The 121,896-nt window shown below is 40.6% G+C and overlaps 2 protein-coding genes across 6 annotated transcripts; both read left to right on the forward strand.

The window, feature by feature from the left end:
• The first annotated feature begins 37,577 nt into the window (after nt 1–37,577).
• On the forward strand, nt 37,578–77,209 carry Caprin1 (cell cycle associated protein 1). Of its 2 annotated transcripts, XM_046455841.2 has the most exons (19): nt 37,578–37,731; nt 38,250–38,465; nt 52,924–52,986; nt 53,090–53,176; nt 55,589–55,827; nt 55,920–56,002; nt 59,354–59,491; nt 61,023–61,075; nt 61,156–61,245; nt 63,597–63,752; nt 63,835–63,943; nt 65,991–66,052; nt 67,072–67,182; nt 67,362–67,511; nt 68,578–68,728; nt 72,565–72,759; nt 73,252–73,352; nt 73,696–73,759; nt 75,306–77,209. In XM_046455841.2, exons 2-19 carry the CDS (start codon nt 38,250–38,252, stop codon nt 75,368–75,370), a joined length of 2,133 nt encoding a protein of 710 aa, XP_046311797.1. In that variant the 5' UTR covers nt 37,578–37,731; the 3' UTR covers nt 75,371–77,209. The 2 variants fall into 2 exon arrangements, with proteins under 2 accessions (XP_046311797.1, XP_046311807.1); XM_046455851.1 differs by lacking the exons at nt 37,578–37,731; nt 38,250–38,465 and adding an exon at nt 38,777–38,974.
• A 4,122-nt stretch (nt 77,210–81,331) lies between these two features.
• On the forward strand, nt 81,332–120,569 carry Nat10 (N-acetyltransferase 10). Of its 4 annotated transcripts, none has more exons than XM_046455866.2 (30): nt 81,332–81,490; nt 81,822–81,868; nt 83,382–83,504; nt 83,909–84,000; nt 87,905–88,076; nt 89,583–89,705; nt 91,831–91,892; nt 93,241–93,355; nt 93,437–93,544; nt 97,020–97,153; nt 98,555–98,648; nt 98,775–98,873; nt 101,523–101,659; nt 105,386–105,510; nt 105,949–106,099; nt 106,471–106,567; nt 108,146–108,262; nt 108,429–108,530; nt 108,622–108,696; nt 109,289–109,405; nt 110,373–110,503; nt 110,668–110,716; nt 112,862–112,958; nt 113,045–113,155; nt 114,050–114,222; nt 114,727–114,846; nt 115,221–115,319; nt 115,608–115,681; nt 116,732–116,815; nt 119,726–120,569. In XM_046455866.2, exons 3-30 carry the CDS (start codon nt 83,397–83,399, stop codon nt 119,835–119,837), a joined length of 3,078 nt encoding a protein of 1,025 aa, XP_046311822.1. In that variant the 5' UTR covers nt 81,332–81,490; nt 81,822–81,868; nt 83,382–83,396; the 3' UTR covers nt 119,838–120,569. The 4 variants fall into 4 exon arrangements, with proteins under 4 accessions (XP_046311822.1, XP_058439172.1, XP_046311827.1 ...); XM_046455871.2 differs by having other exon boundaries at nt 81,333–81,535; XM_058583189.1 differs by lacking the exon at nt 83,909–84,000.
• Nucleotides 120,570–121,896: the final 1,327 nt, after the last annotated feature.

Raw genomic sequence — 121,896 nt, forward strand, 5'->3', positions numbered from 1 at the left:
ACTAGATAGGTGACTTTGAGAAAGTCACCACTCCAAGATTCTTTCCTTGTCAGTAAAATGGGTGGAATAATAGTACTTATAAGATAGGTTTGTTGCAAGAATTAAATGAGATATTCTGCGTAGCACATATACTACATTGCCATAAACATTACCTTTTATCCCCATAGTAGTAGAGAGAGAGTGGATTACAGAAGGGTCTTTGGTTCTTGGAAGCTGTAACTTTAAGTCTGAGCAGGTGGGTATTAATTAGGACACTTTGGTAGCAAGTGGATTGGAAGTGTTACTGGTAGTTTGAAAATTATTAATGGGCTTCTATATTTAGCTTGCCAGAACACATGGTTTTCACTCTAGTCTTCATGAGAATCCTTCTGCCTAGGAAGATTTAAAATGTCCCAGAAGAATGCAAAGAGGAAATCTAGCTTCTGGCATTCTGCACTCCTCAAGCTTTGCAATTCTGACCACGAAGGGAGGATTTTATTTCTTCCTGCACCATTGCATTATTTTTATTGCAACATTTATTTGTCAGGGTCCAGACCAGTGTACTACAGAGTTCCATACAGGAGGATGAAAGTAGGAAAGTCTGCGTGCCCCTTCCTGGTATCAGGGGTATTGGGGGAGGAAGGCTAAAGAAAAGAAGGCAAACCAAGCATATAAATGTGGGTTCTAGTTTTCCCTTTCTGGGCTTCAGCAAGCGTCTAGTGCTGCATCATCAGTTTGGTCTCCATGGCAGAGACATCTTGAGGGCTGTTCTAAAGCAACAAGCAGAGCAGCCACAGCCCTTAAATATGGTAGCTGTGTCAGGCAGAGGGCTTCTTGAAGTTTAGGTTTCAGAGCTGCTTTCAACATCCAGAGCCTGCAAGAAACTTGCTGTGATGGAACAAAGCTATCCATTCTGTTGCACAAGATGGTGGACACTGGTGGGGATGGACCCTTGGCCCAGGGCCACAAGGAGAATGAGACAGAGGCTCAGAGGTCTGCAGCCAAGAATGAAGAGAGGAGGCCAAGTCAGCAAAAGGAAGAATTCACCACCTCCTCTATCTCTACCTCCACCTTCCAGCACCCTCTCCATAATGTGGTTCAAAGAAACTTATTCCATAAGATCTTAGTTAGACCCCTTTCTGGGAGTTCACTACTTCATCTCTATAATGAAGAAATGGCAAAATCTCCAAATATCCCTCTAGTCATAAATTTTGATGATTCTGCAATTCAAGCCAACATCAAATCTTATTCTTATGCACACTCTTGCAGTATTAATACAACCTGCTAGAGACTTAAGGTCAAAAGGCAAACCTGGTGTCCCAAGAATTGCAGTAGCATTATAAAGTCTCACATTTAATGAATCTCAGAGATTCAACCTCAGACAACTAACCTCTGTTATTGTGTTCAAGTAAGAGATTATACGTAATTAACACACTTCTACTTCATGAATTTCAAGGATCAGCTATTAAAACTACATTTCTTACTGTTCAGCATTAAAAAGAAACAAACTATTGATTCGTGTGACATAGATGAATCTTGAAATAATTATACTGAGTAAAAGTAGCTGGACATAAAAAAGTTCATGCCGTCTGATTCCATCTGTGTAACACTTTCTGCCTATAGTGACAGAAGGTAGATTAGAGGTTGCTTGGAAAGGAGGTTAAAGGACCCAGGGGCGATTACCAGGAATCATGAGGAAATTTGGAGGTGATGGATGTGTTTACTATCTTGATGGTGGTGGTTTCATGGGTGTATATCTATGACAAAAACATGAAACTGAACACTTTACATGTGTGAAGTTAATTGTTTACCATTTGCCTGACAATAAATCTGTTCTTAAAAACATTAAAATTTTTAAGGTTAAAAAAAAATTATGTATTCCTTCATTTGTCAATTGCAAGAGCTAATATGTACTGAAATTCAAATGTAACTATTATATATAAGGGGAAAATAGTAAAAGAGGGTGCATGTGTGTGGAGAGAGAAAGAAGAAAAGTCCAAAGCAAGACTGAAACCCTCCCCCCTCCTTTTTTTTTTTTTTTTTTTTGCAACACTGGAGATCAAACCTACAGCTTCATGCATGCTAGGCAAGTATTTCACCACTGAACTATATCCGCAGCCCCAGGACTGACCCTTTAGTCTAGATTGGCTAGACTTGACTAAAAAGTGGTCATCACTTTAGAAAGTAATAAAATGTTATGATAGTATGTATCTTATATTTCTCACATATTCATGGTTCAGGATATTTAAAGTTCAAGAACTTAAAAAAAAACAATATTGTCATTTGTTTAGGTTTCTCATGTCAGCAAATAAGATGCCTTTTTTTTTTTTAAAGCTTTGCCTGCAACTAAAGTATGCTGTCACCAGTGAACAGTTATGTCTCAGTTACAGGTACAAGATACAATTGGCAATCCTCCTACCTCAGGCATAGTTAACCAGGAAAAAGCAGGAGAAATGAGTATTCACCTTTAAAAGACTAAATGAAAACTCTTAAAGGTGATGCTTTGCCGCAGTCCAGCTGGCTGCAGCCCAGCTGGCTGCAGCAAAATAACCGGGGGGTGACGAATAACTTGTGTACGTTGATACAGCAGGAGTGGGAGCCGTTTATTGCAGGACAGGAGCAGTATTTATACATTCCACACAGCTTATCTAATTAGCATAAACTAGATACAGCAGTCAACCAATCAGGAATCTCCACACTTAATGGCTTGCTTTTGTTACTTCTCAAACCACTCCCTCTGGCATTTTGCCAGGCACCATCCAGACTTGTTTACAAACTCTAACATTCCCCTGGCAAAATGCCAGGTGTTATTTTTGACTTGTTTACAGACTCTAACAATGCTTATCAATATTGGTTATGATCATTTGATTTAATTTAAATGGAATAAGAATTTTAGAAATCAATACTGATTCAATCAGTAATTGTGTTCTTTTCTTGCAAATTCCTAATTGTTTTATCTTTCAGTCCTCTCCTTCAGAAAGGAAAGCTTTTAGGAAGCAAGCACTATAACTCAACACAAAAACATGAAAAAAAAAAAAAAACAATTGTGTCAGAATGGCCCAAACAAAACTCCCTTGTTCTGCAGAGATCTGTGCATTCAAAAAGATTATCAGAAGACCAGCTCAGTTTATGTAAGAGCACGTACACACTGTTAGTGAGATATGCAGAACACTTTCTGTCTCCAAGGCACTGAACTGGGATGCAGCATGATTAGGGTCATTATGACAGTGGGCTTTGCTTGTCCAAAGTCTAAAATTGACTTTAGATTTCTTCTTTTCCAGGTAGTGAGGTTTTCAAAGCCAAGTTTCAGGGCACATGGTGACAACTTTTGTGGGATAGGCTGACAATTCCAGCTATATCTCAAATTCAATGAAGGACCCCTTTATTCGGGAGTAGTAATTGAAAACGCAGACTCTTAGAGTCAGCGATTATGTCTCATCTTCCTGTCATAAGTACCAATGGAGCAGAGTGCAGTGGCACATGCCCTATAATTCTAGCAGCTTGGGAGGCTGAGGCCTGAGGGTGGCAAGTTCAAAGCCAGCCTCAACATAGTAAGGTCCTAAGCAACTTAGCAGGATCCTAAGCAACTTAAGGAGACCCTGTCTCAAGAAAAAAAAAGAAAAGAAAGTGCTGGGGATGTGGCTCAGTGGTTAAGTACTCCTGGATTCAATCCCTGGTAACAAAAAAAAAAAATGTAGACTGGGCCAGAGTACCACTGAGTAAGAAGATATAAATAAGGAAGATAAAATGTGAAGTCATTTCTTCTGGGATGGTGGGTGGTAAGGGGGCAGGACAAAGTATTTGCAGTGAACATTTCCTTTATGAGTATAACTCCAGGGTATGCTTATAAAGAAGCACTCCTCCCCCGTTTTAGTCACTTGCTTTAGGTTGGATGAATCCAGCTCCAATTCTATAATAAACCATGTGATTTCCTTAAGCCAGTCACTGTGCCCTAGCTCCCCTGGGTACCATGATCTTTCCAAAATAGGCCCACAATATAGTTTAAGACAACTAGACATGAGGAGACATGGGGACATCTGGACAGGGGAGAGTTTCCTTTCCCACCAGTGGGAGGACCATGAGACATCCTGTTCTCCAAAAGAGTGGTTATGAGGACTAGAGGTTTGACCTGGCTAGTGGTTTTTTGTTTGGGTTTGTCTCTTTTAACTGAAAGCAGAGAGCTTGGAGCTGCCAGGAATTCACTTTGTGGATAATAAAATCACTGCAAGAATGGGAGTGTAGCTTAGTGGTAGGTAGAGGGCTTGCATAGAATACACAATGTCCTAGGTTTGATATTAAACAAACAAATAAAATCAGTACATCACAGGGCAGAGAAAAAATATGGAAAGAAACAAGTTTTTAGTTGAAATTATTTGAGCTGTTGGATTAAAACATACCCTGAAGTCAATTCTACTGCACTTCCCTTAGGTAAACCATTAACCCCTCCTTCATTGTTTAAATGAATTTTTTAAAATGTGAACTTTAAGGAGTTCTTAGTAATCATTGATTATTTTATGAGTTGTGGACAGACCTAAAGATTCAAGACAAAAATGGTCATAATGGTAAGTTTTTATGTTATGGAAATTTTATCATAAATTGTTAAAATGCAACAACATCTGGAAGGAAATGATGCCCAAGTTCATGTATCTGGAACTCCTGAATACCCTGAGGTCCTAGAAAGGTCACACTGTTATTCCAAACCCACGTGTTCATAGTCCTCCAGGAAGACATTTTTCTACCTTAATGCAGTAGCTTTTGTTGTTTTATTATTTCTAGGCCATTTGGGAGAGTGCTAGCTTTCAATTAGGTACTTATTCCGTACCAAGTACTGTGCTGAGTAGTTTCTGTGTATTATCCAAGTTTCTTTTTGTAGCTACTATGATTACCACCCCCAATTCTATAGCTGGAAACACTGAGGGTTAGAGGAGGTAAGGAACTTGCCTATGCTCACGGTTGGCAAGTAACAGGACTAAGATTTGAATTCCTTTGGGACCACGCTCAAGGGTAAAGTCTCCCCTATTAATGTTAGTTATTGGTGGAGGAAGCCAAAAAGGCTGGTCCAAAGCCTCTGAGGCATACAGAAGCTCTAGCCAATGTTTCCTCCTCTCCAGGCAACAAAAACAGAAAAACAAACAGTGGGTTACTAGCACATTTACTTCTGCATCAATTATATGGAACCCTAGAATCGTTTATTTCTGATAAGAAATTTCCCAAACAATTCTGCTTTGGGCAGGAAAGCAGACAGCTTCTGCATTTGCTGCTTTCAGATTGTCATTGTATATGCCAGATTGTGTCAGCTGTGGGTAAAGAAGATGGGGGTGGGGCAGGACAAGAGTTGGAAAGGGGGACTGAAGAAGAGACTTTACGGATTCTGTCTGACTTAAAGGCTGTGGGTTTGGACATGTGCCCTGAGAACAAAGGTGAATGTGAGATGTGGCATGAGTTGCTCTCCAAAGAGATGGACTGGGGATGCCCCAAATTCTAGAATGGGCTGATTATATAGCAAAGAATAGGTAGAGACTGGTGTCCAGATCTCCAAGTCTGTCAGGAATGGTCTATCAGAATATCCAGGCTGGGACTATTAACCAAATGTCCTTTCCAGAAAAAAATTGCAGGGAGAAATTGTTGAAATTGCTGCTAAATGTGAGCACAAGGAAATGTCAACAGCACCTAGTATTTGAGATTCATTTGGTGTGAAGTACCATGCAAGCTTTTTTTGCATTATCTCATTTATTCATCTTCTGCAAGGTCTGTATAGGTGAGAAAAGTGAAGCTGGGAGAGTCAGTTAGCTCACCAAGATCTCTAGTCTCTCTAACTACCGATACCTGACTCTTAATATGATTTCCATGGGGGAGGAACTGAGCTGAGACCTTGAGACTGGGAATAGCATTTTGGCTTGTTGGTCCATGTATAGAAGCCTGAGACTGCTATGGTTTAACACTTATCAGAGTGGGACAGACTCTGGAGAATTGATTCTCTGAGTAGTCATAACTTTCATAATTTGTCAAAAAAAATAATTGCTAAGCTGAGTGCAGTGGCACATGCCTGTAAACCCAGCTGCGCGGGAGGCTGAGGCAGGGGGATGGCGAGTTCAAAGCCAGCTGCCCCAAAGCTAGGCGCTAAGTACTCAGTGAGACCCTGTCTCTAAATAAAATACAAAAAAATAGGGCTGAGGATGTGGCTCAGTGGTCGAGTGCCTCTAGCACTCTACCCAGGATGGCTGGAAGATTGGGTCTGGTTGGCATGCTTTTCTTTTGCAGTCCTAGAGATGGAACCCCTGAGTTCAATCCCCAGTACGCACCCTCCAAAAACATTGCTGAGCTGTAATGGTAGCTGATTATCATAAATGATAATGGCTTTGAAACTTTTTCCATCTTTTGCATCATATGTAGACAAACTGGTTCATTTGACAAATGTTCACTGATGTCCTACTATGTGTTAAGCATTGTTCTTGCATCTAGGAGTATAAAAGTAACCAGGATATTTCCTGTCTTCAGGGAGCTTATCATTTACTGGGAAAATAAAATACTATGTGCCAAGTGCTAACATAGAGGTATATGAATAACTCTGCCACAGAAGCGTTACAAAGATAATACTACAGCTGGGTTGTGAAGGATAAGAATGCTTCCAGAACAATACAGGAAGAAAAATTCTAGGCAAAAGAATTGGGGTCTGCAAGTATGTGAAAGAATGCAGTCTGTTTCCAGAATAGTATCATAATTTCTGAAGCTAGAGCATGGGCTGAAGAAGGATTTGGTAGGAGAGGAACAGGATGGAAGAGGCACAATTCCAGAACAATTCATATGTCAAAAGGACTTTAAAATATATTCTCAATATTTTTTTTTTGATTGGCTGAGAGGTAAGAACAGGGTACAAGTTAAGATTTGTATATCAGTTTGTGTGTAATCAAGAAGGAGAAACCATATAATAATTATAGCATGAAAGTTTAATATAAAAAATTATCAACTGTAACAGGGGACTGGAGTAACAGAGGATCAAGTATTAAGAAGAGAATGCTAAGGAATGTGGGAATAGCAAATATATCATATAATAGCAATTCTTAAATAACTAACAGCCATTAACCCTGGGCTGAGTTAGATGAGGGATACTGGGGATTGAAATTGATCGAATTGTGGGTTGTTGTTTTTTTTAAAAAAGTTGTAGATGGACACAATACATTTATTGTTTATTTAGTTTTATATGGTGCTGGGGATTGAACCCAGGGTCTCACACATGCTAGGCAAGCGCTCTGCTAAGAGTCAGCCAAGTATATGATGCATGGCATTTTTGGTTGAAAGGTGACGCCAGCAAGCCATTGAGATGATATGATTATGTTAAGATTTACATTCATATGGATATTGGACTCCTGCTGTTCACCTAGGCCTGCTAGGGACTCCTGGAGAGTTCCCATTGGTTGGGGAAGTACAGTAGGAGGGAGTTCCGGGGGAGGAACTTCCTCTGGAGGGGCCTGGAGAACTCCGCATGGGTGGATCGGCGATCTTCCCGGGGGCGTACAGAACATTGGCGGCAGTTTCAAAAAATAAAGTTTGTTCCTGCTTGAGTGGCTCATGATTTTGTGCCTAGCCAGACTGCGGCATTTGGTGGCCTGTACGGGGAACTCCTGAAGCTTGGAGGTGAGTAAAATTGCTCGCCCCTGAGGGAAGGCGACAAAATGGGTGACCATTTCAAAAAACAATGTGTTCTTGTTTTGATTTATTTTGTTTTTGTTTCAAGCTGCCTATCCCTAGAATTTTCTCAGGCAAACTGGGAAAAATGGTTGGCTCAAGGTTTGAAGTTGTTCGGCCCTGAGAAAGAGAAATTGATACAACTATTCTTTGTTCCGTTTTTGTTTCATTCTGTTTCGGTTTTGTTTTATGCTATCTTATTGGGTTGCATTACCTTTATAGTAGATTAGAAACTAGTAAAAAACAAACCAAAAAACTGTGAAATAATGTTTTGAACAACCAACAATAAAAAAAAAAAAAAAAAAAAACTGTGAAGTAAATTATTAGAGGTCCAGACTATGGTAGAAAACATGTTAGGTCAAGCAAAAGAGAAGATCTCTCGAGCTAGTCAGACAGAGGAAAATTTGAAGAAAGAAAGCTTAGAGGAAAAACAACCATCAGGCGGGGAAGTACAACAGGAGGCTGCTACTAACTCCGTTCTATCACCAGAGGGCGTAATTCAACCAACAGCTCCATCTACAGCTGAGCGGCCCTCAACTCCTGTAGTTGATGGATGGAATCCTGAGGCAGGACCCCAAAGATTAGCATGCCCTGTACTTGAGCAGGCAGGAGGGCAACGAATTCACCGTGCTTTAGATTTCAAAACAGTGAAGCAATTAAAGGAGGCTGTAACAACCTATGGGCCGCAAGCACCTTCACTGTGAGCATGGTCGAATCCATTACCAACTTAGACATGACGCCAGCAGATTGGGCTAACATGTGTCGATCTGTGCTAAATGGAGGACAATATTTGTTATGGAAGGTTGCCAATGAGGAATTTTGCATGGAGACAGCTAGGCGAAATGCAGCAGCCGGTTACCCTCAAAGAAATCTAGATATGTTATTAGGAAAAGGACCTTATGAGGGTCAATGGTAACAAATTGAATATGATCCTGGTGTATACCCACAAATTGCTGTAGATGCGGTTAGGGCATGGAAAACTTTACAGGGGCATGGAGATTTACAAGGACAATTATCTAAGGTAATACAAGGAACTAATGAACCTTACGCTGAATTTGTAGATAGGCTTATTCAAACAGCTTCTAGAATATTTGGAGATACAGAACAGGCAATGCCATTTATAAAACAACTGGCTTATGACCAAGCAAATCGTTGCTGCAGAGAGGTCATTAGACCATGGAGACATGAAGATTTAAACACATATATTAAATTATGTAGAGACATTAATGAACAAGGGCAAGTCTTAGCAGCAGTACAACAGGCTTTAGATGCCAGGCCAAAAACATGCTATAATTGTGATCAAACAGGACATTTTAAAAGGAGTTGCCCCATAGGAGGAGGGTTTAACAAAGCTAGGTATCAAAGGAATAGAATACCGGGTATTTGCCCACGATGCCGTAGAGGGAAATATTGGGCTAATGAATGCTGTTCTCAAACCACCATAGAGGGTATTCCATTATCAAAAAACAGACAAAAACCAAGTGTTTACCCATGATATCATGGAGAAAGGCATCAGGCTCCATTGCCAAAAAACGGACTGGAGGGCCCAATGCTCCGGGGCCCAAAACCACAAATATACGGGACAATAGAGGAACCCAGCAGCACCATCAAGGTAGTGCCCAGGACGCATTATCCATTAAATCCCTCATCAGACAAACTAGAGGGAGCGCAGGGTTGGACATCTGCGCCTCTGCCAGAGCAATACTAACTCCAGATATGGGAGTTCAAATCATTCCCACAGGAGTAAAAGGACCTCTTCCCCAAGGAACAGTAGGCTTATTATTGGGACGCAGTTCTTCAACACTAAAAGGACTTATGATAAGTCCTGGGGTAATTGATCCCGATTATGAGGGTGAAATAAAAATTATAGCTAGTTCTCCAAGACGTATATCAGTAATTTCACGAGGAGATAGAATAGCACAGTTATTAATAATACCCAGCCTGCATGATAAATTTTCCAGTCGTACTGTAGAAAGAGGTTCCAAGGGATTAGGCTCCACAGATGTAGATTGGGCTATGCTGTCTTTAAATTTAGATTCTTGCCCCATGCTAAAACTAAATATTCAAGGACATGACTTTAATGGCCTACTGGACACAGGTGCTGACCTTAGCATCAAATCTCATCAAGAATGGCCAAAACATTGGCCATTATAACAAGCCACTCAAACGCTTCGAGGCCTAGGAGTGTCAACTAATCCCCATAGAAGTGCAATGGTATTAGATTGGAAGGATCCTGAAGGATGTGAAGGAACTATACAGCCCTATGTATTGGATCATCTTCCTATAAATTTATGGGGACGGGATGTCCTAGATCAATTAGGTTTGACATTAACAAATAACATCAATCCTAACGTGCCCACTACTAGGGCTAGACAAGGCTTTAGGAAAGAAGAAAGATTAAGAGAACAAGAACAAGGTATGACAGCACCAATTCAAATAGATCAAGAAATAAATAGACATGGATTGGGTTTTCAGAAAGGGCCACTGAGACAATCAAAATTACTTGGAAATCAGAAAGACCAGTGTGGGTTCCTCAGTGGCCCCTGACTAAAGAAAAGATACAAGTAGCCCATGACCTGGTCAAACAACAATTAGCGGAGGGACATATACAACCTTCTGTATCTCCCCATAATACTCCCATTTTTGTCATTAAAAAGAAATCTGGTAAATGGAGATTACTGCAAGATTTAAGAGCCATTAATAATGAGATGGTTATTATGGGACCTGCTCAATCAGGGATTCCCCAATTGTCTGCTTTACCAAAAACCTGGTATGTTTTAGCTATAGATATTAAGGATTGTTTTTTTTTCAATTCCAATTCATCCCGAGGATAGTCCACATTTTGCATTTACTATCCCTGCACTAAATCATGAAGGTCCTGATCAGAGATATGAATGGAAAGTACTCCCTCAAGGGATGGCTAATAGTCCAACTATGTGTCAAATTTATGTTAACAAAGCAATCCAGCCACTTAGAAATCAAAATCCTGAACTACAAATATTTCACTATATGGATGATATGTTATTGGCACATAAAGATAAAAACACATTGCTAGAATGTTATGCCACACTTACAAATTTATTAAAAAATTATAATCTAGAGATAGCAATAGATAAAGTACAATTAAATCTTCCAATTAATTATTTAGGAGTTCTATTATCCTCAACCATGGTCGGTCCACCAAAAATTCAAATACAAGTAGATCAACTCAAATCACTTAACGACTTTCAAAAGTTATTGGCAGACATAAATTGGATAAGGCCTTATCTAGGCATACCAACAGGAGAGTTGGGACCTTTATTTGATATTCTAAAAGGTCCATCAGATCCAAATTCACCCCACATGTTGATGCCTGAAGCAAGAAAGGCATTAAAAATCATTGAAACATATATGGAAAATATGCATTTGGATAGAATTGATATAAGTTTGCCTTTATTATTTATTGTACTACCAACAAAAAATATTCCTACAGGAGTATTTTGGCAAGAAGGTCCATTATTGTGGATACATTTATCTTATTCTCCTAACACTATTCTTACTAGGTATCCTGAGGCTGTAGGACAATTAATACTCAAAGGAATAAAAGCAGCAAAGGGAATGTTTGGGATTTCTCCCAATAAAATTATTACTCCATATACTATGGATCAAATTGATGAGTTAGCTAATGAGTTAAATACTTGGGCAATAATCATGTGTAAATCTAATGTTTCATTTGATAATCACTTACCATCTAATCCTTTGTTGTCTTTTTGGTCTAAGCATCCTGTAGTTTTTCCAAAGATGACAAGAAAAACCCCTATCATGAATGCTCCAAATATATTCACTGATGGGTCAAATAATGGTACAGCAGCAGTAGTTACCCCTGATCAAACTTTTACATTTTTAGTACCCAAACAATCAGCTCAAAAGGTAGAGCTTAATGCAGTATTACAAGCTTTTATGATGTTTAAAGATTCTGTATTTAATTTATTTTCTGATAGTCAGTATGTAGTTAATGCTATAGTATCCCTTGAAGATGCTGGTAGGATTTCCCCTTCTTCTACTGTTTTCTCTTTGTTTTCCAATATACAAAGTCTAATCTGGGACAGAAATGATCCATTCTTTATAGGACATATCAGGGCACATACAGGATTGCCTGGAGCCCTTAGTTTGGGCAATGAATTAGCAGATAAATCTACACATGACATACATATTTTCTCCACAATAGAAGAAGCTATAAATTTTCATAAAAGGTTCCATGTCAATGCTAATACTTTACAAAAGCATTTTAAAATAACTAAAGAACAAGCCCGACATATAATAAAACAATGTCAAAATTGTGTGACATTTTTACCACAAGTTAATCTTGGAGTCAATCCTAGAGGACTGATACCTAACCATATTTGGCAGATGGACATCACACACTTGCCAGAATTTGGAAAATTAAAATATTTGCATGTTACAGTTGATACTTCTTCCGGATTTTTGATGGGCTCCCTTCATGCTGGAAAAAAACTAAAGATGTTATAGCTCATTGCTTACAAAATTTTGCCACTGTGGGCGTTCCAAAAGAGTTAAAAACAGATAATGGTCCTGGTTATGCTTCTACCTCTTTTAAACAATTTTGCTCATCATTTGGCATTACTCACATAACAGGAATTCCATACAATCCACAAGGACAAGGCATAATTGAAAGAGCTCATCAAACTATTAAAATGTACTTATTAAAACAGAAGGAGGGAATTGGAAAGGGGTATATATCCCCCAAAGATAAACTTAAAATAACCCTTTTTACTCTAAACTTTTTAAATTTGGATTCATCAGGGCTTAGTGCTGCGGAAAGACATTTGTATCCAAAAAATGTACATAAGCCTAAGGTACTTTGGAAGGATATTCTAACAGGACAATGGAAAGGTCCTGACCCAGTGATTGTCTGGAGTCAGGGCTCTGTTTGTGTTTTTCCATAGGGAGAACAGCAGCCGATTTGGATTCCAGAGAGATTAACCAAAACAATTTCTACAGACCAAAAGGAAGATGATTTGACTCAAATCCATAACAGCTGATATCCAGAACTCCAGCTTGGCTATTCTTACATCTGCGACAGTGATTAACCAGGATGCTTTTTTCAATATCTATTTTATTATTGCTTTTTCCCACATCATAACGTTCTATTTTATTTTTGAGCTCATACAGACCTAGGTTAATGTTTTTCTGATCAGTTTTATTTTTTGACTGTGGTGTTTTTAAACATTGCAATGGAGATTTCACCTAGGTAAAGCTACAAGGCCTTTACTATTGTCTTATGTGTTGTATGTTACGTGTGCACACTTCTGTTTTGTGTTGTATGTCTGTATGTGCGTATGTCCATATATCATATATGAGGAGTGCTCATGAATATGGATCCGAATTTTTTTTATTATTCACGTGATTTTAATAGTTTAATTTAATTTGGGTAAACAGCTGTTGAGGATTATTTTAATATATGAACAAATAGGAGGTTAACAGATCTGTTTGTTTACTTTCACCTTTCCTTTTCATTATATTTAATAATTCTGTTCAGGATAATGTAAATTGTTCTAAAAATTGTTTTCTTAGTACCTGTTGAAATGTTACATATTTTTTTTTAGCATCATTGTCAGAATTCCTATTTTCATCCCAGTGCCGGTGAAGACAAAGATGAAACCAAACTACAACTTCTTCGAGAGTTATCACAAGAAACTGTATAAACTGATACATCAATGATTAATAACTCAACAAGTAATGCTCAATCAATGAGTTGATTTATTTTGGGAGGATATGGACATATTGATAGATTCCTCCGCTTTGAACTGCTTACAGAACTTGCCTGGACTATGTATCACTTGTATGCATTGTGATCTATCTGTTGATGCAGCGAATTATGGTAGTGCTAGTGTATCTTTGCTGATGTGTCACCAGTGATGCAATTTTTCCTAGGAGCCGTCAATTGACTTGGTGTCGTGGCATTTCTGTATCCTCCTCCCTTCTACTAGTGATGGTCTAATTTTGGGGGCCAACAGAGGTGAGGCAAAGAACCTCACCCCCCCACCAGCACCAAGGCCAAATTTGGGGGCCAACAGAGGTGAGGCAAAAAACCTCACCCCCCCACAGGTGCATAGGCCTATCCACAAGTATGGCTATATGCTGGACCGGTAATCAGTGATGGGTATGATCCATTTGCAGTGGTATCAACCTAAGACAGGAGGCTGACGCCTAGAGGTCAGTTTTCTGATGACGGGTAAGAACCATATGTTGAGGGCTGGGGATATGGCTCAAGCGGTAGCGCGCTCGCCTGGCATGCGTGCGGCCCAGGTTCGAGCCTCGGCACCACATACAAACAAAGATGTTGTGTCCGCCGAAAACTGAAAAATAAATATTAAAAAAAAAAAGAACCATATGTTGAATTGGACAAACCTAACAGGCACGGTCCCTAGCCACATTGCTTGTTGCTTAATTAAACAGAAGGGGGGAGATGCTAAGAGTCAGCCAAGTATATGATGCATGGCATTTTTGGTTGAAAGGTGACGCCAGCAAGCCATTGAGATGATATGATTATGTTAAGATTTGCATTCATATGGATATTGGACTCCTGCTGTTCACCTGGGCCTGCTAGGGACTCCTGGAGAGTTCCCATTGGTTGGGGAAGTACAGTAGGAGGGAGTTCCGGGGGGGGGAGGAACTTCCTCTGGGGGGGCTGGGAGAACACCGCGTGGGTGGATCAGCGATCTTCCCGCGGGTGTACAGAACATTGGCGGCAGTTTCAAAAAATAAAGTTTGTTCCTGCTTGAGTGGCTCGTGATTTTGTGCCTAGCCAGACAGTGGCAGCGCTCTACCACTGAGCTACAACCCCGGATCCCCAATTGTGTTTTTATTTATGTGTGAATATGCCACAATGAAACCCACCATTCTGAAAACAGATTTTTTTTTTCTTTTTTCTTTTGCAGTCCTGGAGATAGAACCCGAGGCCTCACATGCTAGGAACATACTCTCCGGTAAGCTACATCACTAGTCCCGAAAGACACCATTCTGTGTAATGCAACTGAACCAAATTAAAGAAAAAAAGAAAGAGTTTTAGTAGTTTGTCTCCAAAGTTGGTTCCATGAACCATTCCTTCCAGTGGCCATGCTCTTGCATAGTCCCCACCCACAAAGAATCCCGGATGGCTTTACTACTTGCTTGAACCAATGGAATGCAATGGAAGCGATACTGGGCCTCTTCTGGGCCTAAGCCTTGAGACTCTGGTAATTTCTGCATCCTACATTGAGGAGCTATGAACTGCCATAAAAAGAATTCTGACTGCCCTATTGGAAAGACCACACAGGGAAAGAGATGCCCTGACACTCTATAGAGAAAGTGGCCAGGCCCTCTCAGCATGCCAGCCAGACCCAATCTTCCAGTCATCCTGGGCATGATGTGAGTGAGCCCTCTGAGACATGGTAGCTTCATGGAGACCCCAAATGATTACAGTCCCTGCTGGGATCCCAAGGAGCAGGAGAACCAACCAGATCAGCCCAATCAACCACAGAATTGTGAGAGCTTTTTTTAAAAAAAAAAAAAATTACTTTAAGCCATTAAATTCTGTGATAGTTTGTAATGAAACAAAAGATAACTAGAAAGAGGCATCACAAAAATTATCAGAGAAGCCAGGCATGATGGTGCCTCTCAAGTTAGGTGGGAGGATCCCCTGAGTTCAAGACCAGCCTGTGCAACACATCAAGATCCCATCTCAACAAAAGCAACACTATCAGAAAGATCATCCATCCAAACATTCTCATCTGGCATGAGTTTATTAAAGACCTAAGAGTTTTTTCAAGAACACAGATTATTTGGGGGCTCGAACAGAAATAGGATTCTGGTCTCAACTTTTAGTTGAATATTCTTTTTGCTATGTCCTGAAGTATGAAGAGAGGAGCCTTAACTGAGGGTTTTTTTTGTTTTGTTTTGTTTTGTTTTAATGATGAAGAGTAGTTTTGCTTGAACAGAACCATACAATTACTTGGGCTTTAACTTAATATTCATTTCATAAAAGTTGTCAATTGAGTTTTTTCTTACATTTCTAAGTTTAATTTATGGATCTCATTTTAATTATAATTTTAGCAATGGTTTTTAATATTCAGTTGGTTAAAATTTAACAGAGTAAATTCTCCCAAATAACTACACGTGCTCCTTGACTGAGGATGGGGTAATGTCCCATAAACCCATCAGAAGTTGAAAATACTATAACTTGAAAATTCACCTAACTCACCCAGCCTGCAAAACATCATGGCTTAGACAAGAACTTCAGTGTGATCAGAACACTTTCATTAGCCTGCAGTTGAACATCGGAAGAGTTTTTATGATATATTTAAAGCCTGGGAAAAGGTCAAAATTTAAAATTCAAAGTATGATTTCTATTGAACTCATATCACTTTCTCAACATCATTATAAAGTTGAAATTCATAAGTCAGGGACTGGAAATATAGCTCAGTTGGTAGAGTGCTTGCCTCACATGCACAAGGTCCTGGGTTCAATCCTCAGCATCACCAAAAAAAAAAACAAAAAACAAAAAAAAAACCATAAGTCAAGCTATTTTGGGGCTGGGGTTGTGGCCACTGGTAGAGCACTCACTCGGCCACTGGTAGAGCACTCACCTTGCAAAACCTGAGTTTGATCCTCAGCACCACATAAAAATAAATAAATAAAATAAGGGTATTGTGTCCAACTACAATTAAAAAATAAATATTAAAAAAATTAATCAAGCTATTTTAAGTCAGGGACCATTTGTAGTAACTAATAATATTATAAATTAAATTTGCATAGTACTGCCCCACTTCCCCAAGCACTTCAAATAATTTACAGGACAGACTTGCAACTCATATTTGCAAAATCTTCTTAAACACTTAAACAATTATTGTAATAAATCAAATAATTTTATGTAATAAATCAGCTTCTCAGAGAATCTAATTCTGTTAAAAATTATCTAATGTTCTTCAGTTTAAAATGACAAATCTAAATAAAGATAAAACAAGATAATTTATGAGATTCTTTAAGATAAGACTGGCTAATTTGTGAGATTCTCTAATGTGCTTTAGACTCTTAAATATTAGACATAACATTGGTCAGAATACTCTAGGTCATGCTGTAATAACAAACATTCCAAAAAATCTCAGTGACTTCACATAACAACTTGATTTCTCACTCACACTAAATATTCGCTTTAGATTAACTGAGGGATCTGTTCTAGGTCCTGCTCCCTGTGGGACCAAGGCTGATGCAGAAGCCACTAAATAAAGCATTTAAGGTAGAGGGAGAAAAAGAGTATGCCAACTTGTGTGTTAGGTCTTAAAGCTTTTACCCCAAAGCCATGCGCATTATTTCTGCTCACATTTCTTCAGCTAAAATAAACAAATACTTACCCACCACTAACTCCAAGCAACCAGGAAAGTAAAGTTTTTAATCATATTTCTTAACTTATAATAAAGCGGAGACCTAGAAATACTTCATAAAAATATCACTAACAGGGGCTGGAGTTGTAGCACTTGCTTAGCACATCTGAGGCACTGGGTTCGATCCTCAGCACCTTTTAAGTCAGGGACCATTTGTAGCAACTAATAAAACAACCATCACAGACATGCCAAGTAGGAGATGTGTATGCGATCATGAGAAGCATAACACTAAACTTAAATTATGTTATTGGTTTGACATGCCCAGTAGTGTGTTGAAGAAGCCAGTTTGTACCAGCTTGTTAGCTGGGATTGTTAAATTTTCAGGAAATTTGCAAGCCAGTTTTAAAGTCATTATTAAATATTAAATTATGTAGGGCTGGGGTTGTAGCTCAGAGGTAGAGTGCTTGCATTGCGCATGTGAGGCCCTGGGTTCGATCCTCAGCACCACATAAAAATAAACAAAAATAAAGTTATTGTGTCCATCTACAACTAAAAAAAAATTTTTAAAACATTTAAAAAATAAATTATCTTAACTTATCATTAAATAAGTAACATTTAAAACAAAAGGCTAACAAATACCCAAACACATTATTCTCTAAATATTCAACTACATTCTACTATTGTCTGGGCTCTGAAGGTTATTTACATCTGTTGTATCTGTAATGGTACAAATATTTTATAATAGTCTTCTGTTATACATCTCTTCCAAACTCTGTTCAGTGACATCTTATTGTTAGTCTACCTAAGTAGGGATGGTGGAAATATTGGTTTTCCATTGCTATGACAAAATGCTTGACAAAATACTGCATACATACAAAGAAAAGAGATTTGTTTAGCTCACAGTGTTGGAGGTTCAAAGGGATGGCACTGGCATCCACTTTGCTCTGGTTAGGGGACTCTTGGATTTGTCACTTGGTAAATAACATCAAGGTGGGAGTACCTGAGAGAAAGAGAGGGGGAGAAAGGGAGAGAGAGAGAGATCACATGGTAAGACAGGAAGCCAGGGAGTCTGAGGAGGGGCTGGTCTTGCTTTCTTTTAACAACCATCTTTCAAGAACTAACCAAGGTCCCACAAGGACTATATTAATTCCTTTCAAGGGCAGCACTCCCACTAGGCCCCACCTCTAGAAGTTTCCATCACCTCCTACTTTGTCACACTGGGGACCAATCTTCTAACACATGAACACTTCAGGGATAAACCACATCAAAACCATAGCAGTGGGAGTGGTTACACTATGGAAATCAGCAGATACCACAAGTCAGGGCTTGATTTATTTTTATGTTGATTGTCTAGACTCAAAAAAGTGATGGAGAAAATTTTAATAATACAGTTTAAAGTATGTGGTATCTATAATGGCTTTGTTGTGAATGGCACAAAAGATGGAGGGAACATTCTTCCAGTATTCCAAAACTACCGTCTTGGCTGGGCACAGTGGTGCACGTCTGTAATCCCAGCATCTTGGGAGGCTGCAGCAGGAGGATCATGAGTTCAAAGCCAGCCTCAGAAAAAACAAGGCGCTAAGCAACTCAGTGAGACCCGGTCTCTAATAAAATACAAAACAGGGCTGGGAATGTGGCTCAGTAGTCGAGTGCCTGAGTTCAATCCCTGATACCAAAATAAATCAATAAATACTATCATCTTACTAGGTAAAGAAGTGGCTCATGTCACTGAGAAACAAGTGGAGTTTGTTTCATTTTTTCTCACTGATTGATGTAAAGGAAAATGATTGACACTGTCCATATTGAAACTAGGCTTGCCACTTGTAACCACTGTAAGAGTTAGGCAAAAATCAACAGAAGTATTTTGTGACGATCAATTTGCCCTATAGAATTTTAAATAAAAAGCATTATATGTCTTATTTGTAAGTTGTTTTTATTACATTAAAATATAAACATATGCACATATATACATATAAATGTATTTACAATATATGAGAGACACACACATGTTCTAAGAAGATAGGGAAAAACAGTTTTTCCTATCCTGCTATCTCCTCTCATACAGTCACTCAACACTTCTGACACCAGATGGGAGGTAGATTCCCACACACCAAGCAATTCTGCAGATTTTCCAGAAGAATAGCTGGGTCTCCTCTAATTCAATTCATTTCTAACAGTTCCTAAGGATAATGTCAGATCCCACAGGTTGAGGCCTCAGTCCCATAAGACTTCCCCCACCCCAACTTCGGATACTAGTCCCAAGCACATATTGTGATCTGTGCTTCTAACCAATCAGCCATATAGTAGGGTTCTCACAATCCTTTCCTCGGGTTCAAAGGATACAGGTGAACAACTAGATAAAAAGATACATGGGGTAAGGTGTAGAAGTATCCCAAATGCAGAAACTTCCCTTCCAACGTTCAGGTGTTTGCCAACCTGGATGCTCTCCAAAACCAGTTCTTTGGGGGGGTTTATGGCACCTTCATTACCTAAGCATAACCATGGACCATTGGGGATTAACTCAACTATTAGTACCTTTCCTCTCCCTACAGGTAAAAGGGTGGGGCTGAAAGTTCCCACCCTCTAATTATACAGTTAACTCTCTGGTGATCAGTTCCCATCCTGCCACTATCCAGGAACCACTAACAGACAACTCCCTAGAACAAAAAATGCTCACTCAGAAAATGATACTGTTCTTAGGAGCTCTGTGAAAGGATCTGAGGACAAAGACCAAACATGGAAATGAAAAGATTCTCCTAGTGCTCCTACCTATGAAATGGGAACAAAGATAAAATATATATTTCACAATATTACACATGTGTATAAACTTTTCCCCCAGAGCACCGGTTGTTAAACATTCACCAGCATATTGCTCCTACAGTCTTAATATACCTTCCTGGACTTTTAATCTCCTGCAAAGGATTAAGTCCTCAACCTTTGTAGTGTAAACGTTGATGTTAATGAAACCTTCCAGAGTAAGCCTGAGAGACACAAAATGCCTGTGGCCAGAAAGACAATAATAATTATCATCATCATCTTCCTCCTCCTCATCATCACTGTGGCAAAACTTCCCACGAAGATAAAAAGAACTTGAACAATGGGCTCCCTTTTGCATCATGCAAAAGAAAACTGAAGGTTCTAAGTCCATGAGAAGATTCTGGGTTTCAAGAAATGAAAGGGTCAATGACGCTGAAGAGCTGTGGCAGAGGGAATCCAGGGTGATCTTGGTTGAGAGCACCCTGGGTATTGACTATCAGTCCAGATCTAGAGACTACCCTGCCAGAGTTTGTGTGTGCAGAGAGGCCCGGCTCCAGGGCAACAGTGTTAAGCTCAGGTTTCAGCTGAGCAAGCAGGCAGCCATCTAGGAGCAGAAAAAGCCAGGCTCAAACCTTCAGTCTAATATTCAGCTTCAAAGCTTTGGGAGGCAAGCCGTGCTAATGCCCCAATTTCAGAAGACTTTTGGCTCTAAGTTTCAGTGTTAGCTGAGATTTGTTTTCTAGCGAGGTAAGAGAAGCTTAATTTTTAAAAAGGAAGAGGGAAAGGGGGAAGCAGTGGAAGACCAATCTTAAGCTGGGTTCAAATCCAGCACCATGGCAAAGAATGTGACAATCAGTTTTAAGACAGAATGGAATGATAATGAGGGTTCTCACCTATACAAATCTTATCAGGTTGCCAAAGGCAGTGTCTCACCAGAGGTAGGGAGATAAAGGTAGAGAATGTTTCCTAAAGGAAGGAAGGTACTTAAAACATAGTCTTTCTTTTAATTAAAAAATTTTTGCCTTCTAAATTTAGGTCCAACATCAGACAACTCAGACACTCTAATCTAAATAGTATCTCTAGATCTTAGCTAAGTTATTTAAATCTCTATATCTCTGTTCTTTATTATTGGTAAAATGGGGAGAACAACACTTACCTTGCTGGGTTGTTGTGCAAATGGGACCATATTTGAAGAGCTCAGCATTTAGTAGGTGGTCAATAAGTGGTAATTTTAATTATTTTTACTTAGGCCTCTCAATCAGAATCAGACCAACAATGTTTAATACTAGATTTTTTTTTTAAGCATAAGAAAGTACCTGACTTTTCTTAGGACTTATTTCTTTAATATTTTCCTCTAAAATTAGTAACTGCTTTAGTAATGATTTTAGCAGAAAGGTTATTTGGGATGTTATTAGAGTAGGTTACCTAGGATTTGAGAAAAACTGTCTGGTTGAACAGGTACCATCTTCATTCACATTTTTATATTACCTAAATTTCAAACATCGTGTGTAGGAAGAAATAAATAGCCTCTGAAGGACTGTGCAAGGCAAATGTATAAAAATATCTGTATACTTTGGGAAAAAGTGCCCCTGGCTATTCTGATATGTGTCCATAAATATTTATTTGAATGAATGGATGTCCAATCCCTCAAGCCCCACAGTGAAGAACCTCTGGGAACATATTCAAATTCTGTTGCCAAGCTGTGTTTACTTGCCCTAATTTCCACTTAACTTTAACTTGCCCAGAGGGTATGTGGCACTACACTTTCACAGACCTTCTAAGGATTCCTGGTGGGTCCTTGGCTCTGCCCTAGCCCAGAGCCAGAATATACACAGGTATTTGTGGGTTGCCCCACTTGTTTTCCCACAGTCAATTAAAGGGAAGGACCCAATATAAATCCAGTCACATATTTTTTTTTTTTTTGGTGGTGGTGCTAGGGATTGAACCTAGGACCTCATGCATGAAAGGCAAGCACCCTACCAACTGAGCTATCTCCCCAGTCCCAATCTCATTTTGAGAAGCATAGAAGTGGGATTAATTTTGCTCTTTTCATGAGAGCAAACCGTGTGTTATCTTTGGGTTGTCAGCCTCTTTTGAAGACTCCACAGAGATTGTTGTATCCTTTTAGGACTCTGGTGCCAGAGGGGGAATTCCACCCACAGTCCCCAAAGATTGACTGGGCTCTGACTCAAAATGCCACTGATTTCTCTACTGTACTTCCTCATTTTGTTCAGACTGAATTTCTCACATTCTTCTTCTTACATTCTAGTGTGTCTGCCTGAAGCACTGGACCCATGATTTGCCTCTCCACTAACAGGATCTCAGCAAATGATAGTCAGAAGTGATTCATGGAATTTCACTAATGTTAGGGGAGAGTGAAAGCTGAGAGGTGCCTTCACACCCTTGCATCAACAATGATGAGCTTGCAGCTTTGAAATTCTGGAGTCAAGGTTCACAAGATCCCAGAATTCTAAGCCAAGTGTCATTGAGGCTACTCTTGTGAGAATATTCCAAATTTCAGTTCTACAACCTCTTTCCAAATATTTTTGAGGAAAACTCTGGAATCCTGCTAGTCAACTGGGTAAGGTCTTAGAGCATCAAGATTAAAGGTATTGACATAATTATGACTTCATTTATACTCTAGCTTGTGAAGTCTGAGACCTGAGAGTTATGGGTAGCTCTATGTCATTGCTGTTCTAGTCTAGTTGTCTATGCCTAGAAGTCCTTTTCTAGAAGTCCTTGGTTGCCACAAGTACCACTGCCACTTGTTAGCAGAGCCAGATTATATCACTGCTGAGATTTCACAGGCTAAACTCTGACAATCTCGCCAGGGTGCAACTTTAGTCTGATATCTAATTCCATTGGATTTAGTATAAATACTCTTCGATTCACAAGGCAGTAATGCTCTGTGATAGACTCCTGAAAGGGATGTTGCATAGTAAAGATTTCTGGATCCACTGGTATATGCTCTGGAACTAAATTGGCACCATTGGAATTAAGAGCAGACCTTCACACCATTCCCAAGTTTAACATACTGAGGCCATTGGTGTTAAGTCAATATCACCTACAGCAGACGGAGCCAAGTTCTGTCCATTGGCCCAGGGCCTAACATCCTTTGGGAGATGATTGGGACTGATCCACTCTGTCTTTTCATGCCTGTTTTCATTGCCACACTCGTCACTGGTCTTCCATCACATCAGTTGAAAGAAAGCGTGGTCCTTAGACCAGCAACATCCATAATATTACTTTGTAACTTACAATGAAATCTTCAGGCTCCACCCCAGATCTACTCAGTTGGAAACTCTGGAATTGGGGCCTAAGAATCTGTGTTTTAGCAAGCTCTCCTTGTAATTCTGATGCACAGTGAAGTGTGAGAATGACTGTGACTATACCATGAGCCCCATGGTACTAGCTGGGTCCTGACTCAGCTTCTCACTCTCCTCCTGTACCACCCCTGTATGCTCTGGAGCACCTACTCTGTGATCCGAGCAGATTTCCCTATACCTTCCATTTCTTCCCATGCCTGCTTGCATTAGTTGAACCTCATCTCTGTGGTTGTAAATCTGTATGTAGATCTATTTACTACAGGACAGACTCTTATCTCCTTTTTTTTCCACCAATATTTCTAGACTACTACCTTTTCCCCATGCTTGTAAAAATTCCTATTCCTTTGAGGGTCCTGTCTTGTGATGGTTAATTTTATGTGTCAATTTGACTGGGATGCCCAGATATCTGGTAAGACATTATTTCTGAATATGTCTGTGAGGTTGTTTCCAGAGGAAGAGATTAGCATTTGAATCAGTAGATAAGAAAAATGAAGACCTACCCTCACCCATGTGCAAGGACATCATCAAATCCATCCAGGGCCCAAACAGAACAAAAATGTGGGGACGAAGGGCAAATTCTCAAATTTCCGTCTTTCTTCATGAACTGGGACATTCATCTCCTCTGCTAATATGGTTCTTGGGACTTGGGACTCCAGGACTTATACTTAGAACTCTGTTTCTAGGGACATGGGAAGTCATTGAAGAATTTTAAGCAGCTGATGCAAATGGCCTTTCTTTTGAAAAGAAAGGATTGGCTAGTGTGGAGAAAATAGAGTGTGGGGGAGGCATGGACGAGGCTGAGACACAGTGAAGAGGATTCTGTGGTGTGACAGGGAGATGAAGGTGGTGGACTAGGGAGGGAACCGAATGCTTTCTCTGTGCTTTTCTCTGGTTCTAGAACCAGTAGCATCCAACCTCAGGGCAGAGTCTCAGGCCTCGCCCCTTACTCCCCCTCACCCACCGACTTTCATTTAACTTCTAATCCTTTATGTCCTCTCTCATTCACAGCAAATAACCTTCACCTCTTACTTAACAGGAAAAATAAAAACAAAAAGAATCCATCATGCAGGAATTCCTGCCATTTCTAGCCACAGTACCTATGAATAGCTACAAGTGATTTTTTTTGGTCCATTCATTCTAAAAGAAGTATCGCTCTGACCATCACTAAACACTCTTTCTGTGCTCACCATTCATGCATGCTCAAATCTCTGCCTACATATTTAAAAAATGTAAATAACCCTCCTCCACCTCCAGCTGTCCTTCTGTCCCAAAGCCAAACATCCTAGAAGAAATTTTATACAATTTACTTTCTTTACTCTCCAATCACTTCTCCAACCTTTTTGTCCTGGCTTTGGCTCCATCTCTTACCAGGGTTTTTAATCAACTCTTGCTGCTAAAACTATAGAAAACATTCAGTCATTCACACTAGTGTGCCCATACTTACTGTAAGTTGTTGAAATGCTTTTGTACCAGTTTTAAAAGGAACTGTTGTCCCAAATCCATGAATACAGCTGGGCATGGTGGTACATACCTGTAATTCCAGCAGCTTGGGAGGCTGAGGCAGGAGGATTTTGAGTTCAAAGGCAGTCCTAGCAACTTAGTGAGGCACTTAGCAACTCAGCAAGACACTGTCTCTTAAAAAAAAAAGTCAGGGAATGTGGCTCAGTGGTTAAGCACCCAGTACCAAAAAAAAAAAAAAAAAGAAAGAAAAGAAAAAATCCCTGAATCCCTGAATGCCTGTTTCCTGCTCACTGTTTCAACATGCCCCCATAATTCCTCATCATCTGGTAAGTAAAGAGTTAAGGCCAGGCACAGCAAGGTTCCTTCCACCCTGCTCCTACATCAGGCTAACATTCATTCCAATTGGTTGGTGTCCAAGCCACACCAATAGTTAAATATTTTCAGTAAAACTCACCCCAGCTAAAATCACCAGATTTCCCAGTCTCCATCTTGCTTTTTCAAAATTATTTAACACAGTTGATTCTTTGAAACAGTTTCTTCCTTTGACTTCTTTATGCCATCACTCCTGGTTTTCTTTTCTTTTCTCTTTGTTTTAAAATTTCCTTTTTCCTGCACTTCTGTTTCCTGGACTGCCTTATCCTATCCTCAGATCCTTTAAGTATTGGCATTGTCTTAAGTCCTCTTACCTTTTCTTTTTTGGTACCAGGGATTGAACTCAGGGGCACTCCACCACTGAGCCACATCCCCAGCCCTATTTTGATTTAGAGACAGGGTCTCCTGAGTTGCTTAGCGCCTTGCCATTGCTGAGGCTGGCTTTGAACTCTCCATCTTCCTCCCTCAGCCTCCCGAGCTGCTGGGATTACAGGTGTGCACTGGTGCCCAGCTGGTCCTCTTATTTTTAATATCTCAACAGCTCTCATTTATTCTTACCACGAGGCTTCAGTTACACTCTCAATTTGAATGAATCCCACACCGAAGGTTTAACCAAGATCTCTCCCCTCAACTCTACGACCTGATTCAATCATGTGCTTGGCAAATCCATTTGGATGTCTCATAACCCAACAAACTTAACGTGTATAAAAGTGAACTTCCATTTCCTAGCACCCCATCTGGTCCTTCTTCAGGGATGGTTCTACCATCCACCCAATGCACAAATCAGAAACCTAGGAGTCATCTGTGACTCCTCTCTCTTTCTCACCACCTTCCCACATTCATTCAATTACCATGTTCTATTTATTCCACCTCTGAAATACTGTATACATAATATATGTATATTAAATCCATTGAAATTGCTCCCTATGGTTCACGCTACTGTGGCCTCTATGATTATAGTGGCCTCTTGTTATTCTTGCATCCATATCTGCCTTCCTCTAATCTATTTTTTGCAAAGCAGCCAGAGTGATCTTTTAAAAATGCAAATCTGATTAGACCAATATATCCTGTTTCACTCTCCTGAGGTTCAAAATGAGGTCACATTCCTCTCAATGTTCAAATCAGATGACTTGGAGCCTTCAACTCGTCTCCCTTGTGTGATAACTTCGGATTCCAAAGGTTCAGGTTGTCTTAATAAATAGAACTGGAAATTTTGCTCAGATTCTTTTTGCTTGCTGTGAGAGTAAAACACAAGATTCTACTCGATCCTCTATCCTTGTGTAGTCCTTATTTATTGCTGTGTGATCTGCTGTGACCAGACAAAATGTCCACCAAATAGCTCAGGGCAATCCTCATTCAATGAAAGAAAGTATTTTGATGATCTGGGGGCCCAGCAGCATTTCAATACTACAAGTAGGAATTAAAATTAAAAAAAAAAAAAAGTGTTACATTCAGTTACGATGGCTCCGTGCCATGGTAAACCTAGGATCCAAATGTTCAATCTCTTCCCTTACATCTCTCTTTTAGTTCCAACACAGAGATAAATCATGCTTGTAGGTGTCAGAATTTGTTTTTATTTTCCAAGGCAAAGCCTTAATGGCTTTGTGAATTAGGGCACGCAGATTGATTTGTTTCTGTCCAAGTCTACTCTAGCAGCACACAAGGCCTAAATGCATATGGTGCCACTGGAGTCAAGGAGCCTGGGCCCCAATACCCACCATCAGGAGGCACTGGAAGTCTATGGAGTCAGGGTGTCTTCAACTTCCTTCCAAGTAATTATGCCTCAGTTCAGTTCATTTTTAAATAAAATGTCTTTGGTGCTTCCTAGTTTCTGTCTTAAATTGGTGTTCTAAAAGCAGGAATCCCACAAGCAACCTTCTTCCTAAGTCCTCACATGAAATCAGCAACCCCCTCCTGTTTTTTCTTTGCAGTGCTGGGGACTGAACTCAGGACCTAGCACATGGTAGGCAAGTGCTATACCACTGACTACATCCCCAGCCCCTTATCTTGAAAACCTTACCTATGAATATCTTTAGGTTTCTGTTCTGATACTGCTTACTTTAAGCCCTTTTCTGTTCTTTTACCATTTTAATCAGTTCCTATGGGTCATCCTAACTCAGTTTCCAATCTAACTTCCATATTGCATCCACTGGTCTTTCTAACTAATCCTGCCACTGTTCTTCTTGCAGCTCTTTAATTAATCCCTGTTATCTGTTGCAAAGAAAGAATTCTTATTGTGAGATCCATGAAACAGGAGTCCATACACAGTATCAGAAGAAATGTGAATTATTTCCATACTTTTGTATGTGCATTTTCCCAGTGAGATGGCCCATAATTTTCTTGAGAACATCAGGGGAATATATTTTCATAACAAGGCTAAGGGCTACAGTTCAAGTTCAAGCTGTTTAACTGGATGAAAGGGGCTTTCATGAACTTGTCATTAGTAGGTCTTATCATCTGTAGCTCCCTCCTGAAATCCCTCCCCAATTACTGCTCCAACAAAATAGAATTGTTTGTGATTCCTAAAACATACTCTATGATTTTACGCCTCTATGAGCCTTTGGGCTTATTATTAGGGCTTACCTCTTTACTCACTTTTGTATGTTTAAAAATAAATAAATTATATATGTATGTGTGTGTGTGTGTGTGTGTGTGTGTACACACACACACACACGTATCTTCCAAAGTCCAGCTCCAGCAACATTTCTAGAAAGTCTTTTTCTGATTTCCTTCCATAAAGAGTTAAGCACCCCCACTCATGTGCCACCGTTCCTGGTATGGGCTTTTGGTTTTACCCTTAAAAAAATGAAATACTTTAAGTTGACATTTCAATTGAAGTATGACATACTTATACAAGAGTGCAAATTATAAGCAAATAGCTTAATTGAGTTTTATAAAGTGAATATTCCCATATAAATACCACTCTGATCAAAAGACAGAATATTAATTACTAAGACCTCAAAAGCCTCTCTTCTCCCTCACTCCAGTTGTTACCTAATCCTGGAGGTAACCACTGTTCTGATTTATCTTGCTATAGATTAGTAGTTTACCCATGTTGTATTGTTCTCTGTTTTTATGTGTCTAGTTTCTTTGATTACATTATATGTGTTGTGTTCCTCCATGTCATTGCTAATAACCATGATCTGTTCATTTTCACTGCTGTATAATATTTCAACAAATATACCACTTAGATCCTACTATTGATATACATTTAAGTTGTTTCCATTTTTGGTTACTAAAAGGTCACAATGTTACTATAAAAATTCTTGTACATGTCTTTCAATAACTGTACATTTGCATTTCTACTAAATATATACATACATAGAATTTCTGTATTATAGGATACATTGAATATGCAATTTGAAGAGATAATGCTAAATAGGATTCTAAAATGGTGTGAGCAGTGTATGCTCCCACCAGCAGAGTATGAGACTTCTAGTTGTTCTATGTTCCTTGTACATTTCAATTTTTAAAACTTTAACCATTTTGGTGACTGTGTACTGATACCTCATGCGGTATACTACCCTAGATTTTATTTCTTTTTCTGTCTACCATCTTCAACACTGATTTCCTCAAGGCCATAGTATTATGTCTTATTCAATATGTGAATCAACATGTACAGCCTGGCACACATAAATTGCCGAGTGCTGTTAAGTAGATAGATTTGCAGGAATAATAAGGAGCTGGAGACTCCTTCCTTATGCTAAAATCAAACTTTTAGGCAAGCAACTGTCTATCTTGCCTAAGTTTAAGTCAAGTCCGAATTATTAGACATGCTTGCATATCCACCCATTGCTGGTATATTTTCCTGGAACTCTCTTCCTAAAGTCTCATCACCTAGGTACTTTGTAGCATTGGCTGGCAGTGTAGACATCAGAGCTGTGACAATCCTGATTTATAAAGTATAAGACCTTGAAATGTGATTCTCTTTCCCAGGTTTTCTGGCAAACTCATACCTAAACCACCCAAAGAAGGGAAGAATCTAACTCTTGTTTAAAAATAGCCAGCAAAGCAGATCTAAACCACAGTGAGATACTACTTTTCATTGTGATACACTCACTAAGGGCTGGGGATGTAGCTCAGTGGTAGAGTACTTGCCTAGCATACACAAGGGTTCAATTCCCAATACTAAAAGGAAAGAGAGACACACTCAGATATTCACTAGTACAGCTAGGTTAAAAAGACAATAACATTAAAGGCTGTATGCTCACATTCTAAAACCTTAAAAAAAAAAAAGACAATAACAAGAGTTGAGAAGGATGTGAAGAAATTGGAACCCTCTTGTATGGCTGGTGGGAATAGAATGGTACAGTCACTTTGAAAAAGACTTTGGCAGTTGCTTAAAAAGTTAGAGGGGCTGGGGTTGTGGCTCAGTGGTAGAGTGCTTGCCTAGCACTTGTGAGGCCCTGGGTTCGTTTCTCAGCACCACATAAAACAAATAAATAAATAAAAGAATCGAGTCCATCTACAACTAAAAAAAAAATATTAAAAAAAAAAGTTAAACAGAGTTACCATATAACCCAACAATTTTACTCTAGGTATATACCTAGCAACTTAAAAACATGTCCACACTACAGACTTGTACATGAATGCTCACAGCAGCCTCATTCATATAAATCAAAAAGTGGAAATAATCTACAAGTCTATTAGCTGATGAATGGATATGTGGAATTATTAGTACAATGGGATATTGGTCATTGAATGAAATACATGCTTCAACATGGATGGATCTTGAAAATACTAAATGAAATCATCCAGACACAAAGGCCACAAATTGTAAGGTACCATCTACATAAAGTGTCCAGAATGAGTAAATCCATAGATACAGAAAATAGACTAGTGAAAACCTGGGCCTGGAGAGAAGGATAAACAGAGTGATTGCTAATGGAGTACTAATTACTTGGGGGGGATGATAAAAATATAGCAAAGTTAAATAATGGTGATAGTTGCTTTACCTTCCAAATATATTAAAAAACTGCTGAATTGTACACTTTGGGTTGAATTTATGATGTGTTACATGAGAATAAAGTTGTTATACAACAGTTTTATTTTTTGCACAATTTATTTCTTAGCTGAATTATTTGCAATAAGCTTGTATGACTTGCAATTCCTTAAAAAGCAGAGGTTTAAAAAATGTTTTTTTTTTCTGTGAAAAAGTTACACAAATGTATTCCTTGCCACACTATCATCCCTCCCTTCTCCTCCTCCCCCTCCTCTTTTTCCCTCCTCCTCCTCCTTTTTTTTTTTTTTTTTAATTTTCTTATCAAACCAGCCTGGATCCTCTTAAAGAATTGTACTTTTTTTTTTTCTTTAGGTGAATAGGAGCACAGAATTCAGCTTTACCTCCAAAAAACATACAGTAATGTAATCTTGCAGTAGGACTGTCAGAGGCTTTGGGATTAGACAAGGAGGGCCTAGAGAAAAATTGGCTTGTTCCTTCTCTCATTGCCCTCTGAAAGCAAAATCTGGAGAGAGGATGACTAGCCTGTTTAATATAAAACAAAAACCAGCAGCAGAAAGTATTATTTTATAATATACTATATTATCTTGGATTACTTTGAAAAATATCTTCCCCTTAGATTTTTCCTTGCTTCTATAGTTAATCTTTTTAAAAGTTGCTCTAATTCAATAGTTCTTAAAATGTCGTCCCCAGACCTGGAGAATCAACATCACTATAAAACTTACAGGAGTCTTAAAGCGCATGGTATGCAAACATCGGCCCCGCCCCGCCTCTACTCATTCAGAAGCTCAGGGGGTGGGTCCAGCTAGCAGGGCTTTAACACGGCCGGCCAGAGATTGGAGGATCGCCGCAGTCTAACTGTTCCAACCCGCCCTCCTTTTTCTTGCCTATCAGCTTTTCCAATGTAATGTACCTTAGTGCACTGCAGACTTGCTGAGTCACCCTTCCCTTCCCTCACCCTCACCTGCTATTCACCATTCTGAGTGCATTCTTTTCTCAGCAGGTCTCTCTCCACATTCTCTCCTCCCCCATCTTGGAATCCATTTGTTTCTTCCAGAATCAGCACTTGAGTTCGCTGTCCTTTTCTACCTGCCAAGCCATTGTCAACCTGCCCTACTTAAGAGATTCTTAAAACACTCCCTGAGAGAAAGAAAGGCAACCATGAAAAAAATTGTTTGAATATTCTTGGCACTTATTTTTGTGTGTGAAAATGAGTGGCATGTACAGTCAGTCTTCTAATATGGAACAGAGATTCACAAACTTGAATGTGCAAAGGGGAGTTTTTTGTTTTTTTGAGAGAAATTTTTAATATTTATTTTTCAGTTTTCGATGGACACATCTCTATTTTTATGTGGTGCTAGGATCAAACCCAGTGCCCCGCGCATGCCAGGCGAGCGCGCTACCGCTTGAGCCACATCCCCAGCCCCCAAAGGGGAGTTTTGAGTTTTAAAATGTTTAGCTGTAGGTCTCAGATTCTTGAATGTAGATGCTCTATCCCTGATGGAGTCCAGGACTCTTCATTTCAACAAGAATCCCAGGTGATTTTGAAGTTGGTGGTCCTTGCCCACTCGAGAAGCATAGCATCAAGGATGAGAACTAGTGAGGTTTTATACCTCTCCCCTTTGCAAATTTGAATCCACTGGAAATCTATACAAGTGGAAAAAACCCAAAATACAGGACCTATATCTTTCCATAACATTTTTCATGTCTTCAACGATTTAGTGCTTAGGAGACCTTTAAAATTTTAGATTCTCAGGATTAAAAAAATAAATCAGCCAAAAGCTGTGGCACACTCCTGTAATCCCAGCAACTGGGGAGGCTGAGGCATGAGGATTGCAAGTTTGAGGCCATTCCAGCAATTTAGTAACATCCTGTCTCAAAAAATAAATAAAAAGGGCTGGAGATGTAGCTCAGTGCTCCTGGATTCAATTCCCAGTACTGGGAGAAAGAAATTATTAATGCCTGAAGGGTATTACCTTTGAGGGAGTTGTGCTGTTAAGTATTCTCATTCCTGAAATAATATATATCCTGACTAGTTGTACTTACAATTTTGAATAAGCTAATGACTTTTTATATTTTCCCACTGTGTAATTTTGAGATACATAATGTTTTAAACCTTATAAAATTTGTGGAGCAGTTATCACTTGAAGGGAATTATTTTTCTCCAATTATTGTTCACCGAGGGTTGTGTTAGTGGGAGTAATGATACATAGTATATGTGCTGCCTGAAAAAGACCAGGATTAGGCTGCCAAGATGGAAGATGATGATCTGTTCCTAGTTTAACTTTATTTTACACTTTATTTTCCAACAAACTACCCCCCACCCCCAATGTCATTTCAGTGTTTTTGTTAAGTGCTAGAATGAATAACTATTATTTTTGGTCTCTTAGAACAGACATTCCCAACCTTGGCTTTATTGACATTTTGGCCTGAATAATTCTGTGTAGTTTGTTCTATGCATTGTAGGATGTTTAAGGAGCATCCTTGGCCTCTACCTACTAGATGCAATAATACCATCCCCTCGAATTGCGACAATTAAAAAATATCTCTGGACATTTCCAAATGTCCCTGAGGAACAAAATCACCACAGTTTGAAGACCACTGATATAGAAACCCTGTTAAAACAATATGCAGTTCACATAAGTACATGGAAGATTTTAATTTTAGAACCATTGACCAAAGTATTTTTCCTCTTATGTTGAAAACCGTGTCTAGTTTTAAGACTGTTCCTTAAGAAACAACAGTATTATTGGTTATAGTTGTGCATGCCTATAATCCCAGCAATTCAGGAGGCTGAGGCAGGAGGGTTGCAAGTTTGAGGCCCCTCAGCAACATAGCAAGCAAGGCCTTAAGCAACTTAGTGAGACAATAGTATTTTGTGAAATCTAAGAAAACTGAACTTATTCTCTACAAAACATGAAGCTCTATTTCTTTTTTTTTTTAAAGAAAGAGAGAATTTTAATACTTATTTTTTAGTATTTGGCGGACACAACATCTTTGTTTGTATGTGGTGCTGAGGATAGAATCCGGGCCGCACGCATGCCAGGCGAGCGTGCTACCGCTTGAGTCACATCCCCAGCCCATGAAGCTCTATTTCTAAGTGTAATATTACAGTTAAGAAGTGGGTGCACCAGATTGGACAGGGGGGCATCGGTGAATGGGAATGGGAAAGACAGTAGAATGAATTGGACATAACTTTCCTATGTTCATATATAACTGCTATCTTCCCCTTAAAAAATCTCAGGTTAGTGGTGGCTCATGGACACATAGCCAATTAATTTGGTGAAATTGTCACTGAAAAAGCAGTACTGGAAAAATTATGACAAACATCCACTGATGATTTGGGAGACTATTTATAAACATTCTGTTTTCTATTTATAAACATTCTGTTTTCCTACTTATTTGCTGAGAAAAACCTTTAAATGTCCTATTTCTACTATTGCCTGGCTTTGCATTAGGAACAGAACAAAGTTAAACTGGGTGTGCTGGCACAAACCTGTAATCCCAGCGACTTGAGGAGTTAAGCAGCAATTTAGTGAGGTCCTAGTTTGCAAGACCCTGTCTCAAAATACTATAAAGCATAAAAAGGGCTGGGGATGTAGCTTAGTGGTAAAGCACCCTTGGATTCAAACCCTAGTACAAAAAAAAAAAAAGTTAAAGCATCAAGAAACTGACAGAAACAGTCTCAGACCCCTTTCTGACAAGTAGGAAATAGACAAACTTGGCTTACTGAGATCACGGCACTGAACTGCGCAGGAAGTCAGCCTAAAAACAGTTTTGCATTATATTTATTGGTCTTCTGGACCTGCTGACACTGCAAGAATTCACAAAATCAAGGAAATGGAATCGAGATGACATACTATAGGAAGTGAAAGCACAATAGCTATATATGTTCACCAGATATATTGGGTTCACCCAGTTTCTTACCAGGCATCTGCTAGAATAGCATTTCTTGATCCTCTTATGGTTGAAGGGGTAATGTAACCTGGCACACATTGCATGTCTGGACCAATTTGACTACCAGAGACACTCTCCTTATGGGCACAATTATTAGCAACACCTGAGATATGGCTTCACCATCAGCTTGAATCTACTGAGTGACCACTAGGAGCAAAGCCTTCGGTTGAATTGTGATGGATGTATGCCAATTATTGCTTTAAGCCAAGAATTTGTGAACTTTCTTGGTAAAGGAAGAGATGGTATTTTGTTATGCACACCCTACTCTCTGTGTCACAACTATTCAACTCTGCTTTGTGTGGCATGCAATTGACCATAGAGCATTTCTTTATGAAGGGATGTGGCTGTTTTATTTATAAAAACAGATGGAAGGGCCTGGGGTTGTGGCTCAGTGGTAAAGCACATGCCTTGAATGCACGAAGCACTGGGTTAGATCTTCAGCACCACATAAAAATATTGTGTGCATCTATAACTAAAAAAAATATTAAAAAACCAAAACAGGGATGGGGTATAGCTCAGTTGGTAGAGTGCTTGTCTAGCATGCACAAGGCACTGAGTTCAATCCCCAGCACCACAAAAAAACAAAAACAAAAAAAACCAAACAGATGGAGGGCCACTTGGACACAGGACTGTAGTCTGAGGATTCCAGTGTTAAGTCACAGAACTTTCAGGGTCACTACTGTGGAATAATTTAGCTTAGCTTGCTATCCTATGGGTTGTGAAATGGACTCATTTGATATCCTATGGGATAAGTTGAACCCCCAAAAGAGAATCTTTGTTTTCTGTGTTGACTCACTCATCTTCTCATCTTGCTTCCACTTAAACATCTTTTCTTTTTCTTGAAGATCCTAATTTAGCTACCATCAGTTTTTACATCGGGTAACTGCTGCTTGGTTAAATATCAAGGAAAAGCGGAAGGGATCTCTCTTTAGCACATCACAAACCCTTTTCAAATCAAACCTGAATCATTAGAAGTCTCTCTTTTTTTTTAAAAAAAATATATATAAATATATATATTTATAGTTGGACACAATACCTTTATTTTTATGTGGTACTAAGGATCGAACCTAGGGCCTCAGATGTACTAGGTGAGTGCTCTACCACTGAGCCACAACCCCAGCCCCTAGAAGTCTCTTTCTCATACTATGACATGCACCAGAATCACCCAGGAAGCTTATTAAATCACAAATTGCTGGGCTTCACAGAAATTTCTGCAGGTCTGAGAATTTGTCTACTGGACTATATATCTGATCTCAATAACAATGGTCAAGTTCTGAGGAATCAGTTATTTTTCAAACTTTAATGTACATAATAACCTCCTGAAGATTTATTAAAATGCAGATTAACTCAATAGTCTGGGCTGAAGTCGGTGTTAATGTGATGATAGTTGATAGTGGTTGGGTAGAGTATACTTGGAGTTGCATTTCTTGTAATCTTTCTTTCCAGCCTCTAGGCCAAGTATAATTGTTTATCATAGTGCTAAGTATAGTTTAGGTCCTTACATCTTGAATAACCTTAGATCAACTTTCACTTCTCTCATATCTGACATACAACTGGTTAGCAAATCTGCTGGCTCCACTTTTACAATACATAATGAATCAACCCTAGTCATGACCTTCACTGTTTGACCTTGTCCCTAGCTACCAAATTTGGGCTGGATTATTTCAATGGCCTCCCACTGGTTTCCTAGCTTCTGCTCTTGCTCCACCCTATCACCTCCAAAACACTTTCTGTTAATTCTATCCACAGCTGCAATAGTGGTTAAACCACAGGTTGACCAAGAAACTGAGACTCCCTATTTCACTCAGCAAATGCCACAGTCCTCATAGTAGCCTATCAGGCTGTACAAGCCTGGCTCCTTTTTGTCTTGAACTTCACCTCCTATTGTGCTTCAGCCATGGTGGTCTCCCTGCTTATCTTGGTACTCTGTGTTCCTTTAACTGAAAATTCTTCAAGGTAATTGTTTGGCATTCTTCTGCACTTCCTTCAGCAGTCCTGGTTCTTATTATCACTCAGCAAAGCTTTCCCTTTATCAGTTCAGACATGCACCTGTCTTCCCCCTACTTTAGACTGTAAGCTTCCTGAAACCGAAGCCAGATTTGAGGATAGGTAGTTAGTGTAGTTAGGTAAATAGGGTCTAATATCAAGTAAGATAAAGATAATGGAGGCCGTTATAGAGAATGCAGAGCAGCACTTGGGGAAATTGAAATGTTCATGTCCCCAAGGCCCCAACTCATCCTAAGGAACTGTTAATGAAACAGCTCCCAGCAAAGTGCTAACTAATCAAAAACCGCCCCAGGCCCTTCCTGCCCAGATTTCTCCTTCAGCCCACCTATCTCCCACCTTTTGAGTCCTTCCACCTGCATTCTATCACTGCAAGATAAAGGGAAACAAAAGACTTGAGTATGGGAAAACTTAGCTATAAAAAAAGGGAAGATCTCCCTCTTCCACAAATTCTGCCTTTTGGGTCCCCTTCTTCCTCAGGGGAGAAGTCTTTCTGCTGTCCTTTAATAAAGCCTCCACTTTCCACTCTACACTTGCCTCTGCGTGCTTCAGCATTTGGGGAAGCAAGGACTTGTCACCGGTAAACAGCTGTAACAAAACTAGAGATTTTGATCACAATCCGTAGCACCAAAGAGTTCCTAGCATACACTAAGGTGTTCAATAAATATTTGAATGACTATTATAAAGAGACTTTGCAGCTAACTGTAATATCTCAAGGCCAGAGGCTGTTGTTTCCCCAGGATCCCTCAGGATGCACAGTTGCCAGCCAGTATTACACATTTTATTCCTTAGGGAATAGTGGGTTTGGTAGAACTTTCATCCAAATCTCCTTTTTCATGGAATTTAAATTATAAATTGATAATGTACTGTTTCTATACAACATTATTTTGCTGAATTTTCCACTGATTATAATCCTTTTAATACATTTCCCTCCAGCAGTTGGTTTCTCATTTTGTTTGCTGTCCACACCCACCCCACCCCAAGCCCGGAATAATTCTCTTGGAGGGAGAAAAAAATGGTATTCCATTCAACATTCTTTTAAAGTTTTAGGTAAATCTAAAACAAACGAAATGCCTAATAATTCATAATACTTAGGCCTATGAGACATATGTCAGCCCAGAGCGGCCGAAAATGATTTTTAACTTGAGCCCGTAGTTTCAAGACTTCAAAAGCCCCCAACCACGCTCATTCCCCACGCATTCTACAGAGAACTCCTGGGTCACTGGGTGATTGTTTTGTGGGGAAGAAGCCAATTGTCCTTTTTTTCAGAAGACCTCTTGGGGTGAGGAAGTTTACACGCTCTGCATTACAAAAGGAATTCTAGAAACAGGGAATGCACCATCCACCCACCCCACGCCCCTTTGCCCCCACTCCCACCAAATAAGGGATCTTCCTGGGGCAGTCGCCAGCTCCACAGCAGCTGCTTGACACCTATTGTCCCCGTTTGGACGCCAAGCGACTTCGCCTGAAGGACCCCAGCTTCGATTTTGCTCAAAACTCAACACACCGCTACTACGAACTCCAGGGTCCGTTCCGACCTGCTCCATGTGGCCGGCCCCCGGCTCAAGGGCTTAGACCATGCGGGGAGGGGGCAGGACAGGCGCTTCCCGGCAGGCGTTCGCGCCGGGCAGCCCGACGGCTGCGAAGGCCCCAGCGCCCCGCTTCTCCCGCCCCCCGCGCCCGGAGGGCTGGCTGGCTAAGTCCCTCCCGCTGCCGGCGCTCGCCACTCTAGGAGCGGCTCTCGGTGCAGCGGGGACAGGGCGAAGCTGCCTGCGCCCACGGAGCGCACGACACTCCTCGGAACGCAGCGCCACCCTCGCCCCCTCAGCTGCCCACTCGGGATCTCCAGCGGCTCCGCGCGCGCACGGTGAGCGCCACCCGGACCGAGGCGCTGAAGGGGAAGAGGGCCGCTGCACCCGAGTGTCCTTTACCTCCGGACCGGCCGGAGCGTCGCGAGGGGCTTGTCCTCAAGTCCTCCCCACTCCTCCAGCCATTTTCAGTTCCCTTCTCCACCCCTGGCCCTGACCTCTCTCTCCCCTCCCTCGGAAGGCGACGAGTCCTGGCCCGCCCCGGTGGGACCGTTGTACTGGCTGTTGGCGGCCGCGCTGGGAGGCCCCGCCCCCGGCCGGAGTACGGTGCCCCGGGGCGGGCGGGCCGAGCCTGGGCTCGCGCGGGGGAGGGGCTGGGCGGCCGGGCGCCCCGCTGGCGGGTCGCGCGCGCGCCCGCGCTCTCTTCCTGCCGGCGGGGCGCGCCGCCCCCTCCCCCACCACTCGCGCAAGCTCCCGCCGGCTGCGCGTTTTGTCCCGCGTCTCGCTCCGTCCGTCTCCTGACTCGCCGCTCTTGTCCTTCCTCCCGCTTTTTCTTCTCTCTCCTCTCGGTCTAAAGATGCCCTCGGCCACCAGCCACAGCGGAAGCGGCAGCAAGTCGTCTGGACCGCCACCGCCGTCGGGTTCCTCCGGGAGTGAGGCGGCGGCGGGGGCCGGAGCAGCTGCGCCGGCTTCTCAGCACCCAGCAACCGGCACCGGCGCTGTCCAGACCGAGGCCATGAAGCAGATTCTCGGGGTGATCGACAAGAAACTTCGGAACCTGGAGAAGAAAAAGGTGCTAGTAGTTGGCGGGAGAGGGAGGGCTTGCGGCGGCCGGGACCGGCGCCCCCCGACCCTGCAGCCGTAGCTTTGACTTCCTCCCATGTCTGGCGCTTCACCAGGTCCCGCCGCCCCCACGCCGCGTCTCCACGGTGAACCTGCGCTCGATGCCCGCAAAACGGGCTCCTAGGGGAGGTGCCTGTCACCTGATGCGGACTCGCGCTGCCCCAGGCCTCTTTAGTCCTCCCGCTGTGGGTCTGGCCTCTTGGCCTGCGGGGGTGGGATGCCAAGGGCGGGGGCCTGTAGCCAGGACCTCTCTCTCACCGAGGCCGGGTGTCTTTGATGGGGCCAGTGGGGGACAAGGGCTCAACCGACTGCCTCGTGGAGTTGGGTGGCCTGCGTCCCCTTGCCGTGGGGTTTGTCCTCTCCGTTACCGGCTCCTCGAGGCCTGAGTGGCCCCTGTGCTTCCCCGGCAGCGAAGGGTGTTTAGAGCCTGGAGTAGGGTCGCTCTGTCGTCGGGCCCAGGTGGAGTGGGTCTTGGATTTGCGGTCCTCCGCCCCCCTCTGGGGGGCTCCCCTGCGTCTCCCTCTTTGTTTCAATTGTGTAGGTGCCCCCGGAGCCTCAGACCCAGGACTGTCGTGAGATGATTTTTTGCTGCGACTTTTTGCCCCTGGGGGACTCTTAAGGGGCAAGGGGACTGCAATGATTGAGATTCGCCGGGGGTGGGCCAAGGGTGGACTGGAGACTGTCGCTAGGTCTCCGGGCACATGGAGAGAGTGTCTAACATGGCGGCGGCTGCGGGGAGAGGGAAGCGCTGTACAGGAGCTGCATTGTGAGCACAAAGCGAAAGCAGAGGGGGAGGGCAGAGACCAGCAGCCGCCCGGACTGGCCTCCTTCGCCCCCCTCCAAAAAATCGAGCCACACCCACAGTTTAAAAAAATTAATTATTTAACTATTCTAGGCCATAACGGTGAGATGTGTCTTCAAGTCGGCCTTTTGTTTTATGCTTTCAGCGCAGGACAGTGTATCAACTGTGTGTTTGTGTTTGTGTGTGTGTGTATGTGTGTGTAGAACTAGGTAGAGAAAGGATCTTCACAGAGTAATTCAACTTTTCAGTAAGATTAGCAGTGGAAAGGGTGACACAAATAGGTAGTACAAAAAATGGGGTGATTACATCTGATTATTGTACTAACTTGCCTTTTACCTTAAAAAGTGAAATATAACTTTGATAGCTTCTAATTGCCTGTTTCTAGTGCATTTAGTGTAACATCTCAAATTATAAAGAAATCACATTAAAATGCATATTTAGCCAGCCACCTGGCTGTTACTTCAGGTGTTGATAATGTTTGGCTCAAATTTGGGCTGTGTGAAGTAAATTGGAAAAAAATGGCGATATTTAGGTCTCAGTTATTTTAATTGCTTATTTACATTTTGGGGAGAGTTTTAAAACAAATAGTAAGCTTTGATATTCTTCTCATTTCCTTCAGTGTTGAAGGTTGGGGACTTTACTTGAATTTCCTGGACTTTATTTGAAATTGAGAGAGATTAAATCTTGATCTAGTTTTTTTTTTTTTTTTAATTTTTTAATATTTATTTTTTAGTTTTCGGCGGACACAACATCTTTGTTTGTATGTGGTGCTGAGGATCGAACCCGGGCCGCACGCACGCCAGGCGAGCGCGCTACCGCTTGAGCCACATCCCCAGCCCAAGATCTAGTTCTTTTGATTATTGTTTTGGTATACAAATATGTCTTAATATAAGTAATTGGAATAATAGATTTATGTATTAATGAGGTAAAAAGTATTTTAAATAACTATAAAGGTGGAATAGAGTAAGCTTACCTAAGGCAACTATCTTCTGAGTCTTGTGGTTTAGCTTTTGCTACCCTATTTTGAAATTGAGACTAACTAGGGTATCTTTTTAAATTCTCTTTTTAAAAAATATTTTATAGTAGATGAACACAATACATTTGTTTTATTTTTATGTGGTGCTGAGGATCGAACTCAGTGCCTCACACTTGCTAGGCAAGTGCTCTACCAACTGTTATAACCCTAGCCTTTAAATCCTTTTAATTCAGTAAACATTTCTGTTAATCTGGCTGATGCTTGAATGGCTTAACTTTCAGAATTTCCAGGAATTGTCTTATTTTCTTTTAGAATGGGAATATTAATGGTGTAATATTTAAATATAGAAATGTATATCCTTCAAAGGCATTCATATAAAGTCATATACTGATTAGCAGCCAATCTATTAATAAGGTGGCTTTTGGATACTAGTGTTTAGTTTATCTGAAAAAGTACAAGAAAGCTAATTTATAAGCCCTCGAGAGAACTTGAATCAAATGATCACTGGTGTATAGTTGTGTATTAATTACTATACATTGGCATCCTTTTTCCCTAAATGATGGCAGAGAAAGAAATGTATTTGGTAATATTAATTATAGAGATTATTGACGGGGCAAATAGTACTGAAAGATTGCCTTGTAATGATGGAGATTCAACAAACTGCACAAAATTAACATATTTAGTATCTCAGTTTCTGTCTCTGTGTTTTGGGGTGCTAAATAGAGGTGGAAAGATCAAGTTACAGTTTGGTTAGACTTTCTTTTTAAAAAAGAACAGTATCTTTATTCATTTTATGAGGATCAAACCTAGGGCCCCGGACTTGGGAGGCACCACTGAGCCACAACCCTAGCCCTTTGGTGAGACTTCTTGATAAGTCACAGACTTACCTACTTGTTAAATAGTTGAGGTAACAGTACTTATATTTTTTACTTATATATTTTACTTTATGAGAAACTCAAGGCTTTCTCCTAATTTAAACACATGGTTTTTATTTTTTAACTAAATGATTGCTGTGTGAGAGGATTTAATAACTGTTTTTTTCAGAAGTGAGCCCTATTTCTAATGCAAAAATAGAGGATTTGCCTTACAATTCGGTTTTGAATTCCTTTTTAGAAAAACTCCTTTCTTTTCAACTGGATTATTATTTTTTTTTTAGTCAATTTAATTGCAACTTGTGTTTGAACTGTATCTCATTCTTACCAGTCAACACTGGAACCTTCTGGGCCAAAATGCTGGATTGTAAAATCAAGTATGTTAACAGAAATGACTAATAGATGATATAGTATCACTTTAAAAGAGAATTGAAATGAGTGTATTTCATTTGGAAAAAAGTTACGCATTTTCTAATTATTTGAGCCTTTAGAGGAAAGCTAAGCATCTGTTCAGTGAAAATGCATGCTTAACGTTGATGAAATATGATCCTATTACATAATGCAAGAAAATGGCTAGGTGTTTTTTTAATTTGGGCTAATAAAAAGTACACGAATGTTAAGGAAGAGAAAAAATACAGTTGTGATAAAGAGAATCAAATGTAAAACTTGATTCACAAATTTTTTAACTGATTATAAAATAGTAATATTGGATTGAGTGATTTACTACCTAGTTTTCATCATCAGTTCATTTGTACAGAATTGGGCCTTAGGCTATGCAAGATAGTATTTTGAAACCAAGTCCTAATGTTAACTGAAAAGAAAATTCACTTGATACTATAACATGAAATCAATTTTGAAGTAGAATAAGGGATGTGTGAGTAGATGATATTTAAATGTTATACTCTGTAAATATAATAGTTTTACACTCTAGTGACTTTGGTAGATGAAAGATTAACCAGTGTTCTCTTGCTTAAAACAAAACAAAAAACCTGTAACCAATATGTAACCAAAACTGATGCCAAAAAGTAGTGTTTTTATACTGCTCCCTAAAGTCTTTAGGTACTTTATGTCTTTGTAGTTAATATTATTTATGTAAAAAAGAATGTGAGTTGTGAGGATACTTTTTAGAACATAGCTCTGTGCCTCTACTTAGAATTTTTGATGCAGCTGTTGCACAGGATTTATTTTAAGTATTTTGGAGTAAACCCATCCTTAACTATTTTATAAGTAAAATCTTTTTTGGGGCTAACATCTGAATTTTCTTGACATTTAGGATCTCCAATGTATCAGCTTCTCCATTGGTTGCAAGAGCTATTCCTCTGCAATGCAGAAGGCAAGGTTACTTTGTTTTGCATTCACCTTGTCTCAGAAAAAAAGGCTGTAATGCTTAATTTGAGGACAAGATTACTTTGTTTTGCATTCACCTTGCCACAGGAAAAAAAGTTATATTGCTTAATATTTCTCTCTTTCTCTCCACATGCTTATGTATCAAGGAAGTAGTTTAAAAGGTTAAGCTGTGAATTTCTATGATAATATAGGTCTGTCTCTTTCAGAGGTGAGCACAGAATCATAAGTATTATAATGGAATGGATTTTTTTTTTAACCTGGCCAAAATATTTTACTTTAGCATTTTTTGTGTGTGGCAAATATTTGAATATATTTTGTGTGATTTACAGATTGAGCTACAATTTACCATAATTTTAAGTAATTTCTTAGGGCTATGTGAAGATTAGTACTATTTCATATTTTAAAAAAAGCATGTTTGCTTGTAAAAGATTAAACCACATTGTTATAGAATCTTTTTTTAAGTTTTTTTTTTTTTTTAAAGGAGCTGAAAGACACCCTAGAATTTAGCCACAGTTAATTTTATAGAAGAGGAAATAGAGATGCTTATATAAAAAGACCCAGGTTGGAATGGGTGATTTCCAATGTCTCTTGTAATGTTTTATGGGGGTAATTAGAATTTGTAGCGTTCTACAATATTAGTGTAATTCTTAGTATTTAATTGTTGTGTAGAACCAAGTAAGACCTTTTGCTTCAAATCCTTTAAATTAGAATTTCTTCGTTTTGACAAGCTAAACGAGAAAGAAAAATGCTTTTCATTTTCAAATTTTTTGATCTTTACTAATATCTTATTGCTGAACTTTCTAGGTTGCCCACATAATGGGGTTCTGAGAACATCAGTATGGTGAAGTCTGGTGTATCAGCTATTGTTGTAATGATATTTACTTTTTAAAAAAACATTTATTTTTTCTAATTAGTTGAAATTAACTTTTAAAGCTTAAATTGTGAAGTTTTTCTTCTTGAGTAGGTAAGCCCCAAATGTACATTTGCCAGTTTCCACTAAAGCGCCTGGTATATTGTAAACCAGAAAAATTTTGGGAAAGCATTACCAGTGGAGAGAAATAGCAGGTGTGACAACCTTTCCACCTCAATTCTTGTGTTCCAAGTTCCTAGATATCTTCTAGTAAGTGGTTCTTCTCTCTCCCCCCCCCCCCCAGGAAGTAAATGATAGATATACATTGGCGAAGAGAGAGAAGTGTCAGAAGGGAAGTTCAGCCAGTTAGAACTGAAAATTGTTTAGCTTGAGCTCATTTTAAAATTTTTTTCTACTAATGATATTGTTAGATAGAAATATGAGTGTAAAAACCACAAATAGAAAGAGACCTTTATTGGGTAGAGTTCAAAATTCATACTTCCTGAGGAAAGAGGAAGGTGTGCTTTTTGACTAAGCTCAATTAAAGTAGTCTGTTTCCTTTAATAACTTCTACTACCTATTGTCTCTACCCCTCACATCCTTGACATTTTTTACTGCTTTATGTTCTTAACCTTGATGTTTTTCTAATTGGTGGTAATCTAATTGGGGCCAGAGATTATCAATTTTTGTATTCCATTGTGTGTCAGACCGAGTGCATCGTTGCACATATATGTTAAGTATATTTACAAGTTTGATTGTCATTATGAAGAGATATGTGTAGCTTCATTAACAAAACTCCTAAGATGGGAGGGAAAATCCATTAAAATTGATTAATCCATGAGGGTAAAAATGCTTTTTGTACAGTTATTTACTTGCAGTGATTTTTTTTTTAAGTTAAAATGGAATTTTTATTATTGTTTCAGGTGGGCAGCAATTAAAATACTCTGGATAATAAGCAAAATTTGGGAATAGTCATTTAGGAGAGCAAAGATAATGCTTCACATTAGAACTGTCATAAGTTAGACATTTTTGCATTTCGGCCAATAGTGTTATTTAAACATAGAATTAACTGTTATGTACTTTTTTTTTTTTTTTTTTAAGAATTTTAATATTTATTTTTTTTTTAGTTTTTGGCGGACACAACATGTGAACCCGGGCCGTACGCATGCCAGGCGAGCACGCTACTGCTTGAGCCACATCCCAGCCCCTGTTATATACTTTAATCACTAAAAAACCCCTCCTGGTCTCCATTTCGAATTAAGATTCACATCTTTTTGCATTGAACTCTCAAGGAATGTGAAATCCTCATGAGTAGCTTGGTTAAAGCAACTAATAATTCAAAAGGTATCCTTTGACACTGTAATCATTTGTTGTTTTCAAGTTTACAAGCTTTAGACCTTTTTTTTTTTTTTTTTTTTTGTGGTGCTGGGAATTGAACCCAGGGCCTTGTTCGTGCCGGGCAGTATACTTTACCACTGAGCTACATGCCAAATCCAAGCTTTAGATTTTTCTTAAAGTGGTTTTTTTTTTTGATACCTGGGGTTGAATCCAGACGTGCTTAACCATTAGGCCATGTCCCCAGCCATTTTTTTTTTTTTTTAATTTTTGTTTTATTGAGAGACAGAATCTTGCTAAGTTGCTCAGGGCTTTGCTGAGTTGCAAAAGATTTAAACTTGGCCTCCTTAGCCAAACTGCTGGGATTATAGGCCTGTGCCACCCTGCCCCGTGACTTTTTAAGATACTTAATTCAAAATAAGTGATACTAGAACATATAATTTTTTTTAAGGTGGACACAATATCTTTATTTTTATGTGGTGCTGAGGATCGAACCCAGTGCCTCACTCATGCCAGGCGAGCGTCTTACCACTTGAGCCACATCCCTAGCCTGATACTAGAACTCTTTATATTTTTATATTTATATCTTCATATATACTTTTTGAAAAAGGGTCTCACAGGCTGGCTGGGAATTTGTGATCCTCCTGCCTTACTTAGCCTCCCAATTTCCTGAGATTGCAGGAGTGCACCAACACACTTAGCTATCTTTTTTTAAACTCCTGAATACTTTTAACCTGCTTGAAAAATTATCCTGTAATGAGTTCTTAGATGACATCTGATTTAGCATTCTTTAACTGTTCTCAGTGTTCAGATATCTGTCATTCCTGACAGATGTTCATTTATTCTTTGCTTTACCTAGTTTTCTAGGGCCTGGTAAAAGCTAATTTTTGAGTCTGTTTAAAATTTGGACTTTCTTAAGTTGTTGACGTTAAGAATTATATTCACCCCCACCAATCTTAAATATTCTTTCCTGTGTTCTGGAATAGCAGACACTATGAGTATGCTTCCGGCATTTGAAAATAGTTGTTAATGGATCTTCTATGAATTGCTGTGTATGTTTCTCTACTGTTGTTTTAAAAGCTGATGGAACTTTTACTTATTATCTTTCTTGTCTCATGAATTTTATAGTTACTGAGTCTCATTTTAATTTCGGGAAAGTGAATGGAAAGCAGAACTCAACTTGTCTGTTAACTTGAGCAAAGTCAGAACTGATGTTTCTCTAGGTGAAGAGTGGGGTCTGCAGGCATTGATGACTTGAAATAATATCTGGAAAAGCCAATCAAGATTATGGAATGTTGAGGAAAAGAAATCTTTATCTTTCATTGTCTGCATTTGTTTTTCTGTACTCTAGAAGCTATTTGACCTGAATACATAAAAGTATATCTAGGTGGTCTTACTTTTTTATTTGAGACTTAATTTTTAATTATTGTGTCCCAGTTTAGAGGTCTCCTTAATTAAGAATAGGAGTTACATGGCTTCCCTGGATAACAAGATTAGTTTTTTTCAGATTTTATTTGTTTCCTATCAATCTTATGACTGCGGTTACCTAGTTGAAGAATATTTATTTATTTATTTTTGAGTTCTCTCATCTCCCCATTTTTTTTGAATGTATAATTTAAAAATATCCCATTCGTTTATGGAATTTGTTGGATATAATAGTAAAGGGGCAAAGCTTAGAGGGACATTTGTCTTGGATATCCATCTTGCAGTACTGATTGAAAAACCCATTCAGTAATGAAAGTTTGATGATGAAAAGCTCAGGGAAGACTGGAAGATTCAGATGTACTGTGATTCAGCAACGTAATCTAATTTGTGAAGGGAAAGGAGGAAAACATCTCACCAGAAGCAGAAATGAAGTGTGGCAACAGCTGGAATCCAGGGAGGGGGACTGAAGCACAAAAAGTTTTTCTGTGACTTTAGGCAAGTTATTTACTGTCTCAGTTTAGGATAAGGTGAAGTAGGATTAATAATAGACGCCCCTTCCCACCCCAACCCTCCATAGGGTTAGCTGCCTGATAGTTTAAATTTGAGTGTGACTTAGTGAATCAAAGAAATAAATGGGAGATACAGTGGGACTAGGTAGTGGGGTAATTATTTCTCAGTACCACATGACTCTAAAGCCTTTTGACATGAATGTAGTCACATCTCTGTTCCATGATTCCTTTTCAGAGACTTGGTAATCTGGGAGATGACCTGATTTTTATCTTGCCCAGGTGATGCTATAAATCAATTTTTGGCCAGGGTGGAGGTACTGGGATTGAACTCAGGGGCACTCGACCACTGAGCCACATACCCAGCCCTATTTTGTGTTTTATTTAGAGACAGGATCTCAATGAGTTGCTTAGTGCCTTGCTTTTTGCCGAGGCTGGCTTTGAATTCGTGATTCTCCTGTCTTGGCCTCCCAAGCTCCTGGGATTACAGGTGTGTGCGACATTTCTGAAGAAGCAAATCTTTTTTTTTTTAATATTTATTTTTTTAGTTGTAGATGGACAGCATGCCTTTATTTCACTTACTTATTTTTATGTGGTGCTGAGGATCACATATGTGAGGTGAGCGTGCTACCACTTGAGCCATATCCCCAGCCCCTGAAGAAAAATAGCTGGAGAAAAATTCTCCAGAAAAAAATGCTTAATATTCATTTTATGTATTTGATATGAGTAGTTGGTCAATTTTTCTTTATCACCATTTTAGGCAGACAAGTTCTAACCTGGGAAAGAACAAAGCTGTGTTTGTCTGGAATTGTTTTCTCCTGTCTTACCCCTGTTTTTGTTGTTAGTGTTGGACCTGTCAGCGTAACAAGCAAGTCCTTTTATGTTGACTTGTTCATACTACAAATTTTAAATCCAAATGGAAAGATAGTCTAATTGGGCTTTGTGTAAGTCACTTGAATAGTCCATAACAATAGGAATTAAAAGGCCATAATAATGATATCATTTCCGAGTAGTCTACTCTTTCAAAGATGAGGCAACTTGTAGTATTTGGACCAATGCAATGCTATATCCTTTCCCTTATCACCTAAAGCTACCTGTTTTGCAAAGCAGAAATTGGATGAATTGATTGTCCTAAAGAAGCTTTTTGTTTCTAGTGCAAATTTTCACATCACTGAATTTAATCATAAAGTATTTTTTCTGGGGTTAATTCACAATGAAAAGATATGATAAAAGTACCACTTAGGGATACAATGTAGTAACAGATCACAAGTGAATCTTATGCAGGTGTTAACTAGATTTATAAGCTGACTGGAAATCACCAGTCAAGTTTTCAATTTTTTTTGCTACTGGAAATTTAATGCAGGGACACTTTACCACACTGAGCCATATCCCCAGCCCTTTTTTATGTTTTATTTTGAGATAGGGTCTTGCTGAGTTGCTTAGGGCCTCACTAAGTTGCTCAGGCTGGCCTTGAATTTGTGGTCATCCTGCCTCAGCCTCCTGAGTTGCTGGGATTACAAGGTGCACCATTGTGCCCCACAAGTTTTCTGAATTCTTTAGAGCTGAACTTTTTTTTTTTTTTTTTTTTTGAGAGAGTTTTTAAAAATATTTATTTCTGGGCTGGGTCGTGGCTCAGTGGTAGAGCACTTGCCTCTCATGCATGAGACTCTGGGTTCAATCCTCAGCACCACATAAAAATAAATAAAAATAAAGATTTTTTTAAAAAAAATACTTATTTCTTAGTTTTCGGCGGACACAACATCTTTGTATGTGGTGCTGAGGATCGAACCTGGGCCACACTCATGCCAGGCAAGCGCGCTACCGCTTGAGCCACATCCCCAGTCCCTAGAGCTGACTTTTAAGTGACGTATTTCCAAATTGAGGTTGCCTTGTGCTGGTTTCTAAGGCCACAAATTTTATCTTTTTTTTTTTTTTTTTTTTTTGATATTAAGGATTGGACCCAGGGGCACTAAACCACCGAGCCACATCACCAGTCCTTTTTTATTTTGAGATAGGGTCTTACCAAATTAAGGCGTTGCTAAATTGTTGAGGCTGGCCTCAAACTTGAGATTCTCCTGCTTCAGCCTCCTGAGTCATTGGGATTACAGGTGTGTATCACTCCACCTGGCAGAGTACTGTATGAGTGATTCAAAATAGTTTCTTACTTCTCAGTACTATTGGATTTGCTATTATAAGAGAATTATAATGTTTTTGACCTATGTGAGTGTTTCTCAAAATTAGGTATGCACAGTCACCCAGTAAGACTTTGGTAAAACAGATTGCTGGGTCCTAATTCAGTAGATTTAGGGTAGTGCCTGAGACATTGAATTTCTAACAGTTTCCCAGTTGATACTGATGTTGCTGGTTTGAGAATTATGAGCATCATTGATAGACCAGCATAGAGTCTTTGCTGTGTAAGATCTGATTATATATAACAGTGGCGAGAGATCCTACATTATACTGGTAAAGAAAAAAACTAGTGTCCTCTAAAACAGTCTTTTTTTTTTTTTTTTTTTTAATTGTGATTCAGTTGTTTTGTTATTGAGTTTTGGTTACTTCTTCAGTGAATGCATTTCTTAGTATTTTGGCCAGGCTTAGAAACCTACTTTCCTGAAGTGTGAGCAAGGTTCAAGGGATAGATAATATATTTCTAATAGTAGTGTAGAAGGTATTAATTGTTAACAGAAGAACTTTTGTAATGCTATGACAAAACTCTATTGTTATTAGAAAATATAGCTTGCATTCATTTAGCTTACTGCATTTTTTTTTTTTTTTTAGCGGGGGCGGGCGAGTACTAGGGATTGAACTTGGGGACACTTGGTCACTGGCCCACATCCCTGACCCTATTTTGTATTTTATTTAGAGACAGGGTCTCACTGAGTTGATTAATGCCTCACTTTTGCTGAGACTCTCGCTTTGAACTTGGGATTCTCCTTCCTCAGCTCCCCAGCCTCTGGGATTACTGCATTTTTTGATTGGGAAATTCAACTAAGTATAAGAAACTGTGGTGTGCTTTTTGGGAATCCTATGTTAGAGATTTTTGAGATTGTTCAGTTATGACTTGACATACTTCTTTCATCATAGTTAACTATTTGTTGTGGTTGTAGACATCCTTCTCACTTCAAGAATTTCAGCTTTCGAATTGTTATGGGTTGGAAAGCAAAAAACATGTTAACAATAATATAAAATTTATGTGAGTTTAGTAAAATACATCTTTGCTTTGGCAGTGCAGAGTTCTTTTTATTTTTTGTTTGGTCACATTGGGGATTGAAGCTGGTTGTGCCAAGCCGCTGAGCTACATTCCCAACTGTTTTAGAAATTTTAAAATTTTGAGAGAGTCTTGCTAAATTGCCCAAACTAGCCTCAAACTTGCAATCCTTCTGCCTCAGCCTCCTGAGTAGCTGGGATTATAGGCATGTACCATTTTGGCCTCGCTTCTTTTACATAATTTGCATTGACAATATTCTTTACAGATGTTTGTACAGAGGTTTGTGTACCAGGAAGCTAGAGTTTCATTGATGGCTACTTTTCATTTTTCTTTTAACCTTGTTCCAGTTATTACCTTGTAACAGACTAATCCAGAATTTAAGGTCTTAAAACCATACATTTTATTACGCTCACAGATTTCTGCTTATCTCTCAGGGATTCAGACAGGGCACACAACAGGGTTGATGTCTTTGTTCTATATTGCCTGAGGAAGAAAGACTTTTTCACTCATGTTGAATGTCTGGCCTGGGGTGACTTGAACACAGTATTGCTGACCAGAGCTTTTAAATGAGACCTCCCTTCATGGCTTGCTTCATTTTTAGCATGGCAACCTCAGGGTTATTGGATTTCTTGTATAATGGCCAAGGGCTCCAAATACAAGTGATATAGTGACTAGTAAACAAGGCAGAGATGCATAGCTTTTATGGCTTGGCCTTGAAAGTCAGACAGGATCACTTATACTGTACTGGTTTGAGCCCATAAAGGTACAGTAGCAGGGGAATTGTTCTAGTTCTTAATGGGGGAGTACCAAGGTCACATTGTAAATCATATATGGGGCTGCAGATGTTGTAGCTATTTTGGGAAAATGTAATCTGCCATAGCTCTCAGGTAGGCTGAATATTAAATTTGTTATTGTGTGAAAAATTGAAGCTTTTTTGCTATTGATAGCTTATCCTACTATATGATAGTACAGGCTCACAGCTCTTGAAAGTCCTAACAATATCCTGAAATCTTTCCCATCTTATCATCTTTCAAATTGCATGTAATTATAATCATTTTTATTATATGTTCATTGCAGAATATTTAATTAAAGAGTACAAAATAACTCTGTGAGAGATATATAGTATACTGTGTATTAATTTCTAGGTTTAACAAAAATTTCTTTATATACTAATATAGGAAAAAAGGAAGATAATAAATGAAGAAAATAATAAATGCAGTGTCACTAGCACGCCCTACCTTCTGCCCCACTGTACTTTGTTTAGTTCAGAATTTTTGCTATAAATTAGCACTGAATTTTAGGCCCTTCTGTTTGCAAATCTTCTATTTATCTGTATTTGCTTAGGTAATGGATATTGAACTCATAGGTACTTTACCACTGAGCTACATTCCTAACTCTTTTAAATTTTGTATTTTGAGATAGGGTCATATTGCCACTGCTAACCTTGAACTTGTGGTCCTTCTGCCTCAGTCTCCCAAGTCACTGGGATTGTGGGAGTGTGTCATCACACCTGGCTATTATCTTTACATTTCTAAATTTAGGATTCTGACTGTAACTCTTTTTATTTTGGAATATCCTGAGTCATAAATTAAAAGCAGAGCTTGTTTAGTTTCTTGTTCCTAAAAAGAAAAACAGATGCTGGCAACAGCAGTGCATGCCTGTTAATCCCAGAAACTTCAGAGACTGAGGCAGGAGGATCACAAGTTTGAGGCCAGCCTCAGTGACTTAGTGAGACCCACAACAACTTTGTGAGACTCTCAGCAAAGGACTGGGGATATGACACAGTGGAAAAGTGCCCTGGGTTAAATCTGTAGTTCCAGGGAAAAAGAAAAATAGCCTTTTCTTTCTAAAAAGGAATGAGCTGTTTTTGTTGACCCTTAGAGTGTTCTAAGGTATTTGAGCACATCTTTTGCAATTGGGGTTATGCTCACCAGATCAGTGTAAACTATTTTTCAACCAGTAGACTTGAATTTTATACCTCTTTAGCTGAAGACTTATAGATAGTGTGAAGTAGTTCAACTAAATAAAATTGCATACTTTCCTTAACTTTTAATGTTTTAATAATTATCTTGGTTTTATTTACATCCAGTGTGACTCATTGTGATACCTTTAAGTTAAGGAAAGGGTGGTTATGCAAGTTGATTTGTTTCTGGTACAAAGAAAATGGATTATTTAACCTAACAAAAACAAAACCAAAAAAATTTCTATTGCTTTTAACCTGGTTTCTGAAGCCTCTTTATCAAAATGTTGCTTTGTATTTGGTTTTTTAGTTAGTGTTACTATTGCTAAGTAACTATATATCTTCAAAATTTATTATGGTTATTTTTCCTCTTAGTTTAGATTTGTTTTATTTCCTATCTTCCAACCCTTAACTGAATTCTTGACTCTTCTATTACCTAAGTATCTTTTTTCTTTAGGATCTTATCTAATAGTAGTAGTCTGGGAAACCTTCAAAATTTTCAACTTAGTAAATAGTGGTCATCTTAAACTAGAAGATCATTTGTTTACCTTTATCTTTAATTACTAGCAAAGTTGTTGATTGGTGTACTGCCCATAGGTGAAAATAATAACTTCGAAATATCTCATGTTGTTCAAAGATGCATAAAGTGTATCAAAGACAATTTGCCCATGGATTTATTCAGGAAGATACCCTCTTTTTGTACTATGTATTCATATGGATCCTTTGAAGGAGGGGAGAAGGGAAGGGAGGCCACAAAAATTTAACACTATAAATGTCGGATATGCTTATTGGGTGGAAACAGAATCCTCACCAAATTGTGACTCTCTCCTATGTGATTAGGAACCATATACCTGGCCTATCTACCACTTTTTTGAGTACCCTGAAAGATAACCGATGTTGTTTCATTGATTTACAGGTATTTGATATCATTAAGCAATGGTGATTATTTAAATTTATTTTTTAGTTCAATATTAAATGTACTGTTTAATATGTTACTTAATCTGGAGTATATCTCAAGCATACTTACAACAAAATTTGAGAAAAACATTGAAGACTGCTTGGTTTTGTCAGTTTTAACTTAAGCTGGTATATACTTTGTGAAATGTAATTTTTTTTGTTTTTAATAGGGGAAGCTTGATGATTACCAGGAACGAATGAATAAAGGGGAAAGGCTTAATCAAGATCAGCTGGTAAAGATGTTATATTTTATTAAAGATTTTGTGCTTACTATTTTGAAGAATTTTGTAGTTCTCATGATTCTAGTAAAGTTGGGTTCTGTTTTTGTCATTTTAGGATGCTGTATCAAAATACCAGGAAGTCACAAATAATTTGGAGTTTGCAAAAGAACTACAGAGAAGTTTCATGGCATTAAGTCAAGATGTATGTAAACGATAATATATGTTTATGAAATGCTAAAAATAGGGTTAGTGGAAAAATTTGTGTTTTGGATTTTAGTTCTTCCATTACATTTATAAGCTCTCTACGAGGTGAGAAGATTGGATCCAGTTATATCTTTTTTGGTACCAGAGATTCAACCCAGGGCTGCTTAACCACTGAGTCATGTCCTCATTCCTTTTTTTGTTTTATTTTGAGACAGTCTTGCTAAATTGCCTAGGGCCTCACTAAATTGCAGAGGCTGGTCTCTTTCTGCCTTAGTCTTCCGAGTCACTGGGATTGCAGTTGTGTGCCACCAGGCCCAGAGGATCCAGTTGTATCTAAGATACCTTCCAATTCTGTGTATTTTGTTGTAACACCTGAAAGATGTCTTTTAAAAGAACTAAGTTTTGAGATAGGACAAAAGTCATAAAATAGTTACCTTAAAAATCTCATTGGTGGGGCTGGGGTTGTGGATCAGAGGCAGAATGCTCGCCTCGCACATGCAAGTTACTGTGTTCGATCATCAGCACCACATAAAAACAAGTAAATAAAATAAAGGTATTGTGACCAATTACAACTAAGAAAAAAATTGAAAAATCTCATTGGTATAAAAAGTTAGCTGTGCAAATATACATAAACATTTTCCATATTTCCTTTAGTTCTACTGATCATCTTGCAGTTCCACTAATTAACACAAAATACAGAAAATTAAGTGTTCTGAATAAGTAGTTTGAGGAAAGGCTAGCAACTTTGAAATTATAAAGTTATCTCTGATTTGATAAAATGACAGTCTACTACATGGGAAGTAATACAATACAAGGATTAGGAGATCTGACTCAGGAAACAGATTGTCTAGGTTAAATCTGATTCTACCACTTGTTGTGTGACTTTGGATGAGTTACTGTACCTGTATTAATTAAGGTGTTCCAGAGAAACAGAACCAGAAGACAGGGAAGAAAGGCCATCATAATACATCAGTTTTCTAGTCTATAAAGTGGTGATAGTAGTAGTCCCTATTCATAGGATTGTGCCTAGAAGAGTATTTGATTCATAACTAATATATTTTAAGCACTTAATGCTATCTTATTATATTTGATGAAGGAAAAAATTTTGATGATTTGCCACAAACCGTAATGTCTTAGTTTGTTTTGTGCTTCAATAACACCATAGACTGGGTAATTCATAAAAAATGAAAATTTATTTCTCATAGTTTGGGAGGCTGGGAAGTCCAAGACCAAAGCACCAGCCTCTGGTGAGGACCTCCTTGCTGTATCCTTTTATGTGGTGGAGGTGGAAAGGCAGGAGGGTGAACTCACTTCAGTAATCCCTTTTAACAGCAGCATTTATCCATTGATTAACTTTTAATCTTTGTATTGAGGAGATTAAATTTCCAACACACGAACTTTTGGGGACTCCGGTAGTTCCAGGTAGGGGTGTGTTCCACTTAGAATACAACATTTCTGAAACCACTGTCACTGAATAAATTATAATATCTGTATTCTTCTTTGGTTTTATTTTAACAAAACTTTTGTCTGAACCTTTAACTTCATTGGCAGTAAATTTATTTAATATTCAAGAACTTAAACCTGGCTCTAGCCTACCTTTTCTGGTTTTCAACTTATTCCCTACTTGTGCTATTTAATTAAAAGTAGCTATCTTTATTACTTTTTTTTTTTTTTCTTCCTTTCATATTCCTGCCTCTTTGTGTTTTCTATCTCTAGCTACCTAAAAGAGACATTAAACTGCCCCTCCTAAGATTTAAATACCATTTATTTTAATGGGTGTCACTTTCTCCTTGAAAGCTTTCTTGTCCTATCCTAACTTATCTGTTCATATATATCATTCATTTACTTTCCATTTATTGGTAATGTCTCATTTGTCCACTCTGCTACCGTTTATGGATTTGTCTTGTAACCTTTATCATTTCTCCAAGGCCTCTTCCATTTCTCCCTTTAATATAGATTTCATATGCCCCCCACCCTTTTTTAATTGTACTGGGGATTGAACCCAGGGGTGATCAACCCCATTGAGCCACATCCCATTTTTTTTTTTTTTTTAATTTTGGGACGGGGTCTGCCTGAGTTGCTTAGGGCCTTGCTAAGTTGCTGAGGCTGACTTTGAATTTGAGATGCTCCTGGCTTAGCCTCCCAAGGCTGGTTGAATTACAGGTGTGCACCCTTGTGCCTGGCTTTTTTTTTTTTTTTTTTTTAATTTGTGTTAGTTGGTTCTTGTGAAGTCTGAGAAAGGAGAAAGGTGGAAAGGAAAACACTGCAGTGACTTCAAAAGACTAACCTTTTTGTATCTCCAAACTGATGCTAAACATTAAAAAGGAAGAGAGAAATATTTCTTGTAAGTTAGTGGAAGGTACTTAAAAGCTGTAATTTTGGTGTCTTATAGTTTTATATTCTCTTACAGATTCAGAAAACAATAAAGAAGACAGCACGCCGGGAACAGCTAATGAGAGAAGAAGCTGAACAGAAACGTTTAAAAACTGTTCTTGAGCTACAGTATGTTTTGGATAAATTGGGAGATGATGAAGTGCGAACTGACTTGAAACAAGGGTTGAATGGAGTACCAATATTATCTGAAGAGGAATTGTCATTGTTGGATGAATTCTACAAGTTGGTAGACCCTGAACGGGACATGAGCTTAAGGTATAGTCCTATTTGATAATAGAAACTTCTGAGTATTCAGTTGTTAATAACTGAAAGGTAATTAATTAGCTGTTTATTATTTTTATTATAAGGCTGAACGAGCAATATGAACATGCCTCCATTCATTTGTGGGACTTGCTGGAAGGGAAGGAAAAATCTGTATGTGGAACAACTTGTAAGTATTAAAAATGTCAGTTTTCTAACTTTTAAGAATTTTTCTTCTTAACAGTAATGTTTAAAATTTAGAAGTGCGTACGTTGCACTCATCTACTGTTTACTTTTATATTTCCTTTTTGCATCCTTTTTGGGCATGTTTGTGATATGTGTTTTGTCAGAACTAGTGACTGCTGGGCACTATTGCACAGGCCTATAATTCCTGCCACTTAGAAGGATGAGGCAGGAGAAACGAAGGTTCAAGGCCAACCTCATCAACTTAAGGAAACCTTCTCTGAAAATAAGTAATTAAAAGGACTGGGGCTGTAGTTCAGTGGGAAAGTATCCTTGAGTTTAGTCCCTAGTACCCCAACAAATCCAAAAAACCACTAGTGATAGTCTATAAAAATAGAAGTCCTAACTTACATGGTTTTGTGTTTTTTGTGGTGCTGGATGTTAATCAACTTTTTGTTACTATGACAAAATTCCTAAGATGGTAGGAAGGAAATAATTTCAGAGATTTTGGTACATGTTTAGCTGGCTCTGTTGGTTTGGGACTGTGGCAAGGCCAACATTATGGGGAACCTGTGGTGGAACAAAGTTGCTCATTTCAACACAGTTGGGAAGCAGATAGCCAGGAGGGCCATAGGGTACCAATATTTCCTTTAAGAGTGCATCCCCAATGACCTAACTTCCTTCCACTAGATTTTGTCCCTTCGTTTTTTTTAACCTTTATTTTATTTATTTATTTTTTAAAATATATTTTTTTAAATTTTATTTGTTTTTATGTGGTGCTGAGGATAGAACCCAGTGCTTCACACATGCTGGGCAGGCACTGGACTGCTGAGCTACAACCCCAGCCCCAGACTTTTCTCTTGATGGTTCCCATCTCATAGCACCACAGGCTGTCAACCAAACCTTTACCATGGATCATTGGGGGATACTTCTAAGCCATTGCATTAGGTGTCTAACACAAGCCCTTGCACATTTTAGCTAGGCAAGCTCTTTACCACTGTGCTATATCCAAGTCACTTGACATGGTTTTACATATAACTTTAATTGTGCTTGAACTAGATTTATATCAGATTGACTTTCTAAAGTTGTTGGTGTTAAGTAGGGACTGGTTTTTCCTTATGGCTGAAATTTTGTGAGAACATTTTATCTTATACATTTTACCCATGGTTATTGCTTTAGCCTTTACTCTTTAGTTCTTAGACTGCTGTTAATTGGACTCATTATACCTCAAATATGCAGTGAGAAATTGTTTTTCAAAAGGTTGTTGAAGTTTTACTATGTCACTAAATCAAGTTTTTTAACTATGGTAAATCAGGGGGTGATTTTCTTTCTTTTTTTTTTTGGTAGGGGCAGGTACTAGGGATTGAAACAAGGGGGCATTGTACCCCTGAACTTCATCATCCCAGGTTTATTTAAAATTTTTTTTATTTTTGGTATCTGGGATTGAACCCAGGGATGCTTAAGCACTGAGCCACATCCCCAGCACTTTTTATATTTTGTTTCTAGAGATAGGGCCTTGCTATGTTACTGAGGCTGGCTTTGACTCATGAGCCTCCTGCCTCAGCCTTCTGAGCTGCTGGCATTACAGGTGAACACCATTGCATCTGGCTTTTTAAAAAATGTTGAGACAGGGACTCACCGAGTTGATATAGCTGACCTTGAACTTAGAATCCTCCTGTTTCAGCTTCCCGAGTTCCTGAGATTACAGGTGTGTGCCACGGTGCCTGGTTTAGAATGGAATTTTGTCTTTGCTGTTTAGAAGATTGAATTAGGGAATTACATTTTTGAAAATACTAAGGCAAACATGTATATTTATACATTGTTTCTTAGCTCTTAGAATTGACTTGGATTATTTGCTTTCATTGGCAAAACTATGAATTTTTAAAAAATTTTAAATATTTATTTTTTAATTGGATGCAATATATTTTATTTATTTTTGTGTGGTGCTGAGGATTGAACCCAGGGCCTCGCACATGCTAGATGAGTGCTCTACTGCTGAGCCGCAACCCCAGCCTGGCAAAACTATAATTTAATTAGCAAGATTTTAAATATATTTGCTTTAAGAAAATATGAAGTGCAATGCATTTCTGTCTTTTCATGTAAGAAATCATTTTCTTGATTTGTTAGCTTTTATTACATGTGTTTCTTTATACAGCTCTTCGGCTTTTTAAGTTTTATTACAAATGTGGATTTAATTTATCATTGGAGGAGGTTTGATAAATTGTTGGCTTTATTAAATTGTTGGCTTATCAAGACTCATCAAATTTTCTTGCATTATTTTGTGTAATAATAAGGATTACATTTCTAAGTTTGTAGTTTGTTTTTTGATTACAGGCATGCACTACTGTACCTGGCTGATAATAGTTTTTGTTTTTGTCTTTAATATTTTTTTAGTTGTTGATGGACCTTTTTAAGATTTAAATGTGGTGCTGAGAGTGAAACCCTTCATACATGCTAGGCAAGCGCTTTACCAGGGGTTACCAACCCTAGACCCTAGAAATAGTTTTATTAGGATTACTTTTATAAAACTTTCATAATAAATATGACCCTCAAAGTTTATTTTTCTGTACAGTGACCAATCAGGGAATGGCCTTATTATATACAGATTTATAATACAAGGCGAGGAAATCCAGAATAATTTTGTGTATACCTTCCTAGCTCCTTACTTTTTCAATATCCTAGCATACTATATAGACTCTTTTTGTTTGCCGTTTGAGTTTATCTACTTCTCTCTTTTTCTTCTACTTTTATGTCTTTTTATATAATACAGTTGCTTAACTGAATCTGCTTCCTTTCCTCCCCTTGAAAATCTTTCAAAGACCTTGATTTAATATATTTTACATGCATTTTTCCTTTACTTTTAGGGCATTCACAATGTGGCCTTTATCCAGTCTTCTCCAGCATCATCTTTACTACTATGCTTTTTCTTATTCCTTGTGCTTGAGTCACAGTGATCCTTTTCTTTGCTTGAATTTGCCACTCTTCTTTGCATAGGACTGTATAAATGCTCTTTCCTGTGCCTTGAAACACTTTGTTTACCTTTTCTCATCTCTCAGCTTTTGTAGCAGTTACAACAGGAAAACCTTGTGTGGTCTGACTAGATCCAATCTTTTAGGCCTGTGTGTATTACTTCTCATGATGTAATTTTACTGTGTTTTTTTTTCTTTTTGGACACAAAGCTTAAATAGGTTCTTCTTTATCACTCTGTAATACTTTTCTGTTCTCAGTGAAATTTATAATCTTATGTATACATGTTTTCGTGACACATGTAGGTGTTTTTCTTCTCACAGTATTTGTAGAATGTTGAATCTTTGCTCATCTGATACTCTTAACTTTCTAATTCACATTCTTTTTTTAGATAAAGCTCTAAAGGAAATTGTTGAGCGTGTTTTTCAGTCAAACTACTTTGATAGCACCCACAACCACCAGAATGGGCTGTGTGAAGAGGAAGAGGCAGCCTCTGCACCTATAGTGGAAGACCAGGTAGCCGAAGCTGGTGAGTACCTAGGCAGATATGAACTTTTGATTTAGAGTTCTGAAGTTTACTTTGTTTTGCTACAAGTTTTCTACTTATTTAGTTATTATATACATAAAAACAAATTTTTAAAGAAACTTTAGAATTTCTTTTAAAGTTGTTGGTGGATAAAATGTCTTTATTTCATTTATCTTTATGTGGTGCTGAAGATTGAACCCAGTGCCTCATATGTGTTAGGCAAGCACTCTACCACTAAGCCGCGTTCCCAGTCCTGAAAGAAACTTTTAAGTGTGACAAAATGTTAAAAACAAAGTATACCAAGAGTAATTCCCTCTCAGAGAAAAAATGAACAGTAAAGTCCTTCCTTGAAATATTCACTCCATCATTTGTTTTATGATTTTGATCATCACAGTTACAAACTGGTAGTTCTCTTGCTACAGAATTGATGGGCAGGAGTTTGGGTGAAAGCCACTTCTTGGTAGGGTTTTGAAATAGAATTTTGTCTGACGTGTCATATTTACTGCTATTTATCATACCTGTCTATAGGGTGAATAATGCAAGTTTTTTTTTTAATTTTTTGGTAACATCTTAATTTTGAACTATTAATGTGTCAGTGACGCGGTCTTTTCTAAGTGGTTTTTAATACCTAGTAGAATATTTTAAATTATGTTAGATACTGTGACTACTTTTAAAATGAGTAAAACTGTGAGTACATTGGACATTGTCAGAGTAATAGTAAAAGCATGAGTTCTAGAATCAAGACTATTTGGGTTCAAATCTCTGCTTCAGTGCCTACCAGATATAGAACTTTGGACAAGTTATTGAAGCTGTTTGTACCTCGGGTTCTCCATTTAGAATGTAATATGTAAAGTGTATGAAGTACCAAGTTCATGGTTATCATTGTACAAGTGTTAGTTATAAAGTTGAAACCAGAAGTACATTGTTGAAATTGATAGTAGCAGATCAACAATATAGGGCAGTGCTTTTATTTTTCCTACGAAATATGTTAAAATGGAGAATAAGATCTTAATTTGTATGCTGCTTTATACTTAAGAGAATAGAGAAGGAATTTAATATGCTAGCTCCGTATTTACATTATACACCATGTAGAATAATCTTTACTAATACTAAAGTAATTTATTTTGCAATAAAGGGAAAGAAAACTTTGTAAATAGGTTACTAAAAAATGGTGAAATATAGGACCTTAAAAGATTGAGATGTTGAACTATTATTTGGACTTCAAATAAGAATTGTTGGTTTTTTTGTATCATTTTAAAATCTAGAATATTTTTTAGAGCAATTTAGTTTCACAGGAACATTGAACAGAGATTATGGAGATTATCCACTTAATTCTACCCATACCTCAGAGTGGTACATTTGTTACAATTGATAGGCTGACTTTGGCATGTGACCCAAAATCCAGTTTAGCATTAGAGTTCACTCTTGGCATTGTGTATTCTACAAGTTTGAACAGATAAGAATCCACCATTATAGTATTAAACTATTTTCACTGAATTAAAATCCTCTTTTTTATCATGTTTTAACCTTTTAGAACCTGAGCCAGCAGAAGAATACACTGAACAGAGTGAAGTTGAATCAACAGAGGTATGAATTTTTTCTTTTTATGCTACCTTTACCTTTCTGTGTCTCAAACCGACATCTCAAACATTTACTTTACTTTGCAGTATGTAAATAGACAATTTATGGCAGAAACACAGTTCAGCAGTGGTGAAAAGGAGCAGGTGGTAGATGAGTGGACAGTTGAAACGGTTGAGGTAAGAATTTTCTGTATTACAAGGTGATTCTTTTTGTCTTCAGTAATTTTTTTCTCTCCTGAGGACCAACTAAGATTTTTTTCAGCATTTTATTATAATAACAAATTCATTATACAAGACTGTTAAAGATCATTCATTTATTCCTGTGTATATGTACTAGAATTGTTGCTTACTGATTTGATAAAAAATTGTTTGTATAAAATTTATGAGTTAATCTGTCAAGTAGAGAATTAGGGTCTCTTACTTCAGATTGATCTGTTAAAATCTGATCCTCCCATATTGGTTATCTTCAAAAGAACCCACCTCTTTGGGAATAAGATGGGGTGTCTTCTGGAGGACTTCTTCGCCCTAATGCTGTTTTGGTCACCAGGCTTTGGATTTCCTCATGTTTCTTGGTCTTTTCTCTCATTAAGCATTTTTTTCAGGTCCTCATCTCTAGTTCATTGGTCCTCTTCGTATTTCTTCTCTCTGCTCTCAGAATAGAGAACTTATCCTGGCATAAGTTAGAAGAAAAGCTAGCTTAGTACTTGTACTTGAATTTCCTCCTTGGTGTGCCTTGTTACTATAAGAGATTTAAAAAAAAAACAAAAACAAAAAACCTTACTGGTTGGTCCTAGCTGTATGTGTGTGTGTTGCTGGGATTTGAACTCAGGGCCTTGTGCATGTGAGGCAAGCACTGGTCCTACCTAACCTTTTAAAATCCACTTTTAGTGTCTCCTTTATACCTCCAAAGTGTAGGAAATACTTTTAAGCTGAGGGTAGTGTTTCTCTGCTATCAGATTATTCTCCAAAAGTATAATTACATTAGTACCTTCAGGTCTATGTTGAAGTATCAAAATGCACTGTTGATAAAATGGGTAAAAGATTGGGCCTTGGGCCCGGGGCTATGGCTCAGTGGTAGTGCACATGCGTAGCATGTATGAGGCATTGGGTTCGATTATCAGTACTGCATATAAATAAAGGTCTATCAACAACTAACACCAGAAGGATACTTAATAGGGATGAAAATACTATTCCTGTGAAACCCTAACAACAAAATAACGTATGTTTGCCAATAAGGAGTGCATTTCAAAAATGTTACAAGAGGCTTAGAAGTACAGTTCAAAAAGATCTCTAGTGTTATGAGTTGTATAAGAGGTGTGCCAATTAGGTGGAATAAGTAGTTATATGTTTTAGTGGAGTCAGGTAATTGGTATGTTTTAGAATGGATATAGAAGTGGAAGTGAAAGTTGGGCATGGTGGCACACCCCTGTACTATGAATGACTCAGGAGGCAAGCACAAGGACAAGATAGCTTTGGAAACGGCAAGATCCTGTCTCAAAAATCAAAAATAAAAATGTCTGGGAATGTAGCTCAGTGGTACAGCACCCCTGGGTTCACAGTGTATGTTTGAGGGTGGGAGGGAGTAGAAGTGAATTATTAGCATATTTGTTTTAATAACAAACAAAGATTTGTGTTGCTATAGGAAAAGGTTGGGAACTAACACACAGTGCTTTGAAGTTGAATGTTTGCATTTTATTTGACATGCATATTATTGTACTTAACCACTGTGTTAATGATTTGTTCTTAATATCTGGTCAGTGGGTCTTTTAAGGGCTAACCATATAGGATTCTGGGAATTTTTGGAACATCTGAAGTTGCTAGAAGTCAGATAAGTTGGTTTTTATAATTAATAGCTTAGTGATTTTTATCTTAGTGATTTTCCTTTTGTTTATAAAGGAAATAAGATGATTTCTCCAGGCTAAACAGATATAATTTTCATGATCTTAAAAACCAGAGAGTATGAATTTGAAGTAATAAAGTAGTGAGGATTTCTAAGCAGACTAGAGATTTGTTGAGAACCATAACCAGGAGAAGGAAATTATTAGAGTTGGGGGAAAGACTGGTAGAATAAACTTGGCTTTTGTAGCAGTTTAGGTTGGATGGTAGAGTTTGATCCTACCTTGTTAAATGGAAGAAGAAATGTAAGAAATACAAATTTTGATGATAATAATAGCCAACACTTCTTAAATGCTATCATATATATATGATATATATGATGTATATAACAGATCAAGTTACTATAGAGGAAATAGTAGTTTAAGCAAAGTACATTATTTTTGGAATAAAGCAAAGGGAGTCTCTCTTTGAAAACAGTTCATAAAGTAAATTTGAGATGCTATATAGTATCCTGTGAGATTGAGAATATGGTAGAAGTGATGCCATTAAGTCTGGTATACTGTTGTCTATTTGAGTAACTACTTCAAAGCCTGTTGTCTTTGCTGTATAGATGGCAAATGTAACTTGGGGACCACTTAATAATAATATAATGAGCGGAGTTTTATTCTTTCAACACTTTCTCTCCACTTTAGGTAGTAAATTCACTCCAGCAGCAACCTCAGGCTGCATCTCCTTCAGTACCAGAGCCTCATTCTTTGACTCCTGTGGCTCAGGCAGATCCTCTAGTGAGAAGACAGCGAGTACAAGATCTTATGGCACAAATGCAGGGGCCTTATAATTTTATACAGGTAAATATGGTTTAGTACTTTATAATAGAAGATTTAAGTGTTCCCACTATTTGATTTAATTTCATTATATTGTAACTTACAGGATTCTATGCTGGATTTTGAAAACCAGACACTTGATCCTGCCATTGTATCTGCACAACCTATGAATCCAACACAAAACATGGACATGCCCCAACTGGTTTGCCCTCCTGGTTAGTAACGGTACATTTTTATGTGAGATAAAATATAGGACCCACTAGTGGTTTCAGGGTTCACAGAGATATTTTCTTTTAATGCGTGCTTATTTTTTTTTTTAAAGAGAGAGAATTTTTTTTTAATATTTTTTAGTTTTCGGCGGACACAACATCCTTATTTGTATGTGGTGCTGAGGATCGAATCCGGGCCGCACGCATGCCAGGCGAGCGTGCTACCGCTTGAGCCACATCCTCAGCCCCTGCTTGCTTAACTTTTGATCCTTCTCTTTTAATTTGAAGAGAAATTTCAGTTGTAATTCCTTAGTTTTTTAACTTTTTTGACATACAGACATACAGAAAAATGCATGCTCATTTGGTGAGTTTTCACAAACTGAACTCACCAGCATCCAGATTAAGAAAGTATCTTGTGTCCCCTTTCAGTTACTAGTTAACCTCTTCCCTAACTTCATGGGAACCACCCAATTTGCCTCACACATGAGGCAAACACTCTATCACTGAGTTACAATTCCAGCCCACCCAATTTCTTCTTGACTCTATGGACCAGTTTTTCCTGTTATTGTACTTTTGCAATTTTGCTTCAAACTTAGCCATAAAAATAAAGGTGACTCTCTATGGAATCTTTTTAGGAGATTTTCTGAGCATTTTCCTATATCAACTCTTCACATTATTTGAACTAACACCAAATAGTGTCAGTACTTTGTATTGGGTTAAATGGATTTTCTCTCCAGGACTATCAGTAATTCTGAGTCGTCTTGTTTTTTCCCTCCAGAGTATATCAGTGTAGTGGCACAAAGTGGTAAACTAACAGTGTTGCATAATTCAAAGTGTCATAAAAAGTTGCTGAGTACAAGCATGTTCAGTGACATCATTTTGGTAAGGTAGTTAGCATTTCTTTATAAGTTAAAGGAGTTCATATCTCTACCAAGAATTACAAACAGTCAAAGGCATGCTAGAAAATAGCCCCAGTTTTTAATGTTCATTTTCTGAGCTCTACCAGAAAAATAAGATGTGTACTGTTCCTAGCCTGTAAATTGTGCCAAAGTCAATACTTATAATATGGACACGGCTTATAAGACTGTTAGATATACAGGTAATGCTAGTCTGTTAGACTCTTCAGTGGAAATTGGTAGTTTCTAAATGACTAATCAGTGGTTCTTTTTTATTTTATTTTTTTGGTCCATGTCTTATTTTCATATTGCCATTAATTTCAAAGTATGATTGATTTTTGATGATCTATTTAACCATGGTTTAGGAAATGACAAGGGTCAGCAGTGGGCGTTATTAATAAGATGCAATTAGATATCTTTTTAAAGCATTTTATAATTTGTTTTTTCATGTGGAGTGCAATAATAGGGATTGCACTCAGTGCCTCCTGCATGCTAGGCAAGCACTCCACTACTGAGCCCAGCCCCCCCAAATTTTTAAAATATATTGTAGTTTATAATGCTAAGATTGTAAATTGAATGTTATCTAAGTTCTTGAGTATGCTTAGTGTTCCTTTTCCCATATAATAGGCTTTCTTTTGGATAACACTGACAGTGATTCTTTTTTTTCTCTTTTCATATACTTTCTCACTGACATCTTCAACTCTTCCAAAACACAAAATGAAAGCAATTTTGAGAGTAAACTGATAATCACTATCAGCAAACCCCAAAATGTTCTATTAAAAGCTAAAATCTCACCTGTACACTTTATATCTTTTTATTTTTTAATGTACCAGGAATTGAACTCCGGGGCACTTGGGCTTTGAGCCATATCCCCAGCCCTATTTTTTTGTATTTTATTTAGAGACAGGGTCTCACTGAGTTGTTTAGCACCTTGCTTTTTGATGAGGCTGGCTTTGAACTGAGATTCTCCTGCCTTAGCCTCTGGGTTTACAGGCGTGTGCCACTGTGCCTGGCCTTGCATCTTCTTTTTGTCTTGATCAAAATATCATTAATAATTTGGTCATAGAAATTTGCCGTTAGCAGCCATATTAAAAGTATTTAGACATTTCTTTAAGAAACCTGATTTTGTGTAACAATAGTTTTTGTTGATTTTTCAGTTCATTCTGAATCTAGGCTTCCTCAGCCTAATCAAGTTCCTGTTCAACCAGAAGCTACACAGGTAAGAGTGATCAAGTGTATCAGTTTTTAGCCCTGTGAATATTAGCGTTGGTTTATTTATTTACTTTTTAACACATTTATTTTTTGGTACTGGGGATTGAACCCAGGGGTGTTTTACCACTGAGCTACATTTCTAGTCCTTTTATTGTTGATTTTTTTTTTTTTAAGAGAGAATTTAAATATTTTTTAGTTTTCGGCGGACACAACATCTGTATTTGTATGTGGTGCTGAGGATCGAACCCAGGCCGCACGCATGCCAGGCGAGCACGCTACCGCTTGAGCCACATCCGCAGCTCCTTTATTGATGATTTTTAAGGGAGGATTTTGCTGTTGTCCACGCTGGCCTTGAAGTTGGAATCATCCTGCTTTAGCCTTCTGGTTGCTGGGATGACAAGTGTGGGTTACCACACTCAGCCTAGTTGGCTTATTATATTTTATTTTTAAAATATTTTTTAGTTGTAGATGGACACAGTGCCTTTATTTTGTTTATTAATTTTTTTATGTGGTTGCAAGAATCGAACCCAGTGCCTCATACATGCTAGGCAAGCGTTCAACCACTGAGCCACAATCCCAACCCATTTAGTAGGCTGCTTACTTTTTTTAAAATTCTGACTCCACTCCTTTTTTTTTTTAATATTTATTTTTTAGTTGTAGTTAGACACAATACCTTTATTTTATTCTATTCATTTTTACTTGGTGCTGAGGATCAAACCCAGGGCCTTACACGTTTTAGGCAAGTGCTCTACTGCTAAGCCATAACCCCAGCCCAAGTAGTAGCAGACTTATTTTTTAAAAAAAAATTTTTTTTTTTTTAAAGAGAGAGAGAGAATTTTAATATTTATTCTTTAGTTTTTGGTGGACACAACATCTTTGTATGTGGTGCTGAGGATTGAACCCAGGCCGCACGCATGCCAGGCGAGCACGCTACCACTGGAGCCACATCCCCAGTCCCGCAGGCTTATTTTTTGACAATTCAGTTTTGTAAGAAGAAAGAAGCCTGATTTCTCAATTTCTGTCTAGGTTCCCTTGGTTTCATCCACAAGTGAGGGCTACACAGCATCTCAACCCTTGTACCAGCCTTCTCATGCTACAGAGCAACGGCCACAAAAGGAACCAATTGATCAGATTCAGGCAAGTTCTACTATAAGACTATATAACTTGTTGAGGCGTTTATTGATGAATTAGGCAAAGATACTTTATCATTCGTACTGTGGCCTTTTTGAACCTACGTTGCTTTCATGAAATAGTTGAGCTCTTGACACACACAGAAAATTTTGTGTTAGCTAACTATTTATTCGTTTTGTGTTTAGGCAACAATCTCTTTAAACACAGACCAGGCTACAGCATCATCATCCCTTCCTGCTGCTTCTCAGCCTCAGGTATTTCAGGCTGGGACAAGCAAACCTTTACATAGCAGTGGAATCAATGTAAATGCAGCTCCATTCCAATCCATGCAGACGGTAAGCAAATTAATTCAACTAATATTAATTACTTAAGTGTGTACTATGAATCATGCTATCTTGTCAACAAAGAAGATTCATTTAACGTCTTGAACCTGTATCTACTATAACTGCAGGGTTATATTTATTTGTTTATTGTGTGTGGTACTGGGGATTGAACCCAGGGCCTTGTGAATGTGAGGCAAGCACTCTACCAATTGTTCTCTGTCCCCAGCCCAGGGTTATATTTAATTAAACATCTAACTCTGTTAGAATTCTCAAAGGTAAATTTGAACATATTAGTTGTGTACTTGAATCTTCTTCTTTTTTTTGATATCGAGGATTGAACTCAGGGGCACACAACCAGTCACATCCCCAGCCCTGTTTTGTATTTTATTTAGAGACAGCGTCTCACAGAGTTGCTGAGGGTGGCTTTGAACTCGTGATTCTCCTGCCTCAGCCTCCCTCGCCACTGGGATTACAGCCATGTGCCACTGTGCCCAGCCTCCATCTTCTTTTTGTCAGTTTTCCCCTTTTGACTTGATTAACAAAGTTTAAACATACAAAAAGTAGGCCAATACAACATCTTTATAGTCCTATCTTAGATTTAAATAGTTGATATTTTGCCCTATTTGCTTAATCTTTTTATTTACTGAAATATTTCCAAGTAAAATTCAGACGTTATACTTTACCGTGATTCAACAAAGCATCTTAAAATTGGGGAGTTTTTATAAAATAATGATAATGAAATACTGTAATCTGTGGGATACAGCTAAATCAATGCTGAGAGGGATGTTTAAAGTGGTAAATACTAAAAGTATTAACTTGATTAAAACATGAATAAAAGAAAAAAATCAATTTATAATTTTCTACAAGTGATATTACATTAGGAACTAAAATTGATCTTTCATATGTAAAAAGCTTAAGGCTGCTGTGTGCATGTTAAGTGCTATATGGTAATATATGTACACATACATACATTTTCCCACATTGAGGTTCATTGCGGGTTATTGTTTACTAGCATCAAGATCTGCCACATTCAAAGAAGGCAATAAAGGGAGAAACTAATCATTTATTCACTTAACAGGTGTTCAATATGAATGCCCCTGTTCCTCCTGTAAATGAACCAGAAACTTTAAAACAGCAAAATCAGTACCAGGCCAGTTACAACCAGAGTTTTTCCAGTCAGCCTCACCAAGTGGAACAAACAGAGCTTCAGCAAGAACAACTTCAAACAGGTAGTCAAACCAGTGTCACTTTTTTGGTTGCTTGCTTTCCAACAGTTATTGATAGTATTAGGACAGTTTAAACTTCAGAGTACTGGTGGTCAAAAGTTTTTGTTTTTAGTAGTGGATCGTATGAATTATTTTCATTGCTAATCCTGAGTTGGGTCCATACTTTGTGTGAATTTTGTGCAGTTTTGGAGGCCTTGTGCCTTTTTCCCTCTGATCACTGAGCTTTTATAAATATATTTGTTTGGATAGTTTTACTGGAATTAATCTTGTTTGACTTAGTATAAATTTTTATCTTTCAGATCACTTTTAATTACTTATTGTTTAGACCCTGCTACCATGCATGATACATGGCAATAAATCAGTCATATAAAGTTGAATTGGGAATTGGTTTGATTTTTTTTTTTTTTATTAGTAACATTTGTGAATAAATTTTAGTGACTTTATTTGGTGACAAGGTTGAAACAAAATCCTTTTTGGCAAGTAAGTTCATAATATGGCCAATTCTTACACCTATCATAGTAATAATGTGAATAGATACATTTAGATTTCTTTATATGTAAGATCTCTAGAGTATCCTCTTTAGGTTTTTGGTTAACTCCTAGGAATTTTAGTGGAATCCTTCAACAAACTAGCAAATCCTCCTAAAGTGTGAAGAGTTCTTGTCTTAATCTTACCAGACAGTTTTAAAAAAATCTGAAAATTTCTAATTATTCCATTTCTTGATAATCTGAATCAGCATTTAAAGTTTTTTTCAGTAGTAAAGTCTTAACGAAACCTATAATATTAATACTTGTAATTAATATGGAGGTTGAATCATCTATAGTCTGGTAGAAATTTGTCAAGTTATGCTTATGCTCAGCTTCTGAATGTTAACCTAGGCTTCTTGCTCTCAGGCTCCTTTATCTACTTATCCTCTGTATCCATAAAGTTATGTGTGGTACAGGTTTATTTTAAGCCTTTAAATATCACACTGATATACTTATGTTTTAGCCATCTTTTTGATGATGTGATGAAATTAATAACTATATCATTTGACTTGGTTAATTTGCCCTTTGTCGTTGGATTTGAAACTCCTTCCCCTTTGTGTTCTATTTGATATTTTCTAATTTTGAATCACTTGAGCTAGATAAACTTTTGTTACCATTTCAAAATACACATTTATAACAGTTACAGTAAAAATGAAAATGAGTCCATACACCTTGCTTTATTGATTGATTGCGGATACTCTACCGTTGAGCCATATTCTCAAACCTTTTAACTATTTTGTTATTTATTTTGAGACAGTGTCTTGCTTAGTTGGTGAGGCTAGCCTCAAACTTAATCCTGCTTCAGTCCTCCAAGTAGTTGGGATTATAAGCATTGTTTAAAAAAAAAAAAATTTTTTTTCCCACTGAGCATGTTTAAGGCCCTGGATCCAATCTAAGCACATGCTCTACCACTGAGCTACATACTCAGCCCCCATCTTGTTCTTGTGAACAATTTCATACCACCACTGTAATAATCATATCCTGTCTGGACTACTAGAGTTGTCACTTAACTTTTGACTCCCTTGACTAACTAATCTTTTAGCCTGCTCTATTGTCCACACAGTAACCAGAATGATCATTTTAAAAAAGTACATCAGATGTCTCCTATTCAAAACCTTTCTGTACCTTCTCATTACATTTAGAAAAGATACTCAAACACCTTGGTTTAAAAGATTGTTTCTGATCTGGTCCCTGCCTTTATCCTAGTCTGTATCTTATGTATCTGTCCATTTTCTTCCTATATATCTACACCAGCCACCGAAAAGTTCTCTCTGACCCATTTCTTTTTAACATAAAACTATCATCCACTGACAGTTATATGGCTGCTTTTATTTCTATTAAAAAAAAAAAAAAGACATTTTTTGTTAAGTGATCAAAAAATGTTTGTGTAAAACTGTATATATGTCATGTACTTATACACATATTGAAATGGCTAAATTGAGCTAATTACACATAAATTGTATCATACTTCTACCAGCTTTTGTGATGCGCATATACAACTACTCTTGATTTGCAAGAATACCGTACACTCTTATTGACTTTAGTTACCATATAGTATAATAGATTTCTTGAACTTATGCTCTTGCATTGCTTGCTTCTTTTTTCAGGTCTGTGCTCAAATATCAACTCACAGAGACCTCTTTTTGTTACTGTTTCCAAACATAGCTCACTTTTGGTGACACATTTATCCTATTTTATCATTTCTCATTAGAAAAAAGCTTATACATGGAGAATTATAATAAGGAACAACATGAAAAAGATCTGACAAAGATCTTTGCGTTTTCCTTTTTTGTTCTTTATTTTTTTTAAATTTTATTTTGAGACAAAAGTCTTGCTAAGATGTCAAGGTTGGCTTGAATTTGTGATGCTCCTGCCTCAGTGTCCTGAGTAGCTGAGATACAGATGTGTGTCACTGCACATGGCTTGGCTTTTCTTTATAGAATATTAAGCTTATATTTTACAAATGCTTACATGGAAGCTCTGCTATTTTAAAATAAAGGTCAAACTTGAATTGTTCTGCTGAGAGTTTCTTGCAGTGAGGTTTGACCAAAATGAATAAATTTCTTGTTGATAAATGATTTGAATATTAAATTTTTGACTACATGCGTGTGAGTGAATGTTTAGATAGAAAATTTTATGTGTATTTGATACTTGTAATTTTAAATTTGGGGAATGTATTAAAAAGTTAATTTGTGTAAGAAGTTTATACCTTGAGTAGTATAGTTTGGGGCAATAAGGAATTCAGAAAGGCGTGTCTCTTCTTCCTAGGTATTCTCTAGATTTTTCATTGCAAAATAGAATTCTAAAAACTAAAACTGTATCTTGAGTTTCTTGAGGGCATAAAATAGCTCAGTAAATATTTTCAAGAGTTACAGACCCCTTTCTCTCTGCTTCAAAATGGGAAATCTCTGGCAGGCTGTTGATTTGACCATTGTTCCTATGTTGCGGGCTTTCCTTTGTCTTGTTACTACTATTCTTTACCTCCCAGAGGCACTTCTAGCAAATGTTTTTTTCTTCCCTGTGAACATTGTCATACCAGATATGTGCCACAATATTTAGTTTTTGGAAATTTTTACATCTAGAATTATCTGTGGAAGGGAGGGTGTGTGTGCAAGGTAATGTGAGCTTTTTAGAATCTTTACCTTCAAGTGGGTTGAGTTGCTAGTTTACCATTTAACTGTCTGGCTATACTTGTTATTGTGAAGACTTTGAAATGGGATCAGGCATCGTGGGTTATAAGGCGGAGGCATTTGCTAATTTAGCCGTGTTATTGATGATATATTCTGCCATTTTGCTGCTTAGTTATGAGAGCATGGATTTATGCATTTCACTAAGTTCCAAGGATAATTTGAAAACAACAAAAATACTAATTAGGAGCTTTATAATGGAAAGAAGTATTTAAATGGCACACATAGTAATTACAGTGGGTCCCTTTTGCTAAAGTGTAGATGGCACACATAGTAATTACAGTGGGTCCCTTTTGCTAAAGTGTAGATGTCTTTCAGAAGGTGTTAATAATACTTGCCTTTTCAAATCATCTGTTTGAAAGGGTACAATTTTGTATGTCTTGCTTTCAAAGATTTGGAATCATTGTTGGAGAACTTTAACCCCCTTAAATTTAATCTGTGTGAAGGAGAAAAACAGGACTTTCATTAATGTATTGTTTTTCCTATTAATAGGTAAAATTTTTAAAAAGCAGAACTAAACTTTAAGGAGACACTAGAAGATAGTGCTTACAGAAAGCTTTTGAGAGAACAAATGGTAGTGATCTGTGTTTATTATACAATATTTAAACTATTTTTCTTACTATAGTGGTTGGCACTTACCATGGTTCCCAGGACCAGCCCCATCAAGTGACTGGTAATCACCAGCAGCCTCCTCAGCAGAACACTGGATTTCCACGGAGCAGTCAACCTTATTACAATAGTCGTGGTGTGTCTCGTGGAGGTTCCCGTGGTGCTAGAGGCTTGATGAATGGATACCGGGGCCCTGCCAATGGATTCAGAGGTAAAAGGGGAGGGGAAAAAAAGTTTGAAATACTTTTTACTGTTTCAAGTTCTTTTCTTTTTTTCCAAGTTCTTTTCTGATTTGTAAAATATATAGAAATATCATGGTTTTGAGGAAAGGTTATAGCCATCTCCACATTATCTTTTGGGTATAATTTAAACATTTGAAGTGTATATGTATTCAGTTATTTAAATGACAGAGTTGAGAAAAACTTGTTATTTTCAAATCACTGTCAGTCTTTTGAGAGAGAATGGTCTTGTGTATTACTAGACCTTATGGGGATTTGCTTTTTTTCCTTTAATGTATGTGTCTTTTCATATGTGGGTGAAAATCGCATGTTCTAAAGCAATTGGTACTTACAGATACTTATAAAACATATTGGGTTAGCATAAGGGATTAGAACTAGCATGACTTAGGGTTTTCTAATTCTTTGTCATTAATAAGAAAGTAAAAATTCCTTGTGAAGATATTATTTTTTGTCCTAAATTTTAGGAGGATACGATGGTTACCGCCCTTCATTCTCTAATACTCCAAACAGTGGTTATACACAGTCTCAGTTCAGTGCTCCCCGGGACTACTCTGGTTATCAGCGGGTAAGTAAACATAGGATGGATCTCAATAACTAATTTGGGATTAATTTTATAGTGTCCAAGATATTTTTTAATAGAAAATGATCACATTGACTTTTCTTATCATTCAGTGTAGATCATTTAAATAAAGTCTGACAAAGAATTTTGAGAGCAGAGGTATATATCTCATGGAATATTTTTGAGAATAATACAAGTACAGTAATTACAGAATAGCTTTTAGCTGTGATATTGGAATGTCTTCAAAGAATAAGAATTCTGTATTATGCAAATGTTAGATTGTAAGAATAGTTAAACGGGTAAGCATTTTTTAAAAAGTCTTTTCAGTACTAACTAGCTTGTCTTTTAGGATGGATATCAGCAGAATTTCAAGCGAGGCTCTGGGCAGAGTGGACCACGGGGAGCCCCACGAGGTAATATTTTGTGGTGGTGATCCTAGCTCCCAAGTGGAGCTTCTGTTCTGGCCTTGGAAGAGCTGTTCATAGTCTGCATGTAGGTTACATGTTAGGAATACATTTATCTTTTCCAGACTTGTTGCTAGGGATTAAATGAAATGCTCTGTTTCTAAAAAATATAATCTTGAATCCAAATTTTAATTTTTGAATGACTTTCCCTGTTACTATATAAAATTGTCTTGAAAATGAGAACATTTTCTCTTCCTCAGAAAAAGTGTTTTTCCAACTGGAAATTATTTTTCAGGTCCTAAAACCTGCTAAATGTTTTTAGGAAGTACTTATTAAGACATTTTTGTAAGACATTTTTGGAATGAGATTGAACATTTATATAAATTTATTATTCCTCTTTCATTTTTGAAACATGCATATTATATTTTAGGACCAGAACCCCTTTAATGGCCAAATAAGCCATAGTTACATTTAGAGAACCATTTAGAAATGGTAGAACTAATTAAAATTTGAATACCTTTTAGACCACTATTAGTGATCAAAAGATCGAGTTATTTCCAACTTTAAAATGGAACCCCCCCAAATTCTTACTAACATAACTGAACTGTACTTAAAAATTAGGTTTTCAGAGTTTTTTCTGTTTTGTCTTTTACTATTGCGAAACTACTTCCTATTTGAGCAGGAAGATCACCTATTTCACAGTTAGATCTAGCATTTCATGTAATCTGAAGTTCTAAATGGTTCTCTGGTTTGAGGAACGTTAAACAACAAGTAAGTTTCCTCTAGCTATTGGCCATAACATGTATAAAATGTATTTTAAAGAGGAATTACAAAGTACTTTGATTTGAATGCTGTAGCAATCGGCCAGCAAAAAGGTGCATTTTTTTTAAGTTAATGGATCACTCCGGAATTACTGACTTGACTAGAAGTATCACAGATTATTTGCATGTGAATGTGGGTCATGTTCTTTCCCACCTTGTAGCATATTCTATGAAAGTTGAGTTAATTGATAGCCAAAAATTGTTTTAACAGCATGTAAAAAGTTATTTTATCTGTTACAAGTCATTATACAATTTTGAATGTTATGTAGTTTCTTTTTAACAGTTTAGGTAATAAGGTCTGTTTTCATTCTGGTGCTTTTATTAATTTTGATAGTATGATGTTACTACTGAAATGTAAGCTAGAGTGTACACTAGAATGTGAGCTCCATGAGAGCAGGTACCTTGTCTGTCTTCACTGCTGTATCTATTCCCAACGCCTGATGACAGTGCCTGGCACATAGTAGGCACTCAATAAATACTTGTTGAATGAATGAATGAATGAGTACTGGTGGAATACTCCATTAGCTCTACCCTTCCTTTAGCTAGAGAACATTAGCAAATTTGCGCATGACAACTTCCAAGAGGTGAAACTTGAACGCAGAAGAATTGACCTCTTAAACCTAATAATGTGGTGACAAGATGCCCACATGCTTCTTGACTTCAGATGAAAATCTGCTTGAAGGCAAAACAAATAATATTTGAAAGAAAAATCAAATGCCATTTTTGTCTTCTAGGTCGTGGAGGGCCCCCAAGACCCAACAGAGGGATGCCGCAAATGAACACTCAGCAAGTGAATTAATCTGATTCACAGGATTATGTTTAATCGCCAAAAACACACTGGCCAGTGTACCATAATATGTTACCAGAAGAGTTATTATCTATTTGTTCTCCCTTTCAGGAAACTTATTGTAAAGGGACTGTTTTCATCCCATAAAGACAGGACTACAATTGTCAGCTTTATATTATCTGGATATGGAAGGAAACTATTTTTACTCTGCATGTTCTGTCCTAAGCGTCATCTTGAGCCTTGCACATGATACTCAGATTCCTCACCCTTGCTTAGGAGTAAAACATAATATACTTTACGGGGTGATAATATCTCCATAGTTATTTGGGTGATAATATCTCCATAGTTATTTGAAGTGACTTGAAAGAAAGAAAGAAAGAAAGAAAGAAAACAAGTATGACTTTTTGACATTGGATAAAAGCTACAAATCAGCCCCAGAGTTATTTAATTCAATGGTAATTGACAAAACAAAAATATTTTCCTTGAAAGGAAGATGGAAGGAGTGGAGTGTGGTTTGAGAGAACAACTGCATTTCACAACTTTTTCCAGTTAAATTGGAGCATGGAACGTTTAGATACATACCAAATTATGCATGGGTCCTTAGTCACACATGTAAGGGTGGCTACCAGCTTTGACATAGCACTCTTCATCCGGCCAAACAACTGTGATTAAAAACACATGTAAACTGCTTTTTTAACAGCTGATACTGTATTAAGACAAAGCCAACCTGCAAATCAGGCTTTGATTGGCACTTTTTGAAAAACATGCAACAAATATGGGATATAATCTGGATGGGCTGCTTCTGTACTTAATGTGAAGTATGTAGATACCTTTTGAACACTTAACAACTTCTTTGAGACAATGACTTTTATAAGGATTGGTAGTATATATCATTCCTTATGACATGCACATTGTCATCACTAATCCCTGGATCTTGTATCGTTACCTGAATTGGTACAGGTACCTATGAAAATCTAGTGGATAATCGTAACACTCTTGGTCACGTGTTTTTCCTGCAGCTTGAAAGTTTTTAAAAGAAAAGGATATCAAATGCCTGCTGCTACCACCCTTTTAAAATTGCTATCTTTTGAAAAGCACCAGTATGTGTTTTAGATTGATTTCCCTGTTTAGGGAAATGACAAGACAGTAGCTTCAGCTCTGATGGTATAAGCAAAACAAATAAAAACATGTTTATAAAAGTTGTATCTTGAAACACTGGTGTTCAACAGCTAGCAGCTTATGTGATTCACCCCATGCATTGTTAGTGTATTTTATGGTTATCTCCAGCAGCTGTTTCTGTAGTACTTGCATTTATCTTTTGTCTAATTTAATTCTAATTGAATTCCCCTTTCTTCATGGAGGCATTCATGTTCAAAGTGGTGATTCGATTCCTTAGATGCATAGGGAAGAGCCTCAAGTTTGATGGAGATGGTGGACAGTTTAGTAGTGAATTAGCCATATGTACTACATTGAATTTGTGCTAGCAGTTTGAGCACTAGTTCTTTATGCCTATGAACCTAATGCTGCTTGTTGTCCCATTCCACCTTGACTTCATGGAGAATTAATCCCACCTATTAAGCAAAGGCTACTAAGTTAATGATATTCTCTGTGCAGAAATTAAAATTTTATTTTTTAGCCTTTAAAGAATTTTTCCAGTAGGTACTTGGCTCCTTAAAAACGAAAATTATTCTCAAAACATTCATCATGAGACAACTGGAGTTTTTGCTGGTTTTGTAACCTAAAATGGATAGGCTGTTGAACATTCCACATTCACAAGTTTTGTAGGGTGGTGGGTAATGGGGGAATCTTCAATGTTTATTTTAAAATAAATAAAATAAGTTCTTGACTTTTCTCATGTGTGGTTGTGGTACATCATATTGGAAGGGTTATCTGTTTACTTTTGCAAATGAGTATTTCTTTTGCTAGCACCTCCCCTTGTGTGCTTTAAATGACATCTGCCTGGGATGTACCACAACCATATGTTAGTTGTCCTTTAGGGGGATGGGTAAAATTTTCATGCTTCATTGGCTAATCCCTAGGTGATGTGTGCTTGCAATCCTATGAAAAACTAAATTTGCTATCTATAGAAAATAGTTTCATGACATTTAAAAATCAAAGTAAACTTGGTCTTTATTCAGTGATCAATTAGTATGAATCAATTCAGAGATGGGAGAAATGCCTTCTAGGTTTCAAACTTCTGTGCATTAGTGCAGATGTGAATGTGTAAAGGTATTCATAGTTTGGTAACATGTATTTTTAAAAAGAACTGTTTGTTCATTTCAAAATACTATAATACGGGGGTGGCATTCTGTTATCACATTTTAAATGTAAACCTTTCATTTGTTAATTCAGACCACATTTTTTTAAGGAATGCCTGATAGGGCAGAGAACTTTTCAAAAATCTCATCAGGATCTGAATCTTGGTACTCAGTATTCTGTATAATATGTGAATGCTTGTCTTAGCTGCAGAAGGCCTTCTATTTGCTCAAGTGAGTATTTTAGCAGTTAAAAGGAAGTGGTTACTATATAGTATCTTGGTATAGCAAGAACACATATAAAATACTTTTGTACTTGCACAATTTTAGTCATTCACAAGGATAATGAAACTTCTTTTTTCAAAGTTTCACTAAAGGTAGAATGTCATTGATGACCTGAACTGATTAGCACAGTTTTATTCCCAGATTCTAGTATTCATAAAGAATATGGGAGAGATTTCTGATCATTGTATCTTGATATTAAAACAAATGACTTCTCAGTGTTTTTTAATTAACTTTTAACAATTCTTTTGTTTCCCTATACATACAACTTTGTTGTGCGGGAGACTTTCCATTTAAACACGAGACATGAAAATGTGTGCTTATTGTCAGGTTTATTGAGGTGCTCAGTTGACAACCAGTTCATTTTTGTAGAAGGTTATTGAGCAAGTGAGCTTTCTAAGTGTTTTAGGAAATTTATTATACTGTTCATTGTATTTTCAGTGATGTATTTAATTAGAAGAAATGAAATGCAGATAAGCACTGAATTCGTACCATTCTTTTCAGCCTTAAGCTCCCAAATCTGCAGTCCATTGGAGTTCTTTCTAAGCACAGTTATTGACTTTAAATTTTAGTTCAAAGAATCAGTAATTGCCCCGACTTGTCCCTTTTATAAGAAGTAAATGGGGCGAAGAAACTCCTAGGAAAATTAAAAATAAATTGTTAAGGTTTATTTCTCTGTCCTTTCCAAACTCCCAGGAAAATAAAGATAAGTTGGACCTCATCTCTTTTTCCCATTTTGAGTTCTGTTAAGTTACTGGAAAAGACTAGTAATGTTTTTAGTCACATTAGATTAAATTATACGAAAACTTGTTTCCTACTTGTCTTTGAACAAAGTCTGCTCAGTTGTATATAGCATTTAGCAAAGCTCTAAATGAAGACATGTTTGTGAAAGAAGAAAAGGCTTAAATCTGTCTGGTAGTCTCATCTTTTAAGAAGGCGAGACAACTACTTTTCTGTTCCTGTCCTACTTTAACAAGGTGTTCTGAGGCCTAATCCCACTTTGATGCAGCAGTCTGGCTCTTTGAGTATTTCAAAAGTTTATCTCTGGTCTACTGAAAGCATTTTTTAAAAAATACTTATTTATAGGTGGGCCCAATATCTTTATTTTTTTTTTTTTATGTGTGCTGAGGATCGAACCCAGTACCTTACGCGTGCTAAACAAGAGCTCTACCTCTGAGCCACAACCCCAGCCCTAAGGTATTAAAATTTGTGTTTACATTCCTGTAAGTATTTAGGCACTTAACCACTAACTAGGCTCCATTTTGAGTTCTATTAAGCACTAGCCATTCAGTAAGAATCACTGTGGTCCCAGCTTCCATTAAAAAACAAAAAATGTGAGTATAGCAACATAGTTGGCAGTAGATATTAAGGCCATTACTCCTGCATGGCCTAGTTAAGATAGATTGGAGGATAATCAATCTAAGGCTTGAAGGATGAGAAGTGGTAAACTAGATCAGGGAAAGAAGCACATCCAAAGATCCAGTCTACATTGACAAAGAATACTTGACTGGATGAAGTGCAAAGGGTAAGGGGTAATAGAGGTTGGAAACACCAGTAAGGACTATTACGAGCAGCTTTACAATTAATGATTCATGTTAAATTTACCTCTTATGAAGAGATGGAAACCACTGGAGGTTTAAAAGCTTATTTTTCAGGGTGGGGATAGTGGGTCACCCAATAAAATTGCTGTTGGGGCATTCATTGCACTGTTGAGAACAAAATAATGTGGGCCAGGAGAAATAACGTAGGTAGTACATGCTGAAGTAGCTTTCTACTGTGATTGTAACATAAGGTGTGAATTGCTAGTAAGTGGATGTTATAGATTTCACTGGCCACTGCTTGGCATCTTTCTGATTTTCTCCAGTCCTTGGTTGTCAGACTTCATCACCAAGTGATCTCATCCAATCCCACGATTTTGAATAAGTGTTTCAGTTAAAAGTATTTGCAGTTCCTAAACTCCATCCTAACTAAATGTCTTGATTTTGAGTGTTTCTGGTCTTTCAGATTGACCTTTATTGATTGCCACTCACTGGCTGCTTTCAATTTATGGAATTGTTCAGGGCAGTTATTTTGGGTACCATCTTTTTCTTTGAAACCCTGTATCTAATCCTTAAACATCTGTTTCTACTGGGAAGTATCCCGAGTCACCTAATACTACCATTCTAGAACAGTAATAGCTTATGTTCCTTCTCTGTTTTTAGCCCTCCTGTGATTATTATTATTATTATTATCATTATTATCATTTTTGCACAGCAGCCTGAGTGAACCTTTCTAGAGGGCAAATCACTTCCTTTTCACGACCCTGTCCCCCCAAATGAAGTGGTTTTCCAGCAAATAGAATTGAATTCTAAATCTGGTCCACATTATGTTGGGCTGCTTGCCTACCACGTTTCACTTGCTTGCAGTCTTCTGGCCTCATTGACTGCTAAGCGTTTTTATCTCCTTGGCGCCTTTACATTTTTTGGTGTGGGAAGGCTATTCACTAACATTCTTGAAGCTCACTCTAGATTAAGGTCTTTTTTTCCCCGTACTACCTCAAAAACAGTACCCTTAGTGGATACTTTAACATTTAGAATTTACCTTAAAGGGGCAGGATCATTATGAACTAATCCCCTGTGAACAGAACCGTCTAGCATATTGACGTTTTTGTTGAATCAATTTATAAAATTGTGATGATGGGTATCGGACAAATGCCCGTTGTAGTGTAGCTGGTCACATTAAAATCTGAAATGCCTGTTTGGGAAAGGAACTTCAAGAATAAGAATTCGGTTTCTGACTAGTTATGTTAAGGGATCTGTCCCTCTTCCTCCCCAAAATAATGACTACAAAAGTATGTGTGGGTAGTCACGTTCTTGCACTGGGAGCTGGAGGGGATATTGAAGAGCAGAAATCTAGGATTAGTATTAGAGAACAGGTCTAAGGGGACCCTACAAAGGTCGGAAATCAGGTGGAAAATCTGCAGAACTCCACAGACAGGTTCATGAGATCAGTACCACGAGAGTTGAGGGTCTAGTGAGATGAATAAAAAGAAAAAGATCGGTGGTCTGAGCTTCCTCATCGTGTCACATCAAAGGCAAGTACTTTAAATACTTGCACATCCCTGGAGGCACCGCCTTTCGCATAACGAGGGCAACAGTGAAAACCCTGAACACCGTGTGCTGCACCTGGCCTGTGGAGACACCTGCTGCTAGCTCCCTACACTGCGCCAGGCACTGGTGGTGTGGACATGAAAGCGTTTGTCTTGCGTTGCGTAGTAGGCTTAGCCAACTTCGCAAATAATTGCACTTGGGGTCCGCTTCAGCCACCAGAATCTTACGCAGCGCAGTCGCGGTGGGGAGTCCTGGGGTAGCTCCGCCTCCGCGGCCTCTGACGCCATCATTCGCCGACCGCGTTGAGAAAGGTCCCTTCCCCGTCGCCGAGTCTTTGGTGTGCTCGTGCACTCTCTGCCTGCCGGCGCCTGGGCGGAACCGCGGCGGAGTGCGGAAAACTCTGCTGACGGCCAGGCACTCGCTAGGGGCAGCCTACAGCATCCTGCCCTTCTGGAGTTGTTCCGTTTCCCCACGTGCTTCCGCTTCGCGCTGGGCTGCCGGCGCAGGTACGTGTCGCGGGGCGTGCGGGGCGGCTGGAGATTCCCGCTAAGGTGGGCGTTCGTGTGGTTCCTGGGTCAGAAGCCGACTGGCCGGAGGAGGAAGCTTGTGCATCTAGGCTAACGCGTGGCCCACCCCCACGGCCCCCTCGCTAGGACGCTCCTGCAGGGCAGATTCCCCTTCTGCGAGACACAGCGTCTTGGGCTTGCTTCCCTGCGCTCTCGGGGATTGCGTGGAGTAGTCTCCGCCATCCAGGGATCTCTAGGGCCTAGTGGAGAATGGGTGGGTGACAGCACTTGCCTCTTGCGGAACTGACTCCCTCGCTGTTCGTTCTTGTAGCCTAGGCTTTGAACCGAAGCTCTCTGATCCAGGATTCTCCAGTGCTCGTGAGTATTTAACTATGCGCACACATTCATACTCCTTGTTTGGTAGTAGTATTTGGGACTTTATATTATTTGACAGTACAGCTAATGATGCCTGGCACGTAGTCATTATGTGTAGATAGATGAACAAATGAGTGAATGAAAAAATAAACATCTTTACGTGTCGTCAAGGCCCTCTTCATCTTTTACGCCTTCCGTGACAGCTCTATCCACAGTAATATCAGACCTTCATCAGACCCCTTATTGTAGCTGCTATTTGCACGTCTAATTTATATATATATATATATTTGTCCTTTATGTCTTTTTCTTTTTAATATCCCCTTTAGAGAGAATGAAAGTTTGAAATCAAGGACTTTGTCTGATACCTCTGGGGCTCCCATAGTAACTGGAACAAAAAGCAATCTCCAATAGTTACTTTTTTTTCGTGGAGTCTTTATGTGGCTAGAAATATAATGCCTACAAGCTGAGTAGATTGGCAGACTGGAAAGAGCTCAGGCTTTGGAGTCAGATTTAAGTGTGAATCCTATCCTATCACTTTTCTGCTTTGGGATACTTGATTTTTTTTTTTTTTAAATAATAGTTGTCTCTTTACTTATAAATAGGGACCACTGATTTTGACAGTGTTTTAATAATAAGACATGCTTGGAAATGTTAAAAGGGACAGTTAAAGCACAGTTAAGGTTCCATTAATAGCTTTATTAAAGCTTAGAATTAAGCAAATACTGGAGATTCTTGGTAGTGTGGTATTTTATGTTGTAGTGGTGTAATTGATATTTGTGATATTTGATGTATTTATTATGGTAATGATGCAGCATTTTATCATGGGTAATCACATAACGGGTGTGTGTGTGTGTGTGTGTGTCTGGCAATGAACCCAGGGCCTCAAGTATGCTGGGCATTCCCCCTACCATTGAGCTATATTGAGGTCTGTCTTTACAAAAGCTTCAATATGGTTTTCCATCACTTGCATAAACTTGTTTTTGACCTGACAGAATTCCAATCAGTTGATTTCTTTTCCTTAACTTTATGAGTAACATATTTAAAAATCAATCAATAAATCAATCAGCCCATTCAGAAAAAACTACATTGCATCTTGGCCTTTCTTTTTTAACCTCTCTGAGTCAATGGTATCATAACTACTAGGACATCCTCTCATAAGCATCTATATCCATATCTTGAGGTAGTTTGGAAAATGCCTTTGATATATGGCTATATCACTATATATTTTGTATTCCTAATTTTTTGAACGTTCAAGTCCTGATTTTTCTTAAGCTCCCTGGAAGAGTTATGAGGTTTTCCTCCCTGCTGACCTCCCATGCTGAGGGAATAATTTCTTTACTCCCAAGCCTGAATTTCCTGATTTTAAAAGCAGGCTGATATCTTTCCTATGGAGGATCAAGATGATACATTAAAAGTGGCTGGCGCAACCCCTTGCCCCAGAAGAGACAGCTAACTAGTGTTCCTTACCCATAATCTGCTATTTTGTCCAGTTGTATTTCCTTTCTTTCTCTTTTAGTGATAGTTTTTCACCATGCATCGGAAGAAGGTGGATAATCGAATCCGGATTCTCATTGAGAATGGGGTAGCTGAGCGACAAAGGTCTCTCTTTGTTGTAGTTGGGGATCATGGAAAAGATCAGGTAAGACCTGGTAAATACTCTCTGAGTTATCTTGTGTCCTGCCCCAGAGTCAGTATGTTACAACAGGCCCTCTGGGGTTTTAACATGTCAATTACGATCCCTTTGACTGCTAAGGTGCCTAGTAAGAACCTTTCTTTCATTTCTTAATCGTGGTAAATTCTCTCTACTTTGATTTATTAGCAAACAAGCCAAAAGTCTGTGATGCTTAGGGTGGTGTACTGACCATCAGGCTCAGTGTATGTGACCTAGCTTCTATTCCCCATCTGTTCTCTACTTGCCTGTGATCTTGGATGCCTCCCTCCCCTGGCTGTCAGTTTAATTTCTAATCTGTCAAATGAGGACTTGGGCCTAGTGGTCTCTGTGGTCTCCTTGGTCCCTGAGGTTCTGACTTTTTTCTTTGGCAGGTGGTAATCCTCCATCACATGTTGTCCAAAGCAACTGTGAAGGCTCGGCCTTCAGTGCTGTGGTGCTATAAGAAAGAATTGGGGTTTAGCAGGTAAGCTTGGCCCTTAGATGACCCAATCCTCTTATTTTAAAAGTAGGCTGATGTCTTTTCCTGTGGAGGCTTAAGATGATACTTTAAAGGTGCCTAGCACAACCCCTTAATTAACAATTCCTGCTGGTTAAAACCCAGGAAACAATTCCTTGACACAGATTATCACAATCTTTAGTGGAGATGACATTTCAGAGGATATTTCTAAGTGGGGAAAAAAATGGAGCAGATATCCTTTCTTCATTCCCAACAATAAATTTCAAATAATTTTCATACTCTTTGAGGTGTACCCAGCCCAGTGCCTTGTTTTAAGGTTCTCTTCCTGTTTTTCTGAGCTGATCAAGCCCATCTAATGCAAATTCCTTCAGTAGCCTTTCACTCTCCTTTTTTCCTTTGCAAAGAGGTGATTTTCCTCATCCTGTGTCCAAGGAAAACTCTAGGTCTCCTGTCTGTTTTTCAGGACCTTTACTGGTTTTCTTCTGTTGGTCACTGCACATCCTTTTGAATTTTCTTCTTTTTCCTATAAACATGCTCAGTTTTCCCCATGCTCAGAAAATGATTAGCTCCATACCTGGCTAAATGTCCTTAGGCTAGCATTTGCCTTCAATTTTACTGACACACACCTTAAAACGAGCCTCATTTACTCCCTACCTATGTTCTTTGTGGTCTCGCTTCTGAAATGTACTTGTAGACATCCCCTGAGACCTGAGGCCTAGCACAGCAATTTTTCTTCCCTCTTTCTCCTTTTCAGAGCTCTTCTACCACTTCGCTGCTATATGGTAACAGTTATTTGCCGAAGTCTCAATAGCCCAGACTTCTGGCTGTAAACACCAGACCTCCACACAAATACTCTTAAGCATCAGGGGGAAAATGTTGAAGTATCTGGGATAGTTCATGGAGCCTAAGAGGCTACTACCATTTCTGCTCTGCTCAGGGGTGGTCTGGAGCCAGAATGCCCTTGCTTCCCATTCTTTCTATCTCTGCTGCCTACTCTGTGCTTTTTCATTGCAGACCAGCTTTCTGTTTTCTCCTGTCTCTTGGTAGAAACAGAACTTGATTTTTATGTGTTTCAGGTCTAACCATGTGGAAATCAGACTTTATCCCAAAATTTTTATAGAAAGATGCTTACAAGGTGGGGCATTACACAGTGATGGGGGTTGGTCACATTAGTAGAAACCTTGCAGTTCTCCTTACAACTCAGCCTGGAGGAGTTTGGGGTGGAGTGGGGGGGTACTGTTTCTTGGCAGAGAACCCATTCTGTGGTCACCTTAGAAGTATTCCCTTTTTTTGGTCTTTGTGCTTACTTGGACCACCTTCCTGAGCTCTTCCCTTGCCTATCATGATATCTCCTACTGTAAACCTAGCCAGCATCTATGGTTCTGTCCTTGGGTGTCTTCTCACTCCTTCACCTCCAAGTATGCTGTCTTTGATGTTGACTCTCAGATCCTGTCTCTGCCTCTGGCTACTCCATGCTACATCAAACCTCCCTGCTCTTAGCTCATGCCATCTCCTCTGCCTGGTATGCTGCTCCACCTCTCTGTTACCACCTACTGACATCCTCCCCAGTTTTCAGCACCTGCCTCTTTGATGAAGCCTTTCTGAGTTCCTCAGTCATACTTGATGGTTCCTCTTGTCTTCAGTGCTTGTCCTCATCTTAAATGCTTGTTACCTATGCTCTTGTGTTGGAATACAGTCACTTCTATACTGTGACTTAGGGTTTTTTTTTTTGTTTTTTTTTTTTTACTTCCAAGTGATCAGGTTATTAATCTAGGAGTCTTCTCTTATTTATCTTTATATATTTTTTTTAGTTTTACATTATCTAGCATGTTTGTGGTGGGCATGCAGTTAATATTTGTTAAGTTGGATTTATTATTAACAGGTTCTGAAATTATTTTATTTAAAAAAACTTGAGCTAGGTGTAGTGGTACATGCCTGCTCAAGTGACTCAGGAGGCAGAGGCAGGAGGATCGCAAGTTCAAGACCAAGTTCAGCAATTTAGTGAGAATCTGTCTCAAAGTGAAAAATAAAAAAGGGGTGGGGACGTAGCTCAGTAGTTGAGCATCCCTAGGTTCAATCCCCAATATTACACACACACATAAAAAGAAGCTTGCTTCTGCCTAAAAGAAATCAGATTTTGAGTAAATAACTCAACCTTTTTAAAGTTATGAAAGTCTTATTATAAGAAATATCAGCCGGGCGCTGCAGTGCATGCCTGTAATCCCAACGGCTCAGGAAGCTGAGTCAGGAGGTTTGTGAGTTCAAAGCCAGCCTTAGCAACTTAGCAAGGCCTAAGCAGCTCAGCGAGATCCTGTCTCTAAATAAAATGTAAAAAAGGGCTGGGGATGTGGATCAGTGGTAAAGTACCCCTGGGTTCAATCCTGGTATTAAATAAAAGAAAAAAAAAAGTAAACAAAATACAAAAATGCAAAAATACAGAAAAAAATACAAAAATGCAGAAAAACAAAGATAAGCCAGGCATGATGGTGCACACTTGCCTATAAAACCAGCTATTCTGGTGGCTGAGGCAGCAGGATTGCAATTTTAAGGTCAATCTGTGCAAGATTGTGAGACCCTGTCTCAAAAAAGAAACGACAGGGGATGTAGCTCAGTGGTAGAGCACTCCTGAATTCAATACCCTGTTCTGAAAAACAAACAAAACCGAAAAATGAAAATAAAAAGTACTCATAATCTTACCACATGGGCCTTGTTAACATTTAGGTGTCTATCACTGGAATATAGTTATAAATCATGATTTGTATTTAGTTGTGCATAATTGTTCATAATTAAGCATGTCATTACCACTGAGCTAAGTCCCTGGCCCCAAGCATTTTTAATATAGGTTAAGAATAAGAATAAATCCTGTTGCCTTTTTTTTTTTGTCAGTACTGGAGATTGAACTCAGGGCCTTGTGCCTGCTGGGCAAGTGCTATACCACTGAACTTCATCCCTAGCCTCTGTTGCATATCTTTGAATTTTGTTTTGAGGGCTTCTGATTTGTAGTATTTTTTATTTGGTAAATGTGAGATTGATGTGGAATCATGCAGTTCACACAGTGTTTTGGGAAGATTTGTCTTTTAAATTTAACCCACCTGGTTAAATTATAAATCTATGCCTCTTGTAGTTCTCCCCCTGCCTCCTTGTCTTGATCTGGCAGAACATCATGCCAAGTCATGAACCCCAGGCACACGCTATGAGGAGAGGTGGAGATCACCTCACCCATCTGCCTCTGCTCACGGAGGAAGTGGAGGTCTGCAGGGGGAAGGGCTTTCATTTTAGCTGTAAATTAGAGAACCAGTTATAAGCCATCATTCTGGAATGGGGAGTAAATCTTTCTGTAAAGGAAAGGTTAAATCTCAATTGAATATTCAGGGCTTTTAAGATCAGAAACAGTTCAGGGATTTCTGAGCCATGTCCACCTTCCATTCTAATCCTTGTATCCTGTATCGTTATTGTTTTAGATAAGAGCTGCCCTTGAGGACATGATCCCATACTCTGGGCAAAGAAGTAGAGGAATTCATTTAGGAAACATGAGTCCAGTAACCTGCCATTGCCCTGTCTCTCCCAGGTCTCTGGGGAGTAGCAGTGTAGTTGAAACTTTGGCTTGAAACTAAGGTAGCAAGGCCATTTAGGTTTGAATTCAAGCTCTGGCCAAAGGCAAGGTTTAAGTGCTAGTTTTTAAAGCAGAATAATTTGCTCAAGGTACAACAAAATAAGGGAATAGTTCACACATAGGCTGATCTGCGACTTAATCTTTCTGCTCCAGTGCCTCTTCATGTTGCTTCTTTAAAATGAAGGAGTCCAAGTTCCCTACTAGCTCTGGAGGGTGATCACCAAGTCTCTCCTCTGTTTCCATGTCCTTTACCTCTCTGGTTAATTGGCTTTTATGGGTTGGGGGTGGCGATTGCAGTCACCGGAAGAAGAGAATGCGACAGCTGCAGAAGAAAATTAAGAATGGGACCTTGAACATAAAGCAAGATGACCCCTTTGAGCTCTTTGTAGCGGCCACAAACATTCGCTATTGCTACTACAATGAGACCCACAAGATCTTGGGCAATACCTTCGGCATGTTTGTCCTCCAGGTGAGTGACTTCCTCCAGCCTGTGTATTGCTTCCACACTGAGAACTGATATATGATAACAACAGGTTCTTACCCCCGATATACCAAGCATTATTAATGGAAGACTTGGCCACTTTGCCAAGGAAACCAGATCACTAACCCTATAAAACAAAGAATTTTCTGCTTAAGTTAGCAGCTGTCTGGAGACCCCAGAACTTACAATGATGTGCCAGCTAGGTGATCCTAAATTAAAGCTAATAAAGCAAGCACGGGGAACTTTGACTGACCCTGGAACCTCAGATCCTTATGGGCACGCATGGAGACTTCCCTGACCCATGAACAGTGCAGCTTGTTTAACCAGCTGGATAGAAAAGTTTGCATCCACTTGTGTTGGCTCCTGAGTGTTTGGTAGCATAACCCCACATACCCTAAAATCCCTTGCTTCACCCCAGAAAGCTGCTTGGTGAATTTATCCACAAATATACATTCTCTTATCGGGAAAGTTAATAGACTTAAGTTTCTCATGTTTCTTTCTTTTTATTTCTGGTGGGTATTTGTTTTAGTCTGTGATTTTTAAAAAATCCACAACAACCCCTTTCTAAAAAAATTTTCATACACAAATTCATGTTTTTAAAAAATATTTATTTTTTATTTATTTATTTTAGTTGTTGTTGAACACAATACATTTATTTTTATTTATTTATTTTTATGTGGTGCTGAGGATCGAACCCAGGTCCTCGAACATGATAGGTGAGCGTTCTACCGCTGAGCCACAACTCCCGCCCCAAATTCATATGTTTTTGTACTTATTATGTTATGCACTTTGATCATGATTATGTAAATTATAAATCATAGTTAAGAGAATATAAATTAAGAAATGGGGAAATCAAGAACAGAAGTTCTGTTTTCCTTGCATTCCAGTGGGTTGTTTAATACACTGCTCACTAGAAAAGAGCCTCAGCCTCCTTTGTCTTTATCACTAATTTGTCAGGAGTGTTGTGCTCCCAGCCATTACCTGGTGCTGGAATGAGGGCTTCTTTAAGCATTAGCTCCCCCGTGTGGTGCAGTTGAGTTTTGCCAAACAACTTCCATCTGTAGACATGTTAGAAAATGTAAACATGTTTCTGAAATTTGACTATAAATCAAATGAAGTTTGGAAGACTTACCTCCAGACAGGATTTTATTAGAGATTATTAGAAACTTTTTTTGTGTGTGTGTGGTGCTGGAGATTGAATTCATGGCCCTGTGCGTGTGAGGCAAGCACTCTACCAACTGAGCTGTATCCCCAGCCCTAGAAACATTTTTGACATATAAAACCATGTCTTCCTAACCCTAAGGACCAGACTCTCTTCCATGGTGCCCCTAAGGGGTTGTGAGTGTGTTATGTGTTTCTTGGTGAGCCAGAGTGGGGGGGGTATATGGTCTTGGGTTTCTACCTGAAGCCCAGATTTTGGCTTATCACCTGGCCTTTGGTTAAGTATCTCTGGGGTGCTGTTTGCATTACCAACCCTCTAAGGTCTCCTTGTAGGATTTTGAAGCCTTAACTCCAAACTTGTTGGCCAGGACTGTAGAAACAGTGGAAGGTGGCGGACTGGTGGTTATCCTGCTCCGGACCATGAATTCACTCAAGCAGTTGTACACGATGACCATGGTAAGGGTCGGGGTTTTTTATTTTTTAAACATAATCGTCGGCGTTCATATCAGTCTGATTTTGCTCTAGTCTGCTGTAAGATTTCCTATTAGAAGGTAGATAGCCTCTGGGAGCTCTTTGACAACAACTAATGAAAAAGTCACTGTAGCTGAATCTCAGGGGCTCTGAGTATGCCTAGAAATGTGAAATTCAGATATGATGCAGACTATATGTAACTAAATATTAAATATTTTTAATATAATAATATAATAATAATTAAATATTCTTAATATAATAGTAATAATAAGCCAGATATGGTGATTTAATCCCAGTGACTTGGTGGGCTGAGGCAGGAGGATTGCGAGTTCAAGACTAGCCTCAGCAATTTAGGGAGGCCCTAAACAACTTGGCAAGACCCTATCTCAAAATAAAAAATAAAAAGGGCTGGGGGTGTGGCTTAGTGGTCAATCCCCAGTATCAAAAATATATATATATATATATTTTTTCCTAGAATAATATTCTGCTAGAGCTTATTTGTGTTTTGCAACAAAGGGACAATTGGCAGAATTCTCTCTGGCCCTCATCTTCTAATAGTTAATGAAGCAACGTTTGCCAGCTTTGCTTCAGTTTGGCAAGAATTTCGAATATGGGAGTGGTAGTTTACTTCCTAAACCATGACTGAGGACATGGTTCAGAGTGGGGTGTGTTTAAAACAGATGGCAGAGCTGGTCTCCTGGCTGGTATTGCCACATTGGTGTTCTTAGAGGCAGTTTCTAAGAGCTGCCCATGACCCAGCAGCTCAAAAATGGTGTCAGAATTGGCCTCTGGGTTGAATGAGCTATGTTTTTCTGGTGAGATGGACTTTCCTCAAATCTTGAGGCTGCTTCCTGCGTTTATCACTCCTGCTGTCACTTGCCACTGTAGCCCCTCTTCACACATGACCAGCACACTTTCACCCCTGGGCTTTGCACTTGCTGTTTCCTCTGGCATGTGCTCTTTTGGATTTCATCATGACTCACATCCTTACTGCCTTCAAGTTCCTGTTCCAGTATCTCCCCATGAGTGTGATCTTTCTTCATACTGTTTAGAAGAAGTTGTTCCAGCTGTAACTCTTTAATCTTTATTATTCTTCAAAGTACTTGACAACGACTTTTAGTTACATATTTGTTTTTTTGTCTGTTCTCCTACATTAGTCACTTAACTTGATGGAAGCAGGAACTTAGTTTTGTTTTTTTTTTTTTTAGTTGCAGGTGGACACAATACCTTTATTTTATTTATGTGGTGCTGAGGATTGAACCTAGAGCCTCACACATGTGAGAGGAGCACTCTACCGCTGAGTCCCAGCCCCAGTTTTTTTTTTAGTTGTAGGTGGATATAATACCTTTCTTTATTTAATGTGGTACTGAAAATTGAACCCAGGGCCGCGTCACACGTGCTAGGCAAGCACTGTACCACTGAGCTACAACCCCAGCCCTAGGACTTAGTTTTTCTTATTGTTGTTTTTCTTACTGATATTTTCCCAGATCCTAGAAGAGTGCCTGGCATGTTGTAAGAACTCACTAGATATTTGCACATGACTGAAAGACTTTGTGCCAATAACACTTTGTTTGTTCTTCCTGTTTCTCTTAACATGGCTGACTGCTTACTCTTCCAATCTCAGCTTATCATCTCTGAGAGACCCTCCCTTTCTGCCATATATAAACAGGCCCCTCTCACTGTTATCCCCACACCCTGTATTTCATTTGTAGCATTTGCCAAAATGTGTATGTATTTACTCATTGTCTTCCTCCAACCATTGGACTGTAAATCACATGAGAGCAAAAGTCTTGCTTCATTCATCAGTGTGTACCCAGAAGTCTGGTCCACCTAGTTAGCAGGTATATTTTATTGAGTCAGGGTGCTGGATCAAATGTTGAAAATGTCAGAGATGAGGTGAGGGGAAGTTGATTGGGATTAGAAGCATTGCGTTTGGTGTCTGATCCCAGTTCTAGCAAAGAGCACTTAGCCAGTTCAGCAGAGCAGATGGGAGTGGATTTTCTTTCCCACAGGGTTGCTCATGTCTCCTGTGATAGAACTTTGTATCTGAGCCCTGGGCCTCAGTGTTATTTAGATGACTTTGTTAATGGATGTTGTCTTGCTTTCTTAGGATGTGCATTCCAGGTACAGGACTGAGGCCCATCAGGATGTCGTGGGACGATTTAATGAGAGGTAGGTCTTAAGGATATTTCTCAGTTCCTTCCAGTTGTTGGGAAGCCAAGGTGGGAGAAATATTTTTATCTTGGACCCAACTGAAAGCTTTTGTGTCAGCAGAGGCAGTACAGGCTTCCAAAATGTGCAATTCTTCAGCAGCTGCAGCTGGGAAATGATCTGGGTACAGTGCAAGGGGGTGGAAAGCTGGTGTCGGGGTTTGGGACACCTGGACTCAGTCTTGCTGCTGGCTCTGACCAACCCAGTGGCCTTAGCCACGTTCCTATCCCTCTCTGGCTTTAGCCTACTCATCTTTGAGAGGTTGGGAGCGGTCTATCTGGATCACCATTTCCTGTATTTCACAGAACAGTTGTCTTTTAGAGGGACCTTGTGACAAGAAGACTCTGGCCAGCTGAGTGGGACATGCTGACACTGTTTTTCCATTATGAAGAGTCTCACTTACCTATTCTAGCCTCAGAAAAGTCTTGCAACAGCTGGCACTTGTTTGATTGTTTCCCATTCCCAAATTAATTTTACCATTGAGCCTCCTTGTAGGGACCATCAGTTAACAGCCTGTGTAATACCTTGAGAAACTGGCCTAGATCAGTGTTCCCTTTGGGATTATTGGCAATGTTGGGAGACATTTGGACTGTCTTGACTTTGGGGGTGCTGAGGGAGAGAGCTACTGGCAACAGGTGATTGGAAACCAGGATGCTGCTTAAAAGAAATCATTATCTGGTAAAAATGTCTGTAGTGCTGAGGTTTAGAAATCCTAGCCTTGATGAACCTGGGGCCTCTCTGATTTTAACATCCTCTCATGCTTTGGCTCAGTAGAATAAGGACAGGAGGAGCAGCTGCATGTTACTCAACAGGACAGAAACCTGTGGAAGTATCAGGAAAGGCCCTTTTCTTGTGGCATGGAGGATGTTTGAATTGTGTAGCAAGTTAATTTTTCTGTATATAGGGAATTCAGTGTTGTATTTCTTCAGGGAGCTTTCTTTTCTCCTTATTCATTTGTGTGTGTTGTGTTTCCATGTGTGTTTCCCTGTGTGACTGGTGGCCATATGGGGCTTTTGGAGTAGAGCCACATTAGTGCTAAAGGGCTCCAGATGATAAGAAAAGGACTAGAGGACCTAGCAAAAGCAATCATGGTTGTGCATCTGGGATCTTGGCTTTCTTGATTGCCACATAAAATGTGTTCAGGTGTCTTGTAGAGGAGGCTCTGATTATCTCTTTGCTCTCTAGTTGGGTTCTGGCTTTCTGAGATGTGGGGCCCAGTGATCTTCCTGAAGAAAAGCAACTTGTCCCCTCTTGTGCAGCATTGTCTGCCTCCTCAGCACCTCACCTCAGGACTGCTTTTGTCCCTCAGGTTTATCCTCTCTCTGGCATCTTGTAAGAAGTGCCTTGTCATCGATGACCAGCTCAACATCCTGCCCATCTCCTCCCACATGGCCAGCATCGAGGCCTTACCTCCACAGGCTCCGGTGAGTCTGGGTCCAGGGCTCAGGGATTTGGGGGAGCTGTGATTTCTGTAGTGGCAAACCTCTTCCTCTTTTCTCTGGTAGGATGAGAATCTCAGCCCTTCTGCTCTGGAGCTGCAGGAGTTGAAAGAGAGCTTGCAGGACACCCAGCCTGTGGGTGTGTTGGTGGACTGCTGCAAGACCCTAGACCAGGTGAGTGTGGGTTTAGAACTGCCCTATCCCAGGGTCAATGACACAAGGATAAAACGGTGTGCACAGAGCAGCCACGGCCCACTCAGGATGAGTCAAGACTAGAGACGCCTAGAAGGGCCTTTTTTCTACCTTGTTCCCAGGTGTGCTCCACAGCAGCAGGGCTGTTCTTCATGTCTGGGTTTGCAAAGGAGCTAATTCAGGGAGTGGGGGTCATGGGAGATGGACAGATGAGATTTCCAGAAGAATCTTCTCAGTGCTTTTTCCATGATAGGGTATTTATAATAGCTAAAAACCTGGAAGAACACAGGATGTGTTTAATTTCAGCTGTGTTGGTGGGGTAGAGGTTTTGCTTATGGCTCCTGTAGAATTGAGGAGAGGGGAGCGTGTGAGGCCCCTTGTACTTACTTCATTCCAGTGTGAACCTGATGAGAGCCCCTGGGGTGGCATGAACAGCAGGCTGGGTGGGAACTGCCAGGATGCATTTCTTTGCTCTATGACGTAGCCAGCACTAGTAAACTCAGCTTCTCCAGTGTCTTTCTGCCAGCTGGGCACACCCCAGAGGACTTCAGGTTGCCAGGTGTGTTCAGGATTCTGGTCCAGCCTGAGCCAGATGAGTGGCACAGGCCTCTTAGCATTTGGCTTTGCCTTCAGAATGGAAAACAGCTGCAGTGACCCCGCCTACTGGGGCCTGAGTCCCAAGAGGCTGGTTTTCCTAGTCATCCTGGAAATATAATCACTAGCTCCATAGCTCTGTATGTAGCCCAGGCTGCAGGCTCTAAGCTGCTTTGAACCTTTTCTGGTACCTTCTGTATCACCAATCAGAGGGATGAGAAATAGGATAGAGGAAGGGAGAGAAACTACGGTACTAGTAATAATGTTATAAAAAAGCAAACAGCCAAGCAACACAAACGACATCAGTATGAAAGCGAACACATTGAGAAAACGGTATTTCCACTTGGCAGTCCCACTCTGCAGAGACACTGCTGTTCAGGGTTTATCATGTGTCCTTTGACCTTTCCCTGCACATGTCAATGGATATTTCACTGTATAAGGTGAGAGTGGCTCCTGGTAGACATTTGGGCTGGTTCCAGCTTTTTTTTTGCTATTATAAACAGTATTATCAGGGTACATCTGTGGGCATTGTATCTAGGACATGCTTCTGAAAAAGAAATTGCTGGGTCAGGGGCTGTGGGCATTAGAGTGGGTGTCACACAGTTGACCGAGCTTCCGACAGTATGCAGAAATGCCTTTTGCTCTGCGGCCCGGCCTGCACTGAGTGCAGCTAAACTTGTCAGTTTTCACCAGTCTCATGGGAACTTCTGATGGTTGCTTTAATTGTTACTGTTATTATGAGGGAGACAGGTACTTTCTTCGTCTAATCATAGGTCACCTCTTTTTGAGGTGAACCAGTTTGCTTGTGACTGCCCATTTGTTAATTGGATTGTTGTCTTTTGTCTGTGTGTGTGTGGGTTTTTCATTTTAGAGTGTGTTTTTAGTCCAGTTAGGTTTAGTCAGCGTTCACAGGTTGCCTAAAGTAAAACAAAAGATACAGTATTTAGCAAGGGCCAGGTTAAGACAACTAGTACCTGGATCCCCATTGAGCATTGCCATCTGGAGAGACTCTGGCTTCCTGAAGCTGCTCCCTTCCACCCTGTCAGCCTCCTTGCTGGTCCTAGAGAAACCAAGCTGCACTTCCACCTCAGGCCTAAACAATTTGTTGATCCCTCTGCTAAAGTACTCGCCCTAAGAGAGACACAGGGCTACTTCCTCAACTTCCTGAAGCTGCTCCATTTCCTCTCTGTCCATCTGTCCATCTATCTGCTCAGGCCTGCATCTCTTTAGTGTTTTCCTAGTTTGCTGCCTTAATGAGCGAGACTGCTTCCTAGAAGTGGACAGGCCAGGCTGACCATGCACCCCGCTTTGCAGCTGGGAATCCAAGTTTGCGGTAGTGTCACCTCTCTTCAGTGCCCCTGGCATCTTGCTTCCCCTCTAGGTGCGAGGCCTTCCTAGATGCTGGGCTTAAGAGTTAATGAGGGACACCTGCTTCTTGGAGTGTGCCTTCTAATGGATGAGACGGGCCCTGCTTAAATGAAATTAGGAAATTATGGTGTAGTAGAAACTGCTGTGTATAACATAGAAAAAGAAAAGTGGCCAGGAGGGTGGGGGCATGCCAAGATGGGGGTTTTGTGGTTCTAGATACAGTGTTCAGGGTGGCCTCATTCAGGTGACATTTGGATCAAGCCTTGGAGAAGTTGAGGAAGTAGCCCTGTGTCTGTCTTAGGGCGAGTACTTTAGCAGAGGGATCAACAAATGTTTAGGCCTGAGGTGGAGGTGCAGCTTGGTTTCTCTAGGACCAGCAAGGAGGCTGACAGGATGGAAGCCATGTGAGGGGGAGAGAGTGGAGGGCCATGCAGGCCACACGGAAAGGGCTGTGGCACTTACACTGTGAGGGATGGTTGAAGTGGAGGGTTTAAATATAGTCTTGTCTCCCCACAGCATCCAGAGGCATCCCCAGGCTTATTTGTAAAAGGATCCTCTGGTTTGAGCTGCACATGGGCTGTGGTGGAAAGTTGGTGGAACTAGGAAGACCAGTTATATGGCTGCTGTCATAGGGGAGGCAGGACAGGATGGTGGCCGTGAGCAGTGTGGTGGAGGAGGATGGTGAGGGCTGTGTTGAAGGGTTACTGCCTTGCTGACAAGATTTGATGATGAATAAGGGATGGAGGAGAATGCTGAGAATGCTTTTGGCCTAGATAATCAGTTGACTGAGATGAGAAGCTTGTAGTGGAGGAGGTTTGGGGAAACATTAAGCATCAGTTTCAAGTTTGAGGTGTCTGTTGCACAGTGGAGCTGTACAGGAAGTAGTTGCATGTACCCAAGAGTCTGGAGTGTGGGGAAGAGGTCTGGAATGGAGATATGAAATTGTCTTGAGCATCTGATTGGTATTTAAGGCCTTGGCACTGAGAAGAGATCGAGGCAGGGACCATCATACTGAGGACAGCAAATGCACTTCTGGGCCTTGGCTCATGGTCTGACAGGAGACCCAGGAGCTTGCTCTGGGTTGCCCTTAACCAGTGTCAGCTTTGCATCATTGGCTTATGGGTGCCCCGTGCGTTCTCTTGAAGAGCTGCAGTAACTTGTCTTCAGCACAGGGCAAAATGCTTGAGTTGAGTGCCAGCGAACGTTCCCACCCCTTTAGGAGACCAATAAAATGAGCTCCCTGCTTTCGTACTGGGAGCCCTCTTGATAAGTTCTTGTCAGAGTTGTGTCTCCCTAAATGGAAGTCCTAGTTGCCTGTGAGTTTGCTTGCTTGGCTTGATCTCATTTTTGTGATTGTTTTTGGTCAAAATATCCTAGTGTCTGGCATCATGACCCAGGATTGAAAAGTCCAGGTGATGAGCAGTGCTTTTTGGCCTGTAAGAAGTGCCCTGTGCCTTTCTCAACTCACCTGATATGTTTGTTTCTCTTTCTACAGGCCAAAGCCGTCTTGAAATTCATCGAGGGCATCTCGGAGAAGACCCTGAGGAGTACTGTTGCCCTCACTGCTGCCCGTGGACGGGGAAAATCTGCAGCCCTGGGATTGGCTATTGCTGGGGCAGTAGCATTTGGGTAAGGAGTCTGACTCTCCATCTGTAGGACCTCTGAGCTTTGAGGGGATAGTGTGCAGGTTTTGAGGTCAGGAGACTGGCAGAACTGTTAGCTCAGGTTCCCCATTCTCAGCTGGTTCACTGTGATTTCTCAAAGTCTTGGGTGCCTGCCTGGAAACAGCAACAGTTTCCCCCAGGACACCCAGAGGTGCTGTGTGCACACACACCCCACCAGGGCCTTTGTTTTTTGCTGTTTACAGTTGAACAAACACAAAAGCAAAGGATGTGGGGTCAGAAACTTTAAAATTTCAGGGATGAGAATATATGTACTTTACTGACCAAAGTACAAGTTGGATATTTTAATGATCTTGATTATTAGGTCTTATGCCAGGTGCAGTGGTGCACACCTGTAATCCTAGTGACTTAGGAGGGTGAGGCAGAAGGATTGCAAGTTTGAGGCCATCCTTTGCAACTTAGCAAGAACATAACTTGCAAAAGGGTTGGGGGTATAGCTTGGAGGTAGAGCACCCCTGAGTTCAATCCTCAGTACAAAAAGAAAAAGGGGTGGGGAATGGGTATGTGATGTAGTTCTGTGGTAAGGTAGTGCTTGGCACTAGCATGTTTAAAGCCTGGGTTTGACTTCCTCAGTACTAGGAGGGTGGGGGAAAAAGTCTATTTTTGAGGAGTTGCCTTTGAGTATGTTACTTTTTTTCTTTAGTCCTGGGTGGAAGATTTATGCAGTTGCTAATATAATGTGTGCTCCCATGCAGATATGATAATGGACCTAGAATTTTCTTTGTTCTATATGCATAATCTTCCTTGGCCCTCATTTCACCCCTGTGGTCATTTTATAGTTAGGTAAACTGAGGCCCAGGGTGGTCCAGTGACACCCAGGATCTCCCATCAAGTCACTGGGGTAGATTTGGGGCTTAACCTTAGCTCCTGACTTCAGCTCTGTCCTTCCTGCTGCTCCATCCATACCACTCAGCCTCTTGGCCATGAGCTTCCTTTGTACTTAGCTAGGATTCTGGAGGTCATTTGTGGCCTTCACCTGGCCGTGTTTGGAAACCTCAGTGCAGCTAGTGCCGAGTATGAGGCGCATCCTCTTGTCAGGACGCTGGACTGAGGCAGTTTGTTGGTTCTGCACGCTGACAGTTGTCCCCGCAGTGCCTCTTGTGCTTTGCCATTGCAGGTGTTGGTAGTTGAATGTTGCCTTTTGTACCTTGTTAATGTGTTTTCATTGCTTTGGGAAGAAAAATTTCCTCGGGTCTGGAGATACTTTCCTTCTCTGGCAGGTGTCTGCCTTTTTATCCTGCTATTGTCTCTGGTTATCCCCAGAGTGACAGGAGCAAACAAAAATAGTTTTGCGTTTTTAATTTTCTTCAATTTCTTAACAGATCCTCCCTTTTTTTTCTTTCTGTAGGTACTCCAATATTTTTGTTACCTCTCCAAGCCCTGATAATCTCCACACACTGTTTGAATTTGTATTTAAAGGATTTGATGCTCTGCAGTATCAGGTTAGAAATCGGGATAATTTCTTTTGATTTAGTGCTGGTTTTAAATCTAGGTGGTCTTTGTAATGTTTGCTTGCTTTTAATATTGAATTTCTAAAGCTTGTCATTGGTTTGACCTTTTCCCCCTAGGAACATCTGGATTATGAGATTATTCAGTCTCTCAACCCTGAGTTCAGTAAAGCAGTGATCAGAGTGAATGTCTTCCGGGAACACAGGCAGACCATTCAGGTGAGGCTCGTGCTCAGATCCTGGAGGATGTAACGGACTCTCTGAATTTTCTTCCAGGTGTCCTGTGCACGGTGTAATTGTTGTAACAGTATTATATTATGAGAAACTGTTTCCAGATTTCCAGCTTTTTCTAAAGAAGGGCATTAAGTCAACAAATGTGTGTAGTTTGATTGAAAAGTTGTAGTTCTGCCCCACGAGTATGGACTGTGGGATTGAGATTATGCTGATAAGCAAAGAGAATCATTGTTCTGACATCAGTTCTTATTTTGTTTAGTTACTGCAGGTTTTGAAATGGTGCATCTGTACCTAGAACAATGACTTCACTATTTAAAAGAAAAAAAAAAAAACTTTGCAAACTGTGCTCTTTGTGGTTTAGCCAGTGACCTATTTTCTTTTTTAAACAGTATTTTCCCCAAAGCTCCATAAATCTTGGGTGCTCTGTAAACCTGAATGCTCTGCTCTTAGTCCAAAGGCTGCAATTTTGTTCAGTCTCTTAAAGGCATCTGTGTGACAGGCTTATAGAAGGGACCAAGTCTGCCAGACTCTTATCGTAGTGGATTCTATGATTATTTTTGGAGTTGTTGTGGGGGAGGGAAGTGAGCTAGGTGAACTTGGCAGTTTATGTTCTTGAACTTTAGTGCATATCAGAGCATATGATGTGCCTGTTGAGTAGGAGTCTTTGATAAAAGAATCCAGATGATAAACAGTGTCCTGTGTCCATGCCTTTTATACCTGAAGGATCTTAATTTTTCTCATTGGGTCTTTTTCTAGAATCTTCGTTCTACGTACTTCTTCCCACCTTTTTTTTTTTTAATATTTATTTTTTTGGTCATAGGTGGACACAATATCTATTTTTATGTGGTGCTGAGGATCAAACCCAGTGCTTCGCTCTCTACCTCTGAGCCACAACTCTAGCCCCTTCTTCCCAATTTTGCTTGATTTCATTAGCAACAGCAGTCTTTTCTCCTCTCAGCTTTGTGTTGGGGGTGGGGCTGGAGGCAGCTGCAGGCTATGAGAATAAAGAGACCTGTTAAAAAATCGAAAAATGCACTGATCAAGAAGGAAAACATTTCTCTGAAAGACTCTGGCTCAGCCCTTGCTCGCTCTCAGATTTATAATCAAATACTGGGTTCCTTTTGTCTCCAGACTACAGTATGAGTGCAGAGGAGGTGAACCGGCTTGTGAGACCCCGTTTATGTTCCTTTGAGACATTCTTCTTGCTGGAGGAGAAGGCCTTTAGATTAAAGTGTCCATGACCCCTGGGCCGAGTTCTGTGCTTCCATGACATGCTTTTTTAGTTTCTGCCCTTGAAAGTAAAGACATGGGGCCTGTTGAGAATGTGTGTCCTGTTGCCAGAAGTGAGTAGGCTTGTTCTCTCCCTGACCCAGAAGCTTCAGTTAAGCAAACAGTTAATGAGATTGGGATGAAATATTTCAAAGCTGCAGGCAAGTACTAAAATAACACTGAAATATCCAGCGCTGAGATTTTAAGGAATGTTGACATGTTGCTGATTTCATGATTAAGGGTCATTTTTATTTTTGAGAACTTGCACATCAGATGCAGTTGAAGTTCCTCTTGTATCCCTCCCATTTCCTCCTGCCACTCCCTGTAGGTAACGGATTCTGAAATTGGTGCATTTCCTTTCCGTTTCAGTAGTTATTACATAATTCATGTCCATGAACAGTAGTGTACGTACTTGTCCTCCATGGTGCACCTTTCCTTACTCAACATTCACTTTGAAGATTTGTCAGGTTGAAGCTTATAGATCTGATGGATTCATTTTTAAGCACTTCATGAGTAAATTTGTTTCTAGAAGTGGAATCCCTGGGTCTTAGGGTATGCATAGATTTTCAGCTTTCTTCTGAGTTTGTTTCACTAAGTCCTCACCCAATACTGGGTGCTTAACAGCAATTTGTTTTGTCTGTCTCTGTGTGAAATGGTATCCTCTTTATTGTCTGTAGCAGTTCCCCAATTATTCATGAGGTTGAATTATCTTTGAGTATGTTAATTGGCTATTCAGGTTTCCTCTCCTGTAAAATACCTCTTCATGGTGTTTTTAAAACCACTTGGAAAATAGCAGGAAGCCCTGCAGAAACTGAAGGGGTTGTTTGTATGCATAAGGACATGAGTATGTTGGTTAAGAATAGTCCAGAAATTTTCCCACCAGTGTAGGGGGATTGGTGGTCTTACGCGGGGGTGTGTGTGAGGGTGTAGCATCCAGTTTGAGAACCTGAGGTTCACCTTGGGGGTCGAGCTGTGCCACTGGCTCCCTAATCTGAGTCTGGGGAAAAATGGGAAGAGGCATGAAGAGGGAGGGGAAAAGCAGCCACATCTGTCAGCTGTGTAAGCCAGGCTCTTCTGCATAGTTGTCTTACTTCTTTCTAGAGCAGCCATAAGGCAGTAGGTACTTCCTGTTTTACAGAAGAGGAATCTGAGGCCCTGTGACCTGTGCAGGGCCACACAGCTAGTGGCTGAACTGTTGGAACCCAGGCGTCCCACTCCATCCCTGTTCCATTCTTGCTCTGCCAAGTAAATGGAGAGAAGAGAAAGGGAACGGGAGGCGGGATGGAGTGCCTCTGTCTGCAGTTGCCAGTCCTCGCCGCTGAGGCTTTATGGCCATATTCGTAATCTGGACACTCTCTCCCACAGTACATACACCCTGCAGATGCTGTGAAACTGGGCCAGGCTGAACTCGTTGTGATAGATGAAGCTGCCGCCATCCCGCTGCCCCTGGTGAAGAGCCTGCTCGGGCCCTACCTTGTTTTCATGGCATCCACCATCAATGGGTAAGGCACCGTGGGTACGAATGGTTGCTCTCATCTTAGGTTCTTGCAGATCAGGTGGCATGTAATGAACGTGGCCTGGGCCTGCAAACCAAGTCTGAGGCTCCAAGGCTGCTTCATTCTTTTCTCAAACTTGACTTGACCACTTCATAAATTTTTACTCCCCTCTGGTCTGACATTAAGTGAGCAGCATGAAGCTGAAAAATTTCAGAACCTGGGGCTGGAAATGTAGCTCAGCAGTAGAACACTTGCCTAGCACGGGTGAGGCTTTGGGTTCAATCCCCAGCATTGTGCCGCAAAAAAAAAAAAAAAAAAAAAAAGTGCGGGGGTGGGGTGTGGAGACAGAGGTGGGGCTGTAGCTCAGTGACAGAGTGCTGACCTGACATACAAGTCTGAGTTCTGTCTCCAGCCTGCCAAATGAGTGTAGTTACATGTGATGTGCTGGGGAGGCCAAAGCAACACAGCCCTGAGTTCATTAAAAAAAAAAAAAAAAAAAATTGAGGAGTCTATGTGATGGGTGTCTCCTGAATGTGTTTTTTAATAAAGAACACAGATTGAGCTGGATGCTGTGGTGCATGTTTATAATCCCAGCGGCTAGGGGGGCTGAGACGGGAGGATCGCAAATTCAAAGCCCCTCAGCAACTTAGGCCCTATGCAACTTAGACCCTGTCTCAAAGTTAAAAAAAAAAAAAAAGGGGGTGGGTGGGGTGGGGATGTGGCTTAATGGTAAAGCACCCAGGTTCAATTTTGAGGGGAAGGGTACATGCATGTACCTCAAAAAAAGTACATGCATGGGAATATCAAATTATGTCTTAGAATTATGTGAAATAGCAGGTTTATATTGGCATAAGAACTTTTTGAAAATTTGAAATATTCAGCTGATTTGTTATGGAAAAATTAGAAAATAAGCAAGGGAAAAAAATCGGGGGCTGTGGATGTAACTCAGTGGTAGAGCATGTGCTTAGCATCTGTGAAACCCCGGGTTTGATTCCTAGCATCAAAAAGAAAAAGCACCTTAATCCAGCCATCCAAAGATAGCTTTCTTTAGAATTTTACTTTGTTTTCTGTGCATCTATTTTACTTTGGTTTTGAACAAGGAAAACACTTTGTAGTATTATAAATTTGCCTTATGTAACAATACATTAACTCTTTTGAGATCCATAAACATGTATTTTTTTCACATACATATTTTTTGGTTGTAGATGGACTCAATACCTTTATATTTTTTTATGTGGTGAGGATCAAACCCAGTGCCTCTCATGTGCTAGGCAAGTTCTCTACCACTAAGCTACAACTAGAGCCCCAATATGTATTTTCATTAATATCACTATCCACAATGAAAGTATTATGCTGAAAATAGTAAGTAAAATGGATTTTTTACCCTTTTAACAGCTTTGGGATATAATTCGTATACTATATTTACCCATTTAAATTGGTGTTTAGTAAATTCAGAGTTGTGTGACCATGTGTACTACAATCAACTCTAGAACATTTTTATTACTCTAAAAGACATTCTATACATCATTCTCCAATCCCTCTACTCTCTCCAAACCCAGGGAGCCACTCTTTGTAGATTTGCCTATTCTGGATTTTTCATACAAATGTAATAATACGATTTTTTTTTTTTAACTGGGGGTTGAATTTAGGACCATTTTACCACTGAACTGCATCCTTAGCCCTTTTTGTGTTTTATTGAGGCAAAGTCATGCTAAGTTGCTGTGAGTGGTAGGTTGCTGAGGCTGGCCTTGATGCTTGCGAGTCTCTGCCTCAGCCTCCCGAATTGCTGGCATTATAGGCGTGTGCCACCGCATCTGGTTCAATATGTGGTCATGTTTTAGTGGTTGGCCTTTTTACACTCAAGCCAGTGTTTTGCAAGTTCATCCATGTATCATCTGTATCAGCACTCAGTATGGATGTACCAGTTTTATTTATCCATTCATCTGTTGGTACACATTTGAGTCTCTGCCTTTTGACTGTTAGGAGTAATGGCACAATGATCATTCATCTGTAGGTTTCTGTGTGGATGTGTTTTGGGTTCTCTTGGATGTATGCCAAGGAGTGGAATTGCTGGCTCAAATGGTGACTGTGTTTGACCACGTGAGGAACTGCCAGACGGTTTTTCTAAGTAACTGCACCATTTTAAATTCCCACAAATAAGCAGTGCTTGGTAGTCCCCTACCTGAGGTTTTCACTGTGGTCAACTCTAGTCGAAAAATATCAATGGAAAATTAAATAACTTACTAGAGCATATTTTTAAAAAGTTTTATTGTTAATCTCTTATTGTGCCTAGTTTATAAATTCCTTTATTGTAGTTATGTATATTCATGGACCATCTTGGAATATGTTCCCTGAAGATAAGGAGGGTGACTTTATGAGGACTCTAACTCTCCCACGTCCTTGCTAATACTTGTTGTGTCTTGTTGATGACAGGTGTTTCTGGTGGTTGTGAAGTGATATCTCCTGGTTTTTATTTGCTTTACCCTGGTAACTAGTGATGTTAGACATCCTCTGCTTGAGTCCCTTCCTTATCAGATACATGATTTACAAAAGTTTTCTCCCATTTTGAAGGTTTTCCCACTTTATTGATAAACTTTTGTGCACCAAGATTTTTTTTTTTTTTGGTCATGCCAGGGATTGAACTCGGGACCTTACACATGCTAGGCAAGTCCTGCATTACTGAGCTATATCTCCAGCTCTAGTTTTTCAAATTCTGTTGTGCACATGTGTGTACATATATATGCACACATATATGAGATACATGGAATTCCTTTTGAGAGAACTTTGTTATTGTGAAATGGGGAGGAATGAAGCACTTAATCTAGCTTTTTGATCATGATGTGACAGTATTTGAGTAAGCATTTAAACAGTCCTCAGTGCTGTGAAATGATGTAATACTAACAGTGAAATGGAAAACCTGTGGAATAGCATGTGCCCTGAAGTCACACATTCTTGTGACTTAGACAAGAATGAAATGCTCAAAAATGAAGATAGCTTGTTCCATGACCAGATTATAAATGATTTAACATTTTTCCAAGTATTTTGTCAGTTTTATATCACCTTTAAGTGAAAGTAGTGATGAAAAGAATCTCTTGGGTAATGGATTTATCTTGAATTCCAGTGTGTGGGTCAGTCCTGGTTAACTCATGTGTGCTACTTCTAGTAGTGGCTTCCCCCATATTAGTTGACATTTAACTTTGTACTGGTTTCCCTGTGCTAAAGGCTTTAACTTGTGTCATCTTTTAGTCCTTGTTTATTGTACCAGGAACTGAGCCCAGGGGCACTTACCCACTGAGCCACATCCCTAGCTCTTTTGTTTAATTTTATTTGGAGATAGGGTCTCGCTAAATTGCTTAGTGCCTTGCTAAGTTGCTGAGGCTGGCTTTGAACTTTTGATCCTGCCTCAGCCTCCTGAGCTGCTGGGATTACAGGCATGTGCCACTGTACCCAGCCTCAGTCCTTATTTTTTTGATTCAAGACAATTGGCCCAAGTGTGTAGAATAATGTTCTTTGGAGGATGAAGCTAAAAGAGACCCCATTCTTTGCCTGAATGGCTCCGAGCCAGGCCATCAGGCTGCCTTCTGGATGTGTGTGTGCTGTGCTGGAAGTCAGATGAGCAAGACTATCCTTGAGGAGCAAGACCTGGTGTTTCAGCAGGCTGGTCCCACCCCCATCCCCTCAGGGTGGGCTGGGGTCCCCACCCCGCGCCTGACTGCCATGCATTTTTCCTAGCTATGAGGGCACTGGCCGGTCACTGTCCCTCAAGTTAATTCAACAGCTCCGTCAACAGAGTGCCCAGAGCCAGGTCAGCACCACTGCCGAGAACAAGACCACGACGACAGCCAGACTGGCATCAGGTACCCTCGGAACCCTGACAGGGCTCTGAGGTTCACAGCAGGTCCCCTCAGACTCTTGTGCTGCATCCTTGCTTCTCTGTGACCTCTTGGGCAGTTACCAAGCTTTCCTGTCAGAGAGAGATGGGGTCCCCAGGAGGACTTTTCTTTTTCTGGCTATAGCTGTCGGGGGACCACGTGGGAGCCTCACTTGGGCCCTCTGGAAGCTGGACCCTTGTGGTCCCTGTCCTGGCACATGGTTGCATTGACTTAGCAGACCCCTGTGGGGTTGTTCTTGTGACAAGTTGACTATCCACCAGAATAATTTAAAACTACCCCCTTTAAATACTCAAGACTTGGGTGTCTGGGTACCACGTGACAGAGATAAGGGTAGCATTCTTTCTTGCTCTGTTAGTGCATATTTAGTAATCAGTTCTAATGGTGTGTGTGTGACTTGAACAGCACGAACACTGCACGAGGTTTCCCTCCAGGAGTCAATCCGATATGCCCCCGGGGACGCTGTGGAAAAGTGGCTGAATGACTTGCTGTGCCTGGATTGCCTCAACATCACACGAATCGTCTCTGGCTGCCCCTTACCTGAAGCCTGTGAGCTGTATCCTCTGGGCCCCACTGGCCCTGTGAAAGGGAGGGGGGCGGTACAAGAATTAAGAGGTTTGGGGAGAGGTACAAGTTGAACATTCTTGCTGGGTATTGTGTCACTTCTAGTCCCGTGTCCTGACTTGGGAGACTAAGACAGGAGGATTGCTTGAGCCAGCAAACGGTTCAGGGCCAGCCTGGGCAACATAGTGGGACACCGTTTCTCAAAAAATAAAAAAGTTTCTAGATTTCCTCCCTCCTTTCTTCTCCAACCTTGTGTGTGTGCTCTGGATGCTGGGCTCCTCCTCAAAACTGAGGGGAAACCTATACTTCCAGGGTTCCTGTTAGGGCCCTCTGGTTTGTTTTGATTGCTTAACTCCCAGCCAGGTACTATGTTAACAGGGATACCCTCTTCTGCTACCACAAGGCCTCTGAAGTTTTCCTCCAGCGGCTTATGGCCCTCTACGTGGCTTCACATTACAAGGTAACTGCGCTAACCCTGCAGAGAGCTTCCACACGGAGCAGCTGAAACTCCCTTGGCAGTCCTTTTACTTGTCTTTTCATGCCTTTTGTTACCTGGTGGCTCAGGGGACCTTTCCACTGGGACTTTAAATGTCCCAATGGTGGTGAGGTCCCATGGTCTCACTGGAGAAGTTGTATCCCCGGCGTAGTTTGTGTGGTTAGTGTTGGGCTTCTGGCTTTGCCCAGAGTACAGAATTCTTTTTTTTTTTTTTTTTTAAAGTTTTTTTTTTTTATTAGTTGCTCAAAACATTACAATGATCTTGACATATCATACATTTGATTCAAGTGGGATATGAATTCTTTTTTTTTTTTTTCCGTGTGTACAGATTGCAGTATCACATTGGTTTTACAGCCACATTTATACATACAGCCATATTAGTGTCTATTGTATTCTGCTACCCTTCCTATTCCCCCCCTTCCCCTCCCATTACCTCTCTCTACCCACTCTGACACTTTACTCTTTTCTTTTTTTCTTCCTCACACCATCTTATATGTAATTTTGCAGTGGGGGTCTCCTTCCATCTTCCATGCGATTCCCCTTCTCTCTCCCATTCCCATGCATCTCTCATCCCTATTTAATGGTAATCTTCTTCTCATGCTCTTCCTCCCTGCTCTGTTTTGAGTCGCCCCCTTTATATCAAAGAAGACATTCGGCACTTGCTCCTTAGGGATTGGCTAGCTTCATTCAACATAATCTGCTCTAATGCCATCCATTTCCCTGCAAATGCCATGATTTTGTTATTTTTTTGGTGCTGAGTAATATTCCATTGTGTATAAATTCCACATTTTTTTTATCCATTCATTTATTGAAGGGCATCTGGGTTGGTTCCACGGTCTAGCTATTGTGAATTGTGCTGCTATGAACATTGATATAGCTGTGTCCCTGTAATACAGAATTCTTCATGTAGTTCTGAGAGTGGGAGCTGGAGAAGATGGAGAGCTTCGCCTGTTTTTAAAGAACACTTGTATTTCTCACCTGCCTACTAACCTGACAGGTTGAGATACCATCGCACTTACTGTAACCCAACTGGCCTGAGACCAGCTTTGTACTGCTGAACTCTTTTGTTTTTAAGAAGTGAATCTGATGGCTTAGAATATTGGGACCCTTAAAAAATTAATGGGCGGGTTGGGAAGGATACTTTTTGAAGCTCTGCATGGTATTTTTATGGATATTACAGATAGCCTTTAATGGAAAGCTGAAGAGTTAGATTTGATGGTGATTTTTCTTGAAATTGCAGCCTCTGGAGGAAGTTCACTTATTGGCTATGAAATGGTGCTAAATCTCTTATTCCACTCAGTGGCCTCAGCACTGAGAGGGCAGCAGGCTTTGGAGGTTCAGTCCTTCCTAAGCCATCGTAAAGAGTCTCAGCCTATTGTGATGCTAGAAAGGTGCCTGGCTGGGTTCTAGTGCCTAATTGGCTGTGGGGATGGTGGTACTGCCAGTACCCCATGGCTCTAAAGAGGCATTGAGTCTCTTGAGTCAAGGACAAGAGAAGGTAAACATTCCCTGCTGACCTGAGCTTTGTGCTTGTACCTGCAGAACTCTCCCAATGATCTCCAGATGCTCTCTGATGCACCTGCTCATCACCTCTTCTGCCTTTTGCCTCCCGTGCCCCCCACCCAGAATGCCCTTCCCGAAGTGCTTGCGGTTGTCCAGGTACAGAAGCAGAGGCATCCTTGTGGCATTGCCTTGGGGAGCACTTGGACATCAGTGTGGGAGGGGAAGATGCTGACTCCTGGCCTTGAGCCAAGTGACAGGATCTGTTGGGGTAGGTGATCGGGTATTGTTCAGAATTTGGAGCTGTCTCCACTGTCTCCCTCAGGTGTGCCTTGAAGGGGAGATTTCTCGTCAGTCCATCTTGAATAGCCTGTCTCGAGGCAAGAAGGCTTCAGGGGACCTGATTCCATGGACAGTGTCAGAACAGGTAAAGGGCTGTCCCTGGCACATCTGAGCAAAGCTGGTGGTGTTAGGAGATGTTTGTGTTGCTAAGTTACTGCTTTGTGTGTCTTACATAGTTCCAAGATCCAGACTTCGGTGGCCTTTCTGGTGGAAGGGTCGTTCGTATTGCTGTTCACCCGGATTATCAAGGGGTATGTTCACATGCCTTTCGACCCTGGTGTGCTGTTGGCTTTGGTCATGTTGCTGGCAACTGTTTGGGGCAGATGTACTTAGTTGCTTGAATAAGAAGCTGGTTAAAAAGCAAGTGAAGTTCTAGGCTTTGCTCTGGAGATTTTAGCCAGTGCTCGGGGGTAGCCCGGCAGACAGGATGATGGGGTATGCTTCCTCTTGAGAATAGGGAACTTGAACCAGGTTGGCTTTCTGTAAGTACCCTCTGTCACTTGGAAAGGCCCATAAGAAATTAATTGTAGAAACATCCCTGTCAGTGGTATAGTAACAGCCCTGCTTTGGGGCTTGCTAATCTGGAAACCAAATAGCATAGCCAGCCATCCTTGGCCTCAAGTAGCAAATGGGCTGTTCTTGATGGGGTAGACCTTTGTAAGAATTGGGGTGACCCTTCGTTCAGTCTTGAGTCTCGTCTCTAACTGCATTGAGGGATTTCATTGGTACCCTTTATCAAGTGTAGTTTAACCAGGAGTGAAGGCTCTAGAAGTGATGTGGGGACTAGAAGTAGCTTTGCCTAAGAACATCTCTTCCCTTTGCCCATCCCCCATTTGCTCGTAGATGGGCTATGGCAGCCGAGCTCTGCAGCTGCTGCAGATGTACTACGAAGGCAGGTTCCCTTGTCTGGAGGAAAAAGTCCTCGAGACATCCCAAGAAATCCGCACCGTAAACAGTGAGGTGAGTGTGTTTGGGCAGGACACCTGTGCTGGGTGTGGGAGGATAGTTCTTTGGGACTTGAGGGGCACCACTGAGAACTGTGTAGAGGTCTAGGCTCTTCTCTACTTAGGGAGGGGGCTGCTTCTCCAGCCTAGTGCTTGAATGGAGATCCTCAGACCAGTACCATTAATATCACCTGGAAACTTGTTAAAAATGCACATTTGTAGCTGGTGTGGTGCATGCCTGTAATCCCAGTGACTTGGGAGGCTGAGGCAAGAGGATGGCAAGTTCAAGGTCAGTCTCAGCAACTTGGTGACACCCTGTCTAAAAATTAAAAAAATAAAAAGGTGTGTGGGGGGGTGTACTCTGGCGCTGTTGCTTAGTGATAGACCACTCTTGCATTCTCTAGTGGGGGGATTGTGATCCCCACCCCAGATCTGCTGAATTGGACTCTAGTGGTGGCTCCCCAGTCCATCCAGTGTCTGACGTATGGTCAAGTTTGAGAAGCCTTGCTCTGCAGCATCCCCCTTGTTAGATCTCAGACTATGAAAGTTCATCAGTCCTTGCTAAGGATAATAGCAGTTGATTGACAGCTTTTCACATGTACTCATTGGTCTTCATAGTGCCTGTGTGGGAGCTAGGGAAGGGATTTTGTTTAATGTCTGACACAAGACATTTTTTCATTTTTTCAAGGTCCCAGAGCTGTCAGGTGACAGAACCTGGACTGGATCTTCAGAACCCTACCTCTGTGGGTTCTTAATTTTATTAGTTTTTCTCAGCTCTTTTCCTGCCTTCTCGACCCAGAGCAGTGTGATTCCACACATACCTAGGGTTTAGGATACCTGGGAGTGATCACCTGACTCATTGAAATTGTTTGAAAACTGCAGGAACAAAGAAAGAAATGTCTTCTGGTTTAGGTGTGTGGGGTGCTTAAGAATGTCACTAACGCCCTCCCTCTGGGTGGTGTCCTTTCCCTTTGTCTCCCTAGGTCAGCTTGTTGGAGGAAGTTGTCACTCCCCGGAAGGACCTCCCTCCCTTACTCCTCAAACTGAATGAGAGGACCGCTGAGCGCCTGGATTACCTGGGTGTGTCCTATGGCCTGACCCCTAGGCTCCTCAAGTAAGTGCCTACCTATCCTGTTTCCCTGGCATCACCTCGATAGTGAAGGACTTCTGTGGGCCCTGTGTCCTGGGCAGCCAGTGTCTGTATGCCAATTCCCTGTTCCTCCTGGCCCTTGCCACTCCCCAGAGGGTACACATGATGATCTGTTCTCCTTTTTGCAGGTTTTGGAAACGAGCTGGATTTGTTCCCGTCTATTTGAGACAGACCCCGGTGAGTGAGGCATTGGGCAGAGCCTTGGTGAGGAATGAGGTCACCATTGGCAGCAGGTCTGTCCTTGCACAGAGCTCTGGTGTCTACTTATGTGCCCTAAGCAGCTGTCCCTGCTCCTCTGCATAGAGGTAGTATTTTGAGGACACTGAAGGAGCCTCCTCCTTTCGAGGCCATATAATCCTGCATACAAGGGGCATGCCTAGCACATCTAAGCTTTGTGCTTCATTATAGAACAGCAGAGGTACACATGGACTTGTTCATCAGACTGTAGAATCCTATAAACTTGGGGTGGGGTGCCTGAACTTTAGGAGTACAGATGAGCAGTCTTGTATTTCAAGTTGCTATCTGAAGGAGGCACGAAAATATGTGGCTATGACAGAGCTGCTGGATTATTGAGGGCAGATGTGAGAATTAGGGACTTTCAGTTCACTTAAAAATATATTAGCACCTGCAGAGAATTGGGTGGTTTAAAGAGATAAACCATGAAGCTTTTTTTCTAATGGATATAAATGGCAGAAAACTGAACACAAGCTATCTTCAGAGAGTGAGATGTTCCGTGAAGAAATCTAGATTCTAGCATAATCTGGCACCAAGCTGAGGGGCAGCCTTCGTACTGCATCCCCTGGACCTGCACCACTTGACCCTAGAGCTGAAGGAGGCAGTGGGGCTGGAGATGAAGTTTGGAGGGTCACCAGCACAGTCATACTAGAATATAATCCATGAGAGTGAGGATTCTTAAATCTGTTTTGTTCACTCATGGGTTCTCGGCACGTGTTCAGAGAATGGATGAATATTGACGAAGCTACTGGACATAGAAGGGTGTGAGGCCTTGGCTTAATGTGTAGGAGGGGGAGCAGGGAGACGCAGGCTGGGAGACTGAGAAGGAGCGGCCTGATCTGCAGGAGGTCAGGGAGTGTGGTGTTAGAAACTGGGAGTAAGGAGTTTCAAGGAGGGGACTCGGTTGCTGTTTAGAGAGTAAGAGGACAGAATTGACAAGTGGATTTGCCAGCACTGGTGATGGGAATGGGTTGAAGCTTGCCATCTGATTGGAGACAGTGCGGGGGGTGAGGGTGGGGTTGGGGGGGTGAAGGACACAGAACACAAATGGACGTCCTTTTCTGATGCAAAAGGGAGCAAAGAAACAAGGTGGCTAGCGGGAGAGCGGCAGGGAAGGTTTGTCAGGTGGGAGAGTCTCAAAGTTATGCCTGCACCCTGCAGGGATGGTGTCCGTGGTGGCATAGGTGGAGAGGGCTGAGTGCAGGCCTGGAGGTGAGGGGTGGGACTCGAGCAGACGGGCAGCCACTTCATCCCACAGCAGGAAGGCAGGCTGAGTGTGGGTACTGAGGGTGCTGGGCAACATTTAGAAGGATGGATTCTTGGATTGCTTGTTTCCCTAGTGAGGGGAACAGCCGAGGGAGTGTGGGAAGTGTGATTTGGAGCATGCAGAACTGGTACACCCTGGGTCATATAGTGTCCACTTGAGGGTTCAGAGTGGACCTAATGAAGACTGCTGGGTGTTCAGCCACTTGTGTGGGTGCGGAACAGCACATGCATGGGGTATGTCCTTGTCAGTGCACCTGGTTGGGACTGGGTGGATTTGGCCATTGAGGGCAGGAGAGTGCAGGGTGGTAAGCTTCAGCGCAGCCCTGCCTCGCCCTGGTCTTGTGCTGCTTGTGACTTGGTATTTTGTTCCCTGAGTGCTCTTCTATGGCAAGTCACTAGGTATTTTTTGTGCTGTGGAATTTGTTATGTAGTAAAAAAAAAACTTAAACTGTGGTCTCACCATCACTGTGTTAGCCTGAGCTTGCACGCCGACTGCCAGTTTGGGATTGAGGGCTTGGCCCTGGAGTCTGTATTGTAGGGCACCAAAACCACATTGACTGGATCAGGCTGCGTGTAAGCTGTCAGTCCTGAGGTCAGAACCTACACCTTTAGGAAGTTGTGTGCGGGTGATCTCTGAAAGCTTGTGTGGGAACTTAGGTGCTGTGGGGAATGAGGGCGAGGCCCTGCCACCAAGGGTCTCTGCTGGCTGGGGAAGGAGAAGGGGTTGCAGCACAGAGCCCTCCTCTATGTGCTCACCCTTCACCACCAGTGGACCCTTTGGATAAGGGGTTCTCGGTGCCAAGGAGGAACATTTGTCTCCAGAATGACCTGACTGGAGAACACTCGTGCATCATGCTGAAGACTTTGACTGACGAGGACGAGGCTGACCAGGGAGCCTGGCTCTCAGCCTTTTGGAAAGGTAAACGCAGGCGGAGTGGAGAGGGCACAGGGGGTTGAGGAGCCGGGATGCCTGCAGCTCACTAACTCTGCCTGATGGTCCCGCAGATTTCCGAAGGCGATTCCTTGCCTTGTTGTCCTACCAGTTCAGCACCTTCTCTCCTTCCCTGGCTCTGAACATCATTCAGAACAGGCACGCGGGGAAGCCAGCCCAACCTGGTGAGTTGGGTGGGATGGTGGTGGAGAAGGGAGTGTGTGGGTTGTGGAGTGGGGTTGAGGGCCTGGTTCTAACGTCTCCCACCCACACCTCCTTCACCATGACCTCTGGGATATGACTAGACATAAGAGTTATCACAGAAGTTCAGACAGCAGCTAGCTCTGGGGCCTGATTTAAGTCCTGGAATCTAGGGGTAGTGACATTGTACAAGGGGTACATGGCCAATCTGTGGAAGTACTTTGTGCACATTAATTTTGTTTGAATAGTTAATATATTTTTAAAATATTCACATTTTGTTAATAGCTGTTTTGTTTCCAGTTATAGATATACATATGTGTGTATACATAATTTTATATATTTATATAACACGTGTCTATATACTTTTTTTTGCCAATTGCATTTTTAAAGATTTTTTTTATTGTGGATAGACTTTTTTTTTTTAAATATGTGGTGCTGAGAATTGAACCCAGCGCTTCCACACATGCTAGGCAAGTGCACTACTGTTGAGCCCCTGCCCCTTGCCAATTGCATTTTAATGGAAAAAAATCATGAGTCCCTTTGGCTGCACTGGGCAGAGCAGAGCACGTATACTTTCTGTGAGGCTGGATTCTGAGGAACAGTGATGGTGGGAGAAGGGTGGTGTTGTGTCCCTTTGACCTTAGGGCTCAGGAAGCCTTTCCTGGACTGGGTATTGGTGTGGGGACTCTGTCCAAGTCACATGCCAGTTGTCCCTCTGCCTGGCGTGGAACTGCCCCCTCCTTTGGGAGGAGTCTGTGCACAGTCAGCTCAGGTTGTGTTGGGTCGGTGGCCAGGCACTTGTAGGTGGGTGCTGCATGTGCGGGTGCCATCCCTTGGCTCCTGGAGTCCTGGCCATCTGACTTTTATCACCCCTGCAGCCCTAGGCCGAGGGGAGCTGGAGGCACTCTTCCTCCCCTATGACCTGAAGCGACTAGAGATGTATTCACGGAACATGGTTGACTATCACCTCATCATGGACCTGATCCCGGCCATCTCCCGCTTGTATTTCCTGAACCAACTGGGGGACCTGGCCTTGTCTGCTGCCCAGTCGGTAGGTTACTGGTGCTCATGTGGGGGCAGAGCAGGGAGGGCTGTGGAGGTATCTATGTGCCGGGCATTGGGTTGGGCTCTTTGACATAGATTGACATAGCTGATAGGTAGGTCTCGGCCTTATCCTACAGGTCTAGGGTTAAACGCTGTACCCAGCTGTACATTTAGTAAGTGGTCAGTAGCACTTGAGTCCACGTTCTTCCCCCCCAACACGTTGCTTTGATGCTTAATTCTGCCTTACCAGAAGCCCAGGAAACCCCAGGCATGTAATGCAGTCCTGAAGCAGGTGTTTGTCAAGATAATAAAAATGAGATTGGGGATTTCAGGAGGGAGTGTTTCTTGATGGTTTCAGTGACAAGATGAAAGAGATGCCAGAATAAACAACGTGGGCCTGTGACTTCTACCAGATAGGTTTGATTAAAAGGAGGATAGCTGGTTCTCGGGGCCATTTTAATGGGTCAGGGCCCATCCTGGAGGCAACTCCAGCTGTATTTTTATCTTCTAGGCTCTTCTCTTGGGGATTGGCCTACAGCATAAGTCTGTGGACCAGCTGGAAAAGGAGATTGAGCTGCCCTCTGGCCAATTAATGGGACTTTTCAACCGGATCATCCGCAAAGTGGTAAAGGTAATCTCGGCCTGAGAAGAGTTTGGTCTTTACAATAATATGACAAATCCACTCCCTGCCCTGTGTCTGAATGACTGTTAACGGGTGGTAGTATTTGCTGCAAATCTACACAAACGCGCACACACATACACACACACACACACACACACACAGACGTAGACGTTTGGGACATTGGCTGAATCTCTTAAAGTTCTGGGTTCTCTCCTGGGGTCCATTTTGCGTGTCTCCCCATTGTGTTTGTATGCTCCGAGTGCTCCTGAACTCTAGAGCACAGCTCTGCATCTTGGAGATGTACCTTTAAGACACTAAATGCCTGGGTAATGAGTGACTGAGTTCCTGTTGCTTTGTCACCTTCTCCACATTGTCTTTTGTAGCTGTTTAATGAGGTGCAAGAAAAGGCCATTGAAGAGCAGATGGTGGCAGTGAAGGATGTGGTCATGGAGCCCACGATGAAGACCCTGAGTGATGACTTGGTATGTCCCTGCTCAGGGCTTCAGAGTCCAGAGTTTGTTCTCGTCAGTGTGGCCTGTGATTGTGGAATATCTTCCCCATCCCCTCGTCGAGTCCCTGTGCTGTCTAAGCCAAGTAACACTCTGCAGGTCTGAGCCTGCGTCTTTGTTGCACATGGGCCTAGTGGTACCTCCTGCCGAGTGTGTGGAAGGATAGGAACCCAGCATCTACTGGTGTAACTGTTCTGTCCTTTGGGGTACTCTCTGCTCCTGTGTATTGTTCATCCCTTGACTCTGGGTCCTTGACCACAGGATGAAGCAGCAAAGGAATTCCAGGAGAAACACAAGAAAGAAGTGGGGAAGCTGAAGAACATGGACCTCTCTCAGTAAGGCCCCTCTTGTTTAAGGGAAGGGAAGGGTCAGCTTTAGGGCCTGCATCCTTCTGCAGGTCTCTCCTCAGCCACAACCTTGGTGCCCTGGAAGCTGGTTCAGGGAACCAGTTTCAGGAGCCTAACAGCTAGAGAACCCTGAAGAATTGAGACTGAAGTTTCAGAGGAATTGGTTTTCCCAGATCCCTTCAAGTTGCACTCACTAGGTCCCTGGAGTTCTGTGTCATGCCTCAGAGGCCCCTCTCGGAAGAGGGGATGGTAAGCAGATGAGCACCTACTTTTTAGGGGTCACATCTGTGCATTTGACTCTTCGTGTGAATTTGTTTGAAGAAAGTATTCTGTTTCCCCAAATCGAAATTCCCTGCGCGATAGCCTTCTGTGCTGGGCATCTTGTTCTCTTTTGAGCTTCATCTGCAGTGTCCTCTTTACCTCTACACCTGAAGGTCAATGGATTTGACAGTCCCTGCATGTCAGGACTGATACCTCTAGAATTAATGACCTGTGACCCTTTGTGCTGTGTTGTCTGTGACCTGGTCATGAGTGATGTGGTTGGTGTGAGTTGGGGTGGCCAGGATTCCCAGGTCAGTGTATTGAGTGCAGTTTCTGCCCTCCCCTTTGCCGGATTAACACTCTTGATGTTCCAGGACTATTGGATCCAAAAGAGGTGGGTCAGGGCGGAAGGCGGAGCTCTGGGCAGACGCCTGCAGGTGGGAACGAGGAACGGGATTGCAGGGGCCAGTGGCTGTTCTGGGCAGTTGATGAGAGTCTCGTGAGAAGCCAGCAGGCTGCCTTCCATGTGGGACTGTCCTCTCACTGGCGCCTGATGGCAGGCCTTGCCACCTCTGTTGTTATGATACTTCTGTCCTGTGGAGTGAAGCTGCACGACTCAGCCCAGCCGCGTGCCTGTCCTTTTCCCTCTGTTCTTCAGACCTTAACATGGTTCATCCTGGCTTTCACGGCAGGAGCTGAGAGTGTTGTCACTGATCTGTTTTCTTTTAAGAGTCCTCTCCTCTCTGTCAGGTTTTGACATTTCCCCTCTTTTTGTAGGTACATAATCCGTGGGGATGATGAAGAGTGGAATGAAGTTTTGAACAAAGCTGGGCAGAATGCCTCGATCGTCAGCCTGAAGAGGTGAGGGTACAAGTGTCGCGTTCCATGACTGAACACTCAGGGTTCCTCCAGGTGAACTGGGCGGCACAAAGTAATCGTGCAGAGATGGAGAAATACCTTTTTCTTTGGGTCCTGTGACGGCTCCTCTGACCTTAGGGGTCTGTAGAAAAAGAGCGAGGAGCACGTGCTGAACCCTTCTATTGGAGAAGCCATTCAAATGAGGCAAGGAGTCAGGTTTCAGGGGGTTGAATCTAGGTTCCTGATTTCTGCTGTCAGCAGGTTGGCTGACATCTAAATAGGCCATGCCCATCTCATGAGCTGCGTGGGGATAATGGCAGAGCAAGCGAAAAGACCAGAGCGAGGCCTGCCCAGGCAGAGGGGCAACATCGGTTCAGTCTACTCTGTGCTCAGTGCCTATAGTTTGCTCGCGCGCGCTCTCTCTCTCTCTCTCTCTCTCTCTCTCTCTCTCTCTCTCTCTCTCTCTCTCTCTCTCTCTCTCACACACACACACACAGAGCCTGTGCCTGGCTTTTGCCACATCTCCACATTCTCATCACTCAGGGCTAGGGGGCGCTCGTTTCCTATGTGGCATCTCCTGACTTACAGTCCCACACAATGACAGGAGCCTGGTGTAGATGCTTTGAGACAGAAGCCATGGCTTGTCTTTCTGCTGAGTGTGTGCCAGGGCCCCCTTTGTACAAACCAGGCCGGGCTGTCTCGGCCTGCGTCTCCTCCCTCCTTGGGTACACCAGCATGGCTGGGGGCGTCGCACTGCCACTGGCTGAGGCTGACTAGGCTTCAGTGCCACCGTCTGCCACAGAACAGCAGCATGAGGGTTGTTTTATTATCTTCATTACTTTAATGATGAAAAATGAAGTCTCTGTGTAGGTGACTTCCCAAGAAGCACCCAGCTAGTGAGGTACAGAGCCAGATTTGGGACCAGGTGTGTCCATTGCCAAAACTAAGTTTGAGCTGCCACCCCATCCTTCCTCAAAACTAGCAGTTCTCAAAATTTGGGTCTTAGAATTCCTTTCTGTCTTTAAAAAGAATGAGAACCTTTGCCCATGTGGGTATACTAGCTGTTGCTTCTCATACTAAGAGTTAAAAACTGAGAAACTTTAAAAATATCTAGCAATTTGAAATTAACAATGGACTCATTGTGAGTTTTTGTTTTATTATGTGCTGGGATTGAACCCAGGACCTGGCATATGCTATGCAAGTGTTCTACCACTGAGCTGCACTCTCGACCCTCATTTGGTTTCTTGTTTTGAAAAGTATATATTTTTTTTCTTTCACCAAAATCTGTGAAACAAATCTGGGCCCAACATGACTCTGATAGCAATGCTTGTTCCTCCTGTTCGGCACATTTACTCTGTTGTGCTGTTTTTAGTGCTCTCTGGAAAACTGAACATTTGTGAGAGAATGAAACCAAAAAGCAAATGATGTTATCATGAAAATAGTTCTGAGCTCTAGACTTTCCCAGTGGTCCCTCAGCTGCTCTTGAAAACCTTCACTCCAGGCTTCATCTGCCAAGTGCTGTGTTTGCCATCGACAGCATGGATGCTTGACCTGGAATCTTCTAAGTTTCCCTTAGGAATAGCATGAGGCCCCCTCTGCTCAGGGTCTTGCCAGATGAGACTGGAACTGCTGGTTTGGGGTCAGTGGGGAGGGTGAATTCTTTTTTTTTTTTTTTTTTTTTTTTTAATGTCACTAAAGATTTAACCCAGGGGATACTTCACTGTTAAGCTACATTCCTGGACTCTCTATTTTTTTTTGAGACAGGGCCTTTCTTAGTTGCTTAGGACCTCACTAAATTGCTGAGACTGGCCTTGAATTTATGATTCTCCTGTCTTAGCCTCCCAAACCACTGGGATTACATGGTGCGCTACAGTGCCCAGCAAGGGTGAATTCTTGGCATTGCTGTGGTTACTGATGGGGTTTCCTTAAAGAGTTTATATTTTGGGGCTGGGGTATAGCTTGGTGATAGAGCACTTGCTATCATGCATGAGGCCCTGGGTTCAGTTCCCAGCACTGTAAAAAGAAAAAGAAAAAAAAAATGAGTTAGAAGCATTTTGAAAGGAGGACTGTGGACTTCATGTAATGTTAATGGTGTCTGGGCTGAACTGCTTGTTGTTCTCATCTATTCCCAGAGCAAAATGCAGGAGAGGACAATTTACCTCTGAGGCTTCCTCCCTGGAGAGGCGGCCATCAGCAGGCACCAAGGGGCCAGCTGCAAGGTGGAGCCCAGTGGTTTCCCCTTTGGGTTTCCTTCTACTTAGGAAAAATTAAGTAACAGCAGCACATCAGAAATGATGGTGGGCTTTCCTTGGAGTCTTGTGCTTTGCTTTTTTTTTTTTTTTTTGAGAGAGAGAATTTTTTAATATTTATTTTTTAGTTTTCGGCGGACACAACATCTTTGTTATGTGGTGCTGAGGATCGAACCCAGGCCGCATGCGTGCCAGGCGAGCACGCTACCACTTGAGCCACATCCCCAGCCTGAGTCTTGTGCTTTGTGTTAAGAACTGTCTTTGGAATCATGGGGATGATTTGTCTGGTTTCCATGGTAACCTGGATGGTAGGAGGGGATCTCCCTTGCACCTTAGATGTTTCTTAAGGTGAGGTCTTGGAGGGGAGGAGGTGCAGCACCCTGAAGAGAACCTAGAGTTCTGGTTTTAAGATATAGATTGGGTCCTCCACAGACTCAAAGCTCAGTTGGGGTAGGTGCTGAGGTCTGTGTGGCATATCTTGGGCCCCCAGCGTGACACCTGTCCTCTCTTCCCATGGGTTAGCAGAGAACATTCTGTCTGATGGGGTGTTGTTGCGTCAAGTTGCAGACGGCAGAGACCATTTTTCAGACAAAGCAGATATAGGTGTTTCAGGTCTGTGCTGTTTCATTGTTTCTTTCTATTTCTGGTGTGTTTTTTCCTTCAGTGACAAGAAAAGGAAGTTGGAAACCAAACAAGAACCTAAACAGAACAAGAAGTTGAAGAAAAACAGAGATCTAAAGAACAAAAAAGATATGAAACTGAAGCGGAAGAAATAGTGAAGAAAAACTTGGGTCTCAATGGCCGCCTGTGAGGAGGTACCTGACTTCCTAAGCCATCTCTGGGTGGCAGCCTGGACGATTAGAAACAATTGGGGTCCCAACAAACGCACAGGTGGGCTGTGATGAAGTCTGTAGGCCTGACTGTGCCCCTCTGTGGGCCCTACTGACTGAAGACCAAGTGACTCCCACACGCTTCTGCTTCCAGCGTGGTGGCTGGGCCGCCTCTGCACCACTAGGAGTGTGTCTCTCTCGGCCTCCATCCTGGCCCTCCTTTCCCATAGGTTTGGATTTCACTGTGGCCAGCTTCTCGGCCTGGTTCCCACATGTGGGAAAGCCATGCTGACTGTCCCTTCCCAGGCCCTTAAGTATTCAACTTCCTGGTGACGTTCAGGAGGATGCTCGGTGGCTGCTGGGTCTCATCTTGGACTGTCCCAGTGCCCTGAGACTCTAGTGCACCCAGTGGCCGCTGTTGTGTGCACCAGGGTTTGTGGATGCCATATCCTGTTCCACTCCTGGCTTAGGCTTGTTGCCCTCAAGAGTCTCAGAAGAGCCCGAGCCTTTAATTTAAGTCGTATGTGACATCTGAGTCCTCAAGACCTGTTATATCATCATTTGGGAAAAAATGTTGGGCAAGGCCCTTTTGCTAGCAGGGTTGAGGGGAGGGATAGAGAATCTATTTTTAATAAATAACATCCTAGCAAGACTATTTGCCTGTGGATGCTTCTGAAATTCATGTCTCTGAATTTGCTTCTTACCCTGTTTGTTACCCCTGTGGATCTGGGCTGCTGGGTAGAATTTGGAGGGTTTGGTGTCGAGGCTAAAGATGGGCAGCGTGCTCGAGCTCCCAGCCCAGGAGCCTGTGGGAGAAGCGGCAGGTACTGAGAATGGTGGTGTGGGGCCAGGAGTCGGCTAGCTGGGCCTCCTTTCCTTCCTAGCTCCTGTTAGGTTTTTTTGGTCCATCCTGTTTGGAGACAGAAATTATCTGGTGGCTTCACAAATACACTGGTGTGTGTCTGGTTTACACTGTAACCCGAGTGATGGAGGCTTGTTTAGGCCAAGTCCAACTTACCTTGCTCCACTCTGGATGTAACCTGGGCTGGTAGAAGTCTAATGGAAGGGTGGTGGCTGGATGCAAGGGTATTAATTAAATTCACGACTCCTGGGACTCTTCCCAGTGGGGGAAGTGCAAGCTTCCATGCCTTTTCTTAGGACTGCTGTGACTCCTGTCTGGGACAATGGGGCCCTGGGTGAGGGGGCCTTTGTTTCCTGGATCTGCTGTTTCCTGCTGCAGACCTTGTGTTGGGACTTCAGGAAGGTCTGCTTAAAGGACACGGGAAGGTAACTTCATCTGTTTCTTCAGGTGGGTGCCTGAGCCTGCCTGCCTTAGCAAAGTGTGGTCCCAAAGCAGAGTGAGCGCTGGGTGGCCAGAGGATGGTTTAAATTACTGAGCACATCATCTGCCAGGTAAGGAGGCCCTTGTTGAGACTCTCCAGCCCTGCAGCCTGTCCAGCTGGCTCTGCTCTGGGGTACAAGGTGAGAGGCTCTGAGCCAGGTGCCCATAAATGCTGCCCTGACCCTCACGGAGACCTTGGGCACTTATGGTTCAAATGTTCACACCAAATTTGCATTGAAATTTTAATCTCCATGGTGAGAGATGAAGAGGTGCCATTGTAAGAGAAGATTGAGTCAGGAAGGCTCTGTTCTGTGAAGGGACTGTTATTAAAGTCATCCTGTCCCACAGATGAGCCCACTCGCTGTGCGATGCCCTGTGCTTCCTCAGGCTCCCTAGGGTCTCCACAGCAAGCAGGCCCTCATCAGATGTGGCCCCTCAACCTGGACTTCTCAGCCTTCAGAACTGTAAGAGAAACTTACTTTCTTTATAAGCTACCCAGTTTCAGGTATTTAGTATCAGCAACAGAAAGTGGACATATGACCTCACTCTGTGTGCATTCCAGGTTCATGTGTCACGTGTGAGTGGTATGCTAGAAACCACCTCCCAGCTGAGGGGACCAGTCGCGGGAGTAGATGGGGAAGAGCTTAGCACTGTATAACTGGC

The sequence above is a fragment of the Marmota monax genome, unplaced genomic scaffold, assembly GCF_021218885.2.
Source record: "Marmota monax isolate L192 unplaced genomic scaffold, Marmota_monax_Labrador192_F-V1.1 WCK01_AAM20220418_F8-fsc00047, whole genome shotgun sequence".
Lineage (NCBI taxonomy): Eukaryota > Metazoa > Chordata > Mammalia > Rodentia > Sciuridae > Marmota > Marmota monax.

Excerpts from the sequence above, each read along its gene's own strand:
- Caprin1 (XM_046455841.2), top strand. The coding sequence starts at position 38,250 with ATGCCCTCGGCCACCAGCCACAGCGGAAGCGGCAGCAAGTCGTCTGGA. Across the intron at positions 38,466-52,923 it reads GGAACCTGGAGAAGAAAAAG|GGGAAGCTTGATGATTACCA; the intron begins GTGCTAGTAGTT and ends TGTTTTTAATAG. Across the intron at positions 61,076-61,155 it reads GTGAAGTTGAATCAACAGAG|TATGTAAATAGACAATTTAT; the intron begins GTATGAATTTTT and ends TTTACTTTGCAG.
- Nat10 (XM_046455866.2), top strand. The coding sequence starts at position 83,397 with ATGCATCGGAAGAAGGTGGATAATCGAATCCGGATTCTCATTGAGAAT. Across the intron at positions 93,356-93,436 it reads CCTTACCTCCACAGGCTCCG|GATGAGAATCTCAGCCCTTC; the intron begins GTGAGTCTGGGT and ends TTTCTCTGGTAG. Across the intron at positions 106,568-108,145 it reads ACGTGGCTTCACATTACAAG|AACTCTCCCAATGATCTCCA; the intron begins GTAACTGCGCTA and ends TTGTACCTGCAG.